Source organism: Astyanax mexicanus, chromosome 5 (genome assembly GCF_023375975.1).
Source record: "Astyanax mexicanus isolate ESR-SI-001 chromosome 5, AstMex3_surface, whole genome shotgun sequence".
Classification (NCBI taxonomy): domain Eukaryota; kingdom Metazoa; phylum Chordata; class Actinopteri; order Characiformes; family Acestrorhamphidae; genus Astyanax; species Astyanax mexicanus.
The window spans coordinates 21,893,343-22,015,238 of record NC_064412.1 but is presented as its reverse complement, the minus strand read 5'-3'; the positions used below and the strand labels follow the sequence as shown (position 1 = coordinate 22,015,238).

At 37.1% G+C, this 121,896-nt stretch overlaps 6 protein-coding genes across 11 annotated transcripts; 3 read left to right on the top strand and 3 right to left on the bottom strand.

The window, feature by feature from the left end:
* Positions 1-207: 207 nt before the first annotated feature.
* On the bottom strand, positions 208-4,043 carry prpf38a (pre-mRNA processing factor 38A). Its single transcript, XM_007258342.4, has 10 exons — positions 3,857-4,043; positions 2,634-2,793; positions 2,061-2,182; positions 1,856-1,941; positions 1,631-1,741; positions 1,426-1,532; positions 1,101-1,127; positions 844-947; positions 651-699; positions 208-530 (listed from the first exon to the last, which is right to left on the bottom strand). Exons 1-10 carry the CDS (start codon positions 3,984-3,986, stop codon positions 485-487), a joined length of 942 nt encoding a protein of 313 aa, XP_007258404.1. The 5' UTR covers positions 3,987-4,043; the 3' UTR covers positions 208-484.
* Positions 4,044-8,560: 4,517 nt separating this feature from the next.
* Positions 8,561-20,985, top strand: orc1 (origin recognition complex, subunit 1). Of its 2 annotated transcripts, XM_007258340.4 has the most exons (19): positions 8,561-8,735; positions 9,783-9,889; positions 10,104-10,231; positions 10,694-10,866; positions 11,529-11,907; positions 12,077-12,272; positions 14,271-14,399; positions 15,043-15,099; positions 15,246-15,347; positions 15,460-15,706; positions 15,883-15,989; positions 16,727-16,828; positions 16,932-17,103; positions 17,213-17,320; positions 18,810-18,959; positions 19,068-19,187; positions 19,292-19,458; positions 19,593-19,680; positions 20,229-20,985. In XM_007258340.4, the coding sequence occupies exons 2-19, from the start codon at positions 9,792-9,794 to the stop codon at positions 20,421-20,423; spliced, it is 2,718 nt and encodes a 905-aa protein (XP_007258402.3). In that variant the 5' UTR covers positions 8,561-8,735; positions 9,783-9,791; the 3' UTR covers positions 20,424-20,985. The 2 variants fall into 2 exon arrangements, with proteins under 2 accessions (XP_007258402.3, XP_049335632.1); XM_049479675.1 differs by lacking the exon at positions 14,271-14,399.
* A 1,103-nt stretch (positions 20,986-22,088) lies between these two features.
* mpl (MPL proto-oncogene, thrombopoietin receptor) lies at positions 22,089-36,784 on the bottom strand. The gene is made up of 12 exons (XM_022675843.2): positions 36,516-36,784; positions 35,435-35,561; positions 32,534-32,706; positions 30,640-30,806; positions 30,384-30,534; positions 29,383-29,494; positions 28,558-28,709; positions 25,968-26,110; positions 25,495-25,654; positions 25,054-25,135; positions 24,847-24,934; positions 22,089-24,328 (listed from the first exon to the last, which is right to left on the bottom strand). Exons 1-12 carry the CDS (start codon positions 36,745-36,747, stop codon positions 23,879-23,881), a joined length of 2,037 nt encoding a protein of 678 aa, XP_022531564.2. The 5' UTR covers positions 36,748-36,784; the 3' UTR covers positions 22,089-23,878.
* Positions 36,785-39,027: 2,243 nt separating this feature from the next.
* tie1 (tyrosine kinase with immunoglobulin-like and EGF-like domains 1) lies at positions 39,028-62,844 on the bottom strand. 2 transcript variants are annotated; one of them, XM_049479617.1, is made up of 23 exons: positions 62,557-62,844; positions 60,700-60,993; positions 60,392-60,502; positions 59,322-59,477; positions 59,096-59,227; positions 57,457-57,597; positions 56,262-56,390; positions 56,013-56,158; positions 54,556-54,700; positions 54,309-54,467; positions 52,228-52,368; positions 51,584-51,868; positions 50,703-50,990; positions 50,133-50,323; positions 49,716-49,926; positions 49,481-49,591; positions 46,197-46,387; positions 45,313-45,426; positions 43,765-43,835; positions 43,001-43,041; positions 40,989-41,085; positions 40,522-40,621; positions 39,028-39,832 (listed from the first exon to the last, which is right to left on the bottom strand). In XM_049479617.1, the coding sequence occupies exons 1-23, from the start codon at positions 62,597-62,599 to the stop codon at positions 39,761-39,763; spliced, it is 3,369 nt and encodes a 1,122-aa protein (XP_049335574.1). In that variant the 5' UTR covers positions 62,600-62,844; the 3' UTR covers positions 39,028-39,760. The 2 variants fall into 2 exon arrangements, with proteins under 2 accessions (XP_049335574.1, XP_049335575.1); XM_049479618.1 differs by lacking the exon at positions 51,584-51,868.
* Positions 62,845-84,692: 21,848 nt separating this feature from the next.
* Positions 84,693-92,843, top strand: c5h1orf210 (chromosome 5 C1orf210 homolog). 3 transcript variants are annotated; one of them, XM_022675838.2, is made up of 6 exons: positions 84,693-84,833; positions 85,197-85,219; positions 89,019-89,136; positions 89,603-90,023; positions 90,857-90,934; positions 91,514-92,843. In XM_022675838.2, exons 3-6 carry the CDS (start codon positions 89,032-89,034, stop codon positions 91,921-91,923), a joined length of 1,014 nt encoding a protein of 337 aa, XP_022531559.2. In that variant the 5' UTR covers positions 84,693-84,833; positions 85,197-85,219; positions 89,019-89,031; the 3' UTR covers positions 91,924-92,843. The 3 variants fall into 3 exon arrangements, with proteins under 3 accessions (XP_022531559.2, XP_015463619.3, XP_022531560.2); XM_015608133.3 differs by lacking the exon at positions 85,197-85,219; XM_022675839.2 differs by lacking the exons at positions 84,693-84,833; positions 85,197-85,219 and adding an exon at positions 85,292-85,565.
* A 1,377-nt stretch (positions 92,844-94,220) lies between these two features.
* Positions 94,221-119,223, top strand: ap1m3 (adaptor related protein complex 1 subunit mu 3). 2 transcript variants are annotated; one of them, XM_049479611.1, is made up of 12 exons: positions 94,221-94,576; positions 99,749-99,905; positions 100,056-100,123; positions 101,259-101,389; positions 103,357-103,504; positions 105,500-105,626; positions 109,849-109,991; positions 110,151-110,222; positions 111,461-111,619; positions 115,074-115,199; positions 116,139-116,214; positions 117,446-119,223. In XM_049479611.1, exons 1-12 carry the CDS (start codon positions 94,535-94,537, stop codon positions 117,451-117,453), a joined length of 1,257 nt encoding a protein of 418 aa, XP_049335568.1. In that variant the 5' UTR covers positions 94,221-94,534; the 3' UTR covers positions 117,454-119,223. The 2 variants fall into 2 exon arrangements, with proteins under 2 accessions (XP_049335568.1, XP_007258409.2); XM_007258347.4 differs by having other exon boundaries at positions 94,224-94,576; positions 116,946-119,223.
* The last annotated feature ends 2,673 nt before the right edge of the window (positions 119,224-121,896 follow it).

Genomic DNA, 121,896 nt, shown 5'->3' with positions numbered 1-121,896 from the left:
AAACAGATGTTATCAAAATAACTTGGGCTGCAATTTTTAGTCAAATTACTTCATGGTAAATGTGTTGTTAAAATGTATTTATCATGATGCAAAAAAGGAGACCCCAGTCACGTGGTCAGGCTAATACCTCACAGACTGACCCATTTGAGCCTTATTTGCACAGTATTTAGCACTTGATTTTATTTACAAAAAAATGGACATGTACCGTCACTGTAACAACAGTTTATTTGAGTAAAATCTTTTCATAATTTACACGTAGATAAACTGTTTATTACAAGAGGGCTGCTGAAACACTTTAATAATGAACTACAATTGATGGGATGAAAAATATTTCCACTCAAAATGACTTAAAAGAATAAACAGCATCAAAAAACTTGTGTGACTCCAATCAGTTGAGAAAAAGATTCACATCATATTTTTTTTTATATACACATTACCATACAAGCATTACATAAAAAAAAATCTACAAAAAAATGTAGAAAAATCACTCGTTTCCTCTTCGACTCCTCTTGTGACTCTTCTTTGAGCGGCTGTTAAAGAGACAAACATTCAAACATAAGGACTTGACGAATAAACAAATACAATCTATTTTCATATCTATATTGATCAGGAATACATTTACAGAATTATTTCTAATAGAATTCAATTACCTTTCTGGAGACTTTGAATGACTGCGATGTCTGTGGCTTCTGTGATGACCTAAATTAAACCAAGCAGACATAATTTATTAAATAATAAAAAGATTAATATTATTTCCTTACTTTAAAATAACCTGAATCAGGTTCACAACTGAAAACTTACAAGCAGCTAATAAGAGCATAAATATGAGCTGATGTGTTGTACCTGGAGATTTGGAGCGGTGCCTCCTGTCTCTGGACCGACTGCGGTGTCTGCGGGGACTCTTGCTGCGGTGGCGATCCCGTTCTCGCTCACGTCTGGGTGATGGGCTGCAAACACGAACAGAATAACAATCACTTAAATCTCAGTATTAAAAGAATGAATGATGTATAATGTTCTGTGGTTTGCTATAGTTTAGTTCAGATGATTAACATGCATGCAGAAGTAAGAATGAGAAAGACAGATTTGCACTGTATGTGTACCTTCGTCTCTTGGGGGATCTGCTTCGTCTGTTTCAGGGTTTAAAAAAAGGGAAAAAAAAAAGAAAAAGAAAAGAACAATAATAAATTGTATGGTAGCACTTCAATTTTCATATAGACTAGTGGCAGCCACTCAACACACACACACACCTTTCAAAAGCATTCAATAAATACACCATCAGATTGAAATAATTCCAGTATAACCATGTATTCCTTTATATCCATTAACATAACACAGCATGTTGATCATTTCAGGGGGGGTTACTCTTTTAGGGATGCTTATTTAGCTAGTTTGCTGGCACTTTCTTAATCTTCACTTAACACCAACCTTCTGGGCGATCGGCTTCGTCTGTAGCGAGGAGAGGGAGATCTGCGAGGTCTATCCATATCTCTGTAACTCCGTCTGTGTGGCTCTGGTGTCTGTACTCTTTCCGGCTATAAATTAAAAAAAAATTGAAGTCAAAAAAATTACCAAACTTTTTTTTGCCCCTCTGTTAATAATATTATTGTGATAAGTATTGTTAGAGTAATACCTTCTCCTCTTCTTCGTCTTCTTCTTCACTGGACTCCACCTCATCCAGGTCTTCTTCAAGGGCACTGATACGCGGATCTAAAAGCTCAGCTTCCTCCAGGACTTGCCTCTTCTATAAAAGATGAACTCAATTTCAGTACAACAAAGGGTAACAGATTTAAACCCAAATTTGCATAATTGCTCACATATAACAATATTCTAAATTATATACAAAAAGAAAACAAACCTGGAGCCTAGGGAGGATGACATCACACACTCGCTCGGCATGAAGCAGCTCGTCTATAAACTCGTCCACATGCATTATCTCAAACTCTGGGAAGACAGAGTAAGATAAAGTACGTTAGAAGGTTTTCTTGGTTTACAAGGAATTACTATATATAGTTACTCTCATTTATGAACCAATGCGGTATTAGTTTCAATGTGCTGCTTACCTCCATTTCGGTTCTGTGTTTTGATTTTTCTGTAGTCATTGTACAACGGTTCCAAATACTTATAACAGTCCACTGAGGTGCCAGTCAGGCGCATATACGTTGCTCCAAGCAAGCGGACATATCTGAACAAAACATTAAAAATTACATTCAGCACTTGCATGCATAGACTATGATATTCTGTTTTCTAATGATAGTAGCTGTATTTATTTCCTAATAGACACAAAACCCAATAGTTTAAACAATAAACATTCTGCTTAAACCAAATGCATTTGTGCATGATGGGCATTAATTTAATCACATGTGTCTGTTTTATTTTCTTCTATTCATTTTTACCTAAATGTAACACACCCCACTCAGCCAACCAAATGCTGAAATTAGTTTTAAAACATAAAAAGTCTGGTAGGACCGCTTGTGAAGTCATTACAGTTTCCAATAAAGAAATTGTAAAGATATTCTTTATGTGCAAAAACCAGGAAGCTCAAATAATACTAGGAACAACCTAACACATAAGGAAAAAACTCAGGAGACAGGTCAGTGATAGATAAAATATAAATATAGGTGAGATATGCATACTTAAAATCTTCGTTCTTGATGAATTCTACAATGATGTCCTTCTCAGGCTGAATCTGGAGCATCTTCAGCGTCAGACATAAGAAAGGTGTGGGTTTGATGTTTCCGCCATACACTCCTCCGACAAACTTCAGTTCCATTGCTTTGTCCACAACAAGCTCAGCTTAAAGTTGATATATTCAGTGACCATGAGGAACAAAAAGATTAGAGTCCAGAGTCAGAACAAATTCAAAGCTCAATATACATAAAATAATAAACTACTGATGCTCTAAACGTCAACAATTTAACAATACCTACATCCAAAATAGAACAGATATGTAGCATGTCTAATATCCATTAAAAATTACATTATGCAGGTTAGCTAGCTAGCAACATACTGGCTTATCATTTACAGCTCTGAAAAGAATTAAGAGACCACTTCAGTTTCTGAATCAGTTTCTCTGATTTAGCTATGTATAGGTATATGTTTGAGTAAAATGAACATTGTTTTTTATTTTATAAGCTATAGACACCATCTCCCAAATTTCAAATAAAAATATTGTCATTTAGAGCATTTATTTGCAGAAAATGAGAAATGGCTGAAATAAAAAGATGCAGAGCTTTCAAACATCTTCAAGAATCTTCGCATGTTCTCCTCCACCAGTCGTACACACTGCTTTTGGATAACTTTAAGCCTCCTGGTGCAAAACTTTAAGCAGTTCAGCTTGGTTTGATGGCTTGTGATCATCCATCTTTCTCTTGATTATATTTCAGAGGTTTTCAGTTTGGTAAAATTAAAGAAACTCGTCGTTTTTAAGCGGTCTCTTGTTTTTTTCAGAGCTGGATTGCTAGCGTTAACTAAACTAGCTCCCTATGTATCTAACTAATGCTTTAAGTTACTTAAAATGCTAACCTAGTAAACCTAATTAGCAAAATAGCTCAAAGTACTAGTGAGATACATAGAGCTAATTTAGCTAACATGGCTAACGCTAGCTATATGTTATTAGCATGTCAGCTTTCTTGCGTTAGTGCGCGCATTTATGAATACAAAAGAAAGATGTCCAGGGTTTAACGTTAGTTAATTAAGGTTCACTGCCAAATCTACCCAAGAGAACAGATAATTAATACAGTAGCGAGCTGCAGGTAGATAACCCTAAACACAGCTTAGGAAGCTAAGCTAACCTAGCTGGCTACACAGCTAACTAGCACAACACCAGACCGGCTAACTAACGCTGTTTTCTCCTCACCTGTGAGACCGAAACACTCTTCCTTCCAGTATTTGGACTCGTAGATTCGAGTGCGGATAATTTTCTCCACCAGGTACTGGGGGTTAGTTCCGTGTATACTGTTCGCATCTTTCACTGTTCTGTTCGCCATTTCCACCAGAGAACTGATGAATGAAACGCGCTCACGCCGGAACACAACCCACTGAACTTCCTCTAAAGCGCCCTGCTGCTGGACTGATAGTGGGGAGTACTGACACCTACAGCACGGAGTGTGGAGTAAACCCACGGCTAAATGTGGATGTTAAATGAGGGAATTACTTTAGTTTCTTTCTTTCTCTTCACACGCTAACAGATTGTGTTTCAAATGACTAAAATGGTCTCAATATTTGCTGTTAACTGTGTATGATAAGTACTATATATCCTCTACCTCAGTAACTACCCTGAAAGCATACATACTAAGACCTTTTTGTAAAGGTCTGAACATCTTAAATGCATCAACCTCATTTGAATTGATTATAAATTGGTTTTATTAATATGATATGCTCCAGAGACCGATCGCACCCCACATACGTCGTTGAATAATCTGTTTTACGCAGGAAATTTGGCATGTTAATTTGCTAGGTCACAGATACGTCGATTTCACGTCTGCTTTATTCATGAAATTTGTTATGTTAATTTCCCAATTCAGATGTGATCTGAAAAAGTCCCCTTGTAAAGTGCAGAAATATATAGCATGCTATGACATATAGGTTTGATGCTGTAAAATAACCATATATGATTCCATATGGACAAGTCAGTCTTAGAAAAACTTTGAATTTGTAAATAAACCCTTTAAAAATATCTAGCGCAGGAGTTCTTTAGCAGTGTTAGTGAAATATTCTCAAATGTTCTTACAATACCTTAAACAGCACAGATCCATTAATTAGATTAACATAAATAATATACATATATAAATTAATAATCGACACCTGAGAAGTTGTCAGGTTTGTTTTCCTTATAGATGTTGGGATTTTAGTGTGAGCACTCCCCTGGGTGTTTGCCCACAGCGCTAATTTTTATACACAAAATGTACTTTTACGCACGGGATGCGTTTCTACGCACGGGATAGGCGCGCACTTTTACGCACGGGATGCGTTTTTACGCACGCGATGCGTTTTTACGCACGGAATGCGCGTTTACGCACGGCGCGCGCTTTTACGCCCGGGATGCGTTTTTACGCACGGCGGACACTTTTACGCACGGCGGGCACATTTACGTGTCTGGTATGTTTTTGCGCATCTCTTTGTGTTGTAATGTGTTGCTACATGCTTCCCCAGTAACAAGCAGAACTGCTAATGTGGAGAGTCTTACATAAGCTTTTTAAATGCTACGATGTATCAGTTTTATATAAATTACATTGTATTTATAGACAAACTATTTTAGTTAATTATTTCTATCCATAATCACTGTCAAAACAAAAAACGTACAAAACAGTGACTTTACATAGGGAGAAACTCCCTTCTTAATCTTTAATAAAATTCATTGTAAAAAAAACATTTATATTGGTCCATTTATAGTAAAATAAAAATGAAATAATGCAATAACTACTTTCAGGTTCAGGTATTAAAAGTTATATATTGTTTTTAGAGTTTTGGAAACGAGGGATTTAAGCACGTAAACAAAGTGATAAAAAAAGTAGCTACAACCAAACTCCTGTGCTATAATGTTGCATCATCTTGGAGATCTTGGATCTTGGAGCACTTGAAGATACCCAAAAGGACCCTTGGAGATGCCCAAAGGGACATTTTGAGAAGCCCAAAATGGCACTTGGAGCTGCCCAAAAGGACACTTGAAGATGCCCAAAGGGACACCTGGAGATTCCCAAAATGGCACTTGGAGATACCCAAAAGGACACTTGGAGATACTCAAAGGCACACTTGGAGATGGCCAAAGGGACATTTGGAGATGCCCAAAATGACACTTGGAGACATCCAAAAGGACACTTGGAGATGTCCAAAGGGACACTTGGAGATGCCCAAAGGAACACTTGGAGATGCCCAAAAAGACACTTGGAGATGCTCAATGGGACACTTGGAGATCCCCAAAATGGCACTTGGAGATACCCAAAAGGACACTTGGAGACACCCAAAAGGACACTTGGAGATGCCCAAAGGGACACTTGGAGATGCCCAAAATGATAATTGGAGATGCCAAAAATGACACTTGCAGATGCCCAAAGGGACACCTGGAGATGCCCAAAAGGACACTTGGAGATGCCCAAAGGGAGACCTGGAGATGGCCAAAATGACACTTGAAGATGCCCAAAGGGACACTTGGAGATGCTCAAAATGACATTTGAAGATTCCCAAAATGGTACTTGGAGATACCCAAAAGGACACTTGGAGATACTCAAAGGCACACTTGGAGATGGCCAAAGGGACATTTGGAGATGCCCAAAATGACACTTGGAGATGCCCAAAATGGCACTTGGAGATGTCCAAAATGGCACTTGGAGACATCCAAAAGGACACTTGGAGATGTCCAAAGGGACACTTGGAGATGCCCAAAGGGACACTTGGAGATGCCCAAAAAGACACTTGGAGATGCTCAATGGGACACTTGGAGATGCCCAAAAGGACACCTGTAGATGCCCAAAATGACACTTGGAGATACCGAAAAGGACACTTGGAGATGACCAAAGGGACACCTGAAGATGCCCAAAAGGACACTCAGAGATGCCCGAAAGGACACTTGGAGATGCCCAAAGGCACACTTGGAGATGCCCAAAGGGACATTTGGAGATGCTCAAAATGGCACTTGGAGATGCTCAAAATGGCACTTGGAGATACCCAAAAGGACACTTGGAGACACCCAAAAGGACACTTGGAGATGCCCAAAGGGACACTTGGAGATGCCCAAAATGATAATTGGAGATGCCAAAAATGACACTTGCAGATGCCCAAAGGGACACCTGGAGATGCCCAAAAGGACACTTGGAGATGCCCAAAGGGAGACCTGGAGATGGCCAAAATGACACTTGAAGATGCCCAAAATGACACTTGAAGATTCCCAAAATGGTACTTGGAGATACCCAAAAGGACACTTGGAGATACTCAAAGGCACACTTGGAGATGGTCAAAGGGACATTTGGAGATACCCAAAATGACACTTGGAGACGTCCAAAAGGACACTTGGAGATGTCCAAAGGGACACTTGGAGATGCCCAAAAGGACACTTGGAGATGCCCAAAAAGACACTTGGAGATGCTCAATGGGACACTTGGAGATGCCCAAAATGACACCTGTAGATGCCCAAAATGACACTCAGAGATGCCCGAAAGGACACTTGGAGATGCCCAAAAGGACACTTGGAGATGCCCAAAAGGACACTTGGAGATGCCCAAAGGCACACTTGGAGATACCCAAAAGGACACTTGGAGATGCCCAAAATGGCACTTGGAGATGATCAAAAAGACACTTGGAGATGCTCAAGGGGACACTTGGAGATGCCAAAAAGGACACCTGTAGATGCCCAAAACGGCACTTGGAGACACCAAAAAGGACACTTGGAGATGACCAAAGGGACACCTGAAGATGCTCAAGAGGACACTCAGAGATGCCCGAAAGGACACTTGGAGATGCCCAAAAGGACACTTGGAGATGCCCAAGATGGCACTTGGAGATGCCCAAAGGTACATTTGAAGATGCTCAAAATGACACTTGGAGATGCCCAAAGGGACACTCGGAGATGCCCAAAAGGACACTTGGAGATGCCCAAAAGGACACTTGGAGATGCCCAAAATGGCACTTGGAGATGCCCAAAAGAACACTTGGAGATGCTCAAAAGGACACTTGGAGATGCCCTAAGTGACACTTGGTGATGCCCAAAAAGACACTTGGAGATGCCCAAAAGGACAGTTGGAGATGCTCAAAATGGCACTTGGAGATGCCCAAAAGGACAGTTGGAGATGCTCAAAATGGCACTTGGAGATGCCCAAAAGGACACTTGGATACATATATTTGCAAGGATGTACTAGACTCAGTTTAGTTTAGTTTAGTTTAGTTTAGTTACTGTTACAATGCCCCTCTCAGGCTGGTACCTTGCTTTTCTTGCCTATAACCAGTCGGAAGTAAACACGATTTTTGTTTTGATGTGCATCAGAGATGTCCAGACTGACATTTTAGATCATCTGCATCTAAAAAAAGATTTAATATTGAAAGGAGAGAGAGCTCATACATTTTCATACATCTTTTTTCCAGATGTAGAAACTTTAAATAAACACAAAAATACTAAATAAACCTTCGTCTAACCCATATTAAAATATAAAAAAACAGGTGGATGTTTATGATACTCACGACCAAACACGTCGACCCCGCAGAAAAAAAGAATATCCGCTGGGTTGTATCTGAAACGTATGACATGTTGCCTAGTTAGGCAGGAAAGAACCCATCCTTGTCTGAATCGATGTTTAGTAATTTAGCCTTCTATTTTGTTTAGCATTAAGGTTAACAGCTAATGAGAACACATATAAACGATCATATATTGTATGGCAGGAAGCGCTATTTTTCTTTTTTGTTTCGGTTACAGATTCACCGCTTTCTACGGCTTTAAGTGAGAAGGTTTAGGCAGTAGGACAGCAAGTCAGCATGTAGTTATGACACGCACGGCCTACGCCATCGGGTCAGTAGGCGTGGATTCATTCCACTGGTCCAATGATATGTCGGTATGCAAATAGTCCTCATCTTTCGCGGGAAAAGTTGTGTGTCGTGTCTGAAGGCAACAGGGGGTTGGGGGAGACAGAGCGAGCACGGATCAGTGTTTTAAAGTTTTAACGTTATATCACTTTCCCATCTAGTAAGGATAACAGCACACTGTCGGATTGGTTAAAGAAGCTTGATATATTGCAGAGGCTCTACTAAAAGTAAGTGATATTGGTTCAGTGGGTCGTCTTCAGCTGTAACTTTACATACTGACTGCAACTACACCTACAGACGTATGCTAAGCTAGTTAGCTAAAGTTAGCCAGCTATCTTTACACGCTGTGGAATAGTGTTGCCCTCAAAGTGTCCAAACCAAATAACTTATGTGGTTTATTACAAAAGAGCATAACGTTACCAGAGCTTATTTTCTATGTTTTTTATATGTTTACGTAATTTATAATATAATGTTATATCTAGGCATATAATATAAAGGCATATCTAGGTTAGCTATGTTAACTGACGTTCAAAATAATGAGTCAAGTTGGTCTTGAATATATTCTTGCACATATTTCATATGTAAAGTAACGTTGAAGAATGTTTTTTTCAATGCAGATATTCTTGCTAGGTTAGGTTAGCTCCTGCATGTTTTGGTTTCTTCCTTGCCCTAAAATGATCTGCTTTAGATGATCAAAATGATGGTCAAAATATATATATTTAATATAATAGAAATATAATACATATAGTTCCTAGCTAGCTTTACCCTCTATGGAATAGTGTTCCCCTTAGGCAACAAACCAGATTTATGTTTATTACTAAATAGCATACCAGAGCTTTTTTATACTTAGTTGTATATATAATGTTACTCGCCATGTCTAGGTTACGTCCAAAATCATGAGTAAAGTGGCTGATGAATCAAAATATGTAGCCTAGCTACAATACGTGCAAGAATGTGTAACTGAAGAATATTTGTCTGTCTATATTTGTACTAGCTATATTGTTTTTTGTAAACTTACTAAAACAGTGTTTTTTCATTAGTTTTATTTGAGTAATATTATGCAAAATATCTATTATTAAATATGCAGGCTAATCATAAAACTATTATGTTAATACATTTAGTTATATTTGATATCCACAGGGACCCCCAGGCTTTTTTTTCCCCTAAAAATGTAATTCATGCAATAATTTAGCCAGTATTTATCTAACCATCTAAGTTAGCTTGTTTGCTAGCTGGTTGATATGTGTTAAATGAAGTGTTTTTTTTTTTTGCAGGTCACCAAAATGAGCCGCTACCACACTATGCTACGTATACGAAGGAGTTATAAACTGGAAGGAAGGCCGATTACAGAAGACAGAAAACTGAAGAGAGCGTTTTATAGGTAACTAAATCTGTTGTTTACGCTAGCGATCTCTTTTATCTAGAAGCCATAAAGTTGCTTGGTTACCTAACTTAGCTAGGTTAGTTAAACTATCTGGTTAACTATCGATCTGACTAGCTAGCTAACCTAACGAATTAGTGTTTATAAAACTGGAAGCATTTAGTTAATAAGCTATCTAACTCGCTAACGTGTTTGACTGGTTTAAACTCCACAGGTCTTTGTCTATAGCTGTGGATGGAAGGCCGAGGAAAGCTGTGGTGTCTGTAGGCCAGTGCATACTGATTGAGGGAGATGACGAGGACAACCCGTTTGTTGCACAGCTTCTTAAGCTTTTCACTGATGGTACGAACCCCTACAGTTCAGCAAATCACCCCTTTTTTGTTGCCATTTTCACCCTATCATTGATCCCTAAGGTGGCATCCAAGGCATCCATTTATTAACCCTTTACACCCTTTAAGTGCTGTGTAAAGTTGTGTCCTTACAGCACTCTGTTCTTTATTTTAACTTGTGCAGTCCCACTGTGAAATATACTGAACCTCCTAAGAGCATCATAGGACAATGTGTGAATCTGTTTGTTCGCCTGGCCTCATTTATAGAACGTAGGTGTGCTGGTTTAGCTCTGGAGATCAAACAAACTCCTTTAAAGGAAATTAATGTTTTACATTCCATAGAACTAGTTCAGATCTGATTTCTAGATTTTACCTTAAAATATTTAGTTATGCACACATAATTCCAAAGAATAACATTAATGAGCTGCTCACTGAATTTATCGGATTGTGTTAATTGACATTTTAATGTTCCTAGACACTGGAAAGAAGAAAAAGGCAGTGGTGAAGTGGTTCGTGCGTGTAAGTGAAATACCATCCAACAAAATAGGGCTTCTGGGCAGAGACCCCCACCCTCAAGAAATCTTTTACTACCAAGATAGCTCCTGTGACAACGAGGTGGATGCCGAAACCATCCTAGGAGCAGTTCAGGTATGTATGTGCACATGTGTGCTTTATTGGAAGCTGAATAAAATTTGTCATGTGACTGCTGTACATACAGTATGTGTACTGTAGTCTGTTAGGGCGTTTTCACATCTGATAGTCCAGACCACGCTTCTTTTACACTCATTCTGATAGGGCAGCGTGTGTATGTGAAAGGGAGTCAGATTCTGACATGAAGCTCAAATTCACACATGGGCAAAGCAACTCTCCAAACAAATGATTTCTGCAAAGCAATCAATATGAAATAGAGAGATGCAGCCCACATAGCTGATAATAATAGAATATAGTAAAGTTCTTTAGTCTGCTCACTAAACTGTAGTGTAAATCCAAAACTAACTGGGTCAATTATATACAATGTAACAGGTACAAACCTTGGTGTGGACTTTCAGGTGTGAAAACACCCTTAGGTTTGAAGGAGGCAAGCAGTGCCCTTTGGATTCGTTTGTGCTTTATTGTGGCTGTGTAGATAGATATGAAGAGAACCACCATATTTAGCTATATTAGAACCATATTATAGCTATATTTTCCTTCTGCCTTCTTGGGTGAGGCTTCTTTTAAGCTGTCTGCATGTCTACAAAATCGATTGCTCGATAAATAGTTCAGTGTATTACTTCTTCGTCTGAGTAGTTTGTTCCCCTGTTTGCATCCAGGTTACCCAGATTCCTGCTGAGGCTCAGTTTCCAGATGGGGCAAGCAAGGATACTCTGTTTGTGAAGCTTTTGTGGGACACTAAGGCATTTCGAATTTTGGACACTGAGCTGTTTCAGTCTCCTCAGAGCCCCAGGTCTCCACCACCCGCCCAGCGTGCACCCAGACTTCGTTCTCTCCCCACCCCAGACCCCAGTGTGATGAAGAGAGCCATGACTGGCATTGCAACCCGTGGCAGCATGAGCACGGGCAAGATAAACTCAACTGAGGCAGAGTCGGCCCACTCTGCTTCCAAGCTCTCTGCAGCCAAAGTACTGAATGTAAAAAGGAGAAGCAGAGTCTCCTCAAATCCAACCATCCGCAAGAAGTTGGACCTTTGCAGTGAGTGCTGTTAGATTCTCAAGCAGCATAGTTTATGTACAGTATATGTAACATTATAATTGTATAAATTAAACATATTTTGCTCTCAATGAGGTTCATAAGATTTTGTAATTCTATTGTTTTGTGATTTCTAGTTTAGTACAGATCATGTTTTGTTTTGCATTCCCAGGTCCAAGTAAGAAGCTTACTAGGGATGATGTTCTTGGGCAGATATTGGACGATGACCAGGAAATGGAGGAAGACCTGGCCACTAAAATGGGTGGTTCCCCACCTCCTCGTATCTCCATCACAATCAGGCTCACTCCTCTTTCAATCCCTCTTAAATCCTCCACTGTAGAGGACATGGACAATGTCACCTCCAGCAGGTTAGATTATAAGTACTATGTAAAGGAATATCCACTAGCTTTTAATGATCACCAAAACAGATCTAGTCCAGAAAAGAAAACACGGGATATCATTACAAAGAAATAAATAACTAAATGAGTGTTACAAAAACAGAGAGGTACAATAATTTTCATGGTATATGTGGGCAATAGTAGCCCAACATCTTCTGGACAAGCTAATCTCTCAGAGAACTGTTACTGACTCAATGTTTTTGGCAGTAATTTCAATTTTACAGTGACTGTTTTAGTTGAAGACATTTTTTTAGTGTACACTGCCGTTCAAAAGTTTGGGGTCACTCAAACAATTTTGTGTTTTCCATGAAAAGTCACACTTATTCACCACCATACGTTGTGAAATGAATAGAAAATAGAGTCAAGACATTGACAAGGTTAGAAATAATGATTTGTATTTGAAATAACATTGTTTTTACATCAAACTTTGCTTTCATCAAAGAATCCTCCATTTGCAGCAATTACAGCATTGCACACCTTTGGCATTCTAGCTGTTAATTTGTTGAGGTAAGCTGGAGAAATTGCACCCCATGCTTCTAGAAGCAGCTCCCACAAGTTGGATTGGTTGGATGGGCACTTCTGGCGTACCATACGGTCAAGCTGCTCCCACAACAGCTCAATGGGGTTCAGATCTGGTGACTGCGCTGGCCACTCCATTACCAATAGAATACCAGCTGCCTGCTTCTGCTGTAAATAGTTCTTGCACAATTTGGAGGTGTGTTTAGGGTCATTGTCCTGTTGTAGGACGAAATTGGCTCCGATCAGGCGCTGTCCACTGGGTATGGCATGGCGTTGCAAAATGGAGTGATAGCCTTCCTTATTCAGAATCCTTTTTACCCTGTACAAATCTCCCACCTTACCAGCACCAAAGCAACCCCAGACCATCACATTACCTCCACCATGCTTAACAGATGGCGTCAGGCATTCTTCCAGCATCTTTTCATTTGTTCTGCGTCTCACAAACGTTCTTCTTTGTGATCCAAACACCTCAAACTTGGATTCATCCGTCCACAACACTTTTTTCCAGTCTTCCTCTGTCCAATGTCTGTGTTCTTTTGCCCATCTTAATCTTTTTCTTTTATTAGCCAGTCTCAGATATGGCCTTTTCTTTGCCACTCTGCCCTGAAGCCCAAAATCCCGCAGCCGCCTCTTCACTGTAGATGTTGACACTGGTGTTTTGCGGGTACTATTTAATGAAGATGCCAGTTGGGGACCTGTGAGGCGTCTGTTTCTCAAAGTAGAGACTCTAATGTACTTATCTTCTTGCTTAGTTGTGCAACGCGGCCTCCCACTTCTTTTTCTACTTTGGTTAGAGCCTGTTTGTGCTGTCCTCTGAAGGGAGTAGTACACACCGTTGTAGGAAATCTTCAATTTCTTAGCAATTTCTCGCATGGAATAGCCTTCATTTCTAAGAACAAGAATAGACTGTCGAGTTTCAGATGAAAGTTCTCTTTTTCTGGCCATTTTGAGCGTTTAATTGACCCCACAAATGTGATGCTCCAGAAACTCAATCTGCTCAAAGGAAGGTCAGTTTTGTAGCTTCTGTAATGAGCTAGACTGTTTTCAGGTGTGTGAATATGATTGCACAAGGGTTTTCTAATCATCAATTAGCCTTCTGAGCCAATGAGCAAACACATTGTACCATTAGAACACTGGAGTGATAGTTGCTGGAACCTATGTAGATATTGCACCAAACCCAGACATTTGCAGCTAGAATAGTCATTTACCACATTAGCAATGTACAGAGTGTATTTGTTTAAAGTTAGGACTAGTTTAAAGTTATCTTCATTGAAAAGTACAGTGCTTTTCCTTCAAAAATAAGGACGTTTCAATGTGACCCCAAACTTTTGAACGGTAGTGTATTACTAAGCTTTGTTAAGGGATTTAAACTAATAGTCTAAATAAATGCTTTATATAAAGTAAATGTACAATGTAAGTGACATTTTAAGTTTTCTACTGCCCTCTCAGGGACTTTGATGGGGTTCAGTCCCTAGAAGATGATGATGTGTTTGAGATTGGGTCAGTGCTTGCCAGTAAAGGCAGGACCCCTCGTAGGAGAGACTCCACTCCCAGGAGAGCCAGCCTTAGGGGACAGAAGTAAGACTGTCACCCCCACTTCATGGTGATTCAGGGACAGGGATAGTGTGTGGTTACTGCACTTTTGGTGATGGAGTTTATGGTGTATTTTTTTATTTATTATTATTTTTTTATATAACTTTAAGCATTATATTGTGTTTTTTTTTACACCTATAGTTAGGACCAGTTGGTCTGGTCTGAATCACTTAACAAGTGTGTAGATTTTGAGTTTTTCTATTGGTTTGGTTTGTTTTCACACAGGGAATAATCCAAGTGCTCCTTGATGGACCACATTAGCAAACCAATGAGAGAATGTTTTCTCCAGTTATTGGACAGACCTAACTGGAACAAGAGCAAGAAAGTAAATACAGGAAGTTCCTATCAGCTGGATTAGTTCATATATACCAGTTATACTACACCTGCAGAGTCATTTAGTTGGATCACATTTTGGTTAGTTTCTGTTCTCACCCCATGTAAACCGCTCCAGATTGTTTTGGGCTCGACCTCCTCTCAAGAATTTTGGTTTGGTTGCATTGGAGTGCAAAAACTGTTCACACCTACCCAAAGAAATCACATCAAGGGTGAAAATGAACCATAGTCTAGTGCAAGTGCAAAGTGTTAACTAAATCTAATGATGTGATGCTGTTTTATCTGTCTTGTTTAGAACTCCCTCTAGAAGACGAGAGTCTACAACAGCCAGAGAGACGGCCCTTGCTGTGCTGTAAGTGTACAAGTCTTTTTACGAATAATTAATGGATGTTTTTCTAATGGTACTTATTTTGTTAGGTTTTGTTTGACCCTTTATCATAAACAGCATCTGATCAAAATGTGATTGTTTAAATAATCCATCTGCTGTTTTATCCTCAGGGCTGAGGAAGAGCATGAAGACTCTCCTGCACTGAGTGCTGCTACTCCCCGCTCTAAAAGGAAGTCAGCCCAGTGTGTCTCCTCCCGCATCAAGAAGCAGCTGTACGTTTACAAATTGATCATTTTGGTTGATCTATACTTTTCTTATTGAACAAAATTTTACAGATTCAATCAACATGTTGCATTAAGAAAGCTTTGTATAATTACGTTGTAGGAATATGCTGAGTAACCAGGATGAGCTGCAGTCCGATGGCGAGGATGCTGGTGACGATGGCTGTTTCGTACCTACCAAGCTAGACCTAGAGAGCAGCAGTGATGAGGAGGAAGAGGAGATGAAAGGCGACAGTGAAGATGAGCTTGTTGTGAAGAGGAGCAGACGTTCAACCTGCCCGAAAACTCCTCGCTCAACTGAAAAAAGAAGAGCGTCTGCAAGAACACCACGCAAAACTCCCAGCAAAAAGGTACAGGGTACAATAGCAGCAAGATATGCAAGTAGGGTTTTAAACTTATTGTATCTTTGAAGAAACTAGTTTAGGGCGAAAACATATAAAACACTAATTTAGTCAGAACATACACGTAGCTTATATATATATATTTTTTTTTTCTTTTTTTTTTCTTAATTTATGTTGAATCGCAGGCTGCTCCATCTACTCCTCGAACACCTCGTCATGCCACCCCTAGCATTCCCGCCAGAAGTTTGCCAGCTCGAAAGCCAGGGAATGTGCTCGAAGAGGCAAGGCTACGGTAAGTGATGCCTCCTCATGAATTGATTGTACTGATTTGTTTGTAATCTCAAATTTGACAAACAAAGTTTGAGATTACAAACAAATCAGTTGTATCACAACTAGCTAGATAAAAAGCATAATATTTCTAAATTAATATTTCCTGTGCTGGTTCTCATCTGTAATAAATTATTCTTCATACAGATAGCCACTTTTAGCCATGCTATACTGGGTTCCTGTTCATTACAAGGCCAAGTTTCAGGTTATTTATTTAGTCTGAATGGTGTAGCCCAGGGGTCAACAGTCTTATCCGTAAAGGGCCGGAGCAACTGCAGGTTTTCATTCCAACCCATTAAATGCTGATGCATTTAATACAAATGCTATATTGGAATTAAAACAGTCACCTACAGTTGCCTTTTGTGGATAACCCCTACCTGTATCACAGATTTATCGCTGTCCTTCTACCATACCTGTCAGAATGGTAGAAATGCCATGTTACTGCTTTTTTTAAATAAAATTTTTAGACTCGTTATTAGCTTGTGTGATTTCAGATTTTGTGTTTTTTAAATGTATATTTTAAGTTTTTCTTAAATGTGCTTCATAAATAAAATCTACTTACTCAAGTGAAACACTCTTCCTGAATTCCCTGATGGAGAAAGTGTCATTAAAAGTGTCAGTTCTGAAGTAAAACTAAAGCAGTTAAAAAACAAAAAATGACTGTTCATTCTTTGATCATTCTTTTTTTCTTTTATCCAACAGGTTGCACGTGTCCTCAGTTCCTGAGTCTCTACCATGTAGAGAACAGGAGTTCCAGGACATTTACAATTTTGTGGAGAGTAAGGTCATGGATGGCACAGGAGGGTGAGTAGAGTTTTAATCCTCTATGATCTAACTTCTAGTTTTTTGACTAGATAGCTCAGTAATTGTTATTTAGCTGACGCGTAGTGATGTGTTTTTTCTTCAGGTGTATGTATATCTCCGGCGTTCCTGGCACAGGGAAGACTGCCACAGTGCATGAGGTGATCAGATCTCTCCAGCAGGCAGCGGAGCAAGATGAGATCCCTCACTTCAACTTCATAGAGATCAACGGCATGAAGATGACTGACCCACACCAGGCTTATGTTCAGATACTGCAGGTGTGCAAGCTGTTTTTTCTCCTGTCTTTTTTCTTTAGGTCTCTTGTGCTTTTTGGTTCCATTATATACCTGCTGTAATTCAAACTGATTTTGATGCTATGTTGTGTAGAAACTGACCAATCAGAAGGCGACGGCTGACCATGCCGCAGCTCTGCTGGAGAAGAGGTTTAGTATGCCGGCACCAAAGAAAGAGACCACAGTGCTGTTGGTAGATGAGGTGAGTTTGTCCAGTAGCCATTACAGAAAAACATTTGTAAATACATTGTTTGCTTTCTGGTACTTGGTTGCACATCCATCAGTTTGCTCAAGTAAGGATTAAGCCAATCAGATTGGGTCATCAGTTACAATTGTATATTATTTGAAATGTGCAGAAAATAAAAAGGACTGGAAAGTTTCAAGAGCCTGTTATGTAATATATCCACCAGAGGGCAGGTCCGAGCCAAGTGAAGGAGTTTGTGGTACTGTACTTGGTGCAAAAATGGAGAGAGGCACAGCTGACACATCAGTAAAAAATGTAGTATTTTATAGTAGACAAATATATTACAATATTTCTACATCTGGCAGCAACTGACTGCTTCTCCTGCTAACATGCATAATTTTTTCTAATTTTATGAACTTCTACAGTGTATGCAAGTCAAGCATTTTGTCTGTTAATTGTCTTGTGTTTTGTTTGACATGTCCCATGTCTTTTTATTAACGGCTACACCGAAGATTTAGCCAAGCAGGGTTTCGTTGTACCTATGAAGCACCTTAATTATGGGTTTTCTGATGTATATTTAGACAAATATTTGAATAAAAGATTAACTGGGGGTGAACACATTCACATACAAGGTATTAACAACAGACTGGAGTAATCTAAAGTCATAATCCACATATCCTATAAAACCACAGGATCTACAAACACTAACCAGCACAAACACACCCATCTGTTCTTAAAAACAGCAATTAATTTAGTCCGGAAATAGTTAGCATCACCACTTAGCCGTTAGCCATCTCCATTAAGAGCTGCAGTCTGTTAGCCTAGCTAGCATTGGGCTCTCAGCTGAATTCCGGCTTTGTGAATGTAATAAGTAACTCAAGTGAACTACAGCCATAATCCACATCTAATATCAAACCACAGATCCAACCCACTGTAACCAGCATTAAGAAATCAATCTGTTATTAAAAACACTGATTAATTCAGCTTGGAAATGCAGTTAGCTTGGCCGGTTAGCCATTGCAGTTAGCCGTTGCAGCTAATCCATTACGCTAGGTGTCAAAATAAGTCTCTAAATTGGTCTAGAGCCTTGAATTTAGTAATTTACATATTTAATATTAATCTTTTTTCATGTTTAATAAAACAATAAAATATTTTATTTAAAAGGAAACTATTCTGTGTTCGTATATAAAGTGTGTCAAATAAATGACATTGGAATGCACTTGTGTATACTCTTGAAAGGGCTGTGTGGACTGTTTCAACCTCATTTTGTAAACTTAATCCTAGTACTAATAATAAACTAAAAAAGCCTGTATCTGTATTTGGATCAGAATCGGCAGTTTTGTATATCGGAATCGGATCAAAGCTAAAAAAAAAAGTGGGTCACCCCATCGCTTATTTTAAATCAACTTAAATTACATCTCTCATTTTGCAAGAAAAACAAATTTAATTTGTCTACTTTAGCTTAATACATGCACTTAACAGTTTTTCATCTGGCTACATTTTCTAGTTGGACCTTTTGTGGACCAGGAAGCAGAATGTCATGTACAATTTGTTTGATTGGCCAACAAGACGGCATGCCCGCCTGGTGGTGCTGACCATTGCAAACACTATGGACTTGCCTGAGAGGATTATGATAAACCGTGTGGCCAGTCGCCTGGTAAGTCACCGAAAAGAAGTTTTACCAGGCTGACATGTCCTAAAAAAGTATTTTGCATGTAATATGATGAGTTTTTTTTCCATATGTATATTTACGTTTCATTTCCAGGGGCTGACACGCATGTCTTTCCAGCCGTACACTTTTAAGCAGCTGCAGCAGATTATCACCTCTCGACTGAACAAAGTGAAGGCTTTTGAGGAGGATGCTCTTCAGCTAGTATCGAGAAAGGTACAAATAAACACCCCCAGAAGTTTTAGAAAGCAACTTTGCATCTTCTCATAAAATTTTGTTGACTGACTAACAGTCTGACTGTTGTCCTGGCTGCTCTGCAGGTGGCAGCTCTGTCAGGTGATGCACGCCGCTGTTTAGATATATGTAGGCGAGCCACAGAAATCTGCGAGTACTCCAGTCAACGGAGCAGCACAGGATTGGTTGGGATGAGTCATGTGATGGAAGCTTTAGATGAGATGTTTTCTTCTTCCTATATCGCAGCAATCAGGTGAGGTCATGTGGCATTGTGGGTGCAGTTATAGACAATCTTTTGTTATACTTGTTTTGTTTTAAATATCAAAACCAACATGTATTAGGCTTTTTTCTGTTAATGATATTTAATTCTGGTCCTTGTTGTTACAGGTGTACCTCTCTGCAGGAGCAGCTCTTCCTCAGGGCAGTGATTGCGGAGTTTCGTAGGTTAGGTTTAGAAGAGGCCACATTCCAACAGGTAACTATTTCAACTGAATATTTAGAGCTTAGTTTAAAGCAGCATTATCTGACTATTGAGATTTTTTGGCATCCCTTTATGGGAAGTATAGTTTGTGTTCTGAGTCACCCCTAAATGACGTGTAACATATTACATGCCTTTCTGGACAAGCTGAGGGATTCAGAGTTGTCACTGAAGGTGAAAAGCATGTGGACTTACATTGTGAAACAGAGTTGTCCATTTCACCAAAGTTACATAGTGCAGTTGCAGGTATGCAGAGACTGAATTTACCCCTTTTCATGTCATTTTCTATGTTTTTTAAGACTGCAAAATTATTTATTGTAGTCTTTCAACAAAATCCATCTATTAGTTCCTGAATTAAGTTAAGTCTTTGTAAAGCCCAAAACATACTTCACAGATGATTTGAGCTACAATCATATTTCAGTGTTGGCATATAATGTTTGACCTTTCTCCTGTAATTAAATCATACTTACACACTAGTCAAAATGTGTTACAGAAGGTAATAATGCTTTATAGTGACCCATGTTTCTCTGTTTCTCCTGTGTTAGGTGTTTGTACAGCACCAGGCTCTGTGTCGAATGGAGGGGTTGCAGCCGGTGAGTGTGTCTGAGGGTCTGGCTGTGTGTCAAAGACTGGGAGCCTGTCGTTTGCTCCTTCTGGAGCCCAGCCGTCTAGACTTGCTGCTCCGTGTTCGCCTCAATGTCAGCCAGGATGATGTGCTGTATGCCCTGAAGGCTGACTGAGATCCTTACGCTGTGTATTCTTCCCTGCATGAAACTGTGGTTTTTGCACAAGAATGTCAGTGGAACATCATTATGGGCATCTCCTTGTATGGATTTTTCCAGTTAAGGTTTCAGGAGATTTTGACACACAATTGTTCTGGCTTTTAAAATATAAATGAGCCTCCTCCTATGCTCAGCCTTTTGAACCCGAGGAAACTGGTTTTGTTTGAATGAAAATGTACAATAAGCAATTACGTGATCATGCTGCAATGCAGTTTTTGCAGCAGTGGTGCTGAAGAGCACTTAGGGGTACGTAGTGGAATATCCAGGATGGATAGCAGGATTGTACTTGGAATCAAGTTATTTTAATTACATATTTGTTTTGGGTGCAAAATACACTGATTTAATACATTTTATTATTGGAGAGTGAATCTCCCCCTATTGTGTTGAGCACATAATGTCTGTCTTTTTAAGGTCTGTCTAATTGTGTGTAAATTTGGTCATCTTTAAGTCGGCCAAATATTTTATCTTTGTTGATCTGTTTTAATTTTCTTGAAGTCGCTAATAAAATTATTGAAAATTCTAGAGTTGAAATGAGTTATTTCTGTACTTTGTCAAATGCTAGTCTAGTTTAATGTCCAGATATTTGTGGTCTTGTAATGCAGGTAGACCATGCAATTTTCATCTCTGGGTTTTAATATTGTATGAGTATATAAACTGAAGCTTGTTTTATATATGTAAATTCAGTGAAAATGAGTTGAAATATACTTTTGTCTTATGGACAGATACTGTTTGGTCCATTGTGAGAGCACCGTTTACTACACTGCTTCACATTAACATTCAAGTTTTTTTTCCCACCTGTAGGGAAACAATATGCAGCATCCCATTTTCACTTCTGGTAAGATCACCCTTTTTGGACACTGCTTAATGACACAGAAGGCACTTTATAATGGCACTCCTCTATTTGAAGGACCGAAGTCCACTCATAGAGGGGCACTTAATAATCAAATGCTCTTGATCTAATAGCACATTTATAATTGATTGCACCTAAGCATGTAATTAAAAACATTTGGTTGCACTTCCTTTTTTCCCGCTCTAGAGGGCATGTTGGACTGCCCCTGAATCTGCCCAGTATTAATATTTAGAAGTCATTTAGGAAAGTAAACATTCACAATATTTCTTTTTGCAAATTGTGTGAAATATTAAATGGGCTTAAGCCATCATGCATATTACATCAGTGAATATTGCTCAAAACTGCTGTATACTGCTTTGCCAAACATCATTGCATAACAGTATGTAATATGATTGCAAAGTGTTGTCTCAGAGGATGGTTTAAATAGGCCCTTGTAAGTTGTGAGGCATTATCTTGTAAGTAAGGATGATCACATGGCCAGTGGGCTCATGGCAGGGTTACATACATGATTAGAGTTTGTGCAAGGCCTGGACATTCCATTTTACCAGTGTTTGTGTGCTGGGAATACATCACAGAAGGCATTACCATTGGACTGTGCAGTAGGTGGTTACGATTTGAGAAATTGCATTTATATTCATTGCAGGAGGCTCTGCAGGTCAGTGCAGCATTCTTTAGCTTCTAAGAACATGACGCTAATTCACATTTACCTGTAACATTTGGCATGACATTCTATATGAAGTGTAGTAACATGATTAAATAAAAAGTCAGAGCAATAACATCAAAATCAAGGTTTAATCAAAATGCAATAGATACATTTTCATACAAAATTTTAGGTACAAAAGTAAGATTAAATGAACAAATATAAATATACATGATATTCAAAACTAGCTGCTTATAAAATACTGCTTTATACACGTTCTCTTAAGCAACGTGGTCACTTTATATGAACATAATATATTTAAAGCTACTGTGTTTGATTGCACTCTGTATAAATGTATGCTTTAAAAAAATGGTTTGAAAAATGCATGCAGCTCATACTCCCATATGCAGTGTGGAATGAATCAAATAGAAGATTGCTTCATCTAAAAGAATGAATGAACCCAACTTTTTAAACTTTATTATTTTTTTTTATCTTTAAGTGGTCTGTTAATATGCTGTTAAAGCCTATTTTTATTATTTTTCTATTATTTATATTTTTAAAGGCGATTACCTTAACCCTCCTTTTATCTGTGTGGTCAATTTGACCCTATTGAATGTTTGTTTGAAATATAATTGAGACGTGTGGTCATTTGTATTTAATGACTTTTGCAAATTTAATAAAGAACAATCAAGTTATTAATCATAAATAAATTTAACAGGAGGGTTAAGTTAAAGGACCCTTTTTTTTTTACAGTGCAGCAAAATGACAACCAATTCTGTAGAAAAATGTGTGGTTGTTGTATCTTCCTGATTTTCAGCCATTTAGAAAGTATTGTTAAAAGATTGAAAAATGCTTTGGTTGTGGAACTGATTTTTGTGGCAAGGCTTTGGATAAATGTCTGCCTGTAGCATGGATTACATTTCAAAAGGTCAATTTCTAAATATGTTTTGCTTTTAGTTGTGACCCTGTTTTTACGTATGGGTGAGGACTACTTGTGGAAAATGGCAAATCGTCACAGAACCGGGGGGGTCACGGACCATTAGGCATCCCTGGGTTTTTCTGCCTTCCTGCTGAGCGGTTCTGTGCCCCCGGGTTTGGATACCTAACCGCACAGGCCCAGTTTGGTTTGTATCTGGATAATGAAATTATTAATTATTACACAACCCCTCGCGTACTGTGACAGTTCACTGAGCCATAAGTTGCGGGCTTTTGCTGAGTGAATGGAATAACCTTAATGGGTGGGGTATATTTCCAGCAGCCAATGAATGACTAGTCCCCACCTACCCTTAAAAACAGGGTCAAAACTAAAAGCGAGAAAATTTTCAAACTGAAAGCAAGACAGAGAGAAGTGTAACTGCGAAAAAAAACAACTGAAAGCGAAAACAGATTTCTTATGAAGGTAAAACACAAAACGGAAAATTAAACTCTCCATTCAATATTAAATATTCTGTTTACAAACATGATTTTAAAATTCTTGATATAAATAATAGTCCTCTCATTTTCAAACTGAAATTTCTTGGTTATGGATTATACTTTTGGTTCTTAAAACATTTTACCCTATTTTGATGTCATATACCAGGATTTTAAAGGGTTGTCTCATGTCTTAGTGGGGATTTCAATCCCTTTCTCTTCTCAGTTACAAGGAGAGGGGTACAAAAAAGAAAATGGCTTGGCTAGGTTATAACAGCCATCTAGTGAGATTAGGAAATTAGCAGTGCATATTTACACAGTTCAGAGATGCACAGGAACACAGTGGTTTAACATTGACTTTGACCCAGTTTTGACCGCCCTCCTCTCTGTTGTCGTGCTTCTGAAACTGAAAAGTGTGAGACTAGAGTGGAGGACAGTCAAAGTATGAACAAATATGTAAATATGCTACATGCCCTGTGCCCACTGCACTGCACTGTGAATTTAGCTCAAAGCTCACTCTTCATTATGCCTTAGCTTAGCTGATGTATCCTCTAGGTTGGTGTAGTGAAGCATAGGAATTGAAGCTTCATCATCCCCGGCCTGCACATAGGAGTGGTTGAGGATATTGGTGGTTGGTGTTGAGAAGGAAATGTAACAGAATGAGGAGCAATGGCAACAGAGTTTATCTCCAGTCTGGGCAGAAGAAGAATTCACCTTGTAGACGTAGTCGTTTCCTGTCAGGCATGGGAGAACCTCGCCAGTGTTTAAGGTCACATACTCTCGGTTTAGCTCCAGACCCTCCATGGCATACTCACCATTACCATTTCCAGAGATGTAGCCATGCTGAGGGAAATGAAAGCAGTTAGATGGTTTCTTCCCAACTTGAGCGTCTCCTTCAGACATGATCTCTACCACTGAGGAAGGGATGTCTTCATCACACAGCTTGAGGCTGAATTTGGGCTCCTAGATTAATGGCACAGTGTCATTGAGGTGCAACAGTGTTTGCATACAATCAAATGCTGTAAATTGCTGTCATTTCAAAACCCTTTTTCTCTAAGGGAGAAGGAATAAAATAGGATTAAGGATCATTTTATTGATCTATAATTTTTTTTTTTTGAAGTTTGAATCTCTTCCCACACCATTCTGCTTAGCTGATGTATTGAATCTTGGTCGCTGCACTTTACTCAGAGTGCTCTGGCTGCCCAATAATGCTGCATTAGCTGCAGTTGAAAAATATGGTGGCTGTCGGAGGCATTAAGAGCACTTCTACTGATAGGCAAAGTTCATATGAACAGAATTGATAATTGAACTTCTAAACTGGAGAAGAAAATGGGGTTAAATTAGAAATAAAATAATTTAATTGAATCATGGTTTTGATTTGACAGCAACGATATGCATCATCATTCATATTAACAATTTTTTAAATATCTATTGTTTTTAATACAAATTAGCTACTGGAATGGTTCAAAGATGTACATTACCCAGTGTTGAGCATTGATATCTTTTAGGAAGCCCTCCAGCACCTCATTAAGATTTGGGACTGGTGGCCAGAGAAACTGCTTGATTTTACTAAAAAAAAAATTAAATAATAATAATAATTATTCATTCATGATGCAGTAATTGGCGTTAAGCCTTTATGCATTTAATAATGTAATTTCATATTAATTCTGTATGCCTGACAGGCTTACCTGGCATATCTAGAGAGGAAGGAGAACAAAATGACAGAAATGATGAGCAAGCTGAACGGGATCAAGGCAATGAACAGCAATCCTGTGAGGAGAGTAAAATGCTGGTAAATATTTTCCCATAGTTAATAAGGCCCAATGCTTACATGCCATATCTCATGGGACAGGAACTAGAGTTATATTATATGATGTATGCAATATTCCATTGAAGCTGAAGATAACTGCTCTGAACCACATTGCGGTGACCTCCTGCTTTTGATGTGGAGTCACTTGTCTGATCTCACAGATAATTCAAGCCAGATGTCGCTGAGAACAATCATTACACCAAGCCGTCCCCTTGTTGTAAAACTTCATGATCAGTTTACATACTGCTGTCCCATGACTTTGGGCATGCCAGTGTACTTTTTACTCTGGATTGTGAATGGATTGAGAAAGATTGAGTACCTGTGTTTAAAGGCAACTGCACAATCAGACATTTGGACCAGGTACTCCAGTGACCACTGTATAACGATCCATTAGGCATGGCTTTAACTTGGATGGAATACTGGCTGCCCACTTGCACATCCAAACAAGTGTTGGTTCTTGGACTTGGCACAGTGAAAAGCTAAAACCATATAAAAAAAACAGTTCATTGTCACCATAGAAATTAATATAAATTATGTTTAGTTTCTGCTTCATTGTTATCGTTCTTTGTTCTTTTTTTTTTGTACTTTAGTGCCATCAGGGTAAAATTATATAGTTGCTGTGATTTAATGTTATGATCATACATTTTTTTCTGAAAAACATAAAACATCTTAACACTAAAGTACACATACTATACTAAGTAAGTACTTATGGTCTTCCCATTATAAAAAAATAACAAAAAAAGTAAAATTCCACTGTTGCTTTTAAACATGTCCAATATTGTTATTTCTCACCTTCCACTCACTCTCTCCTTGGAGTTGGTAACGGATCTGATAGATCAGGTGCTGGGATATGAGTGGAAGAGGGGAGTCCCAGCTCAGACAATGCCTTTCCGCATCGCTTTCCTCCTTTAGCCCATCTGGAGCTTCTGTCTTTACTTAAAACAGAAAGAAAGGAAGGACAAAGGGTCATGAGACCCAAAAACATACATTGGGGCTCTTCTGTGTTGACTATTTATTTTCTGTTTGTACATTCATTTTCCCAACAGCAAACATGTTGATACCAAAAAAACATATCTATAGTGACATAATAAAATATAAGGTTGTGATTTGCCTTTTTTTGCCAGCATATGAGCAGAATTTTCTTGGTCTTTCTAATCTCATCTTGACCTCCACTGTTCCCCTGAACTACCATTTCTCTTAAACATTTCTCGTAAACTGTAAAAACGGTAAACTGCAAACTCTTGTCCCTTTTCTAATAACCTTCCCTTGCCATGTGGGTACTGATTATATTGTTCTTTTTCATGTTATGGGATTAGCTGAAAGTATATTTTTTTATATTTTGTTTTATACTATGTTTTATTTGCTGGCGAAGATGTTAGGGCTCAGCCAGTTCGCGCAGCAGAAGCCGCCATAAGGCCGCCATAAACCCACCAAGGTGGTAAGAAGGGAACCGGCTGAGAGTTCATTAGAACAGGGATCATTAAGGCCACCTGAAGCCAATCACGCGTCATCAGCCTCAGCTGTGGTACCGTCTTTAAAAAGGCGAGCTTCCAGCAGACTGATGTCGCAGACTTCATGCCCTGTGACCGGTAAACGGTAGCTCCACGGAGCAAAGCTGAAAAGAAAAAATAAAAGAAAACCTGCAAGGCTGAAAAGAAAAAATAAAAGAAAGCCTGCAAGGTTGAAAAGAAAAGAAATAAAAGAGAGCTTGCAAAGCTGAGAAAAAAGAAAAAGAAAAAGAAAGCTTACAAAGCTGAAAAGAAAAAATATATAAAAGAAGAAAGCCTGCGAGGCTAAAAAGAAAAGAAAAAAAAGAAAAGAAAGCTTGCAAAGCTGAAAAGAAAGAATAAATAAATACATAAAAGAAGAAAGCCTGCAAGGCTGAAATGAAATAAAAGAAAGCTTGCAAGGCTGAAAAGGGAAAAAGAAAAGGAAGAAAAGAAAACAAAATAAGAGAACAGAAAATAAAAGAAAGCTTGCCAGGCAAGAAAGAAAAGATAAGGGAAAGCCTGCAAGGCTGAGGAGAAAAGAAAATAATTAAATTTTCTTGAATTTCTGTTACTATTTCTGTCTTTATTTTATTTCAAACAGAGGCATTATTTAGTTAGCTTTGTTGCGCCGAAAGGGCATTCTCTTGTTTATTTTCCCCTTTTCTTTGATGCACACATAATTATAGTAAAACCCTTTTCGTTATATCTCCTCACTTGGCTCCTCCCACACCCCTACCATGACAGAAGACTTCTTTTTTCTTGGAATATTCCAACATTTTGGACATCCTAATTAGCATTGTTGCCAACTTATGGCAATATTTAGCGACTTTTCAGACCTTCTAGCGACTTTATTTGTAAAAAAGCGACTAGTGACTAATCTAGCGACTTTTTGTGGTGTTATTGGAGACTTTTGGCGACTCTGAGTCTCACAGTCAGAGCACACCCACACCGCTCCACGAACACACTGTAAATGAACTGCGCACGCCCAAAGCCGCCGCTGACTGACACCGCTCTGTATTTACAGAGCAGGATGTAAATATAACTGTCTTTAGTGTGACACGAAAAGAAATCACTGAATTTAACTCACACAGTCTCAGTCAGTCACTTACCTCATTCACCATGTAGCCTATCACTCACCCACTCACCACAGTGTCTGCCTCTTTGTAAAAAGCTAAATATCTAGCTAGCTAGCTCATCATCGAACAATTTATCTAAAATAGGTTTGAAAATAAAGAAAACTTAAAAAAAAAAAAAAAAAATGAAAAAAATAAAATAAAAAAATAGAATAGAATAACAGTTCTGGCTAACTGCTGCTCCTATAATAACATTTAACAACACAGAAAAAAACTGATTTATGTAATTTATGTAAAAATTAAGTTATTTAAAAAGCAACAGAAGTAACATACTTAGGTTGTTTTTTACTCACTTTTTTCTCTCCCACAACGTAAATCCTTTACAGCTTCAAGAACACGCATTATGCAAATTAGGCCATGACATCATTAAGCGACTTCTAGCGACTTTTAGGACAGCCAATAGCTACTTTCCTTACTGAGGAGTTGGCAACACTACTAATTAGTCAGTACTTATTAGCACTCCCTTTTGTGACTAGTTAATTTATAGTATAAGACATGTTGCAATTGCACAATAGCTTTATTTATGCAATAACACACAGAAGCCATTATGAAAGCCAGACACTTCCCTAAATACAAACAACATCGAAACCCTGAAAGCACAAGAGACATCAATCATACCTCAAGAGAATACCAACTACCACATAGAGGCATTTAACTAAAAGATTTTGGCACAAGACACAAATTCTGCTGCATATAAATTATTCAGTTAGTACCTAGCAAGGACTCTCCAAAAGCTTTAGCATTTAGCATGACACTTACTGCTGTTGTTCATCCTGAACATGCCTGAATAAAAGGTTCGATTGACAGACTCCAGCTCAGCTTCGAGAAAAACCTCGAGCATGGTTGATTCTTCTCCATAGAGAACACACTGAATGCCAGAGGCATTGGACCTATCACAGATCTCCCAATCACTGAAATACAAGACAAAATATTTAATTAAACCATGTTTTCTTCACTTTGAATATTAAATATTTAAAATGGAGAGTAAGCTTGGGTTTAATTTTTTTGTCTACTGGTGCAGTGTTATTCACCCTCCTGGTGTTAGTGTGAAGGGTGAATAAGGGTCTCTATCAATGAGCCACTATTAAAAGAAAACAGATGCCATTATGTTTTGCCTTGTTTTAATAAAGTTGCTTGTGGCTTGGCCTCGTTATTTCACCCCTGGATACTTCATAGTCAGTATCAGATGGCAGTGGTTGCTGTGTTCTGCTGACACAACTTATAATGTCATTTATTGTGTGTGATTGTGTTTAGGTAGGGTGCTGTGGTTAGTGTGTTGTTGCCATAGTTAAAGGAAGTGAGCATAGATTAAGGAGGGATTCTGTTTGTTCATTGGTTATTTTTCGGTAGGTCTGTTACTTGGCAGTTGAGGCAATGGTTTGTGAACATAGTGTTAGGCTGTGCTTCTGGATTCTTGTCGAGCCAGTATCAGATTGTGGTGGTTGTGGCTATTGTTGTTAGTTGAGTGAGTAGTAGATCCTGGCTGAGCCCTATGCATAACCCCAGCTGTTATGTGCAGGATTTGTCAATTTCCTGTATTATATTACTAATAATTACATAGAGAATCAAAAGATCCAGCAAAACCTGTTTGTTTGTCTGTAATGTAGGCTGTAAATTCCAGAACCATATTTTCCCTCATTCCATCTACACTGGATCTGATGAAGATCAGGAGTGTGACACTGAAAATCAACATCATCTGCAAAACAAATAAAAGTCATTTGATCAGAGATTGAGATTGTGTCTTGCATTTGTGTAATATGAAGCACACAGTGTGTACTGTGTTTTTATACTGCTGACTGTTTGCACACACCATTACCAAAGACTAACCATGTGTGGGTTTAAAGGAGAAGGAGACAAACACAATGTACTTTAATGCTAAAATTCGCAGTTGAATTTTGACGTTAACACATTGCATTTGTTTTATGTCATCTGTGTGTCAAATTGAGTTATTGATTGCTCATCATTGTAATTGTAGTGTAAGTCCACCTATAGTTGTTGGGCACTACAACCACGTGTATCATGTAAAATGCTTTCTCTCTCTCTCTCTCTCTCTCTCTCTCTCTCTCTCTCTCTCTCTCTCTCTCTCTCTCTCTCTCTCTGACTGTTCTTTAAAATGGGCAACTTTATTTGTGTAGTATTGTGCTCAAGCTGTCTGCAATAAATTATTTAGCTAAGAAAGTAAAAAAAATCTGCTATTTGAGATTAACTCATTTGTTTACAGTCGAAAAGTGTCATATTTCATAGGTTATGGAATAGTTTTTGGGGCCTTTACTGGACCTTATTACTTGTGACTAAATGATTGTAGATTTTTTTATTCTATTGGTCATTCATCATAATTATAAGACATCAGATCACACACACAAATCATTTTAGCACCTATGCTTATTTTGATATTGACACAGCCGAGTTTAATCCAAAATTTGGATTACAATAGTTCTGGCCCTAAAACTACTAATGGGAAAAGCTCCCCAAAGCAGTCACAATCAAGGCTGGAATGAAAGATAAAGCAGTGATTTTATTCTGATGTTAATTTCTACCATCTATTGTTTGTTTGTGCTTCATATTGTAACACTTTACTTTCTTACCTGCAGGTTGAGGCACCATAGCTGTAACTGAGGGGGACCAGGCACTCCAGAAGCCTTTCCAACTGCCATTGGGCCTGAGCCGTATCTGTATTGTGCACATCTCTCCGGGGACCAGGGAGATCAGCCTGTGTTCGGATTTGTGGCTCTTGACCTTCGGAGACAACAACAGCACATTCAGTACTTACAGTATTTAAAAAAACAAAAATATGTGAATTAAAGTAGTGCTATTTTGAAATAGGATGGGTTTACAGCTTACCAGTGTAACTTTTCCTGGTGAGGAGTCTGAGGAGTAACGTATCTCATACTGCAAAGGACGTGCAAATGTCTCATGTGTAGAAATTTTTGTGATTTTCCACCTAACCAGAAGCTCTCCAACCTCCCCAGTATATTCAAGAGATGGAGGTGAAGGAGGATTCAATAGAACTGGTGAGAAGAAACGAAAAGAAAAATATTTTAAAGTAATAATTACACTGTAACCAATTCAGTACAATCATACAGTAAATAACTGTTTAACAGTTTTCTGTTGTAAAACTGTAGAATGCAACGTATCTTGGGACGCCCTATAAAAACAGTCACCACCTCTATATACTGTATATCAATAATAATTGATGGAATATTAATGTTTTTATATTTAAGACATTTCTTGCAAACTTATCACTTTATTTTGGGACCAAACAGCAAGCAAATACACATAAATCTACCACATGCAGAAGCTTAAAGATAAGATAAATAAACTGACAAATACAGCTCTTCATTGGTAGCTAAAGGCTTTAAAAAACAGTAAAAAAAAAAGATTCATTTATTTATGCCAAAAACATACTCAAAAGAGCAGTAATACTATGTATTAACTATACAGTAATATGCTGTATTCTTCTCCTTTGTCCTGTTAATTTACTGTTAAATTTACATTCTCTACTAATTTACTATGTACTTGAAGGGTTGAACTGCACTACACAGATGCTTCAAATGGTTAATTAAGTGATACCACACCTGTCAAGTCTACCATTTTTGGCCGAAAAATTACTGTATTTTAACCCTATTTCCCGCCGTCCTCCCACATTAGTGTTGTCCCATAAATTTCCCCTATTATATTATAATAATAAAAAAAAACATTTCTGTGCCTCTTCAAACTGAAATGTCACTAGCGAGGTTAGTGCTGACAGCGGAAACAAACCAGAGAAAAAACAAATCAGAGAGATTTGTGGATGCAAGGAGAGAGAGGGCCAGACTTCCCAAGTCTCCCGGAAGTGGCGGGAGTCTACTGCACATCTATAACAGCTCCTAGAAGCCTGCAAGTCAGATAAAGTCTTCCGGAATCTAGAACAAGCCACAAACCCACAGGCAGGCGACACAGACTTTTTCCCCTAATCACGTGTTTAAAATAGAGGGAGAGGGAAAGAAAGGTGCTCCCCCCGTGTGCATATTCATGAAGTGCATGCCAAATTGAGAGGAATCTGTTTTGAGAGGGAGCAGTGTTTTTTCCCTCCTGGATGGGATGTGTTCAGGAGCATCCTGGTTCCCATCAAAACTCATTTCACCTCTGACTACTCTAAAGTATATCCATGTCTGCTTAAAGTGAAATAGGTGTTGGTGGAGGGCATTTTGGCAAAATTAAGGTACGTTTTGAGTTCACTCAATCTCTGTGTCTGTGTCCCTGTGTGCTTCCTGACTTCCGGGTCACGGTGGCCACGCCCCTATCCCCAGGGGCTGCCTCATACTATGTATATATGTATAATATCATACATACTCCTTCTTACTGCAGAAAATACTATATCATGATTCTATAATACTGAACCTCAGTTGGGCTTGTGAGATGGCTCAAGGCGGGCGGTAAAAAAATCCCCATTTTTTTAATCCGAAACTTGACAGGTATGCTGAAGAACCACTTTTGATTCCAAAATGAACCACATGTGAAATAGAGACGTGTGAGAACAATGAAATGGATATAATACCTTTGAATCAAGTGATAGTTCGATTAGATAGTTGATTAGACCTTTAAAAAATTCTTCACCTGCACACTCTTAAAGCATTATGACAAATATGGTTCTTTATTACACTAATTTTTACACAAGTGTTTCTTCTATGGCATCACTAGTAGACATTTTATAGCATTTTTTTTTTTTGACAGAACATCACCTTTGTAGACTTACTTTTTTCCTCTATGCAAATAGTGCGGTTATAAATCGTTTTGTTGGTCTGTGTTTCCACAACTCTCAGGACTGTTTCGGCGAACATGTATACATCGTCAGGTGGGAAGAAGCAAATCTGAAGTATTTTTCCATCTTCAGTCCTCTGCTTTTCCACATCACACCTTCTCTCTTCACTGCAACAAAGAAACACATTTGGACAACTAGAAAACTCATCTGTGGTTAGATGAATCAAAATTTTAAATTCTTGAAAATCTTTTTGGAAACTATGGACGCCCTGTCATATGGAGGGACCATTCAGCTTGTTATCAGCAAACAGTTCAAAGCCTGCATCTCTTATGGAATAGGGTTGCATCAATGCCTAAAATGTGATCAGTTTACACATTTGGAAAGGGAGTGAATATCAATGTAAAATAGAATATTATTTCAACAAAGCAATGTTAAAACGTATGTTACATTCAGTGCCTTGTCTGAAGTTCAGTGCAGTTACTTTTACTAATCAAACAAAAAAAAATTGGGGCACAGAGTGGTCCAGTGGGTGCTGCCACTCTGATGGGGGGATCGCTAGTTCAAATCCTGGTCATGCAGCAGGCCATTAGCTGCCGGAGCCCTGAGAAAGCACAATTGGCCTTGTTCTCTCTGGGTGGGTAGATGTCAATCAGCACAGCTCTGTGAGCTGCTGTATTGGAACTAAGTCACTGCGCTGCGCTGCTGAGTGCGCTGTGATGCTATTCGGCAATGATACATCAGCAGCAGTTCAAAAAAACGTGGTGGCTGACTTCACATGTATCAGAGGAGGCATCTGATAATCTTTACCCTTCTTGTGTTGTGGCATCACTCGTGATAGGGGATATACAGCTGACAAGCAGCTGAATGGGTGGGAGAAAATAGGAGATAATTTGAAATAAAGCTTTACAAAAATGAAAAAAAATAAAATAAAATAAATCAGGCAAAAACGACCCAGATGTTCACAAAAGAATCTGTTGTCAAAAGAAAAGAGGATGGTAGCTGGATGGCCAAACAATGGTAGACATGACCTGGTCCCAGCTTTTTTGAGATGCACTGCTGCCATCAGGTCAAACTTTCAACATCTGATATGTGTTCTATGTTCTATTGTGAATTAAATATGGGTCATATGGGTCTATGAGATGTACATTAGATTTTAATATGCTAATAATAATCACAATAAAAAATCAAATGCAAAAGTAATCACTATTGTTTATGCCCTTTTTCCCCACATCGAGTTATTGTAAAATCATGGCCAAACCCTGTCTTAGGCCATTTTGCACAACTCTACATGCTGTTTGAGTAACTAGTGGCCACATGTTTTTTTCCCCACCTCTTACAACCATGCAGACAAACTTAGTGTCGTACATGTGTGTTCTAAAGAGACTAATGAAAAAAAATATTTCTGTAAAATGTATGTATTTATTTGAATTTGTGCATTTATTTAAATAAATTGCATGTGTTAATCACAGTTTACTCACTAGTAAAATACAGTATAATGATTGGTTGTAATCGTTTAGTGATTGTATAGCAAAAAAAATCTAGAAATCAAAAATGTAAAAATAACATTGTGTTTGTACATGTATTCATACTGAACTGTTATAATTCAGTGAATGCAGTCACATGGGGATACATTTCATGTGCTACTAAAGTAAACACAGTAATTTCACAAGCCTTAAACTGTCCCAAACATTCATAAAAGCTATTTTCTGTAATAGAAATTGAATACTAGCATTAAGTCTTGGCCTTAACCTTAGAAGTTAGGTCTGTGGCAAAAAAAACAACAAATTTAATTAAACTGCTTTACTACAATTTTACCAAGAAGACTCATTAAATATCCAACCAGGTTTTTACCAGACACTTGTCGACGGCCACCAAAGCATCTGTAACTTTGTAAATGTATGACCCTGCACTGACAATTTTAAGCCTGTGTTGATTTAAGGAACTTCCCCGCAATTGATACAGTGCCGGTCATAATATTTCACAGTCTACAGTCAAAATCAGTGGCGTGCACAGACATTTTGGGGGGGCAAGTGCTCAGGGGGGAAAAAGGGCACTTATTAGCACACTTTTAATTTTACTGCCCCCCCAAGCAAATCAGTACAGAATCGGGGCTGTCTGTGGTCATCCTCACGTTATCTATCATTGATTTGGGCTAGAGCGGCTAGTTTATCTGGTGACTAGATGCTTAGTAGTTTGGTGCTGTATGAGACATTTTACTGCACAACAAATTGATTTAACGTTGGGCTCAGAGGGCAAACGGTACGATTTTACTTGATGTGTGTGTTACCCGACTGGTGGGACACGGCCGAGAAGAAGCCTATCTGTTGCCGTGCGTGCTGTGTTGAAGACTCGCTGAACTGAACTGCTGCTGCAGCGCATCTAGTGCGCCCTGTGCGCGACCGCGCGGGGACACGTGACAGAGGAAGAGAGAGGTCGGGTGTGTGAGCTGATTTCAGGGCATTCTGTTTTCACTCGTTTTTAATCGCTCAGCTTCGATTAGCTTAAAAACTGCAGCAGCACTGTTGTGTCTGATCCAATAATACCAGCAAAACTGAATTTACCACATAACCACCATGCCAGTACAGCCACTGCAGTGCTGAGAAAGTAACTGCTCTGTGGTGGTCCTGTGGGGTCCTGACCATTAAAGAACAGGGTGAAATGAGGATAATAAAGCATGCAGAAAAAAGTACAGGACTACAGCCTGTAATTATAGAACTTGCAATAAAAATGTGCACTGGTACTCATTCTGCACCAGAAAAGGACAGTTTAAAGTAATTCTATTGCAGCAATATCGGAGTAGGTGTATATACATTTTCACTTTCATGAACTTGAACTATAGATTCAGCTTTTATGAAGAGCTTATTCAGCACAAATCGCACTGCAGATGATACTTACTCATCTCCGTCTATCATGTAGAAGAATTCATAAGACTTTCTCTCAGGTACCTCCCAGAAGCAGGTGAGGTCCTTTAGATTTGTTGTGAAACACTTTGGGTTCTCCTCCTCAGCCAGCAGGGCCACATCTGAAAAAGAAAAGACCCTAAGGTTATTATTTAAAGAATATATTTTTTACCTGAGAAAAAAAACATCACAGAACATTGCTTAGCACTGGCAATTTGTCTGGCAATTTGTCTGTTTGCTTCCTAAGATAAAGATAATATTTCAACTGATGGTTCTTCCAATCACAAAATCCACAAAATTCAAAAGTTACATGTCCAGTACTACAGCAAGTCATGTCATGTTTCACATAGAATCTTTTGTGAGAGACTAATAAAAAAAAAAACTGAAAAAAGAACATATCCAGTTCTGTCCTGTAACTCCTGTAAATATTTTCTACCATATAAAACCTCGTTTATATAGTTTGTTTCCTTTTTAAATTGATTTTTTTTCCATTTGTTTTACTAACTGCATATTACGTAATGCGAACAAAGTATGTGTAACAATTAAATAGACCTACATTGTCAAAGCTTCACAACAGTTATTATAAAATAATAAAAAAGAGGTCAAAGTGAGTAAAAGAGGACATCATTAGGTTGAAAAAAAATTAACTATCATAGGATTTATCACATGTTTTGGAAAAGAAAAGAAGGTCACAAAAACCTGCTGATTTTTTTTCTTTTTGGAAAAAAAACAATTCACAACATCTAGTTATAAACACTCTTGAAAAGGTAATATATATATATATATATTAAAGTATACTATCACAAGATGCCTTCATGCATAGAACTACTATATATAAGTTGACGACGATGAAGATGCAAACACTGATAACACTTATTTAATTTCCCAAAATATTAGTGTCAGATCTGCTTATTAACCATGGTTTTACAATGCAAATAAAAAGCATGAATATATATATATTTTATTATATGCATTATGTTAAAATATACTTCGCACAACAACGACCATTAAAGTGAAGACCATATTCCTCTAATAGTTTCTCGAACTAAACCAAACACTTCCAGTTTACACCCTACCTTGTTCTGACAGGTGAGGGTCACAGCTGACCCGTACAATCAGACTGAAGAGCAACGTGGTCCATATGAGCTTTAAATCCATCCTGTGAACAGGTGCTGCTTTAACCCATGACTCTACACGACTGCACATATAGCTTCGTGTGGGTGCTTGTGTTACAAAGCTAATGGGCATTTTCACTTTGGGTGTTGGGGAGGGAGCAGTGGGTGGCTCTATCTGATCGGGCTTCAGCATAGTAGGAAGTGTGTGTGTGTGCAGTGGATTTAGTCTGTCACCCATACTGGGCCTCTGCCTTGTTGTTAGCACTCGCACACTAGGGTTATTCTCACACGTATGTTCTCACACAGATCTGACACATGTTCACAGTGCTGACACCGATAATGATTCTGAATTTGTTATTAAATCAAGAATAGTACATATCTAAATTTGTGGTGGACACCTCTTCTAATCAGTCACAGATGTGCTGTGCTTGTCTAGTCCCTGTAGATTAGGTTTTGACAAAAGTACAGGACTTTCTGAAAGAGATAAACATAATATTGGCTTTGAGTGGGCATTGTGCTGAAAAGCAGTGGAATTGTGTCCTGACTCTAAATAAAATATATTTGTATAAGTTAGGGAGTTGGGGACCTTGCAGAATACAATCAATCAAATTATATCCACAGCAATGTTTTTGAATCCATAGAAAGCATATCCTGAAAAGCAGACACAGTTACTCCAACAAAAGCAGAATGAACTACTTCTTAAAGCCCTTGATTTCATAAGAAACTTTAATTATCTGAAATAAAATTATCTGACAATTATGTAAATGACCAAGCTAGCATGTAACTGAAATAATGAGTACCAAACAGGGGCAGAACGATGTTGTATATTTGGAAAATTAGAATGCAGGAAAACTAATCTACGTTAGCCTGGCTGACCCGTTCTGTCACAAATGTGTTTGCAGTTTTCTCAAACATTTTGTTCAATTGCTATATAATTGCTATAACTAAATATAGTTATCTTTATGGGAAAATATAACTTATAACCCATCTATATGCATGAATACTTATTTGTGAATCAGGCAGATTTGACACTACAGTTAAATAAATGAGTTTTTATTTAGCAAGTTTAGTAATCTAAGCAATGTTGGCAAATCCCTTTTTAAGTTGCATGTACCTAAAACTGTATCATGACTTAAAGTGCTGGAAAAAGGTGTGCCTGTTTCTTTGTGAAGGTGTGCACATTGTTGCTGTCCAATTAAAAACATGTATTGTACCAGTTAAAAGTTTTTTATTTTTATTTTTATCTTTTAATCTTTTAAAATTTTCTACATTAAAGACATTATTAAATTATAAATTAATACATATGCAGTTATGAAGTAATCTTAAAAGTATTAAACAAGCTTAAATATGTTTTATACATTAGATTCTGTAAAAGGTAGCACCGTTTCCTTTGATGCCACTTTACTCGACTACTTTGCCCACGCTTGGCATTATTCTATTAGTCCCCTTAATAAAGAAGAACCTGGATTTTTATGTCAGGTGTTTTTGAAGGCCAGACACTTTTTGTCTGCTCCCTAACTGCTACTACCTCATGTGTTCCTTTATAGTTTTGAAGTATTTAATATTATTTTACAGTCTAGTAAATTATACAAATAAAGTACATGTATTAATTTAAAATCTATCTAAAACTTTGACTGGTACTGTATATCGAAAACAGCAACTTTACAGGAGAGATAAAACCTTTTTAACGTTAAATGGAAGTCAATGTAAAAATACTATATTTCAGATAATTTTAGAGAATTTATATTGGTCCATTTATAACAAAATTTTGAAATTATATAAGGTACAGTTTGTGTGTTCAAATTATGTAATAAACTAAAAATCGACAAAAAAGGAGGTACTTATTTTTTTTGGACAGCGACAAAATGGTGATTGTGTTAATTATAGTGTTAACCAGTGAGTCATATTTAAATGCAATTCAAATACTCATGCATAGTACAGTGATTTTTATTAAATTTTGCTGCACATCCAATTTTTTTACACTCAATATGCTTAAAAAATTCAACAATTTTATTGATTTGATATGGAAATGAATCGCGATGCATTAAAATATTGGCATAGTACCCATCTCTACACCATTTTATCAAGTCACATCCATTTTTGTGATGCAAGTTTTAGTTCTTTACATTATTTAAACATACCACCTGTGCTTCATATTATCCCTGCATTTATAATATATGAACCAATAGAAATGGTAAAGAATAAAAAATGATTATTACTGTTTGACACAGAACATATACACATGAAACAGAGAGGACTGTATATGTGCGATATAGGAGTGTGTTTATGTGGGTTTGCGAGAAATTGTATTTGAGTGGGAAGGAAGCTAAGCATCCTCTGCATGACAGGTCCAGTGCCTGTGGCTCACCCAAGAGGAAATTCTCTGACAGATCACCAAGTTGCAGAAGGCAGAAGGCCTGACCTCAAGCTTGTGAGAGGGTGAGAAAAAAAAGAAAGAGAATGAGAGATAGAGTTAGTTGAACTGGCTTTCTATGCTTTCTTAGTCATCTTTTCATCTGACAGTCATTGTATAAATGTTTTATTTATAAAAAACAAAAGGTATAAAAGGTAGTAATGTCTTTACCTGTACATGAAACACATGCAAACAAATACAAATTAAAAAAGCATGAAATTGGCAGTATTGCTGGATAATATGTAAAAAAAAGTATTCTGAAGTTTTTGAGATATACAGTACTCTCTATGTACATACAATCACACAGTCGCATAAGTCAAATATCTACATATGGCAGTGAATGGACTTTGGTACACTGTATGAGTTTTAGTTTTCTTAAGTGCTACATAAAACCACGTGGCATGTCGTTACTGTCCACTGGAATGAACTAACTTCCCAAGATGAGTCTCCTTCCAAGAGACAGATGAGTCCATTAAGTATTTCAGATCCCCTCAGACCCCAGCAGGTACAGGAACAATACACAAGAACTTTACGTTAGGCTCCACTCGCTTTTTTGAGAACTCGAATGCTGACAACCGGTCAGTATCACCAGGTCTGAGAACATCCACCATAAAGGAAGCCGAAGGCCTGCAAGTGTCCTTTCACAGTCTTTCCTTTATAGCCATGTGGCCCTGGTGGAGTGTTTCTTTGAGCGGTGGAATCGAACAGCGGGTGGTTGGCAGTAGCGAAGCGCCCTGCTGTGGTGAGCCTCCCTTGGATTGTGGAACCTGCTGGAACCTGGGGGGGCGGGTAGTCAGGCCTCTTCAGCAGTAGCATCTATTCCAGCATAGGTGAAGTTCTCAAAGAGAGCCATGTTGACATAGGCCTATAGGAGAATGCACAGAGATGTTTATGTGATTGTTTGGGGGTGATCACATTTACACATTTACACATTTAGCCAAATGATATACTTCTATGGTTCAAACCAAAGTAGTAAAACCTAACTTTTGACAGTATGTCAGAAATACAACATCAGAAATGCTGTACAATGTGCAATATAATAAAGAGGAAGATGGATGATCACAAGCCATCAAACCAAGCTCAACTGCTTGAATTTTTGCACCAGGAGTGGCATAAAGTTATCCAAAAACAGTGTGTAAGAATGGTGGAGGAGAACATGCCAAGATGCATGAAAACTGTAATTAAAAACCAGAGGTATTCCACCAAATATTGATTTCTGAACTCTTAAAACTTTATGAATATGAACTTGTTTTCTTTGCATTATTTGAGGTCTGGAAGCTCTGCATATTTTTTGTTATTTCAGCTATTTCTCATTTTCTGCAAAAAAATGCTCTAAATGACAATATTGTTTGGAACTGGAATTTGGAAGAAATGTTGTCTGTCATTTATAGAATAAAACAACAATGTTAATTTTACTCAAACATACACCTATAAATAGCAAAATCAGAGAAACTGATTCAGAAACGTTAAATTTTTTCTCCAGAGCTGTACGATTGTATTTAACAGTTGGCTGTAATACGTTGGACTATGTAGGTCCAGACTGATGGTTCTTACCTTTCTGGCCTCTTGCATCCTGTTGAGCTGAACTGATATTTGAGAAAACGGTGGTCGTTCATAAGGCCTGTCTCGCCAGCACTGTCTCATCAGCTCATACCTGAACAAAGGAATTAATAATGAAAAACAGATACTAATAGCAGCCAGTGGGATAAACTAGACCACAATTCTAAAAGATAAATCCATACAACTGGAAATAATTAGCTAAGAATGCAAATAACTTAAACTGTCTATCCAGTCACATTGTATTTAGGCGCACTGCTTTAAATTTTATTTTTTTATTCTGTTGGAAGAAGTTTTCCTATCTTTCCATCTCTCCATATTATTTATTGTTATCATTTACTTATTTGTTACCTTTTAAATGATATGTTACCGCAGAGATAAATCCACTAATGCAGCAGTAAAGTAAAGCAATATACTGTAGATTGGGCTATGGAATTAGCCTATTTGAAGAGGCCTGTCCTTACACTTCATCATCACAGTTCCTGGGCTTCTCCATCCTGTAGCCTTGAGGAAGCTTCTCATAAAGCTCAGCACAAGTCATCCCACAGTATGGAGTTCCACCTGTCATAAAACAGTTTGGTAAGTAGCATTCACTTGCTCCAGACAAACACAGCTCACGGACATATACTATATGGAAATAAGTAAAACACCTAAAGGATTTTTGGTACCACTTTAAAATAAGACTACCTTTATAACGGGTTTATAAATGGTTTTACAATTAGTTTATTAATGGTTAGTAATTGGGTTGTAAATGCCTTACAAATCATTAGTAATCAGTTATAACACATACATAGAAAAGGGCAACAATGACCTGTTGTTTATACATGACTAAAAGGGTTAGTGGTGGAATGATTAAACTTGGGAGTTAAATGGTTAAACTGATGTTGACTGATGGAGAATATGGAGATGGAGAAGCAAGTTGAGTTAGACGGAGAAGACAAAGTAAGTTGAGTATCTGACAAGATCTGAAGTTTAACAATATAGATGGCTGTGGGTTCACTATTTGGCAAACAGCAGGTCATTGTTGCCCTTTCTACATATGTGATATAACTGATTATTAATGATTTTTAAGGCATTTACAACAAAATTAATGACCAATAATAAACTAATTGTAAACCATTTATAAACCTTTTATAAAGGTAGTCTTATTTTAAAGTGGTACCGGAATTTTTAAGACGTCAAATTCAGAAAAAATCACTTTGCAGCTGTAAAAGAAAATTATTCTTTGACAGCCAGTCAAGTTTTTCCACATTAAACTCAACCAACCATGCCTAAATGGGCCTTGTTTTGTACACTGGAGCACTGGAACTTCCCAAAAGTGTCTTTGTATGCTGAAACTTTAAGATTTCTATTCACTGTTACTTTCGGGGGGCCTAGGCTGGACTGACAGATAGAGAAGTATGATTTGTCACTTCACAGAATATATTTATATATATTGATATATAGCTTGCATGCAGCTCCTCAGCCATAAAGAGAAGATATTGACACTTTCTAATTCTGCTTTCGCTGATGACAAGTTGCTTGTTTCACCCCAAATTTGTCTTTTGTGGGTGTGGTGTCGCTTGTGGGTGTGGTGTCGCAAGTGTATGGGCATGTATCAATGTAGCCAGTTAGCATGCTGGCTAATCTAGCAAGCTAATTATCGGGCCATCTTTGCCTTTCTTATCAAATCTTATCTTGATTTGTTGCTTGTCTCTTTGTTACTGAATCACGGCTACAAATCGCGTCCTCTAGTAGGAAATGATTGGACACTTCTTGTCCGTCACCTGCCAGTTTGATCACAGTGTAAAAGTTGAGTTGTGGTAATTGATGGCTTTTCAACAGATCAAAAATTCACAAAGAAACCTGCTTCAAACTTAAAATTATTAACTTCCAAAACTACAAAGGCCTGTATATGAACCCAGAGTTCAACGTCTTACTCTCCTAATTTACACTTTTCCTTGATAGTAATGGCTTCAACATACTGCATATTTCCCACTGCGAAATAGGTCTTATTATTAATCTTAATGCATGCATGAACTCTTTGGCCTCCAACTTGCTTGTTTTCAAGTGTGTTTTCTCTGCAGAAGCATGGTTGTCTATCTCACACCTTTTAACTTAACACCAGAAGTTGAGGCTTTACTGATCTTATCGACAGCTAACGAAATGTTACCAGGCAAAGAGAGCAGGTTTTATAAGATGCCATAAAATACTATCAGTCCTATGCCAATACTATCAGTGATTCAGAGTAAATTCATACAGTGGCTGAGTTCATCAGGCATAAATATCAATAACTTTACTGATAAACAACACAATTTTGATGTAAGTTTTATTGTGTTTTTACCAGCAGACACACACTCTCACATTTTTGCTATGACTTAAGGCCCTATACATTATTGCACATCTCAGTTTTACTGTTGGAAATTCAGTATGGGTGGAAAATTTAAATATGGTGAATTGAAAAGAGAAAAAAAAACATGGATGAGTATAAACTTACCTAAACTTACAATCTCCCAAAGAAGAACCCCGAAAGACCAGCTACGCAAAAAAATAAAAAAGGAATTGGAAAAGGGGACAATTATTTACAGCAGAACCAAGTAGCATCGCAGCATCATAGTCTTTTTATTAATTATTTGAATTAATTTCTCCAAAACTGAAAAAAATACATTTACAAGCTTTTATTGTCATTACAACTGAGTACAGGTACACAGTGTAGTGAAATTAAACCATGGTGCAACGTAGAACAACAAGCAATAGACAACATAAAGTGTTGTCTGAGAGTTTTCAAACTTTTCAGAGCACCAAGTTCCTTAGTGGGTAAAAATAGGAGTTTTTGACATTGTCGTTGTGGCCTAGTGGCAGCGGCTGCTTTGGAGTTTCCTGCCTTGTTATCAGTTCCTCCCTTCTTATTTATCTGTTGCCCATTGGCCAGTGCCAGAGGGATACACACAGGCTAATCACTGAATGATTTGTTGTTTTGGCCCAAAATAACTGTCTGGCTGACAATGACATCTCATTGCGCACTAACTGATACAGGACTGTTGACAGTATGCTTGAAAAATAGAGACAACAACTATCAACACTGAGTATATACACTTATTAACTTTTATTTAATTATGCTCTGCACCGAAATATATTTCCTTTAAAAGCTTTAGAAAAGTTTGCTTTGTTTTCATGTACTATGTTTTTACATTACTACTAAAAGAACTGCAGAGCTGCTGTAAACCTTTTTTTTTGTGGTAGGCACGTGTGAATACTTACACATCACTCTTTGTGGTGTAGACACTGTAGTTAAGTGACTCAATTGCCATCCATCGCACAGGCAATCTCCCCTATTATAAGAAATAGAGCATTTATAAGTGTTTAATATGTTGTACTGTGCTTGTTCACAGAAATAAACAGTACTTTGATGCATACAGATACCTAAATTGTGCCTATTGCATACATTTGCCTATATTTTCCTGTGTTTTCTGTTCTGTTAAATATGTATTTGAATAATCAGAGTAGTTCGATATGGTTTGAACTAACAATCCTGATGATTACAGTTCTTGCTTTAAAAATTGTAAAGTGTAGAATATGATATAGAACTAGATTATTAATGCAAATGAAAAAATGAGAAGTTGTTTTTGCTGCTATGTGAGGGTTTGCCTCTATGTGTGTTTGAGGGCCCGTGCTCTGTGGTCAGCACCGTATCAGAAGTGCTAAAAACAGCGTGAGAGTGTTACAATACATGTATGTAGTTGATGAGATATTAAGATTAACACTTGTGGCTAGACTATATCCTGTACATACAAATAACGTTTCTGAAAAAAATCCTTGATCGCTATCCTTCTCTAATAATTTATTTATATTACTACATACATTTTCAGTTTCATGTAGTGACATGAGAGGGTACTTGAACATTAAACTGGAAAATTAATCAACGAACAATGAATCTTTGTACAGACATTTGGAGTGGGTCATATTATATCATACACACTAAGAAAAGTAAGTACAGATTTGTACTTAAAAGGGTACAAAGCTTGTCGCTGGGGCTGTACTTTATACTGAGGTACAAAAAAGTACCTTTCAGTGAAAGTCCTTTTTTGTACCCATGGTTTTTGTGCCAGTAAAGATTATAAAAATTATAAACATTACCATCAACTAAATATGATTGAAAATTGTCTGGCTTTCAAATAAAAAAATTGCAATTTAAATATATATTGTTTATTAGTACAGTGATACAGAATACTAAATGTACCCTTTGGCTGGTTAAATGGTACAAATTTGTACTTATTGCTGTTAGAAATTACTTTGTATTTCAGAGGGAACAAATCTGACCCTGTAAAGACCAATACTGTACCTTTGAGGGTAAAATTATGAAGAGTGTACCTTTGAGTACAAAAAAAGTACTTATATTGTACCTCTGTTTTTTAGAGTGTACACAATAATACAGTTCTAATTTCTGAAAAAATGTAAATGTTTTATATCATGATAGTAGCGGTATTCTGTTTTGAATGTAGTCTATTTTGTTTGTTATTTAACTTGTTTATGTTTATAGATATACACATGCAATATATATTCACCACTTTAAAATTGAGGTATATGGATTTTTACTTTATATTTGTATTATTGTTCATTAATCAGAGCCTGATGTTTGCATTTATTTTGATGCATTAGTATATTAGTATATTGTTGAAATATTTTTCAGTGTTTTCGTCATTTAGTCAATAACACTGTTATTGCAAAAATACCCTGAAACACTGTGATATAATTTTAGGTTACATAGCATTTTTTTATTCATTAGCCTAAAAAGAAAAAAATACTCACCATAGTCTTTTTGACGTACACCTCCTCTCCTCGTGACAATCCAAAATCAGCTATTTTTGCCACGAGGTTGTCGCCAACCAGCACATTTCTGGCTGCTAAATCTCTGTGGATAAACTAGAAGCACACAATGAGATAAATGATCATTTTAACATGATTCCAGCAGAAAGAAAGAAAGAAAGGATTTTAGGGAATTACAAATCTACACTGTAAACCCAGAAGTTGTTTGAACTCAAATAAATTAAGTCTGTTTTACATAAAATTGGAGATTTCTAAACAATACTCAACTATTTTGGGTTAGTTGAACATTTGTGGGCACATATACACTTAAACTGAGATCTTTGAGTTGAACCAACTTATAATAACTGAGTTTAGTCTGTTGCCATTAACAGCTTCTTTTCCATTGGCTTCTGTCACAATCTATTTGCATACCGGGTGATTCACCCGGGGCTACCTTAGGTTAGTTAAACTTATAGATCACATATTATGATTAAATACTTGGTCTCTGTGTTGTCGGCTGTAGAACAAGCATCATTTACTGAGCTGCAATAACTCACTGTTCTCACTGTGCTCTCAGTACTTTTAAATTTTTACTGTTTTCTTTCATCTACTTTTCTATAAGTATTTAAAAAAATAGTTGAATGAAACCAGAAAGAAAACTAAATACAAGTTCAGGAAAATATTCATTTTAAATATATATGTATATGTATTTGTTAAGTTCATTGTACTTTTAAAATTATGTTACATGAACTTAAAATTTATTAGGTAATTCAAAATATTTGAATTTAGTCAACTCATCGGGTTCTACAGTGTATTCATCTATTCATTAAACTAAAAGAGAAATGTACAGTATCTTTTCACAGATACAGCTGTCATTGTGTCTGTACCTGCTTGTCACTAAGGTAATGCATGCCCGTGGCCACATCGACAGCGAACTGCAGGAGCTGCTGGGAGGTGAGCGTGGAGGCCGTTCCATGTTCTTTAGCAAAGGCTGGGTCTGTCTCCAGAACACGGCTTTTCCTCAAGAAGTCCAGCAGATTGCCGTAAGGAGCAAACTCGATCGCGATGTACAGGTAGCCTGCAGATCAAAAGAAAACTAATGAAAATCAAACTGAAAATGGAAGATTAGAAGAACATATATGACACAGTACTTACAAGCAAATGGAATATGAACATGAATTTCATCCAATATGAATTTGCACTCCATAAATTGATATACTCTTTGCCATTGTGCCAAATGAATCTATTTTCATGGTTGCAATCAATTTGACAGTGACACTATATACAGGGTAAGGTGTAGGCATATTGAAATGACAACCTCTTCTATACTTTTAATTTTCATTTATGCAATATGATAGTTACATTTATTTAGAGCAACCTACAATTTAAGTCTTCATCAGTAAAAAATAAAGGTAACACTTTAAAATAAGGCTCTTTTATTAACGGAGTAGAAATAGTCTATGAAAAAGTTTATTAATGGTTAATAATTCTGTTGTACATAATTTATAATCGATTAATAAACTGTTACAAAACATAACACAATTAATATTTCGTTTTTTTTCCATCAGTCAGCAGTAACATATCTAATAAAATAATAATAATATAGAAAGTCAGTTTAGTTATGTAATGTTATTTTATTTTAATATACACCACACTATGATTATTGTATACTGATTAATCTTGGTAGTTAAAGTTAATAGGATATATATGTTAATGACTACTAAGTAAGATTTAACAGTATACATTAATGTGGAATCATTATTTTGCAAACAACAGGCCAGTGTCCTTTTTATACATTTTCAGGGTTTCTTCAATTTCAACCCCGTAAGGTCGTTTGAGGAACCTTAAAAAAAAAAGGTTTTGGGAGAACTTGTTGTTTAATGCACTTTAAACGTTATTAATGGTTCCTTTATGAGCACCTTAATGGATTCCTCCACAGTTTTATAACCTAATAAACCTATAGTTTTAACAGTTTGTGGTGTTTCTGTCTGATTGAGAGATCAAACTCCCGGTCCACCCCATCAAGGAAGTTCAGGGTACTGTAAACAGATGAACAAATTAAACTGAAAGTACTATGTCAGTTTAGAAAACAAGGTTTTGATTGTGATCTCAGTTAAGTTAGATTTGTACTTGACTTGTTGCAACTGATCCAAGGGTGTATGAACCAAAAATGGTGCAATTATAGTGGTTAGTAGTCATGCACCTCTGATTTTTTTTTTTTTGTAAATTAGTATATGCGTTATGCTTCACTTAAAATGAACATTAAACTTGTCCGAGGGTATTTCTTTAAACTACCATTTGTACTTTTGGAGTATACTGCAAAAATGGAAACATCAAATATAAACACATATATTTTATACATATTGCATCATTTGCCGTGTGCAGCCATCTCTGGTGAAAGTATAATTGAGCCCTTAATTAAGTAACAGTCCTGTAATTAATATCAATGTAAGTGTCCTGCTGTATCTTAAAGAACTATATACTGAGTACTACAGAATTTGGTTGGTGCAGCAGATGACAATTAGCTGTTTGGCTAAATCTAGCACATATACACTGTGAAATAATTTATTTCATAATGTTAATTATGTTAATTAATGTGTAAATCCAATCAAATCAAACCTAAGCAGTTAACATACTTAAGTACAATTCAGATTTTTGTTGAGACATTTGTGTGTCACATATTCAGTAAAGAGAAGTGACCAGATATGACCACAACACTACATGCCTAGGCCATAATATTTCATAATCCTCTGAGGAAGTTGTTGTTGTTTCGAGACAGTTAGCAGTTTCGGAGATAACAAATATATGATTGGAATAGGCTTCCATAATAACCTTGGTTTAATGATTGTTAACTGCTGCAAAAATATTAAAATGGTTAATTATCTTATTGTGTGCCTCCAGTTTATCCATAGACCATCAGAGGAGGTAATCCATATTAGAGTTTATATATATATATGGGCTGCTTGAGTAATGCCATGGGTAAAGACATTTTACACTAGTAAACAACATTTGCATGAAGTACAGGATCTTTAAGCACTCCTTTACAGTAATACCACACAAGATAACTTATAATTGTAATACTGCCCCCCAAAAAAGTCATTACTATAGTACTGCACATCATTTCTGCTAATTGCATTCTACAAATAATTATTAAAAGACATTGCTTCAGTTTTATTTGTTTAGTTAGTTTTACCCCCATCTTTCAATTGAGTGAAATATAAGTAAAATAAGCGTTGTAATATTTTTTTTCACATGGCTGTATTGTGTGTGTTTAAACAGGAACAATCGACCTCAATCCCCAATATCTTTCTCAAACTTTGTTTTCTTTAGAAGAATCCTAACAAAATGTCTACGTTCATGATGTTAAACTACAGAATTGTTCACACAGAGACTGTAAAAAAAAGATGGACGCCGTGTCACCGTTCCCATTCATTCAATGAAAATGAAGCCAAAATCTTCCGCCATGTTGGCGATCCTGAAACCCGAGTCTGCACAGTAGAGACCAGAGGAGGGAGAAATACTGTGAAGAGACATCCGACTCATTTAAATAACCCCGCCCCTGAGGGCTGCCTCGAGGTCACAGGCTGCAGGGCGAAGCTGACACCTTTTTTGAATAGAGCTGAATAACGTTTTAAAAACTAATTCTGTGAGGATATAAAAATTTTACAATATAAGCAGAGGTTACACTAGCTGTTGCATTTAAATAAAGGAGATAGAATTACAGTATATTAGAAAAAAACATGATTGAAAGTTGTCTGTTTTGCCATTGAAACCTATGGGGATGGGTGGGGTTACACAGCTTTCTGAAACCAAACAGCAGGGGGCGCCCGACCTGTGGTGGCTTCACTTTTGAGAGACGATGCTCTGTCCAGCTATACACAGTCTATGTGTTCACACATCTTGTGGAAAAAGTGGCAAGTGGTTTTTCAGAAGAAATTTCTTCTTAAAAACAGTTGTTGAAGGAGACCCGCACTGACTGCACTGTATGTACCTAATGCCATTTTTTTATTTTTGTACATTTATTTTTTGCAAAACTCTTACCTAAGTAAGGTAAACTGACTTCCATATAAAACAAAATGAAACAATCATTCACAGCTATAAAAGTATCTGACTGATGGGCGTGTAAATATATAATATATAATTCTGCATGGCCAGCAGATGGTGTACTTGCCTCTGTTTTCACAGGCCCCTATGAGGTTGATTATGTTGGGATGTTGGCCCAGCTTGCATAACACCTCCAGTTCCCCAGCAAAGTCCCGGTGGTCATTCTCTGAGGCAAATTCTGTGTGACAGATACACAAAACACACTGGTATAAAACAGGCATCTGAGAACAATGCTGCTTTTGTAGGTTTATTGATTCTGTAAGTCTGTTATGGTGCTCATTAGTTCTGAGAGTAAGCCTCACCCTTCAGCATTTTAATGGCAGCACTCATTTTGGTTCCATCCTTTTTGATCATGGCTTTGATGACTTGGCCAAAATTCCCTTCGCCAATGACGTCTTCAAACTTGATGTCTTCCCAGTCCAGTATAGGGTAAGTTAGGGGTTCTGGGGTGGGCTTTGGTCTTCGGGTTAGCGTGAGGGTCCCTGAGTTGAACTGCAGTATGGTCTCTTCTCCCTTTTATGTATGTATGAGCATGGGGAAAATGGGAAAATAGGTGTTAACATAAAATAAAGTTATTTTGCAGGCGGGTTGCATTTTCAAAGGTGTCAAAAATAGGGTTATAAGGTTTTGTTACGACTGAAAAGAATTTAGCAGTTCAACAAAGCCAATATATAACAGAGAAGACAGCAAAACCTCCTCAGTTCTATGTGTGCACTCACCGATCCTGACTGGTAGGTAAAGGTACGTCTACGTTTGACAATGGATTTTCGGATGTAGAAAAGGGCCAGTAGCGCTAGAAGAATGGTAACACATGTGACGGCAACTGAGCCAACCACAGCCCACAGCAGCTGATGGTCCTCTGCCATGGGCCTGCCAACCCCCTGAGTGGTGGGACTGAAACTGGAAGAACCTAAAGAACACATAATATATTTAAGATCAGTAATGCTACTGGTTTTAGATGAGCTAAAAAAGGTGGGGTTTTAAAAAGGATTTAGCCTAGGCCTTGACTACCGGTACATGTGTCTTTTAATGGAAAACCATCTCAATTTACAGTTGGGACTAGGCCTAATCGCTGTTTGGGAAACCAACATTAAATGTTTAAATATGTTACAAAGGACTGAACATGGTTTTTTCTCATGGTGTCAAAATGTTGTTCATGACTGTGCTTTTTACATGACTGTATGCTTGGTGTGTTTAAACAAGGACAATGGGCCTCAATCATCAATATCTTCCTTAGACGTTAACAAAAAGACCCTATTGGCTCCTATTCATTTCTTGTTTGGTCATACCATCTCCTTGAGTCCTGGCTTGCACAAACTTGCTCCAATCCCCAGGCACTTTGGAGAAACCTCGCACTCTGAACTGGTACAAGGTGCTTCCATTCAGGGCTGTCACATCTTTGGTGGTCTTGTTCCCATCATCTGTGTCCACCCACTGCAGGGTGCCCTGGCCTACTGGCTGGTATTCAATGGTGTATTTGACAATACCGCCGTTGGGATCCTCAGGGGGCTGCCAGCGAACTCTTACTCCATTAATGGACAAGGGGTCAGCTTGTACATTCCTTGGAGAAGAGGGTCCTGGATTGCATTAGAAAAAAAAGTGCAAAAACTGGGTTATTCTCTGCAATAAGTCAACAAATTTTAGATCTTTATTTTTCATATATTCATTGTACGTACTGTCACTGCGGTGCCACAAACACAAGTTCTCAATCATTTCTCTCTGATATATTTTCTCTACACTACAGCCTTGAACAACCCTGCAAAGTCCTAGCCAGTGGAATCGTCAACTTGCCTGCTGGAAAAGGCTTTTGACAATAATATAAAATTGTAATAAAGCTCTGCAGCTCTGCACAACATCAGCAGTGCCATTTTGTGCCCAGAAAGAGTTGCTTTGCATCACATGTAATGCAAGAAACTGCTAAAAAAAAAAAGAATTTCAGAGCGTCTAATAATCCCTGTTTGTTCTATGTGGCACTTAAAAAAAGTCCACCTTGTTTGAACCCACCACAGAAAGCAATGGAGGAAATCTTCTGCTCTCCATTAGACATGATTAGAGTGCCATCTAATGGTTACAAAGACTTGTTTTTACAATATACAATAAAAAAGCCTTCTGGACTGTCTATGAGGCAACGTTTTGAGTGCCACCTAGTGGTCAGAAAGATTTGCTTTACCCTGGCTGTTGAGGCGGATGCGATAGGGCTTTGAGGCAGGCCCACGGCTGCCGCAGTTGACCAGCCGGATGACCACGTGGTAGTCACGGTGGTACTCCAGGTTGTAGAGCTTTGTGGAAAGCACACTGAGCAAGGTGGTCTCCTCCCACAGCTTCTCTTCCTGGGGTCCGTAGAGCTGCACTAAAAAGCCACTTGCCTGGCTCGGGCCGCTGGGCAGGAGCCACTTCACGGTGGCGTTTCGCCCCTCTTGAGAGCTGAAATCAATCTCCGGCCTGGCCAAGGGCTCTAACGACAACAGAATACGCAATCAGAGCCTGTCTACTGCGATTGGCAGCTCTACTCATTTCGCAGCTATGGCTATAGCTTCTCCCAGTGAAGCACCACAAGCACAAACTGACCCTAAATCACTGCCTACCCACTTACATATAAAAATCAGTCGCCTGGACTTCAGACTTCAGGTTCTGAAATCACGTCTGTCAGGTGCAACCAACAACATATCTCGTCAAGAAACTTATCTTGGCCTCTCTAGGCAGTAATAGAGGCTGCGTCTGTGCATAGATATGTAGCAACCCAAGCCTTTCCAACATGCATTCCTTATTTTATGCACTTAGCTTCCTTTTTTTCTATTTTATAGTAAAACTCACCTGGACAGTCAGTCTCCATGATGGCTTCCGGACCCTCAGGCCCCTCTCCTCCTTCTCCCGGCCTGGTGAGTCGCACCCGGACCTGATACTTGGTTGTTGGCTTCAAGTTCATTAGAGTTACCGAACCGCTGTTGTAATAAACTGAAGAAAAAAAAGAATAGAACACAGAAACACAGAAAGAAGGATAGTTTTATTATTGGTATTTCACTTCATACTACACAATCTGATAATAACTCACTGATTTATATAGAGCTCTGAAAATAAAAATTTAGAGACCACTTCAGTTTCTGATTCAGTTTCTCTGATTTTGCTATTTATAGGTTTATGTTTGAATAAAAAGAACATTGTTGTTTTCTTCTATAAACTATAAACTCCCAAATACTAGATAAAAATAGCCATTTAGAGCATTTATTTGCAGAAAATGAGAAATGGCTGAAATAACAAAAAAAGATGCCGCGCTTTCAGACCTAAAATAATGCAAAGAAAAGGATTAAAGAGTTCAGAAATCAATATTTGGTGAAATAACCCTGTTTTTTGTCACAGTTTTCATGCATCTTGGCATGTTCTCCTCCACCAGTCTTACACACTGCTTTTGGATAATGTTATGCAAAAATTCAAGCAGTTCAGCTTCGATTTAAGTCACATGTGTCAAACACAAGGCCCGCGGGCCAAATGTGGCCCGCCACGTCTTTTTATGTGGCCCGCGAGAGCTTGTAAGATCTTAGTGTCTATAATAAATAAGTCAGAAGCGTTCTTTGACCAAAAAATACATTTCCCACAATGCTTGTCGATTGTATTACCCGCAAAGTTACGGCTTACTGCCACTACACGGCAGTGTAGTCATTGATGTGGAAACCCTGCCGGAGGGAAGGTGTAACTTCGCGGGTGGAATTGAGACATATAAATGTTTATCCCATAATGTCCAGAAAAAGAGAAGTTGATGCAGACGGACGGCTGTGCTTCAAGGCGAAAGACCGGTATGCCTTTTGTGTTACGAAGAGTGTTACTGACCAAAATAAACGCTTTTTAGGAGAGATATAAGTTCTGTGTAAACATTTATAAGACAATAGCTGACAAAATCTGTTTTAATGACGTTAATAAACATCACTGTGACAGCGCTAGTCGCAGTTTCACCGCAGCAAAGTACGAGGACGTGAATCACTTATCTAACCAGCCTTTACTGATTTCTGCCCTCAATAACCCGTTCAATAACCTCCAATAGCCTTTAATAGTCTTCAGTAGCCTTCAACAGTCTAACCTTGCAGCCGTGGTGTGTCCACTAAACTCCGTAGTTATAAACATCCTGAGGTTAGCAGCGCGATAACTGACCTGTTTATAATGTAATCCCAGCAGTGACTCATGCTCTAAACGGCTGCTGTTAGCTGATTGGGCTGAAAGATGAACTGTAGAGAGCTGTATTATTCGGTTACAAAAATCTTTATTTCATACACAGAAGAACTTAAAAATTTTAAAAACGCTCCAGACTGGCTCAGCTGAGCCCTGTAGCCCGTGGCTGGGCTGCAGCTCTGACTAAGCAAAGACTGCGGGCTTGTGGTGCTGCAGCTGCAGCTCCGACTAGTGGTTGGATGAGGAACTGCTAAATCTGAGGAAATGCTATGTTCTTAACAGCTCACAATTTTTGATTTTATATTTATTAAGCCTTATTTCAGTTAATAATTTCAAAGTTAATATAACTTGATGTCATTTCTATTCACTTGAATAGTTTGGTTCTTGATTGATGGAGTTTTTGGATTTCATGACATGACAAATTAAAAGGATTTATGTTAATAGAGCAACAAGCAAACATTTTTTCCATGCAACTGTAATATTTGATTGAATAAATAATATATTGAGAGTTATTTAACATTAAGGAGTAATTACATTCATTTACATATATTACATTTGGTTACATTTTATTACATTTATAAGTTACATCTGGCCCTCGGAGGACAGCCAATATGCCAATGTGGCCCTCGGCCAAAATGAGTTTGACACCCCTGATTTAAGTGGTCTCTTATTTTTTTTATAGAGCTGTAGAACTGAAAAAAAAAAAAAACTAAAAAAAAAAGGTGTTTCCTCACCTATGATGGAGGACCAGGGATCTTGTGTCTCCAGCGGTCTATAGAGGACTTTGGTAGACATAATGGGACCATCACCTCTGTAGTGTTCCATTGGCTTCACAACAAGTTGTTTGCTCGTCTTTTCGATCAGTTTCGGAGGAGTGGTGGGAGAAGGGGGTTCTAGGTGAAGATTTTGGAAATTTGGATTATTCAGACAGTTCATTAATGCCCATTCAAACAGGTACACCAGAATTAAAAAGAGACTGACCTTTTACAGTTAGGTTAAACTTGCGGGAGTCTTGCCCACCGTTCGTCGAAACTCTGCATTCCCAGAGACCCCCATGCTCAGCTGTAAGTTGTGTGATTTCAAACTGGGCAGTGCTCTTGTTTGAATCCATGGTGGTGCGGGAGGCCTGTTAACCCAACAAACAATTAAAATCTGATTAATCACAACAATAATCTGTGATGAATCATGACTAATCACATGTTGAAATGCTTGTACTTCTTTGTACTTTTGAGAGGAAGACAAAACAGATAAATATGTGGTACACCCTAAATATGATTTTGTGTTTTGTGTGTTTTTGTGTGCTCTTTTTACAGTGTTGGTTCATACAGCTTTCCCATAAGCTCCAGGCACCATATATTTGCATATTGGGTGTGGCCTCTCCCTTACTTACCATCTTTGTGTTGTCTGTTGCCCAAAGCTACCTTATCCTGGGCATGCATTAGTGTAATATATGTGTTTATTGCCAGGCCTCAGTGTTGTAGGCTTGGCAATCAGGAAGTTACTGTTAATCTGTGTTCCTTATTGTCAGAGTATGTTGGCTTGGAGCTACAGTTCATTCTTGTGCTGCTGCAGTGTTATGTTACCAGTATTGGCAGTTCTTAAAAAATATGCTAAATACGTTGAGAATACTATTACTGAGACAAATCAAAATAACTTGACTGTATATCTTTACAACTTAACTGAGTCAAAGCAAAATTATAACTTGACTGAGGTAAGTTAAATGAACTTAAATTATATATATATATTTACTACTTAACTTACTTCAAGTCAAAGTACAATGATGACTCAGTTAAGTTGAGCCAATAAATATATTTTTTTTCAGTGTATGTGTGGTATGCATTGCAAACTGGCTAGAGTAAAATGTTTATATTATTTTATAATATTAGTAGCTTGGTTGATTTTTTTTTTATTTGAATCTCTTATTCTGCTAAGCAAAGTTTTCAGGGAGAGCATTAGCTCAGAACATTATGAAGTTCAGACACAGAAAACTAAAATGAATTAAATGAACCACAGGGCAGCTCACAGCTTAAACAACACAACTACCTCTATTGTTAAACACTACATTAAGCGGGTAGGAGAGGAAACATGGCAAATGTATACTGCACAGGAGCATCAGCTGTGTCTGAGTGTGTGTGTGGTGTGCTGTGTGTGTGAGAGAGAGGCAGGGGAATGAAAAGGATGAGAATGAGGGGTAAGGATGAAAGTTAGTCATGAGATTTGATCCACTTACAACATAAATACATAAATAAATTTAACATTTAACATGAAATCAGAGATAGTGATGCTAAATAAAACCGCTAATGTGTCACTAGGCTGTAATAAGAGTGATTTTTGAAGTTGAATTCAAATTAGGTGAAATTACCATTTAAACATGTTTAAGTTTAAAGTATCTGTACATAATCCATATAGAACTGGAGTGTATGAAGTGTTTTTCCTACCTTGAGCACTGTGCTATCCAGTTTGCGCAGCTCAATACTCGTGTGGCTGGGAAGAGGATGACCGGTTGCAGAGCACAGTATCTTTGGGCTGGAGTGCAGATTCCACTCCTGATTGCTGTCTATATCCAGGATCTGTGGAGCACGATCTAAGAGAAAGATCCAAACAAATAATAAAAAAAATCACACACTACAGAAAGAGAACGTGCTGATGATGAAGTTCTAAAGAGTAAAAAATAAAGATTTACTGACCTGATTTCTCACAGTGTTGTCCTCTCCAGCCAGTTGGACAATGGCAGCCGCTGAAACGACTGCATTTGCCTTTGTTTTTACAGTTGCAGCTAAGCAGACAACCAGCTCCATACATCCCATCAGGACAGGCTACGAATAAACAAGACCAAGAGTGTTATCAGTTTAGTTTTTAGAGACGTTGAGGATGTTTTGGATCGTTTTATTCTAAAAGTCCATCTCACAAAATAAATAAATACCGTTATGTATGTCTAACATCATCTATAACTGATTTTATTTTATTTTTTTTTCTAAATGGTTTGGGAACCCATTAGCTGACACAAATATATTATGACAAATATCACAAGCATGATGAGTTTTTATTAAATACAAAAAACAGTGTCAAGCCACTGTTTCTGATATGTAATTTAAGATATGACAGTTTTTAAAGTTAGTAGTATGTAGTATGTCTTGATATTAGTAGGTTTAAAATTATTTTATTATCAGTAACGGTAACATGACTGATATGTCATTTGTCAATTTCCATTTGCATATTTATGGGGTGGTTATGTTCATGTAAAGTGTTATACATTTTTCCCTATATTTTTACATAATTTAATTAGTTTCAAGCTTAGCTTCTGTTTTTTTCTGTTCTGTTTTTTTTTGTACAGTAGGTGTTCAACAGCATTTAGTTTATTTAGTTTATTTATAACTAAAGGATAAGGATAACTAAACTCCCTGATTTCATCTAACTCCACCTCTATTTTCTAGGAGTACTACAAAGGTGTAACTGAATGCAATACATTTGTTTTTTGACAGTTTGGATTTGGTATGTTTTACTATTTCAAAGGAATGCATTTTAGCTATTAATAAAAAGGTGTCTTAGGGTTTAGTTTCCTCTTAAGTTATATTTTCATATTTTTTATATTTATAAGTCTCACTTGACTTTTTGGGTCTGAAGGCTTTGAAAGAGCCTCTCTAGGTCTCTATTTCATTTAGCAAAATACTAAAAAAATAATTGATTAAAAGAAATATCTACTGTAGTTTGTTTACAGCTGTTAAGATGTTCCTGGCAAGATTTTTACCAAACTGTGAAAACTTTACTTGTAGGGATGCCCTTTTAGCCTAGGAAAAGGATTGACCACATTATTAATATAGTGCTAATAGCACTGTATATCACAAATAATATTAGGTAATATTTTGTGTTAGTTAAACTCACGTTTATGACAGCGATCTCCATGCCAGCCACTTGCACAAGAGCAGCCATAGGGGTCGACGAGGCAGAAAGTTAAATCCTGGCACCCAGTTTCTGCTTTACAGGACTCCTGACAGTTTCTTCCAAACATTCCCTCTCGACATGCTGTAAGAGGCATCAAAATAAAATAGATTTTTAATCTAATATCCCTCTATAAAATGCAAGCCTGTAAATAGATCAATTTAATACATAAGAAAATATATTAGGTAGATATATGATATTGAGTTATGTTTCTTCCTTTTACTTATACTTGGTTACAAATAGTGGATTACACCAGTGTCTTTTGGCCCTTTGTGTCTACACCACACTTTTGGACCAGTTTTCCACAAATGCTTTATATGTTTTATATCTAAGCAAAACACAATATGCTTCTATTAGGATGGCTGTACTTAGGTTATATTACTACATTGCATTTTATTTTTGAAAATAATTAAATATTTTTGCTGGAATTTGCACCAAGCATGTAAAATAGTGGGATAAAAGGATAAAAAAACTCTCCTTACAGAGAGAGAGAAGAAATCTTAGGATCGGTTTTGTGCTGCTATTAAAGTTATTATTTCTTATATATTTTTTAATTTTTCCCATTTTCTCCCCAATTTACACTGCCAATTATCCAACCCGATCATTAGGACTCTCCTTATCACTAGTGATGCCCCAACACACCAGGAGGGTGAAGACTAACACATGCTTCCTCTGATACATGTGAAGTCAGCCACCGCTTCTTTTTGAGCTGCTGCTGATGCAGCATTGCCGAGCAGCATCACAGCGTGCTTGGAGGAAAGCGCAGCGGCTCGGCTCCGGTACATCAGCTCACAGACGCCCTGTGCTGTGGACATCACCCTAGGAGTGATGTGGGGAGAGAGCGCCATCTACCCACCCAGAGGGAGCAGGGCCAATTTTGCTCCCTCTGACGCCGGCAGCTTGATGGCAAAGCTGGGGTTCGAACCTGCAACCTCCCGCTCATAGTAGCAGCGCTTTAGACCGCTGGACCACTCGGCGCCCCTATTAAAGTGATATTTAAAGGGGCAGTAAACTCCACCCTCAGCTCAAACTTGAAAAAAGTTTACAAAATGGACAATGTAGTCTGAGAGGGGCACTGGGTGATGTATGGGTTTAGATGCAGGGCAGGAGCGAGAGCTGATTGGCTGATTACTGATTGGCTGATTTGCATATTGCATACCAAAGTAAGCAGAATGTTTTAAGCAGGACTGGTGTGTTTCATTTCTTCAAAGAAACACATTTCAGCTATTAATGGAAAAAATAAGATTTAGGATTTAGTGGCTCCTTAATAGTTTGTCTGTTTAGCTTTGATTTGAGCAAATTACCCAGAGCTGATGCTGTATAATAAGTATTGAGATTAATAGCTGTAAACAAGATTGTAGTATATGAGATTAATCATAACAAATAGTTCTGGCCTTTCAAACAAAATATGAACTGCAAAACACATCTGCCATTTTTTGGCAGCATTTCACATTCATGAATGGTCTTCTTTGCTTCATTCTTTAGCTTAAATATCTGAGCACTGTTTTGCCTGAAATTCGTCACTCTAATCTACCACTGATATCTGTTTATTGAGGCTGAGCTGATCTGTCCTGTTTTCTACCTGTCTCACAGCGTGTTCCCATGAAACCTGGAGGACAGACACAGTCACCATCTCTGTCATGGCAGACACCTCCGTTCAGACACTCAGGACATTCCTTGTCACAGTCTGTGCCCCATTTGTTCTTCGGACAAGCTGGAAAACGTACAAGGTTCAAATATAAGTGCCAAGAAAAACACATGTACTTACTTATTCTTTGGAATCAAATAGAGATATGGGATTGCCGTACCCCGAATGATTAACCGCATCATGGCTGCAAAGAGCGGACTGTCCCCTACGTAGCTTGCACTGTAGATCCCTGCATTGCTCTGATCAATGTTGTTTAAGGTGAGAACAGCTGTTTGATTGTCCACGTCTCCCCAGTGTGTCATGTAGTAGTAGTTACCTGGAATGTGGGATAATATTAAACAGTTTATATTACACTCATCTACAGATACCTGAGATTTTTAAAGACAGACACTTTTCTACATTTGTATTCAGGTAATCAAATCAATGCATTCAAAGGATGCTCACTGTAATGCTTATTTACAGAATAAAAGTCAAATTTTATCCCATTTTTTTCACCAATTTAAAAGACTAATTACTTAGTCCCCATTTATATGAGAGCCTCTATCACTAGCAACACCTCTAGAAGGGTTAAGACTAGCGCATGTCTCCTCAGATACTATATATATATATATATATATATTTTTTTTTTTCAACTAGCGCTGATGCAGCATCACTGGGTAGCCAGGATGTTCTGAGGAAAGTGTAGCTACCCAGCTTTATTATTATTATTATTATTATTATTATTATTATTATTATTATTATTATTATTATTATTATTATTATTATTATTATTAATAATAATAATAAACTTTATTTATAAAGCACCTTTCATACATTAAAATGCAGCTCAGAGTGCTGTACATCCAGAGAGAATAAATCAGAATAAAAAGGAGAAATGGAAAAGGGATAAAAATAGTAAAAGTAAAGTAAAATTAACAATTAAGATAAGACAATAGAAAATAACATGAAATAATAAAAATAGTACAACTGTAAAAAGTACAAATAAAATAATATCAAGTACAATTACCAAAGGTTGTCAAAATTAATTAAAACAAAAAGATAACATAAAAATCAAAACACAAAAATGTAAATCAATACATATTTACATTGGGCAGAGAGTGTCATCTACCCACTCAGAGAGAGCATGGCTATTTGTGCTCTCTCAGACTCTGGCTGCTGATGGCAAGCAGCATGATCTTTGCAAGGTCTAAGTGCATCCAAGAACACGTTCTACCTGTGCAAAAATCTTACCATTGAATTTCCATGTAACATCTCTTTTCTCTGTTCCCAAGACATCCATAGATATGTGCACTGTGTCTCCTTTGTTAGCCGTCAGAGAGAGTCTCTGTGGTCTAAAGTGACCTAAAGCAAGCACACATGGAATTTTAAAATATGAATTACAATACAGTCGCAAAATCAAATAAAATGACAAAAAAACATTTAAACCTTCTATCTCATTAGATGAACAATATCAAACTCATTTAGCTTAGCAAGTTTAAACTCTACTGTACACTGCCAATGACAAAACACTTTAACACATAACATGTGCTGTAATTTACCTTTGTTGTAGTTGCTGATAAGAGTGACGTTAGAATGGTGATTGGACCCCTGGCTTGAATGGCAGTAGAAGATGCCCCTATGCTCTAAGTTCCCAAAGCCAGAAGCCACTGCCTCCTTTGGCCGAGGCTTCTGCACCTTAAAACTGGGCTTGTTGGCAAGCATGAGTATGCTGTTATCCTTTTTGATGCTTAGCTCCAGTCCTTCAATGTTTCGTTCCCCAGAAATGCAGGACAGGACAAAGTGCTGGGCAGAATTGGCGCCATTTGAGGTCATGGTAAGATCCAGGACTGCATCTGGGAGATGATATATATATATATGTATGAATATAAAAATACACATTTAAAACTGTATACACCTCTATAGAACTGAAAATTATTTAGCAGTTAACACCTATTGTAGTATTCCACGACCAATGGGAATTGCCTATTCAAAAAACCTTTTCCCTTTTTTTGTAAGCTCTGCATCTGTCTTTTTCAGAAAGTCTAACCCGAAGTCATCAATGCATATTATTGATTAACAGTCGCCGTGTGAATGAACGATCAGTGCACAAGCTCAGAATAATGATTTAATTCTAATGCAATTTAACATTGCTTCAAATGATCGACTCTACCAAAGAGAACACATCCAAATTGTGGGCTTAAACTTTTTAAATAAAGAAACATATTGTAAATTAATTGTAAAAAAAAAAAAAAAATGGAACAATGTTGACAAAGTGTTTTAAGATACATTTTGAGGGAAAATGTGTGTTTTACAGTGAGAAAAAATATTGAAAGAAATACTCTAAAAATAAATCAATGCAAATCACACACAGAAAAATTATAGACCCATTTACATTTTTCCATAAGACACAATTTATGTGGCTTATTACCAAAATCAAGGTGCTTCAAATGGTTATTTCACCAATTCCATAGAACAAAACCTTTTGTTTCAATAAAAGACAATGTTTGTAATAAACTGAGTCTGAGTCTGAGTGTGAAGAACCTTTTAAAGGTCTTGAGAACCGACCTGCACTTGATGATAAGATTCTTTACACTCACACATCTCACATATTACAAATATGTTTTTTTTTTCTATGGCACAGCTCACAGAATCACGGTTGAAACCTCTCTCTTTTTAAAAGTACATTAAGTCAGGTCTTTATCTTTAAACTGACTAACTATTTTTTTTACAGTGCATCCTGCTTATGTCCTCCACTGCACTCCCTCTCTGCACAGCTAGAACAATACTAGGAAACAAGGATGAGCCACAGGCATCTACAACACACACTCTTAAAAACAATACCAGCGAGGGACTGACTCTGAAATTTTAGTTACTCTTTAGTGCTAATAGCGTGTCTTTGGTTTAGTGCTAGTTTAGTATCAGATTATCAGATTTATTACACTTTTTACAAGACATTTTTCAAAAAGCGAATTTCTGGGTCTCTTTAGGGGGATTTTTTTATTTTTATTTTGTACTTTTGTAACTTTTTGTAACACACGTTTGCTGTTACTTATCTGTCCCACTTCCAATATTTCCAAAATATTATAATCTGAATTTGTTTGAATCTGTTTACTTATTATGTTGGTTATGTTGCTAATGCTTGTTATGTTTTAGACACAACCAACACAGAAACAGTTAGAATACTTTGTTTAAATAGTTAATAAGTTGCTTTTTTTAAAAAAAAAACATTAGTCATGCTAAACATAAATGTATGTTTAAAAATTATTACAAGTTAAAAGAGCTCTATCATTTTATTGTTATGGTAATTAGTATCCAATAGAGAGCGAATGCGACTTGTGAGTAAAGAACTTGATTTGAGATCAGTGTACACATTAATCTCAAACAGTCTCTAAAGCACGGTAGTTTATTAAACTTACCTAGGGTACTGATGAGGCAAAAGAGCCAAATGAGGTAAATCATTGCTTAAATCCAATGTGCGTTCAGACGTAAAAATCCAAATGGAATTATCCAAGTAAAACAGGCATTAGAAATGACCACATTCCAGTGGGGTTTTCCAATTCACTAGCCGATGCCATGCGTTGTTGCGCATTTCCAGTGAGAATATGATGTTTGGATGAAATGCTCTGTCACAAGAACTTGGCCTTTCTCACTGAAGTCACATTACACAGGCAATCTGTACTCTTGGCTCACTGTCCACTCCACTCTGTACTTACTCAGGGTGGGAAAGGAAGGAAAAGGCGTAGAGAGTGAGTGAGTGAGAGAGGGACAGGGAGAGAGTGAGAGAAAGAGAAGAGAACATGTGCAGATTTGCACAGGCTCTGCATTGCATACAGTCAAATGGGCCTCAACTTTTTTATTTCAAATAATTTCAGCAACATATTGGTGGACACAGCCGTGTTTTTCAATCCTAATACTGGTGCAAATCTGCCCTGCACATTTTAGAGGATTCCATGCTTTGCTAACACACTGAACTCAAGATTTGTTATTCAGCTATTAACCCTAATGCAGAAAAAAACATTGGAATTTAGACACTCTTCGTGGTATCCCATAAGGTTCTGTGTTAGGGCTTATGAAGTTGATGCTAAATATGGCAGTAAAGTAGTTATGGGAGTGAAGAACTGAGGTGTAAGTTCTAAGGGGTAAACACACCTATGCCATCTTAGGCAGGGGTTAAGAAACACTGTTCTACAGATGTTTGAGTTTGAAGTCAATAGATGAATATGAAATAATAGGTCACAATTTCAGTTTTTTATTACATGTGTTCAAAAGCTCTAAATGTGGTACTTTGGGTGTATTAAAGTACATTAAAGCAAATGACACTTAAACTTTGCTGTCATATTCCTTGCTTACGATAACGCCATCATGTTGGCAACCCACTGACAAAACTCTTACATCACCAAATTGTTACATTTTTATTTTCTAATGCTTTTCAAGGTCTTTTTCACAGCTTTCTTTCAATTGTTGTTCGTTTGCAGGGTGTGTCTCCCATCAGTCACCTCTATAGGACTTGAAAAGCAAGTTTAATTGGGTTCAGGTCTGGTGACTGGCTTGACGATTCTAAATCCATCACTTCTTCCCCTTGATGAAGTCCTTTCTTGTGTTGACAATGTGTTGTGGGTCACTGACTTGCTGCACGATGAAGTTTCTGATTAGAGTGGATGCATTTCAATATAAAGGCTTGTTTTTCAAAAGACCACCATCAGTTGCATCATCAGTAAAGATCTGTGCCACAGCAAGTTTGGGTGTCCTGAATAATCAAGTCAGCACCCAGGATGGATTCTGAGCTTGTTTGGGGGTAGGGCACATTACTCCATTCAAGCTGCAATTACATGCATCACTTTTCTGCATGTACTGTAGGTTGGCAAAAATGTTGCATTGGATTTCACCAGGCAGTAGCTCCTCCAAATAAGGGAATATTTTTATCAATACAAAATAAACCAATCACATAACCCCACACAGGGATCCAGGATCAAATGGCTTGTGCGTCTGCCCCAGCGAACCCCAGGAGGACACTGGTACTCTGGTACTCTGGACCAGTCCAGGGGCTCGACAGAGGCTTTCAAATTTGACTATACCTGCCGAAATTTTAGAGCAAGCACCCTGGTGTGAAAATTTAATGTGTTTAATTACCACTGTAAGTTAAACAATTTAACTATTCTAGTGTTAATTTAATATAAAACTATTGATTTACACTAGCAAATGTGCTGCCTAAGCCCGTTCCAAAAGCAGTCACGCAAGGCAAAGTCATATTCTACATTCGCCATGTTTAACTGACGAGCCTGTACATTTTAAATATAAGCAGATCCTTTCTCTCTCAACACTTTGGCCATTTTTATCACTTTGGTAGAGGTTAGCTTTGGTCGCATCAATCCATAAATCCATTTCTAAAACATCTGGATTTCTGCCAGGTTTTTGGTGATGTCACTGGCTGTTGTTTTTTATTTTTCTTCACAGCTCTTGGAATGTTTCTGTCATCAAGTGGTAATCAAATTAGTGTTGTTCTCATGCTGTTGTTTTCCTGTTTGGTGTGTCACAGTTTCTACATCAGGGGTTTCCTCCATTTTGGGACAGTCTAAACTGATGGCCTGGCTGTACCCAGTGCTTGTGAAATGATTCTGATCAATTTTCACTCTTTTCTCAGCTTCTAAATCGCTTGCTTTTCTTTTTAGTCTTCATACTGGTTTATCATTTTATTATCAAATGCAGCGTATAGAAGTAAAGCCCAATGCTTTATCAGAGAGCATATGATTAGTAATTTTAAAATTGTTTAAACATTAAACATTTAAACATTAAACAATGAAACAATTTTAAAACAAATATCAGAATATTTATCTTGTCATTCAAATATGTTTAAATGAGAATATCTAACAGAATTTATATGTTATCCATTGATTCAGAACACTGGGCCACACTGCAACCTTTCTAGTGATTAGCACTACAGGTGTTGACAAGCACGTAGATGGACATGCCTTTCCAATATGACCAATTCGAAATTTGCAAGTAAAGTTTTGTAAGTAAAAGTAACAGAATGAAAATACAGGCAAAATGTGTCTTTAATATTTTTTTTTCCTATTTTTTTCCCACTCATTAGGACTCCCCATTCACTAGTGATGCCACATTACCAGGAGGGTAAAGACTAGCACATGCCTCCTCAGATAGATGTAAAGTCAGCCACTGGCTCTTTTCAAAATGCTGCTGATGCAGCATTGCCGAGTAGCATCACAGCGCACTCATAGGAAAGCGCAGCGACTCTGTTCCGATACATCAGCTCACAGACGACTTCATCCTTTGGAGTGATGTGGGGTGAGAGCGACATCTACCCACCCAGAGAGAGCAAGGCCAATTATGCTCTCTCTGGGCTCCGGAAGCTGATGGCAAGCTACATGAACAGGATTCTAACTGGCGATGTGTATAATTGTGAAAAATGTGTAAAATTAATTTTAGAATGGGTTTACATTCTTCTCATTGACATATTTTAAATTATATCTCAAACTGACATTTATTAACCCTATTCTCACACCTAAAGGACTGGAAAAGGATATGGATTTTATCCTGACACACAGTGAGCAGGAAGAGTTATTACCTCTTGGGGACACAAGTCTCAAACATAATAATTAGACTGCGTGTCGAGGCCAGCAAATTATTTGGATGATTTGCCTGAAGAAAGCTCCCACTGTGATCAAAAATGTAAATACTGCATGCAAAACATCAATAGAACACAACACCACCAGAACACTGAACACATAATTAACAGCCACAAAGTAAGATCATTACTGTAATGCCATTTAAAAAAACCCTGAACTCTGTCAAGTTCTGGAAAGTTACAGGGAAAAACTTGACTGCCTCTGCCAGGAGGCCAAAACTGGGTCATCACTGGATCTTCCATCAGAACAGTGGTCCAAAGCATTCCCCCAGATCCACACAAAAACATCTCACAGGCCACAAATCAGCTTTGTGAAATCGTCATTAAAACATGGGCTGAACTGAAAACAACAGGAGAACACGAGAGTTGTAGGAGATCTGGTGATATTCTAAATGAAGTGTTTAGCATCTATACATTTCTGTATTGTAGAGCCCTTGCTGAGTAATCTCTGCTTGAATATTTTAAAAACTAGCACTATTTGTCAGTCCTGACGCTGTCAGTCTACCTGCCATGAACTCTGATACAGACACTAAAGACTCCAACTCCCAGCATGCACGCAAACCAGACCTTGCAGACTGCGCTGATCACATGACGCTACGACGTTCTAACTCGCCAAGCTTCTGATTACTCACACCTGGTCCTGTCTGTATATATACCCCCTTGTTTCTGTTCCTCCTTGCCCAGTATTGAACCTAGTTTCTAGCTCTTGTACTTTGCATTTATTTTGTTACTGCTCTTTTGTTACTGAGCCGTTTTTGTATTTTTGAGCATTTTTTTGCCTTGTCCTCGAACTTATTGTTTATGGTTGCCAATCCCTGTTTCTTATTTTGACTATTCTTTTTGCCTAGCCCTTCTTTTATTTGGATCTCCTGTGTCCTGTGCGGACCAGGAATACATCATGTAAGAAATTACCAATATATTCCTGGTACACATGTGACACTACTGTAGACAGAGAAATGTTAAATGCTTTCACAAGTTTTTCACAACACTTTTTGGAAGTGGAATTGAAATGGAATGAAAGTAAAAGCACATATCTAGTGAAAAGATGATTTAACTGGGATATGGTGATGTTTTAGACCCAAATCCCAGAACAGTTCTGGCATTCTCTGACTCCAACACCTGATCCAGTTCATGAGACATGATAATTAAACATTGAATTGTTGTCCTGTGTTTTGTGGATTGGAACAGCAGGACAAGACTGGTCTTGAAAACCACTGATATGTCTAGATATCTGATAGAAAAATACATTAATTAAATGAATAATTATCAGAATACTCATCATTTTTTTCATATATATATATATATATATATATATTTTCACTTTTTGTTTACTGTCATGCTTGTATCCACCCTGTCATAGCAAGCCTAACAGTGAGAGGGTGGAAAATTTGAGGGAAAAAAATGGCATTTGATGAAAATGTGACTGATTTGGAGCTGCCAATGTTGAATTGTTCTTGGTGACCTTTTTCTGTTCCAAAGATACATTTTAATTTTCTAAAATTATTTGAATTACTATGTTATTTTACTGCGACAGTAGACAGCTTCAGCAGCTTCAACTCAGCTAAATATTGAGAGATTATGAGAAATATATGAGAAAGTGAAACTAATAATAGTCATTTCTGAGCTAGCAGCTGAAATGTCTTCAGGCTCTTGAAAATAAGGTAAGGTTATCCCAAAATGGCATGGCGGACAGAGAAATCTCAGCTTTTATAAAATAGTTAAACAAATAATTGAAAACATGTTCGAAACTTTAAGAAAATGTAATTCTAATATATACTGTATTATTAAATCACTTGCTCACAATATCCATACAACTTAACCTAGCCCTGCAGCAAAGAAAACTGTGCAAAAATGTACACAGGTGCTTTATAGTGAGACTGACATTTCTGAGATTTCTTTATATTTGCAAAAATATGTTCGTTCAGAGCAAATGTGACTATCTCTCTCTTTGTAACCTATATTATTTCAGCTAATTGGTTCTTCAGCTTCTTAAAAATCTACCATTGTATTCCGGCAGACAGCTTATATGTAGGTTAAACACTGATCTATGAATGTGTTTTATTCATGGACTTATTTAATATTAAGCATTGTGCATTGACTTCTAACACATGAAGCATGCCTTGATTACTAATTCAGGCCATGCAGAAGGATCATAAGAACCTACAGTGGGCACTAGGACTCCGCAGCTCATATCTTAAGATCTCTGTGCCTTCGGATACATGAATAAGTAATGAATTCAATTCGGTGATGGATTTCCTATTCTTACATTTTACATGACAGGAGAAATGGTAGAGTAGAACTTGTTTTGTCAAATCCCAAAGTGCCATTACTGTAACAGCAGTGAATAGGTCATTTGCATGAATCTGGAATACTGCACTGCTGCAGTAGTAGTCATTTGCTTTTCTTTTTTTTTTTCTTGCTTGACCATATGCAGTTTCCTTAATGCTGATGCAGCACAATGCATATATGTGGAGCTTTTGGTTTCATCTGGTTTGGAGATTTTTAAGTTTAAGTTTAATAAAATCCCAGAAGCTTAGGCACTCTGATAATCTTACAATAACACCAGATGGACATTTGCTTTTCCATGTTATTCTTGTGCACATTGGAAGTCCAACAGAAATAAGCAGCATTGGCGTGTTGCACGTTTCTGGTCCTTCTGTCAGTGTCAGGAAACGAGGAACAATCTCTGCCTGTATGTTGTGTCTGAATGTTCAGCCACCTCTAGTTTAATTGTGGGGAAGAATCCAGAGACACGTATTTAAGCACTCATTTGTCCCACCCCAGTGCACACTTCGCTAATTAGTGCATGGGTGGGCATTGAACTCATTTATCTGCTGTTTTCTCTCCATTTCCTGAAACCTCACAAAATCAAAAGTTGAGTCAGAATGACATTGTTTGGGTTTTCCTGTTTTCAGCTGGCCCAGGAGTTCAAGGTGAAGGAGCAGATGTCGAAGATTTAGCGGTGATTTATAAAACAGAGCTTGTCTCAGGCTTTTGTGTCTTGATGTAGAGCGCTAATATTTAATTCTGGTGATATTTTTAGGAATGCTTACTCAGATAAGACGGATAGGACAAGATTTAGTCAAATCATAAATACGTCACGCAGGAAGATAAGGAAATATATTATTGCCTCCTCTTATCAGTGAAGCTCCTGCTGGTGCTGCAAACATTGAGCAGAACAGCAGAAGAGGATTCAGCTCCATCTTTTGTTTTAATGTTCGCCTTTTGACAGTTCGAGCAGTGAATTTGACACTGTCACAAATAGCAAGTCACAGTTTTGGGCCATTCTTACGTCCCTCATTTCCTGTTTGGTCAGAAAAGCTATCTAAAAGCTTCACATTTTATTATACAGAAAAGCTCAGCTAGAACACCATATAAGGTGTTGTTATACAGTATTTAATTAAATATATTTTAAATAATATGACAAGCAAAAAATAAATAAATAAATAAAGATAACCAGGACCACTTTAAAATAGGACTACCTTTATAAAGGGTTTATAAATGGTTTACAATTAGTTTATTAATGGTTACTAATTAGGTTGTAAATGCCTTGAAAATAATTATTAATCAGTTATAACACATACGTAGAAAGGGCAACAATGACCTGTTGTTTGCCAAATAGTGAACACACAGCCATCTATATTGTTGCCCTTTCTAATTATGTGTTATTGATTACTAATTTTTAAGGCATTTACAACCTAATTAGTAACCATTAATACATTAATTGTAAACCATTTATAAACCCTTTATAAATGTAGTCTTATTTTAAAGTGGTACCAGATAACCTTGTGTGTGTTGATGTGTATGTGTGTGTGTGTGTGTGTGTGTGTGTGTGTGTGATTGTGGAGATTTGGCTGATGAAGTGTACAGAGTGTTTTGAAGAGGAAGCCACAAGGGAAAGCAGTGAACGCTGTGTCAATACAGTCAGGGTGCTTTGAGTGAGGGTGGGGGTTATAATAAAGGGAAGGGGGGGAGGTTATGCTGTTGGGGGATTCGGGTGGAGACTTTGGCCTCCATACCTTTTCTCAGTCTGCCGTCTATTGTACACCAGTCTTTTGTTGTCTTGCTGTAATTGTGCCTCCTGTTTGTTATGAAAGTTTTAATGGCTGTGTGAAGGTGGAGGACGCTAGACAGAGAATGTTTTAGGCTGCTTGTGTTCATACAGACTCTCTAATTGGGATTTTTCTTGTTTTTTACCTATTTTGTTCTCCTATTTCTACTCAACATGTATTCCCAGCTCTGTTAGTCTTACGTAATACATGAAAAAAAAATCAGCATTTTTCAAGTTAATCTGGATCTTTCAAATCCATAGCATGCATCTGATTAACACAAAGCAACTGTGTCCAAATTACACTACATGTCCAAATGTTTCTAGACACCCCTTCTAATGAATGCTTTCACCGACTGTAAGTTTCATACATTGCTGACAAGATGTACAGATGAACATACAGTAATTTCTGGACTATTGAGTGCACCTGAATGTAAGCTGGGCCCATTAATCTTATAAAGAAAACAGTATTTGTACATATACAGGCCACATCTGACTGTAATCCACAGTTGTATATAACATGATATATTTACACAGAAAAATGTTACATAGAAATGTTTAAATTAAATAGGCTATCGACACAAATAACATTACGTACCGCGAACAGTGTTGCGACATGGCTGGTTTAAAAAATACAGTCTAACAGGAAAAATCACAAGAGTAAATTGGCAATAGTACAAGCATAATGTTGTAATATTAAAAGGAAAAAGTAGTCCAGATTTTGCTGTGGAGGCATTGCTACCGGTGGCCTATTCTACATTGTACTTTGGCTCCTCCGCCACGAGACTCCTCCATGTCGTGAGAGTGCACAGTGCTTTGTGGAGGTTATGCTATAATGTTCATCACACAGCAGTCCAGCCTGATAGTGTATTTTTTGACACTGCTCTACGCTGTCAGGATTCACTGGCAGACTTGAGCAAAAGTTGCTCTTCACATGCATCCGGTTTTGGTAAATTATTTCTCGCCACTTTATATCTATACCTTCCACTCTGCTCAGAGAGCCACTTTAAATGCACAAGACACACTGATGTCAAGCTGCAAATACTTTGTTGTCCTGAACAGTCCTGGATTAATCTACACACTTGTTTTATTGAAAACAGTTTGGGTAAGCTTAGATTTCCAATGTTTTAATTGAACTGGCATGCTTTGGCAGCATGAAGCTTGTTAGCCCTTAAAAAAAACCATACAGCTCTGGAAAAAAAAAGTAAGAGACAACTTCAGTTTCTGTATAAGTTTCTCTGATTTTGCTTTTTATAGGTATGTTTGAGTAAAATGAACATTGTTGTTTTATTCTATAAACTACAGACAACATTGCTCCCAAATTCCAAATAAAAATATTGTCATTTTAAGCATTTATTTGCAGAAAATGAGAAATGGCTGAAATAACAAACAACAAAAATACAGAGCTTTCAGACCTCAAAAAAAACAAGTTCATATTCACAAAGTTTTAAGAGTTCAGAAATCAATAAAATAACCCTGGTTTTTAATCACAGTTTTCATGCATCTTGGTATGTTCTCCTCCTCTAGTCTTAAACACTGCTTTTGGATGCAAAAATTCAAGCAGTTCAGCTTGGTTTGATGGCTTGTGATCATTCATCTTCCTCTTGATTATATTCCAATTTGAGGTTTTCAATTTGGTAATATCAAAGAAACTCATCATTTTTAAGTGGTCTCTTATTTTTTCCAGAGCTGTATATTAGCTGCATCTTCTAGGGTTTGGGTCTTCTAAAGATCCTGTCCTCAATAATGTTTATGTCGCTGAATGCACTCAAAATTATGCTACGAATAAGACAGAAAGAGATAGGAAACTCTCCACAGGCTGAGACCAAAGAAACAAACCCACAATCCCACATCCTTTTAGCTGTATGGGACACGATACCAGATAAGCCCTGCAATTAAAATATATATTAATATTATTACCTTTTTTGGTGTGTTTTTTTTTGTAAACAACAACATTTTAAGAAGTGAAACATGCCTGAAGCTTCTCTTTTTAAGCTTAATCTACTACCACTTGCTGCAACTAGACATTTACAATGATTGATATTTGTAAGATCAAGTGTGGAAAAAAATTTTTTTGCCACTCATGGAGTTACAAAAGTTACAAAAAAACATTATATTTCACTTTCCAACATTCCATGCTACTCCATTAGAATATACTTTCCCAAAATTATTTACACAGTTTGCAAATAACTGAAATTGGTGTAAAATATAGTACAGTCTGTAATGTTTTGGTTCGCTGTTTGTGTGTGTATGTGTGTGCTCAGTTGTAATAGCTGTGTGAAAGTTTGTATTAAATTCCCATTTCCACCCATTGTAATGGGAGCTGGCAGGTTTCCACACGCAGCCCAGTGCTGCTGCTGTGAGGGAGGAATAGTGGGAGCGAGTGATATAGGGCCGTGCACAAGGGCCGCTGTCCCCTCTGAGGAAGCCCGGCGTGGGATCCCAGGGGCTGTGGGTGCTCCAATAGCTCCCAGCGGGCTCTGCAGGAAATCCCTCAGCGATAACTGTGAAGTGTATCGGATCAGCCCTGAAAACTCTTCTTAAGAAAATCTATCATCCCCTTCCACAGTGAAAACTGTTTACATGCACGGTATAGGGAACAGGGGACTGCAAATGGCACTCTGGTGAAAGCTCCCAGAAATCCAGCTCTACTGTAAGTTTCCTAATGGAACAGTTCTGTCAGCTAGCCCTGCATCTGCTGCGGATGATTTATCCGCTCATGCGTCCCTGGAATAATAAACACAGCGGTGAAGGGGAAAAAGAAGATGTCTTGGAGATTTTACTTACTCAGCTAGTTACTGAGTGCCAGCGGAGGGAGGATATCTGACAGAAAGGTCAAGGACATGAGCGATGGAACGATGTGTGGAGAGGTTCTGAAGAGAAAATGAAAACAGAGAGAGACAAAGGGAAAACATGAAAGTGTCATCAAGGTACACGTCTATGGAGTGTCATTCACATCACTGCTTCAGAATCTGAGCATAAGACTTCATGGTCAGTACAACCCTATGGTGTCATATATATCTGTTCAATGCGAATTTGAATAGAGCCACATTGGACCTGCCCTTAGAGCAAATATCATTCAAAATATGCATGAGCTATCATCACCCAAGCCGTCTTTGATTCACCCTAAGGCCAAGGGTCTCCAAGGGCAGTCATTCTGAGGGATACATATCCAAACATATTGTAATGTCATAAATCAGTCCTGTAACTCAAGAAGAGAGGAGACAAGAATGCAACTTAGCATTCATCCTGTTTCCTCTGGTCCAGATCCTGTCATATACATGCCATATGGTGTTCATTTCGGTGCTATCATTAGTGTACTGCATTACTGGGCGAATCTGTACGGTGATGACATATTAACAACTCCATTCATTTTCTGACATATTAGACAAAAAAAGGCTGCAGATCAAGTGTCAGGGCTTGGGGGTGGCAGTGGGTTTTAGGAATCATGTTTCTCTTGATGTCTGCCAAAGCTGGAAGCCTAAAGAGGTAACCTCCCCATATGGCACAGAGTCTGACTTTCAGATCAGAGAGCTCATACTCTCTCAAGCATAAGGCGGTGGCTTTTATAGTACTAAATTCTGCTTTTACAGCAGCTTGTTAGAGTAAAACAAACACTGTTCCAGCTTCCTATGTTGGCTCAGGGCGTGGTTATGGTCAGGTGGAAATCCCTGTTCCTGGCTCAGCAGGGCATCTCAGCATGAGCCTGCCCAGTTGTCTGCTCGGACATGTGATGGAGAGACGAGTTGTAGGGCAGGGTTTTTAGGGAAACAACAAACATGGCAGAAGGGAGGACAGCTTCAAAACGAGACGAAGGCCCCAGGTGTGCTATGAATGCATTAAAACAAACAAAAAAAAACTTTGGCAACCCTCTTTAAGCTGTTAAAAATGGCATTTTCTCATGTTGGCCATAATACAATAGTACAGATTGGGTGGCTGATATTTTGTGTACAGTACAGGCAAAAAGTTTGAACATATCTTCTCATTCAATTTGTTTTCTTTATTTCCATGACTATTTACATTGTAGATTCTCACTAAAGGCATCATAACTATAAATGAACACATGTGGAGTTTTATGTACTTGACAAAAAATTACCTGGCCTCCACAGTCACCGGACCTGAACCCAATCCAGATGGTTTAGGGTGAGCTGGAGCACAGAGTGAAGGCAAAGGGACAACAAGTGCTAAACACCTCTGGGAACTCCTTCCTTAAAGACTGTTGGAAAACCATTTCAGGTGACCACCTCTTGAAGCTCATTGAAAGAACGCCAAGAGTGTGCAAAGCAGTAATCAGAGCAAAGGGTGGCTATTTTGAAGAAACTAGAATATAACATTTATAACAAGTTATTTCACCTTTTTTTTGTTAAGTACATAATTCCACGTGTGTTCATTCATAGTTTTGATGCCTTCAGTGAAAATCTACAATGTAAGTAGTCATGAAAATAAAAAAAAACGCATTGAAAAAGAGAAGGTGTGTCCAAACTTTTGGCCTGTACTGTATATAAAAGAGTTGCCTTTATTATTGGATGTACTACAACAGTTTCTGAGTAAGCCTGTACTCTTATTTAGAATGACATTCAAATGCTTTTAGGTTTATTTCTGATTTATTGTTACTAGTCTAGTCAGATGCTTTAGATAAAAAAAAGGTTTGGATTTAATAGTACATTTATTTATCAGGGGTAACAGCTCAGGTAACCAGACTTGAGCGAAGCAGATTCATAAACCAGAAACTAGGTCAAAATAACCACAAGATCCAAACATAGCAAGCAGAGCAACAAAGGGCAAATCTAAATGGGAGAAAAAAACAGAACAAACTGAGATTGGTAACTGAAGAGGTACAAAGAGAAGGAACAGCTGGTTTGCAACTCATATGGTTGGCAATACTTTGCAAAGTGACAAAACAAACAGACAGGCTTAAATACACAAAAGACTAGTTAATGACAGGTGACTGAAATCAGTAATCAGGGGAAGACAAATGTGAGAACCGTTCCATATTGGATGACTGATAGTAAGAGAGGGATTATAGGTACTGTACTGAGACCCTAAAAAATACCTTACTCAATGACTTTCCATCCTTTACCCCTGCACTATACAGTATATGATGGTTTTACTTGCTCATCTGATAAACACATGACCCTCTGAGGTGAAGTTGGTATGTAAGAATTGTATGGCCATGAGGAAATGGCAGATATGTATGTAGTATGTGGTTCAGAAATGTAGTCACTGCATTGAAGTAACTGACAAGGCCATATGTTGCCACACAAGCTTTTCTGTGGAAAATTGTGCCTGTTTCAGTAACCTATGTGAAGCGTACCTGTCTGACCCAGATTCCTCAATCAATATCCCTCCACAGCTCTATTTATTAGGCAGTGGAAAATGTGAGGAAGTGTTAATCATAACATGGATAATGTACCATACTGGTTTCCTTATAGTAGTCCCATAGAGTTATCTTATTATAATTTAATCAAATCTGTTAGACAGTTAGAACTGCATAATTATCAGTGACATTTCACTATTTCTACTGTTAATCTTCTTTAAAATATTGTGATCACAGGCATAATTATTTTAATTATATTATTATTATTTTTTTATTATATTTAATTTTTATTTGTTTTAATTCATGCTTTATTTTTTTTTTCAATTCCTTGTTGTTCTTGTACATGTTTTGAATCAATCATGCTTTATTCTTAATTTAGTTTTTATTTTCATTTTTACTGTTATTCTTTTACATGTTTTTTAATTTTACTTCTCTTTGTATTCTAATTTGTAAGGTGCTACATAAATAAACTTGCCTTGCCTTTTAATTCAAAAACATTTCAGGGGAAAAGAAATAGATTTCATTTTGTAATGATAATATGGAGGATCCAAATGTATTATATTGTCTTTACCAACTCATAGAAAATAAAATGTAATAAAAAGTATTCATGTCTTTTGATGGTCTTCTTAAAACTATTTGTCATTAAGAAGAAATCTGTGAAATCTGAGGGCAGGAAGGGAACTGGATCAGCAGAAACATCTTTAGATGCTGCACAACGTAAAGAGCATGGTCATTCTTCTAAAAAGCTACATGACCACAGACAGAGTACAACACAAATTAATACTGACAAAACATTTGATAGATGGAGATAGCTTAAAGTCCAGAAGGACTACAAGACGAATGCAGAGCGGGCTAATTTTCTTCAGAACAAGTAGTATTACAGACCAAGCTTTAGATCAGGCTAAAATCAGCTGGTTATTGGATCAGTACTAGTAGGGATGGGCATTTCAGCTGAGTTATTAAGACAGCATATATTTGAGATAGGTAAAGTGATCCAGACTAGTGCTGGCTAATTTTGTCATGCTACAACATGATAATGTGAACTGATATGTGCAACAGCTGTTTATTACCTTGACAAAAAAAAACATTTAAAGGGAATTATACTGAAAAAAATAAAATTTGACACTATATTGACATAACCTGTCAACCCACGTGAGCTTCAACTATAACTATACCAAAAATCAATTGTCAAAAATGTTTTGTTAGTGATGATAGATACATAGGGCAACAACTATGATGACAAACCACGAAAATTCTTTAGCTTTACAGCCAGGAATAGATTTTAACCATGACTGTCTCTTCCTGTTTCCTGTGGACACACGCTCAGGATCCATTCTCATGTTGCTTATTAACTTAATGCTATTCTGTAAATGCAGAGATCTACATAATTCCTTTTCACTGCTGCTGATAATGAGCATTACAGGCCATTACAGGCCAAGGACTGCCATTAAAGCCATGTGCTCTGGCTTCGGAAGCAGACTGCCAATTTAAGTGCATAGAATTAATCTGCATTCCACTTTTTGATCACCCACTTTCAAAAGTTATCAGGTACAAAGCTGGCCTCCTTCTTTCTCGGCCATCATGCAGAAATAGAACAGTCTGTTTTACATTCTTTTTACCAGGATGAGGGATACTTGGTCCTGCCAAAATTCCTCAAGAACATCGTGACCACAACTAGGAAGCACTGATAGCATCCGTACGTGTGTTGTGGTTTGTGGTTGTGGGAATGGGAAGGGGTTAGTGGGGGGCCAGCAAACAGACCAGTAAACATGGAATGGGTTGACGGACAATGTTCAAAGAATGAGTAAGATGACTACACACACAAATATATCACTGCCTCGCAAAAAAACTGACTCTGTTTTAAAGTAAATCTCAAAATTAACAGTCAATGAAAAAAGATTTTCCAGCTCAGATTTTAATCCATATCATTTTGAGAGTTTCTATTGGTCTATTCACAATTGTGAAACTACCAAAGACACATGTTAAATTTAAAAATGTAAAGATGTACAGTAGTGTGAAACATCACCATCCCCTTATAATGTATGTGGGATAAACTAAAAAAAAAAAAAAGAAATATAGCTGCCTAATCCACTTAAGCACAATGATCACGGTTATAAGCCTCCTCAGCCTCTTTAGGAAGAAACAGAAACAGCTTCATTCCAGAAGCTGTAAGACTCTTAAATTCCACCTCAACAACAACACCACTGACACTTTATAAGGACAATTACTGTTTACAAAAACACTGTCACTTTAACCGCACTGAGACACTTTATCACTGATATCTATTCATTATCATCCATGCTGCTATAGCAATATGCACGTTGGACTCATGTTTCTGCTACTTTCCTGCTCCTTTATATTATTCTGTGTAATTATCTTATCTATTGTATTATTGTATTTTTATTCCTTTTTCATTTTGTCTTTATATTTATTTTAAATTTTAAAATTGCTCTTTGGGTGTAAACTGGACAGTGAGAATACAATTTCATTCCACCTCATGCACATGTGATGTGAAATGACAATAAAGTCTCCTTGAATTCTTAAAAATAAAGACCTTATTTTTTCTCCTTTCATACTTTGCATGTATGGCACACAAACAAGGAAAACTTGCTGAAAAACAGCCTGATTTGTCCACTTATTGAGAGACCTTATAGAGACAGAATTGACATTTGACTCAAACATTTGACCCAAAACACAAATATTGTTTGTAATCTGTCTGGCTCAATAAATCTGATATTTTGTAAGAAATTCTCTGCACCTGAAATGGTTAGGAATTTTATAAGTAAGTTCTTTGATTTGTTTTCACTAGCTGGTAAATGCAAAAGCAAGATCTATAGTTATTTGTGACTTCAGTGAATGAGTAAGCTTTGATAAGCTTATCACACTGTGGTGCTGCCTAGTGCCTAAACTTTTCACAAACAGTGCACTTTTTCCAAAACAATTTTGCATCCAGGAACAAATTAATGATTTTTTTTCCTGGAAATATTTTTATGTGAAATGAGCCAGTCTAACTCCAAAAGATTAAATGCTAGTCAGCTTACTCACCGATGGATAACATGAGTCTATTCTCTTGTTTATAGGGCAAGGGTGTTATCAAGTACACCAACAGCGATTGCGCTTTGGTTAATATAATTTTATAATTCCGATCTTTATATTTACCACTTTTAGATTTAATGTACGCTGCTGGAATACTTCAGTCTTTGTCTGTCTTCTTTTTGAACTACTCCATCCATCTGCCCCCACAGGCCATGGTCTACTTCACCTGCACCATAATGATGGGCCATCAGATATCACACTTCAGGAGATACGTCAAGAAAGTATTGACAGAATAATTATTATAATCTTCACCACTAGAAGACTGGCTGAGGTTCTGAAATTGGATAAAAGTTATGATGACTTGATGACTATAATAAACCACCAGGGCCATTACAATAAACCAATCTCTTTTCACACCCTTCTCTCCATATGTGGATCTTCAGAAAGGAACTGCTGTGATCTAGGACTAAGCTCTAAGATCTCCAGAGAGGCAGATTGAAACACAGCTACCTTGTTCAAAGGTACATTTCACTTTGCTTTGTTTCTATTAAACACCTCTTTTTAATTATCTACAGACAAAAAATGTTCTCTGTAATTGATTAGCTTAATTAATAACAAAAGTATTGCCAGTTATACCACTTAATTATGACTGTTTTATAAAAAAAACATTGCCTTTGACAATAATGTCTAACTTTGTTCTTTGTTGTCCTACAACATGTGAAAGAGCCTGCACATACCCATGTTGATTGACATATGACACTCAGGTGGACCATAGACTATAGGATTAATTTCTCAGGGGGACGTCTGTGAAAATTATATTACACTTCAGGGCTAAAACTCTTGCATCTGGACTGCAATAAAAAAAAAAAACAGGAGGACCAGTGAGTTTTTAGGCTTTCTCGGTCACATGACATCACGTTCAGTAGCTCCTCCATTTCCACTTGCTGTTGTGTTTACGTGGATCTCTGTAAACTGTAATCTGTAATCATGGTGCATGCCAGTGGTCAAATAGCTTTTTTCTTAAATGCAAGGTGACGAAACTCAGAGATGTGCATCCGGACGGGACTAAAATTACCGGACGATCAGAAAAAAACAGTAGATAATTCAGCCTGTAATTTTCTCGAAGGACGTCTGAGAAAAACACATGCATGGTCGTTCCAGACGGGAATAAAATCACAGAGGACCCCCCATAAATGAGAACATTACCCCAGGACCCCCTGAGAAACTAATCCTGTCCGGATAGGGCTTATGATTCTAAGGAAATGATGAGACATGGAACAGATGAAGCAACATTTCCTCAAGCTAAATTAGAACAACTAAGGGCCTGAGATTTATCAACACTTTTCAACAAGATAGATAGATAGATAGATAGATAGATAGATAGATAGATAGATAGATAGATAGATAGATAGATAGATAGATAGATAGATAGATAGATATTTTTTTTATCTATTTAATGTGTCTTACAAAACTTTCTCAGTCATTTTAACTTTTGAAGTCCTTAAGTGATATATACTGAACATCCTGTGAGAGCATCAGAGGACAGTGTTTGATTGTGGGCTTGTTCATCTGACCTTATTTACAGAATGTAGGTGTGCTGGGTTAGTGCTGGAGATAAAACTAACTAGCTAGCCTAATGGGTATTTTTTGCATATACAGCTCTGTTTTAAGAATTTATCAATTCAATTCATTTAATTAAATTTTCCATTCCATTCCATTCCATTTACATTCTGATACATTTCTAGAACAAAATGTTACAATACAAGTTAAGAAATGTTTGTGTTATTTGTGTTAAGATTTTCTCAATGTAAAGTATATTAAATTACTTCTGCATATTAAATGCACTGTACAAATAAACCTTACCTTGCTTTGTTTAATCACCAAGGTCAGAATTTCACTGCTAGCCTGGCTGCATTTATTAGACTGTAGTTCAGTGGCTAGGGTGAGAGGCAGAGTTGGTCGACAACTGAGTTCCCAATGTTATTAAAGGACACTAGAGGACACTAATGAATTAAAATGAATCTGAAATCATTTTGGCTGAGGGTATTATAAAGTACTTTGTTTTAAATTAACAGTTTAAGTTTTCAGTGTAAGCATTTTACCTCCAGGGTAAAATTGAATAAGGAAACAGTGAACAGCAAATAAAATGTCTTGGTTGACTGATTACATTTGGCAGAAAACTGTACATTTATTTCTTGGAAAATTGAATGTTCATAAAATCATATTAAATAATACGGTACCAATTTAAAATAAGACTACCTTTATAAAGGGTTTATAAATGGTTTATAATTAGTTTATTAATGGTAACTAATTAGGTTGTAAATGCCTTTTAAATAATTATTAATCAGTTATAACACATACGTAGAGAGGGCAACATAATAGATGGCTGTGGGTTCACTATTTGACAAACAACAGGTCATTTCTACATATGTGTTATAACTGATTATTATTGTTTTTTAAGGCATTTACAACCTAACTAGTAACCATTAATAAACTAATTGTAAAACCATTTATAAACCCTTTATAAAGGTAGTCTTATTTTAAAGTGGTACCGATAACACTAATGTTTATTTGTAAAACCTAATATTAACAGATAAATTACTTATGAAATTATATTTTTTTTTTTCTCAAGCAGCCTAAGTTGTGTACATGTGTTGCAGATAAAGGTAAAACTGTGGACAGATCCACTACATGACTCTAACACAGAGTGAGAGATCTAGATAAAGGCAGGAGCAGTTGAGAGGGTGAGCTGCCCTGGAGACTCTGGTGCAGGAAGCTGTGCTGCTGGACCTGATATGTGACCAGGAAGCAGGCCAAGCAGGAATCAAACAGGCGGGCAAAGCAGAAACAGGAAGGCTGGTCTCCTGTCTGCTGAGTGTTTGCTCAGCCTGCAACCCCGCTTTCCCATGAGCCCTGCTGGAACACAGCTGGAACAGGGGACACTTGCATAGACTGGAGCCAAATAAGAACGGCTCAGTGTACATAAAATATCTGTAATAGCTTAATTATTGGGGTTTTTGAACATCAGTGAAGCAGTGAATGCAGTTAAGGGGACTATTATTTGGGGATGCATCGATGCAGGAATTCTGGGCAGATGTTGATATTTGATATTACAAGTGTACATATCTGCCAATGCCTATATATTAAAACCTTTTTTTTTTTTAATGAATATGTTAAATAAAACAATAAATCTATCAAAAAAAAAATAAAATGTATAAAATATTGTAATAAAAACTAACAATGTAAAGTAATGCAACCAGTGTCGCTTGGTCCTTTCCCTGCATGCAATAAATACAGCAGCAAGAGTCAGTCTGAAAAACATAGACGTTGATTGAAAAAGTTCCAGTTATTTTTTGTGTTGCTAAAGCTTTCTATATTTTTTTGCCATATGTTTTCTTTGACATAGTACACCAGATTATGTGTCATTATTCAATAGTTTAATATACCTTTAGCTTTTATGACTTTTACCATGTCCCATGGAAGCTAAAGAAAGCTGCACTGACCTGCGGTATAGACAGCTGTGCTGTCCACTGTAAGTGGAAATGCCTTCTACGAAATGTCTGGTACACAGTGTTTAATCCTCTTAGTGTGTTTTAAACATCAGTTACCTAGAAGAAGAAAGTGATGTCTCAAAAATAAGAAATTTTTAATAGCATCTCATTGTCTCATCTACTGTGTCTGAATGCAGTCTAAGGTTGATGAAGCTTGAGTTCCCACTCTGAGAGGCCAAACCAAACACTCCACTGATAATAAAATCACTGATTAACATACCATTTGGCAAATCACTTCTCACTTTTACAGAGGGAACAGGCTTGGCGGTTCCCATTACAAAAGGAAATGGGTGTTTTTCTGACAGTTAAAGGGAGCCAAAGCACAAAAATAGTCTGAAAACGTAAGACCATCTAAGTGACCATGGTTAATAATACAGCAGAGGAAAATACCTAAAAGAATACAACAGACAAATAGATGGTTTCTGTATGTGTGTGTGTGTGTGTGTGTGTGTGTGTAAATACAGTAGGGTCAAGAAGGTTGCTGACAGATGCTCTTATGATCCACTAAACACACTTGCAGCAGTTTAGGTGCCAAATATAAATTCCTTGACCGGTTCATCTGTGTCTTTTCTAAGACAAAGTATCCATTGTTGCTGGCCCGGTGTTGTTTTTTCCCTTTAAAGAGAGTGAAGCCACCGCAGCTGTCCCCGGGGGTCCTTCATAATCCTTTCTCCTTCCTCTTCTTCTAACCATCTTACAGCTTCTCTCTCTCTCCCTCTCTTTCTCTCTCACACACACAGTCAGACACACAAACATGAGTCATTAGTTTACCTTTTACAGGCGTTAATATATCTCACAGGAGGTGAACAGACTCTACTGTGGCGCCAAATGATCAAGAGCCACACGTGTACACATTCTCACCGTCCCCCAACATAAACAACCTTGCTCTCTATACTTGCAGACACACTGAATTCATACAAATACAAGCAAGCACACACACATGCACACACACACCTCCATAAGAGGTGTACAGGAAATTACCCTATTGTTTCAGGGTTCCTTCTCTCTCTCCCCCTACTCAGTACAATCAAGGTTAGTCACTCAAAGCCAAACAGAACTTACAGCAGAGAAACAGTTCATCCATTGTGTCTAGCTCTATCAAAAGCCAAGAAGATACTCAAATAGACAAAGTAACAATGGATGTTCTACGGTATCTCCCTGTGTTTATGTGTCTGACTTAGTCAGTCTCCACACTGCAGACTTCATATCTCATTTCTGTAAGATGAAAAACTGACTGAAGACATGGGAACTCTGGGTAACTGTGTAACAGACAGAGTGTCATTAGGCAGGTTGGCAATTATCACATTTCTGTAATCATTAAATTTGCCCAGAAGAACACTGGAGCAACGGTAGTTGGATTTATGGAAAGGCGAGCCAGTAGAAAGCAGATACTACAGCAGGTCTAGCTACAAAATAGAATATAACTGATTAATGAAGTTAAACATTTTAAACATTATGAAAAATCCAGATCATAAATATTTAGATCATACTTCAAGATAAAGCACAGCATGGTGTCCAACATGCATCCTTTAAAATGAAATTCGTCAAGCTTTAAACTTCTAAGCAAGAAAAAGAACACTGCTTGCATAAAGGGAAATAAATAACAATATAACTCAGCAAAATATGAACTTAGAGCTGCAATCAGAAAAGCCAAATCCAAATATACACAAGGATTAGAACAGCAAATAAAATCAAATGACACTAAATCAATTTGGAAAAAAAACAAATAAAAATATGACTGGTTTTAAAACAAGGTCATTCCCCTAATCCCCACATTGACAATGACCTACCAGATACACTAAATAACCTTTATGGCAGATTTGAACAGCAGCCTATTCAAAATCAGTCAGACTCAAAAAGAGTTTTTTTCATTACTGCTGTACGGTCACTAAACCAGGTCATTAACTGAAATTACAGTTTTTAGTTACCAAAAGTAAATTTCACCAACTTGTTGTGTGGTCATTAATAAATGAATCTGAATCTGAATCAAATAAAAACAATGATTCAAACCCAATGAATTAGTTAATTAGTTAAATCCAGGATGTCAAACATGCTGCCTGCAAGCCAAAACCAGCTCAATAAAGATTTGAAGGTTTTAGGCCTGGAAAGTAAATTTAGGCTGCGTCTGAATCAGAACAGATGCTGACTTGATGCCTTGCTCCCTACACTGTCTCACTTAGAAGGCAGTGAAGAGATGAAGGTTTCTGTTTCCAAAGCATGAGTGCAGCAAGGTGTCCTGACATTTTCAAGGAATAGACAGGATAAAGCTAGATATGAACATTTAGCTGTTTTGTCTTTAGCTATTTTTTTTTTTTTTATCAAATGAGAAAATACTAGATTACTGTTTTACTTTTTTATTTAGACATGACTAAATGTCTTCCGATCTAAGCCTGTTTGAAAAGGCAGCATTTCTAATGTTTTAGACAGCCTTAGAATCTTGATGAAGACGTTTTTTTTTAGTGCTATCACTTATTAAAATAAATCCTTTCCTTTTTGAGAAAGTTACAGAGCAACAGAAAGTTAAAACAAGTTCATACAGGCTAGTCTAACTCAGAGAAAGAGCCAATCAGAATCTTCATTTCGAGGAGGGGCAGCTGCCCCTCGGTGAACTAATGCTAACACACTTGGTGGCAGTTTTTAATGTCCTCTGTGAGAAATGTACTAAATGTCTGTCACTATATATTGCTCTGCTACCTCACTAGGATAGGTAACTAATTTTCTCCAGAAATGTTAACTAGCACAGTTAGAGAATTGTATGAATCCTGTAAGTTTAAAGTAAATCTTTCATTTTCCATTATCACACAAAAAACTTACACATAGTTTAATATGCTTATAGGGTATGACTGATTCTTATGGCTGGCAGGATGGCCATGCAAAGCTGCATGTTGTTATAGACCAGAGTTACTCATTAACTTTTTCCTCAAGTGACAAGTTAAAGGCACACCTCACACAACCTTTGCACAACATGCCTCCATTTCCGTCCTGTGAAAGACTGTACAACACAGTGCACATGTTTTCCAAATCCTAAAATGTGACAACTGGAGAGATTAAAAGCTACACTCCAACATCTTTACAGGAACATAAGAACCAAAGCTCAGGTAGGCGATATTTAGTTTAAATATCTGCATTGCGCTGTATTTCACATCATTATTAACAGTAGGTTACAATCACACAACACATCAATCACTACTCATATTGCATTATTAAATTATGCTTTATGCTTTATATTGTATATGCTTATGCTTTATACTGTCTTTATGTTTATTGCTTAAATTGAATAGAAAGTCATAATGGTGAGGAATGATGAAAATAAGCATTTATTCATATATTGTGACAGAAAAACAAAGATGAAATGAAATATACAAAAAAAATGTACGAGCTACAACAGATTAAAACTGACATCAGTCTCTTTTTATTTTTATTTTTATTTATTTTTTTATCTTTATTTTTTTATCTTTTAGTGGTACTTCCTGGAAAAATGCAGGTAATAATAATAATTTAAAAAACAAGAAACCTGTTCAAATCTATAGCAGTCTTTAATTAGGAATGCTGCTCAAATATGGCAATAGATGGCATCATATCTCTCTCTCTCTTTGCTGATGTTGCTCATAGTGTGTTAACTACAAACACGTTGGGCTCCATTAACCCCTATGAGTCTTTATGTTGTCTTTTTAAACCACCACAATAAACACAAGGTAGGTAGGTAGGCTGTACTATGTCACTTTAACTACAGACATAAGGAAGTTGGGCTAACACACTGCTGGATTTACGAATAAAAGTTTAGGAATTTTGTTTCTGAAGACACTGCAGTTGGGGAAAGGTGGGGAAAGGTAGGTCTCTTAATCATCTATCATACTTGTACTGTTGCTTAGAAATGAACCTAACCTAACTTAAGAGACAACACTAAAATCTCCACTTGTTTAACAAAGAGACTGTAGTTAGCATGTAGTTAACAGCTAGCAATCTAACAGCTGTTTAGGTGATCAAACTCTCATCTACTTGAAAAAAAAGTGACAATGACAATGCAAAGTCCCCAGGACAATGCAATGGCCTCTGAGTCACAGTGGAGTAAAGGAAGGCAGGAGAGAGGGAAGGGTGGGGGAAGGGTTGTTTTACTTACAATGCTGCTACTGTGAAGGAGGTCAAAATGAAGGACTTGTTATGTGGCTACGATAGAAGAGGTTTGTGTAGGTAAGGTACTGCTAGTTTACTTTTGTAAAGAAAGCAACAACTGAGATATTGCATTTACAGTGTAGCTAAAGCAAAAAAGGGTAAGAGTTACACAGGTAAAACTAAGCTTTGCAAAGACAAGTCAAACAGCTCTTTGAGTTATTCTGTATTAAGGGTGTTTAATGTGACATAATGAATTAAGATATTAAATTAATTAAAAAAAGTTAGCTTCTCAAAGATTCTTCAGCTCTTGACTTCTCTGCAATAAAACAGTAGTTTGTTGTGAGAATTCACTGTGGACCTCTACCTCACTCTACCTTGCTCTACTTCACCTAGTGTCCATCCTTGTTATAACTCGAGACATGTGAGCACAGGGTGCCTCCTAATTGATTACTTATTACTAATACTAACACTTTTTTGAGCATGTTGCATGAAGTATAGATAAAAATATAAGAGCTAAGTTTCCTCAAATGTACAAAATACGTTTTCACAACCAGTCTGTTTTTAAATGTGGTTATGAAGGACACAATGTGAAAACGGAAAGGGAGGAGCTGCTAATGTCTGGAACAATCCTGGATGAAAATGGTGGTTAGCAAAGTGCAGAAGTGATGGCATCAGGAAAACTTGCAGTGATATATGTTAATAAATCAATGTTTAATCACTTCTAGTTAGTACCAAAGCTGCACTATTGAGATTAATATGTTTTATATACCTTATAGTATTAGTGTATTAGTGTATCAAACTCGGGATGTAGCTACAGCTTTCAGCATCAAGGGCTCCCCTCGCTGCTGCACGTGGATAATACAATTTGAGCCCTATACTGAATATTCTGTCACCTCATATAGCATGTCTCTTGAAATGTTGCAGTCAAGTCTCCAAAAAGACTAATCTAATTATGTGAATATTGTTGTTTTCATACATGCTGTCTTTACGCTTTATGAAATGTGCAGTTTTTAACATTGTGTCAAAATATCATGAATAACGGACTAATAGATATGGTCCAAAATTAACTAGATTAATATATTTTTAAACTAACTTCAAATAATGTTTTTCCCCCAAAGTTGTCATTCGGAAATAAAAAAAGTTTTTTGTGTGTCAGTAACAATATACATGAACATACAATATAAATAAACAACACGTAAAATGATCATAAAGTGTTACTTCAGGGAATGGCTTTGGAATGCCGAACATGTATATGTTGTGTGAGGCTGAACACTGGCCAGTGTGCTCATGACAAGGCTATGTGAATTATACAAGTTTTTGCAAGGCCTGATAGTGGGCCAAATAGTTCCAGTCCCATGGCTCATGGCTACACATGTGGCATGACTTCAATATACTACGGAATGTTCAGAAGACAGTGTATCTAAGCTTTTTCTGAACATCCAAACAAATTTGGATAAACATGAGAAGGGCCCATTTTAAAAAGTCTGTATATTAAAAAAAGTAAATATTCCAACATTTCACATTCTGCACATTCTCCACGTTAACATCATTCACATTCTCCACGTTACACATTCTGTGTATGTAGACATAGTGTAGTTCTTCTGTGCACTCCAATTTATTTTGCACAGATTTGATAAATAAAGATCACTGTAAGGCCCCTAGTATAATCATATTGCCCAGTCCTACCACATATACATGCATTGTTGAAAATGGCTGTGCACATGGCTGTGCTCATGCTAACTTGTGGTCACACTTGTGGTTTTTTGGACTCTGAGCCCCTTGTTATGCACAGGGTACCTCAAGACAGGAAGAGATAAAAGAGAGCTCCTGACGAGTGTTTACAGCCTACATGCTGAAATGAATAGCGATAGAAGCAGAGAGAGGAAGGGCCCTAATAACACAGCAGACGTCTCGCTGAACAATGGCTTCTCTGCTCAGACAAGATTTTAATAAACGTTAAAAACACACACTCTGTGAAGACTGTGCACACCCACATGGATTTACACAGTCAAAGCACTTAAAAGCCATTAATAGACTCCCCCCCCCCACACACACACACTACAATAAATATTACACATGTCTTTTGATAGTTTAATCCTAGGTAAATCCTAAGTACAGACTGCATATATAATTTTTATTTCACTTTATTTTCCATTGGAGCATATTTCAAATTTCAGGTTTCTTTGAGTAACCACTGTGTTATTTAAAGTGGTGGTGACTACTGTATATCACTTGCATTTTTTATTTAATAATGGTTCCACAATGTAAAGTTTTTCTTGCCTGAGTGCTATACAGACTGACTTATGTGCTCAAAAACGTCATCAGAATAAACACATAAAATGTCTATTGGGCTGCAGGTCAAAACATCAGTGTTAGCAGGCCAGACCCAGTTTTGGAGAACAAAATACAGTTCTTACATTGCTTCCTGTGTGCTATATTTTAAAATGTGTCTCTGGTCAAAATTACTTATATATTATTAAAAAATATTCACTGTACTAGGGCTGGCCGGTATTGTAAAAAAAAAAAATAGATGATTCTGGATTATGATTTTTAGATCTTACATAACTTTTTTTTTTTTTTTGTAAAAAGACAGAAGTATTTAAATTCATGTGTGAGCTGTTGTTTTGTTTACATAATATGCTTTTCTTTTTGCATTTTTTATACAAATAGTAAGCAGACACCTTCAAACTTACATGCATCTTTTATAATAAACATGATGCAAACATAACGTCCTTGTATTTTGGTTACAGAAAAGTGTAAAAAACATCGCAGCCACATAATAGAGTTTATTACAGGTTTCTGACAGAAGCTCAAGTCTATCTACTAAGATTTACTATGGCAGCTTCTTTATGTTAATATAATATAATCTCCATTATCCCATTTTGCAAGCTGCATTATAACAGAATCTGATCATTCATTTATCAGATTAATTTGATTACCCTCCCATCCCTACACTTTACTATCACATAAGTCTGTTGTTATGTGATCAGGTGTACTGATATAGTTGTGATAGTGATGGCAGGAATAATGAGAGTACTGATGATGGTTAATGGCATGTTCAGTAAGAAAATACATATAATAAAATAATAATAATAATAATAATAATAATAGTAGCAGCAGCAGTTTGAGTTTAAGTAAACACGGTTGGTAATTCTTGCTTATTTGTGCAGGAAACAGCAGAGCATGGGGCCGGTAGCTCACACTCTGTGTGTGCTCATCACCCTCTGGGCCTCAGGTTTATGCCATACACTCCAAACTGTGGGCCCTTGTGTGGTCGACAGAGAGAAGGTAAGTGAGAAAGACTTTTTTTATTTTCCAGAGCCAGAAAAGTGTGACTGCATCGGGAACATCCTGTTTATTGGCACTCGTTTCCTGTTTTTGATGACAGGCTTCTGACTCAAGTTATGTTAATGCTGTATTTTACAGAGCTGCTTAAATGCAGAATTAATGGAATAAATGGGTAATTGTTGATGATAATTTGTCAGATTGTAACATTTTTTTAATTAAAATAGTTCAAATAAAATATTTGTTGTAATATTTAAACAAATGTGATATCCAATTTACGAGTTGCCTCAAAGTTTTAGTGTAAAATCAGTCATTAATAGGTTTCAAGGAAACATCCTACATTCTGAAAGATTTGATGATATTTTCTTTATTACATAAATTAACTACAGCACAGAATCTCTATTTAGGATTAAATTGTGAGACATAAACTTATAACTACTTTTCTTCCAAAAATACCTTTATTTTTCAGACTGCGTTTGACTGCAGCAGACGAAAGCTCACATCAGTTCCAGAACAGATATGGAAGAACGTGACTGAGCTTGATCTCTCAGGGAATTACTTAAACCTAGCCCAAACCAAAGGTCTCAAGGAGCATCCAAGCTTTGACCATTTGATTACACTCAATCTTTCAGGAAACTACCTCCCCCTACTGGGGAAGAAGCACTTTTACCCTCTCCCATCTCTGCAAATACTGGATCTCAGTGGATGCAAGCTGGCTGCAGTTGAGACTGATGCCCTGTTGAGCTTCCCCAGCTTGAAAAAGCTATTTCTGGGCAATAATAACCTACAGACACCTCTACCTGCTGCACTACAAGACCATGGACAGATTGAGTTGGTAGATGTCACACACAAAGTTCATGGAACTATGGCCCAGGAAAGACACTCCAATGGTGTGTGTATGTGTGTATATCTTTGTCTGTCTTTTTTTCTATTCTTCTAGCATAATACAGCTCTGGGAAATAATAAGAGAACACTTCAATTTCTGAATCAGTGTCTCTGATTTTGATATTTATAGGTAAATGTTTGATGTTTTATTCTGAAAACTATGGACAAAATTTCTCCCAAATTCCAAATAAAAATATTGTAATGTAGAGCAATAATTTGCAGAAAATGAGAAATAACAAAATAACAAAAAAGAGGCCGAGCTTTCAGACCCCAAATAAAAGAAAGAAGTTCATATTCATAAAGTTTTAAGAGTTCAGAAATCAATATTTGGTGGAATAATCCTGGTTTTAACCACAACTTTCATGCATCTTGGCATGTTCTCCTCCACCAGTCTTACACACTGCTTTTGGATAACTTTATGCCACACCTGGTGCAAAAATTCAAGCAGTTCAGCTTGGTTTGGTGGCTTGTGATCATCTATCTTCCTTTTGGTTATATTCCAGAGGTTTTCAACTTATCATTTTCAAGTGGGCTCTTATTTTTTCCAGAGCTGTATATTATGATTAGATTATGCTTTTATTATCTTTTAATTGGCTTGAAGTTTATCTTGTAGTGAAATTCTACTGGTTTAAGATTAGATGAATACAATAAAACTAAATGTTAAAGGTAATGGGCCTTATTCTACATAAGCACTCACTACATCACATAGGGACCCTTTAAATTCCAATAAACCTCATACTGAATTTTGCCACCATAATTCCATGTTATTCCTATAAAATTAAGAACGATTTTTTGTACTGACCTTAAATGCTGCTGTTTTACTCTTCTACTGTCACAGGACATGCTTTTAACATGATCATCCAAAGTAAGGTGCAACGGAAACTGCTGGCAGCAAACACAACAGGCAATGATACAGGTTAGTCTTATTGGTCCTTTTTACTTCAGAGTGATTCCCTGATAGAATCATGATAACACATCATCAATAACACCAAGTATCATGCAAATGATAAAAAGCGTCTGTGGCTGTGTCTGAAACGTAAGTAATGCTTCCTGCCTTCTGAGGCAGGAAGACAGCCAGTCATGTCTGAATGGAAGTTTAGTAATCTAGATTTTTCCTTAATTTGGTGAAAATGCTAACTATTAATGACATCACTGCTAAATGCTTATATCCAGTAGCGAGTTGTGTTATCTTGAAAACGTCATGGCATATTACTGCCTTCTGATTCGGATGCAAAGACCTTAATTACTACACTTACTACTAAGTGAGACAGCATAGACAGCAAGGCATTAAGTCAGCCTGTATTGCATTTGAGACACAGAATCTCATTGTTATGAAGTGTGTAAGTTTTTTGGTTCTTAATTCTGTTATATTGTGATTTACTTCCATAAATGGATTTTCATATGAAAACTGATTCAGCATTAAAGCCATTAAGTCATATCTTACCTCTTCTATTCTGCCATTTTCTCATTAACCTCTATTACAATTTTTTCACAGTCACTGACAACAATGGGCACAGTTCCTCAGGCGGGTGGAAACCCCTTGTTGCTGTTTTGGTGACAGCCATTGTTGTCTCCATCCTTATCGCTGTGGGTGCAAAATGTAAAGTTGTGCGCAAGTATTTGGCCAGCTATAGGCACTCAAGGCTGAGCGAAACGGATACAACCAGCCACTGCGACCCCGGTAGTTTTGAGGTGGGCTTCTCCACTCAGGGCCCCTCAGGCAGGGGACCACATGCAGTTCCTGCCGAAGGGGACGAGATGGAGGAGGATGATGATGGGTTTATTGAGGACAATTACATTCAGGCCAGTGAGAGGGAGCGAGCAGAAAGAGAGGTACACACATGGGAACACGAAGAAGACGACGAAGATGAAGAAGAGGATGAGATAGAATTCACTATTGGATAGTTAAATGAGAAGTTTGTGAAGATTGGGCCACAACTAGTAGCAGCAACTTAACAACTTAGTTTTTTGGAAGAAAATGGAAACAGCAGTGGACTTTTTTTCATAAAGATTATTTATGATTTAATGATTCTCCTACTTTACATATATTACGTTTGTATGTACTGCTGTGTTCTCTCTCCTCTCTCTCTATGATACAATTAACTTAACATTTAATTTAAAAATAAGTAAATTGGGTTTGAAGAGGAATTCCATGGAATATGTATTGTGTTTTTCTTGTATAAAATGGTTATGTTTGGTCATGTTACCTTAGAACAGCGGTTTTGATATGTGTTCTACTGGTGGTGCACAAAGCATTCCCAAGGTGGTACACTTAATGGCATCAGAAAATTCTCTGCATACACTACAACATTAACACATCACATTTGCACATGTGATTCAGTGAAATTATCAGTAGGTGCTACTTGAAAGTTTTAGTTTGATCCTGGTTGGTACATGACCTACAAACTTTGAGAACTACTGTATTCAAGGAGGTCAATGATTCCTGGTCCTTGTCATAAGCTATTTAGGCCTTCCCAACACACCATAACCAGCTGATGAAAAGCTGGAATGTCAAAACATGAAAAAATGTGTAGGACTAGGTACTCCAGTTCCAGGACTGGGAATAAGTGTGTAATAGTAGCCACTTGTTTTTTGTTTTTGCATATTGTATTGTGCAGTTTGTTTATGTTGTATTTAACATCTTTTAAAAGTACGATATGGCAAAAAATACTAATTAAAAATTTAAAATGAGTTAACCAGACCTCACTGTTAGCCATATGGCTTGATCAATTTGTAAAATTTCAAATGTCAGGCATAGACATGTAATAATGGCTTGATAAAGTTGTTTTAACCTTAATAAAATAAAATTTGTTTTTGTACAAAAACGCTTTTGTGTTTATCCAAGTTGTTAATGGATCATATTTTAGAATATTGTGCCTTTTGGCCTTTTCTTTTGACTATTTATCATGTGTATAAGGCTTCCAACTATGCAGAAATCTTATCTTCCCAGCATAATCGCTTCTAATTTTTTACAATTATTTTCATTTCCCTGAAATTTTACCATTGCAAACTTTACCTCAGCTACGTATGATTACAATATGATAAATACATTAATATTATTAATGGCTGAACATTCAACATAAGTCTTCAGTTACTTGAAAACAAAACAGTTTGAATGTTGTGATGTCACTGATTATTTTTTAAGGGGTGTTTATCACAAGATGGCATCCAGCCATGCTCAACCCAATCAGCTCTCCTCAATTCTGCCCCACCCATAAACCCATTCAGCATTCAGTGCCCTTCCCAAACTACTCCTCCAATCTTTTTTTTTTTTTTTTTTTTTTTTCAAATTTGAAACAAAGCTGAAGGTGGAGTTAGCTAAAATCAAGGGGTATAGTTGTCTCTTAAAGAGTACCATTTGCCAAAAAGTAATAACTATAAATTATACATTAAATCTCACGTTTAGACACTTTTTTAGTCATATATGGATTGTTTGATTCTTAAAATCTTAAATGTCAGACATGACATACTGGCCTAAGGAAGTTGTTTTAAGCTTAAAGCTCACCTTCCGCGAAAATCCGATTTTTCTTGTTTTTTGTGGAATACAGTAGGTCTCTCCGAGTTGAATGTGTACACCTGCACATTAAACTGTTTTGCAGCCCCCATTGTCTGCAGGAGCTAAGCAAAGAAATCCCCCCTCCCCCCCTCCGAAAAACGGGTGAATTTTGAATTATCTTTCTGCCTATGTAGGCAGAAACTCACAGACCAGCCCACCTTGGCTCGAGAAACTCCCAGAGGCGGAGCTGAAGCGACGCAACATCACCGCTCATCAGTTAGGAGGTGGGAGGCAGTGAGCGGCAGAGCGGTGGAGGGGCGTCGCAGTGCTCCTAGCCAATCAGAGGAGAGATATTTGCATGCTGTTTGCATGTATGAATATTCATGAGCAAAGCTGGAATCCGGTCATTTTGGACACACCCCTAAAACAGTCCATTAAAAAAGAGCTATACAGAGACACCTGAGCACTTTTTTTTTTACAAAAACGGCTCACATGTCATTCATTCATACTAGAGACCACAACTAGACATTTTAAAATGAAAGAAAAAACGACGGAAGGTGACCTTTAATTTAGTGAATCAAGTCGTTAATATGAAACTTAAACACCCCACATATCAGTTAAATGCCACAAACAAACTGATATACAGTGACGGAGCACTCAGTTCTAGAGTTGTTAGTGAAATTGGCGGTGCTGGAGCTTTTTAGCCTCGCTCCGTAGGGGGCGTTCAGTTTCACATTCAGGAGAAACCCACCAAAATCCTCCTCCAACTTCAGTACAGGAGCGGGTCCGGCTTTAGACAGAGCTCGGGGCGGTGCATGGGGCTGTGAAGTTGCGGGGCAGGGCGCGAGCGGACGGACAGGCTCTAAGGAAAAGCTGCTAAACTGGCTCGACGCCTCAGCACCCGGAAGAGAGAGCGGCGCGCGGAGGGATGGAAACACCTCTTCAGTTTTGTTCTCCGGGCGCGAGATTAAACCCATAATCTCCCTTATCTGCTGTTTATTCACACTGTTACAGAGCAGGATGGCCGCCTCCGCTATCTTCATCCTGGACCTGAAGGGCAAGGTAAGCTGTGTTCAGATACGCGAGCAGCAGCAGCAGCAGCGGTGGGTCAGCGCGAGGTTACACCTGTCTCTCTGTCTGTGTGAGAGTGTTTGTGTGAGTTTAGGGGGAGAGAGGCAGAGCGAGGCTCAATACACGCAGCTCGCGCACACCATGAGCCCAGAATATACAACCATATAACAAATATACCACCAGCTCCTGCTCCAGGCAGATACCAGAGACCCTCATGTTCGTGTTAGTCTAATAACATGTAGACAAACTGTTCTCCAGGGAAGTTTAAATAAGCGTCATAGTGAATAAGCTATCAGTTACCTAGTAATTCAGTTTTTAACAGTCATTGGTCTGTATACGGGCTACAGGTGAAATTGATACAGTAAAATTATTTATTTATATTCTGAAAACTTAATATTTCCTATTACAAATACAGTTAAGATTTTCAGTAATGTTTCTTTTCAAACATGAAACTTTTATATGTAATACTTAAGACATTGCTGTGTAATATCAGGCAGAAAGTTGACAAAAATGCTGCCATGTTAAGGGGTTAAGACTTCCTAAAGCATTGGCTACACTGGTCAGTAGGTTTCTGCTCCAAGAATTAAGAATGGGCATCATGCCACATTTGACTGGTCTGGAAAGTGCCCATGCGATAAGGCAACTTCAAGCTGGTGTTCTGCAAAACCAAGTTGCGCCATTATTTGGAGCGAGCCCTGATACCAGTATCGCCAAGTTCCATATAATGGGGGATGTCAGAGACAGGCCGTGAGGTGGGCATCCCACGATGGCAAACCCCTAACACATTGCCAAACACCAAAAGAGTCAAAGTGGCAGAATAATAAGCTATGTGGCATTAGCAGAGTAGATCTGGTATTTTTTTATGGGATCAGTCCACATATACTCAGCTCTGCTACTCATCCCACAAATGCATGTTTCAAAGCTACATGTCCCAGAATTTACACAGCCACTTTTATCATTCACTGCCATACACTATATATTAGAGTCGCACTCAAAAATCAATTCAAATTACACATGTAAATTATAAACAAAAGATTTTAGCCTAAAAACAAGGGACACATAAAAACTATAAAAAAAACTGTCAGAGAACTGAAACACAACTTCTATGATGGTTGCCAAAGCATACAGGGCACAAAGCTACAAGACACTGCATGCAGATGTACTTGGTTCTTCGTGTGCTGGCATTTTATACTTTCTTGAGCTGGGGCCAGTGGTTTCCAGGGGCATACTGGATATTGGGGTGCCCTTAGTTTCAACAGCCTCATCTCCTTCAAAGTCTATATCAATATAAACTATATTTTGTCTTCATCTCATATAAAAGTATATTGATAGTTCTTAAAAACGATATATCGATATATCACCCAGTCACCTAATGCCATTTCACAAACATTTATAAAATTTAAGCACCTTTCAGAAGGAGCATACAGATATATAGAAATAGAATAACATCCCTGTCAATAAATACAGCTCAATACATGGTCTAGGCTGGTATTTGATAGTCACAAACATACCAATTACCCAGTTGAACATATATTTTCAGTTGAGTTTAATAGGCTTTTTGATCTAACAGTTTAAACAACTTAACCAAACTGTTCAACAGACTGATTGGTTAGTTGATTACTTTTGGGAAATCTGGTCATGCTGGTTTAACAGTTGGTTATGCTCATCAACCAGCTTGGACATATTGCTTGACTTTCTTGTTCGTGTTAGTCATGCCTGTAGACCAGTTAAACGATTAAATTCTTAACAAAAACATGCCTTATTCTGGCCAAAAGCTAGGGTGCTCGACCAGCCCAACTGGCTTGGGCAGTTTAAGCTGTCTACATTGGTTGTTTTTTTAGCATGGATTTATTTCTGTAAGCAAACAAATGCAGTAAATCAGTACACATGGACGTTTTAAGTAGCTATACAATCTGAACATCTGTGCAGTATCATCAAACATTCCTAGTTTTGAGGTAAAAGTTATTGATGCAAGCTCATTCTGCCCTTCCCCCTTAACGCACATAACTTGAAGGAACTGGAAGTGAAATGATTAAAAATTTGGTCATGGTTATCCTGACTTATAAATGCAGATGTGTATGCTTCTTTTTTTTTATTTCTTGTCTCATCAGTAGTTTTAATATTATAAACTAATTACATTGCAATTAAAAGTCATTGTTTAAAACGTGTGTACATTAAATTAGTATTAAACTACAGATTTAATTTAGGGACATTAATTTTCCACTGAGACACAGTTAGAGAGGAAGCGAATAAAAGACACAGGGAGAGGGAGAGAAAAAAACAAGGTCAAGAAGTGAGACAGCCAAGGGGCTTTAGTTGAATAGATTACCCTGTGATATGGCTGTGACCCCTGGCAGTGCTGATGAAAGCTTTCTTGTCTGTGCCCTCGAGCAATCCAGTATTTTATACCTTAAGGTATTCCTGTAAAGTCCATGTTATATTAGCTGACACTCTTTGATATCTTAGGTATTCGCCTCACATCTGACATACTGTTTTGTACCTGCTGTGATATTAGAATTTTTCTATCAAAATTGACTTCATATTTTCAGTCAAATGATTTTCAGAGGAGAAAAGTGAGATGTGCTTCAAGCCCCTTTTCCTTTGACTGGTTGTTATTGACTTTTCCTTCAAATGAAAGACTCGGCTCTCATTAAGAGATCATACAGGTAGTTGGTATTGATTAGATCACAAGTATGACCTACTTAAACTGTTCAAAGAAAGGCAGCAGAAAGATGGATTTAAAGGACCCATGTCACTGGAAAACAAATTGCCTTTATTTTTTTTATTAAAAGGTTTAATGTAGTGTCTGAACACAATTAAACATTTTTAACTTACTGATCACTCCACTAGTTACATCAAAGATAAGGATTAACTGATTTGGAAAGATAACCAGAGTAAGGGATAATTACTTTATTTTTCCCCAATTTACAAGGCCAATTATCCAACCCACACATTATGACTCCCCCATCACTATTGATGCCCCAACACCAGGAGGGTGAAGACTAGCATATGCCTCTTCTGATACATGTGAAGTCAGCAACCACCTCTTTTTGAACTGCTGATGATGTAGCATTGCAGAGTAGCATCACACCGTGCTCAGAGGAAAGCCCAGCGACTGGGTTCCGATACATCGGCTCACTGAGTGCTGAGTGACATCACCCTTTGAAGTGAGGGGAGAAAGCAACCCCGGAAAGAGCAAGATCAGTTGTACTCTCTCGGGGCTTCGGCAGCTGATGGCAAGCTATATGAACGAGATTCACTCTGAGCCTCTGAGTAGGGGACATTTACATGTGTTATTGGCAAATAAGATTTGTAAAATCATGGTTTATTATAATTCTCAATTATTCTCTCGAGGTCAGTTAGGGTTATCTTCATGATTCAATACCTAAAAATCATTTCTGAAATAAAAAAGTGATCAATATGTATGGGCAAATGTTGTTATTCATGTAAGCAAGTCCCTTCTAAAGCACTACTTGGCAGCATGTTATGATATTTAAATGTTTTCTAGATTAAATCATGCAAAATTATTCTATTAATAGTTTATTTATTATGCATTAATGGTTGAATGGTTACACCACACCCATTTTTAGACTTCTCATTTTTACAGCAGGCATAATGCAATACACACAAGATAACACCTTACAAATGATATAGGTATGGGTGATCCAAGCCATCCTCATTCAGTTTATATACTGGTATCCCACAACATAGTATGCCATGTATTTACGTAATAAAATATTTAATTTTAATTAAAAACAAAGTGCACATGCATAATGACAATGGACACAATGACAAAAAACTGCTTCATGTTTCATTTTAAAGGTTAAGAAGTCCAATATCTAATAAAAAATAGGCTATTTTAAGTTTCACATTTTGTGACAATATGTTGTTTTGTAAATAAACACAAGCTGTGTATTTCAAAACTATTCCACTGCATTGACTTTAAAACATGATCATAAGTAATTATTAACACCAACAACAGCACCATAACAGTTTTATTGCATAATCTTAGTAAACATAAACATTGTTTATTGTTGTTCAATCTAAATCATATTAAAATGGTTGGTTCCCATCATTTATGACCTGAACCCTGCAACCTTGAACTGAGAAATTTACTGCTCCTCTCAAACTTCTCACCCTGCTTAAACACAGCCGAGTGAGGCAATCATTTAAGCCTTTAAAACCCTTATAAATCTCCTTTTCAAAAATGGGAATCTCACAGTATAGACACGAGTGTCGTTTGATGTTCAGGAAAAAAGAGAAACAAGAGACAGACGGTTTAAGGCATTTGGGTACTGGTACACCACCCAAATAATAGCTGCTCTGTGGTGGTCCTCTGGGGTCCTCACTATTAAAGAACAGGGTGAAAAGAGGATAGTATTGTAAATATATGCAGATAAATAGATAAAGGATTACAGTCTGTAAGAATAAAGCCACAAAGTGAGTTTATATGCTCAGTAGAGCTGACAAATGGTTAATGGGTGTAGAAACAAGAAGGAGTTATATTACCATGACTTGTTGTACATCAAATTGGTTGCAACTTAGAACAGAAAAGAATAATTTAACTAACTTACCAGACACTAATTATGCATTATTTCTTGATTTTGTAATATTTCAAGCATCTATGCCTAAAAATGTGTGCAGTACAACATATTTTTTTGGGTATAAGCTACACAACATATTTTCTCTTATTTCCTTTCTGTTATTTATTTCCTGGCAGTCACTCACACTGTCTGACCTCTGTGCAAATATTTATATATCTTTCTTTAAAAAAGTAATGAGGTTTATTCATAAGTCCTGACTCCTCCAAGATGATTCTGTATTATTGCTTTCAGAGGTCAGTAAATATTTGACTCAGTTACTCGCTGATGCTGACTCAACCTTTCTCCTGTGATGAAATAAACACTGTGTCTGATAGTATCTCTTGCAACCAGTAACTGAACATTAGTTGCATAACTTTCACCGTTTGGTACGTTGGGCACTGTAAAATGTAAAATCAAACGAATAAAATCAGTTTATATATACTATTATACTGTTTATATTGTTTGAAAACAAGACAGAATGTATAACATGAAAGAAATTGTTATATATTTGTTCTGTTATCATTAAAACACTGTTTACTCATTTTGCTGACCTTGCCTGACTGAACTCTCACCCCTTTAGGTGCTCATATGTCGAAATTACATGGGCAGCGTTGACATGAGCGAGATTGACCACTTCATGCCAATCATGATGAAGAGGGAAGAAGAAGCCGAACTATCACCTGTGGTGACCCGTGGCTCCACCCACTTTTTATACATTAAACACAGCAACCTTTATTGTATCCTTTACATGTAAAAAGGGCTGATCATTTTTCTGTCTGAAGATCTGTCTTGCTTGTTTTAAGGTACTTCTTTTTGCTTTTTTAAAATTCTAATAGCTCTGTTAATGTTCCCAAAAAAATGTCACGTCCTTAACAGTTGACCCTCAGTGGTAGCAATTACCAAGAAGAATACAAATGCTGCCCTTGTGTATTCTTTCCTGTACAAGTTAGTGGATGTAAGTGTGTTTCACATGTTCTTATTTGGGCAATGTGACCTGAAAGCATTAATGGCCTGTAAGATTATGTGTGAGTGTGTATTAGGGGAAAAGATCTAGGTGGAAGAATGTGAATGGGTGAGGGGAAAAAGTACTTTTTAAATTGACAGACAGAAAAAAACCCACTATTATTATTGTATTTTTAATATTGTGCTCATTTTATTTATAAATTAGCTTTTATTTATTGACAATGACCAAAAGGTTCACATTTTTGTGGTTTTAATTTTTTTTTTGGTGCGATGCAGTTAATAACACCACTGCCTGTCAGTGAGCTACCATGTGGGAGACTGGGTTTCAATTCCAGGTCTGGGTGACTATGCTGTGCTACACCAATAAGAGTCCTTGGGCAAGACTCCTAATACAATATTTGCCCACCTTTGTAATAGGAATAACCTTCTAAGTCGCTCTGGACAAGAGCATCAGCTAAATGCCTTAAATAAAGTGTTAATTTGTAAGTTGTTCTCAATATTAGTCCTGTCACAATAGCTGTTTTTGTTTAGATTATATATTTTCTCAGATATAAACAATAAACAATGATAATATATATAATTACATAATAATGCATTTACTAAGCCTGTTTTACTTAAGATACAATTATTCTTAGTTGAGCAAAATATTGTTCTAGAAATAATTGGGATTAATGATATTATTGTCATTGTATTCTAAGACCTTTTTTGGTCTGATACTATGATACAATTGTAATATAATTGCATAATTGCATTTTTAAATATCCTAATAAATAAAACAGTTGACATTATCACTAAGAAAACCTTGATGGGTATAATTTAGGTCAGCAAAAAAATGTGTAGAAAATATAACATGATTATGGTGACAGAAGGCCTACTTAATATTACATAAAAATTCCAGAAAGGATGCTCCAAAATGACCTATTTACTTAAATTTATTTTTGAAGGATGTTTTTTTCCATCTAAAGTAAAGTTGCCATTTTGGTTTGTTCACAGTGTATCTTTATAAGTAAATAGAAAAAAAAAAATACTTTTTTATATACTCAAATGCTGAAGGAACATTGTGAAAAGGCATTCATAAATTTTGCACATGCAATATATGAATGTACACACATTTGATCATGTTTTAGGTCTTCACTGAATACTTTAAGTCTTTGGAGGAGGAGAGCATACGAGACAACTTTGTGACTGTGTACGAGTTAATGGATGAGGTCATGGACTTCGGTTTGCCTCAGACAACGGACAGCAAGATCTTACTGGAGTGAGTACTGGCCTAACTGCACTGACCGTTATTCATCATTTAAATGGGCACCATCCACCATTTATTCTATTCACAGCTCAGCTTTCACTGGCTGCCTATAACCAACCCCCTATTCATTCACTGAGAACTGGATGCAGTTTTACAGACAGAGCTTTGCTTTAGCGGGTTTTGTAGCCTCCCGCACTCACACGCTGTTATCTTTGAATCTGCAGTTTGTGGTGATAAACACAGGGCAGCAGATGTGCTCTGTGATTGTATAAGCCACACACATTTCCTTCGAATGCGTGGAAAGTAGTGGAACTTGTTCTCATTATTTTTATTATTTATTTATTTTTTTGTGTATTGTCACTTTATCCTAGGTTCATTCAGCATTTGGTTGTGGTTAGAAAAATTGCTAATGTTTTATTTACTTATCACCTTTATTAATGATGTTATTGTCATTTTATGATGATTTTATGCTACTGATACAATGATAACACATTGCATAATAGGCATTTTATTATTTATTAATTTAATTTTAAAAACATTTCCTATTTTTTCCCCAATTTCCCCAAGAGGCCACAGCCTCTTTTCGAACTGCTGCTGATGCAGCATTTTCAAGTAGCATCACAGCGCACTCAGAGAAAAGCGCAGCAGCTCATTTCCTTTACAACAGCTCACAGATGCCTTGTGCTGAGTGACATCACCCTGTAGAGTGATGTAGGGAGAGAGCACCATCTACCCACCCAGAGAGAGCAAGGCCAGTTGTACTCTCTTGGCTCCAGTAGCCGATGGCAAGCTACATAAGCAGGATTCGAACCAGCAATCTCCTGATCATAGTGGCAGTGCTAAGCCCGCTGGACCACATGTAATAGGCCAATTTGAAGAGCAGTGAACTTTTAAAATTAAGAATATTCAGACGTTGGAATTGACATAGAAACATTTTTTAATATATGGTGATTGTATAAATCACACATAATTACTAAAGTAATGTAACTTGTGCTCATTAATTTTGTTATTTCTTTATTTCTTTATTGTCTTTTTTTATTCTTTTTGTTTTTTTAGCATCTGGTTATAGTTAGGAAGACACTAATGTTTATTTATCCTCTTTATTAATGTTGATCAGGTCTATTTTGCAGGCATTCACAGCGTCTGTGTACATTAGTGGTGCTCAACACAATGCTTGTCGTCTGAACTCATTTGCTCATACAAACTTTTATCATTCATACATGCAATCTAATGTTTAATTCAATATTTATTTTGGATATTGGCATTTATTTTGGCATTTTATTTATTTTGCAGTTAATTATCCAGCAAGTAATACAAAACCTCTCCTACACGCATCATCTCAATGGTGACTCATCTTCACACATACACAAAAAAATCATTAGAAAAAGACGAGGCAACGGTACATGTTGAACTATCATAAAGCCTTTATGTAAGGGCTGCATCATGTACGTGATGGAGGTAGAGTGAAAACAAGTTCAGTTGTTTGTCTGCTTGTGTGTCTCTATGGAAAAAGACATGTTAATCCCTGGAGTCCCTGATTGCACTTAAACACACCAGGTCCTCAGCCTGTTTACTGACTCAACAAGCAGCCTCATATATTATACTACAGCTTCACTGAAATGGTTTTCACAGAAATAATTATTTCTGCATTGGAACTAATGATGCATCTTGCTTGAGTTATTTATTTACATTTGAACTCTTCCATGACCTGGGCCCTGTCACATTCTTTAACATTGCTCGGTGGTAGAAGTCATGTAATATATTACAGTAGGCTTAGTCGTACATGCTGTTTTGTAACTTTGTAGCAAAAGGATAAGTGGTTATGTGAGTTAAACATTCATCAAACAATTAACTTGTAAATGTGATTTGGAACAGTATATATTTATAGTGAACTAATTATATACCTCTATGTCTCTAGCTTGTTTTTCAGTGTTAATACTTGTTAGTTAATGTTTGGTTGCTGTTCACATCTGTGACAGGTATATTACCCAGCAAGGGCATAAATTGGAGGTTGGAGCACCACGTCCCCCAGCAACGGTTACCAACGCCGTGTCTTGGAGGTCAGAGGGAATAAAGTACAGAAAGAATGAAGTGTTTATGGACGTCATTGAATCTGTCAATTTACTGGTGAGTATAGTTGTGTTTGAATGCATATTTGATTAGATTTGTAGTAAAGGTTAATTAAGAACGAGTAAATTTTTTTTTATTAGAATGAAAGATGATGAAGTTTCTTATCCTTATGAGCTTGGAAATTGGGAGTTCTGTCTCTCCTGGCCTTTTCTTATCTCTGACTAATGCCAACCAAACACTAGAAGGTTTTAAAAAGACTCTTTTAAAGGCTAAATCTGACACTCTCACATCTAAAGATATTTTTTAAAATCAGACTGAAAATCGTGGATGGTCACTATTTTGCATGAGACAAGACTCAAAACCTACAATATTAAATCCTGATCATCTTACACTAAAAGATTAAGATGAATATGCTGCAATCCATGCATTATAAATGTATCTGCAATGAATAATTTGCTTTTAAATTGCTGTAAAGACCAGCATTCTTCAGACCAACACACTTTAGTCCTTTTCTTTATGCTGTTGATAACTGCCAAGAGTTTTTTTGTTTAAGTTATGCCTTAGAAAACTTTAGACATAGTGTGCTGACATATGATTCAAACATTTCCTGCATCTGTAGAGTCTGCCTGTTAATCTTATCTAAAGATCATACATGACTCACATCCAGAGTTACGAGTTTTGATGACAGTTTGAGATTTCCATCATCCCCCAGCACCTGATTCTTTGAGTCACCAAAGTGTCAGGTTCATTTAGAAAGCTCTATAGATATCATTACAAAATAATACAATGAAGTAAATCCTTGGTGATTTCCTGAGTGTTCATTGGTCAGTTTTACAACAATAATAAATTGAATCGTGTTGAGTATCATATCGCTAAGCTGTTGCAAGTACAGAGCCGTAGTTTGTATTCAGTATGTAGTTTAACCGTTCACAGTGTTTTTTTAGCATGTGCTGTCCAATCACAGTAGTATTCTTAAAAGTGTTAAACAAACCAAAATAGAAGCACTTGGGTGGGGTGGGCTTAACTTGTGGTTTCTGAGGCTGGTAACGCTGATGAACTTATTCTGTGCAATAGACATAACTTTTGGTCTTCGTTTTTTGAAGCAGTACTGATTAGAGCCAGTTTCATCATAATGTTTGATGATCTTAGCATTTTGCACTTGAGGATACTTTCAAAGTTCTTGAAATGTTTTGAACTGACTGACCTTCTGTACTTATATTTTTCTTCTTTACTTATTTGAGTAGTTCTTGCCATTATATGTATTAGAACATTACTCTAATTGGGCTATTCATTGTATACCAACTCTAACTCTTCACAACTTTACAACTGATGCTCTCAAACACATTAAGAAGCAAGAAATTCAATAGTTAATAAGTATCTATCTAATGTAGTTTTGCACAGCTGTTAACTGAAAGCCATTCCAGGTGACTCTACTTCATAAATCTGACTGAGAAAATGCCAATGCCAGTACCCTGCAGAGTGAAGTTCTGATCTGCATCCATTTGAAAGTCATTTTCTCAGGCATGTCTTAGCTAAGAATGATTCTCAATGGCAGTAGTTTGGGTGGATTATTGATTTACCTGTGGATTTTTGAACATATTGCAAGACATATAAGAGTTTCTGTACTGTTTTACTGTATCCTCATAATATGGTAATTATTCCACTATGAACTAAGCTGAATGCTCAGGCTCCTGGTGTACTCCTCAGGTTGTGATTCTGAAAGGCAGCCTGCAGCAGCTCTCGGGAACCGCTGTCTCTGATTAACAGCAGGCCCACGTTTCATTGCTTTCTAATAGGGCATTACCATTCACATTACCATACAGCCTTCTCCATTTGACTTTTTCTCCTCTACTGTGTTTTTGGAACTTGAGGTGCTCTAGGATTTATCTAGTGGTGTAGTGTTCTGAAAAATGGATTTATTTGGAGCATCAGTATTCTAAATGGAAATAATTGTACTCACTACGGTGACAGAGCTGCTACTTTGTCCCTCACACACACTTCTTTATTCTCTCTCTCTTACCCCTGTGTTTTTTTTTTTGTGTGTTGTACCAGGTCAGTGCTACAGGCAGCGTCCTACGCAGTGAGATTCTGGGTTGCATCAAACTGAAAGTCGTTCTCTCCGGCATGCCTGAGCTGAGGCTGGGACTCAATGACAAAGTGCTGTTTGAGATTACTGGCAGTAAGTGACCACCGCCATAACAGATTTCTGCTATAAACAGGCCTGTCTATGACTATGGATTCAGTGTGTGTTTGGGCTGGACAACATCTGGGAAAATCCAGCTGAAAAACTTTTATAAAATGTATTAAAGCAAAATATTAAATAGTCAATAGAAAAAAGAGCAGGGAGATTTATACATTGCATTCATCACTTTATTATATACATCTATATAGTGCATCTTAAAATTTTGAGTTCAAAAAGTGAAACTCGTATATTATATAGATATTTTACACACATAGTGATCTATTTTAAGCCTTTTTTATTTTTTTGTTGATAATTATGACTTACAGCCAATGAAAACCCAAAAATCAGTGTCTTAAAAAAATTGAATATTATATAAGACCAATTGGTACTTTTGGCAGTGTGAGCAGTGTGCCAAGTCCTGCTGGAAAATGAAATCTGCACCTCTATAAAGGTTGTCAGGAGAGGGAATCATGAGGTGCTGTAAGATTTTCCTGTAAAGCGCTGCACTGACTTTGCACTTGATTTAACACAGTCAATCAACACCAGCAGATGACAGGGCTCTTCAAACTATCACTGACCATCAGTGAATTTTGCATTTCATGTGGAAATTAAGGGATCAGAATCTGCAGGAGGAAATAGTGGAGAAGCACACAGTCTATCGAAAAATATATGGAATAAATGGAAATGGAAATGACCATGGGTGGTTTGGTCTGCATTATGTGTGACCGAAATTAGTTTTGCTTGTTGGATGACTGGATAAGAGAAAGTGGTGGCAACTTAGTAGGCAACAACACTGGTATTTTATGGTGCCAGGCAAGCACCCCATGCTTAAACACAAAACACTATTTTGGCCTACCTGAGTACCACAATTTACATGTAAGCTGCTCTGGATAAGAGCATCGGCCACATGCCATAAATGGGAATTGCAATCGAAAGCAATGAAAGCCTTCATAGATCAGTGATTGGTTAGAGGCTCATTTGCAAATACGCACTTCTGCAATTTCAGTACAAAGAAGGCCAGTGTCAAGTTTACGATTAAGGAACCGTATATTTTGCAGCACTGGTGCATGTCAAGGGCTTATTTTGAACCAGTCAGGGAAGGCAGTTCATTCTCTACCTCTCTGTCGTATTTGTACTCCATTGATGGCTTCCCTCACATCTGTTTCTTTACCTTAATCACTTCTGCAGGCTTTTGCACAGCAGGTGTCAATCTCCGTAAAGATCAGCTCCCACTTTCGCATTCAATTCGCATCCCGACCGAGCCGGAGCCGAGAGTGAATCCATTTTGAATGCTGCTAGAGCTAACCATGTTTCCCATCAAGTTAACTATAAACAAGTCATTTGTCAGAATAAGTAGACTGGGCAAAGACGTGCAATGATGTTCAGCATGACTTGACTGGGAGGAGAATAAGGTTTGTCTAGGGTTGGAAGTGCTGTTGGCAGTAGGCACACACTTGATGTACATCTTGATGGACTTCCTTTTATGGCCTGATGATTTATCAGCTTCTGGTAACTGCTAACATGAGCCTGAGTAATCTGACCCATAATCAGGTGGCAATATGAAACCAGTAATGGACTTTTTTTCTTTTGATGAGGGAAACGCTGCCCTCTGCAGGACAAGGCAGGTCAGTATCTATCTAAAAGGAAACAGGAACAACAGGAATATTATATTTTTAACATTGTAGATTAGAGGATGTGGAAAAATAATACTTTACTAAACATGTTGTATTAGGAACTAGTTTTATTACCAACATTAAACTGAATGACTGACAAAATGTTACATTGGCAAATTTTAGCACAATTCTATCGGTGTTTGCTGACAAATTGCACTTTTATTATTGTTTTGGTTAGTATTATTTAATCCACAATATACAATACACAAGTCATCATACAAAACACACCGTTTATTCAGAGAAGCTAAGCATGTTATTTACAAAGTGCTGATAATTCACAGCACCAGTAAGTTTTTTCTCACTTTTGCTGGCGGCGGCCCCTGAGGAACCAATCAGGAGGCATTAGACTGAGAGGTCACACATCCACCCCCCCCCATGTGACCTTTCGGTGGTGCGGCTCATAGCATCAGTAGGTGTTTGAGTGTGAGCAATGAGGGCTGGGTCCCAGCAGGCCGTTCCTGCTACTGAGGGGACACAGAGACTGCTGAGCTGTGCCTGACTCCACACAGCCCTTTATACTCCTCTGTAAATGTCAGTGATGGAGGCAAAGAGAATCAGACACTTCTAGACAAGGACACACTTTTTAAAGGACCTGTGAAACCAGTACACAGAATTCAACTGGTTTAAAAAGCTCCTATAGTCACCAATATCATCCTTTTCTGTTACTTTCTTGTTTCCCTCGACCTCACCCCAAACACAATCACACAGCAATCCCAGTTAAATGCTGTGAAAGGTCCATTTCACAGACTGGAGCTCTGAGCTCTGTGTTGAATTCCCAAAGTTCACTGGTATTAGGGACTTTAGGACGCTACCAAGCTCAGCATCATCAAAAGCCTTTTCTCTTTCTCACAGGTCAAACACATTGAAACAAAGAGCAATCACACTCTTACCATGCTTTATTTATTTATTTTGTGCTATATCTCCAAGCCCTAGATATAAAAAAATTATAAAAGATCAAAAAGCTTTAAATGTAAAAAAAAAAAAAAAAAAACGTATGTGCTGGGCAAAAAAAAAAATCAAATGTTAGTTGTTTTTATTTGTACTTTATATGTACTTTAAACACATCAATGAGTAAAAAAAAATACTAATAAGCTAAAACAGAAGATACAAAGGCATTGTAATAATCTAAATCACATTATATTAATCTATAATTTTTCAGTCAACAACCATAATGCCTGCTTGTCTGCAAAATACCTGTGGCTAATTCTGTAGTGTTACAGTGTCATGAAAGCATCAATCTGAAATTGAAGCATCTAACATAGATTATGTTAGAGAGACACGTACCAGGATTGACTAGATATAAGGTATATAATGTTTTATGAAAATCTATGTTTTGCAGTTCTGTGTTCATGACGAGTGAACCAATAAATATGAACCACAGTCATTTGAAAAAAAAAATACTCTTTGCATTACTGCTCATTAAAATTTTAGTTTAAATTTATTAACTGTAAGAGATGAGAAGAACACAGGAACTTTGTGTGGGTGTTCACACCTTACAGTTCAGCAATTTTATGCACCTAAAAAGTAATTTAAAAAGAAGTTTAGGGTGCCAGTTATGATTTATTTTCTTAGATCAATAAAGGTTTTAGGTTTTAGACCCAGGTTTGGCAGGCGGCCTCTGTTGGGCCATTGAGCATTGGGCCATTGAGTTGGGCCATTGCTCCTACAAAATAACGTTGAGTTTATTCACTAGTTTGTGTGTGTGTGTGTGTATGCACTGCACGAATGGGTTAATGGTGAAGACCAAATTCTATCTGTGCCCAGCACATATATGGTTGTCTTGCCTTAAGGAAAGCAAAGTACAGAGGGATGCAATAAAATTAATATTTTGGACTAAATGTATTTTCTCTTCTTTTAAAAAGCTATCACAAAACTACGATTTAAGAATACTTATTAATACTTATTAAACATTTCAATGTCAATGCAAATGGCCTTTCATTGGTCAGTTTCTACCTGCTTCCACAAAGCTGGCATGTTTGCTGCATTTACAAAGAGCACCTCACTACATGCTGGTTGCAATTTGATTGTCATTAAACATGAAAAACATCATTGTTCAATGTACATTGTTCAGTCGTTTCCCGTTTGTTTGATTGATGATTTTTGTTTGATATAGAGATGCTCTGAATATTCAGCTACTTAAAATGATCCAAAATATCAAATCAACTATATAACTATATAGTTGCTTCAAATGTTTATTTGAACAATGATATTGTAGAACCACTTTTGGATCAATGAAGAATCATGTGGGTAATTGAAGATTGTGAGCATGAAGAACCATTTGTAGTACCTTCTTTATTTAAAAGTTCCTTATCAATTTAAATATTATTTATACCTATACATCTCTATATTACAAACATGGTTCTTTTATGGCATCAGTACGTTAATCTTAAGAGGATACATTTTTTGAAAACACAAACACTTTATTATTACAGTAATTTATAATATTAAAAATGTGTCTATATAACCTTGTATTGCATAATATATTGCTGTAGAATTAAATGCAGCATAACATGTTAATAAAAAATATGTCCCGTATCTTTCCGCAGGAGAGAAGAGTAAGTCGGTGGAGTTAGAGGACGTTAAGTTTCATCAGTGTGTGCGTCTCTCTCGCTTTGAAAACGACCGGACCATCTCCTTTATTCCCCCTGATGGAGAGAGTGAACTCATGTCCTATCGCCTTAACACCACGGTGAGCATTACTCACCCCCCCACCACACCCTCACACACACACACACACAGAGAATAACCAGTGAGTATCAGCTTATGTTGTGTTGTTTGTTGTAGACTACTATTGTTGTTGTATATAATACAGTCCTTATTTAATAAATCATCATTGCACTGTCTACAGGTGAAGCCCCTTATATGGATTGAAAGCGTGATTGAGAAGTTTTCCCACAGCCGAGTAGAAATCAAAGTTAAGGTACTGGCACACACACAGACACCACAGCTCAGACACACTCTACACTCCACTGCCCCAGTCTTCACGCTTCTTCCCCTGCAAACCGCTCTTACCTGACATGTGTCTGAAGAGTTGCTCAGCTCTTAAACAAGGAGGCTTTGTCCTTTTGTCCTTCCTCTGCAGAAACCTGGCTGAAAATCCATTTAGATTAGAACTGAAAGACTGTCTCCCTGCACGACTCTGACAAGATGTTGCACTGTTGCAATTTTAACACTTTAAGTTTAGAAGTTATTTTACAATACTATTCAAATAGTATTACCATATTATTCAGTGCAAATTAGGAATAAATTCTCAAAACAAGAATTGAAAAAGAGTAAATTGCATCACATCTTTAAGTAATATAAAGTGTTTTAATTGCTAACACATATTCTGTATTATTTGAGATTGATTAAGTTGGGAATCTGCATTCGTAGCAGAAAATTTAGCAGAAGTTGTTCTTGTTACAATAAGTTAAGTGTGATTAATAACCACTGCAAATTAAAGACAAAGATTAAGCCTACCCTTGGACTACACATAATTTTAAACTGAGATTTTATTTTAAAAGGAACATGTAGTCTATTGCTAGGCTTAAATTATGCTCAGGAAACTGACTTTAAGAGCCTGAGACATGTCCTCATTACTGTTTTACTCTCTCATAACTAACTTCCATATTTGTTTTAATATATAATGTATGTTTTCTAAAACTCATAACGCTTACTGAATATGAAAGTAAAAAATATGAACTGAACAATAAGATTCATGAAGGTGCATGGGCCTATTTGGTCAGTGGGCCTGTTTGGTTTAACTAAGTAAATGATCTGGGGATGCTGCAGTTGGTCAGGTCTAGGTTCAGCAACAGTATGTGCTGAAAGAATGAGATCATCGTTTTCACACATGGATTGTTTACCACAGAGTTCAGATCTTAACCTCATTGAGAATCTTTGGGATGTGCTGGAGAAGGGTTTGTGCAGTGGTCAGACTCTACCATCATCAATGCTGCTGCAAGATCTTGGTAAAAAATTAATGCAATACTGGATTGAAATAAATCTTGTGACATTGCAGAAGCTTATTGAAACAATGCCACAGTGAATGCGTGCCGTAGTCGAAGCTAAAGGCGGTCCAACAAAATGTTAGAGTGTAGGACATTTTTTTTGTCCAGGCAGGGTAACTACAATTCTCTATGAGTGTTTTGCTCATACAGTGTGTGCTTTGTTTTGCAGGCCCGGAGTCAGTTTAAGAGTCGCTCCACAGCCAATAACGTGTCCATTCTGGTGCCTGTGCCCAGTGACGCTGACTCTCCCAGATTTAAGACCAGCACAGGCAATGCCAAGTGGGTACCTGAGAAGAGCGCTGTGGAATGGGTCATCAAATCCTTCCCAGTGAGTGATGTTTTTATTTTACCATTATATGCCTTCTGAAATGACTTTTAAGCAATGCGTGACCTGTTCTCTTATTTGACCATATTATTATTATTTATTTTTTTATATTAGTTTTCCTACATTGTAAATTAATTCTGAAGTCATCCAGACTTTTAAAGAACACAAAAGGAATTATGCATTAAACTTAATAGTGTTAAACAAACCAATATTTAGGTGGGCTTATATCTGGGGTGCTCTTAACTTGCGGTTTCTGAGGCTGGTAACTGATGAACTTATCCTGTGCAACAGAGGTAACTCTTGGTCTTCCTTTCCTGGGGCGGTCCCGATGAGAGCCAATTTCATCATAATGTTTTTTATGTTTTTTGCGACTGCACTTGAGAATACTTTCTTCTTGAAGGTTTTTTTTTTTAGATTGACTGACCTTCATTTCTTAAAGATTTTCTTTTAATTTACTTAGTTGAGTAGTTGTTGCCATAATATAGATTAGAACATTACTCAAATAGGGCTATTCACTGAATACCAACTCTACCTTTCACAACTTTACAACTGATGCAATCAGACACATTAAAAGGGCTAAAAATCCAACTAAATAACTTTTGACAAGGCACTATTAATAAATGTAAAAAAAATCAGTGAAAACAAAGAAATGTAAGGTTACCGGAAAATATTTTTTTCCAACATTGTGGCCGATGGTTTTTACATTTTTTTTTCCCCAGTGTTTTTAAGAATACTCAGATCAGCCCATCTGACACAAACACTCATGGCTCACTTAAAATCACACTGAGACCACACCCATAAATGCATGATGTAAGACTTTGCACTGCTGCCACAAGATTTGCTGATTAGATAATTGCATGAGTAGGTGTTACTGCTGTTGCTACTTTGAATTAGCTGGCTCCCACATTTTACAATTAGAGGAGAACCCCAGTCAATATTGTCCAAATTAAGCTAATGGTACTGAACTCTCAGAAGAATTGAGTATGTAATAATGTTTTTGACTCACAGGAACACATGTGCAAGTCTGCACACTCTACACAATATGTAGTGGAGCAACGAGCTCCTCATATTAAAGTGTCAGGAAGTTATTAAACCACTGGGACCCATACAGATGAAAACAACAAATTATGAGAGCATCGCAGTTCCATGTTCAACATCGCACAGCAGGTGTTTGGGGATAGGGCCTTTGTTTTGGCATGGTTCAGGTATTTGTAATGTTTAATGTACGGTTTAATGTCATGTTTATGACTTCTAATGGATTATTATAAGACTGGGGTATTTGAACTTTTCTCTGGCAAGCTGTTTTAGTTTAAACAGACACCAACGGTACAAGTCTTAACTTTATGCAAAAACAGAATTAGATCTCTGTAATACATGTCTTTTTACTAGTAGAAAGTCTCATTTCCCATATCAGCTTTAGATTGTTTTGTGGATTTGTTTTATTATCTTTAATGTAATTGTGACTAGTCATATGTTAGTTACCATTGATTTACATATAATTTCACTCTTCTTATTAGAGATGTGCCATATCGTACAAATGATAATTGTATAATTATTGCAAAATAAAACATATATCAAAAAATGGTATGTGTCAAATGTATCTAAGCCTAAAATATCATTATATTATGTTAGGGCCATATCACCAAGGTACAACTTTTTTGATGTTTGTAGCAAAAGAAAAAATCACACTGTTGTCATTTCTCATTAAATAGCTACTATAGACAGATTATATCTGTCCAGTACCAATCATTTTATTGTAATATTGGATATATGAAGATAATTGAAGTACATTATTTCTATCATGACATGTTAAATCATTGACTTCTGTTTCAACCTGGTAAAAATCTCAGTTGGTTGTGTGTCATGTCATATCGTATGCAATAATATGACCAAATAAAATGTTATATTCATTTTGATGCAGTTTTGCCATATCGCCAAGAATATCGTTTTAGCGCAAAAATACTCTGAAATATTGTGATATCATTTTAGGGCCATATCACACACCCCTTACTTAATCTATAATTACATGCTTACATTTTGAAACTCTAGTTACAGATATCTGTAATTATATTTTTATTACTAGTAGAAACTGTAAGTTCAAATATCTCTACTGTAATTACGACTAGTTAAAAAAGTCCATATATCTGTGAATGGATCTGACTAGTACAAGTGGTATTTTATGATATTAATAATATAGTTTTAACTAGTTAAATGTGCATTTGAGATTCGTTAAGTTTTAGATCTCTGTAATATAATGTTAGATATATACAATTTAAGGTTTGACTAGTATTAATAATATTATTGATACATAAAACTGTAGTTTTCCTTTGTAAGAATTATATTGTAAAAATATAATAATTATATTATTTCTATCAGCAAAAATGCAATTATAGATAAGAGAGGGTGAGATTCCATGGAAATCAATGGTAACATATGACTGCTTAGAGTTACATTAAGCCTGTCTAATCCTGTCTTATCTAATAAACTGTATTACAGAGATCTGTAAAAACTGAAACTTGTATTGCTGTAGTGAGTTTTGGCTAAAACAGCTTGCCATATCTTACTGTTTGTTTGGTTATTGCTATATTCATAGAGACAGTGTTATTCAGGAAGTTGAATAACCCTAATGCCATTGCTGCCTTTCTTTATATCATATAAATGAATTTTATCTTTATCTGGTATGATAAGGTGCAATGGAACATATTTTATTAGGAATGATTTTATAACAGTTGCTATGTACCATTACATGAGATTTTAGAGAGAGAGTCATACTTAAGGATTGTACTGATAAGCGTAATCCATGTTTTACATTACTGATTGTTTCTCAGTCTACAACAGTGAGCCAGTTTTAAACGTCGGCTAACAGAGCTGGGCCTGTGTTCATCAAGCCTCTCAGATCTCAGATTAAGAGTGCTGATTTGAGATCTGTTCTTATCATTGAGGTCAGTGTGAAGTGAATGGAGACGAATCTGATCCTGAATCAGCTTTTTTCTCTAAGAAGCATGAGCACAGGTCCTGATTTTATTACTATTGATTGAGAAAGAATGATCATTGTTTTTTCATTAAAATGTGTTATTCCTTTTGCAGCATGAAGAAAGCATAGCCTACACATTTCCTTACTGAAATACCAACTACTTTAATAAAAATATGATATTTTAGATACAAAAGCCTCCTTCTTGCTTTTACATTTTGAAGCCTTGGTGATATTCATAGAGGTTTTCGAATGATTGGTTTTACAATCAAAAATGCTGGTTCATATCCTCAATAACTGCAAGTTATTGTATTGCATTTGCAGAACAACATGTTTTATTTATCTATGAAATTCTCAGTGATGTTGTGAAACTGTTGCTGATGCAGTCATCTGTTTATGAATTCCTACAGAACTAATGCTGTTGATGAAAATGTGAAGCCCTGTATAATGTGTTTTAAATGAAATAGATTCATCTGTGTGTTACAGGGAGGGAAAGAGTACATGATGAGAGCTCACTTTGGGCTGCCAAGTGTGGAGAGCGACGAAAAAGAAGCCAAGAGGCCGATTACAGTGAAGTTTGAGATCCCTTATTTCACTGTGTCTGGCATTCAGGTGGGTGTCTGAGCAGGGGTGTGCATATTATACACAATACACTCTGATAGTAGTGGTATTCTGTTGTAAAAGCAGTTCATTTTTTAATATATGATTTCTGTGCAACTTTAAAATTGTTATTTTTTTATATATATAATTTGCAATTTATATTCATGGACTACATATTTTGCACTTATGCATTATGGTTGTTTTTTTGTTACATTAAATTATTTGTATGTTACACTATTTAATCTATTACATAAGTTACTGTTGTTTTTAGAAAAAAAAAAATCAAAAGTGAACAGATTTTATGTGTTATGTTTCGTCCTGTTTTGTGTCTCTCTCGTCTGTCTCTGTGTTTTTCCTGTCCTCATGTTTATTCATTTAACCTCTGCTGCACGTACCCTGTGTGTTTATCCCATGTGTCCACCCCTGTCTTTAGTGTGCTCACCTGTTTATTTGAAGGCCCGCCCCCTTGTTACCCGGCCCCAGGTGTTTGCCGTTTCCTGTCCCCTCCCGTGTGTATAAGTAGTCCCCCTTGTTTCAGCGTCCCTTTTCAGTCAGGTCTCATGTTTCCTTGTTTTTGTAAACTCCATGTCCTCTGTGTTTCTTTTAGTTTCAGTTTTGTCTCTTTATTATATTCATTTCAATAAGTACTCGCAATTGCGTCTGCTCTCCGTCTTGCTCCCTACCTGACATTATGTTTCTACTAAATGTTTAAAACTCTTTTTTTACTAAATAAAATTAAAACATTTTATTTTGTTACAAAAAGTATGCTATTGAAATAAAAAAATAAAAAATTTCAGTGTTTTGTCATGTCGGCAAGAATATTTTTATGGCAAAAAATATATATATTAGGAAATTATTTAAGGGCCATATCATCCACGCCTATATCTAGTCTAAAAAAATCGAACTAGCTAATATGAGTCATAAATTCTAAACATATTTTGGTGTGTTCAGGTCCGATACCTAAAAATCATTGAGAAGAGTGGCTACCAGGCTTTACCATGGGTGCGGTACATTACACAGAGTGGAGGTAAACAACACTACACTACTACACACACATGCACACGAACACAAACCCGCACACACTGAAACAAGTAATGCATTGTACTGGCCTCAGTCAAATATGTATGTAATTTCCAGGTAAATAAACTATTTTCCATTAGCACAGGTTTGTCATGTAGTGCTTTTTTAGTCATTTTAATTATTAATAAAAAAGAATTAGTATGTGATATCCCTTTTTTTAATATGGACATAATGGACATGATATGAATCACCTTTTTTTGAATATGCACAAACACACACACACATATACACACAAACACATGAACACAGTCACTGTCTTCTACTGTACAAATGCCATGTAGATCTACATCTGCACAAAAACTCAGTGTACTTGAGACTCTGTAGCTCTCTTTCACTCTCTCTCTCTCTCACACTCCAACACACACACACTCCAACACACACACACACACACACACACACACACTCGCACACACATGCCACACTTTAATAGAGTGTGGACTATCAGTTTTCCATTTGCATCAGCGATACCAGAGGAGAGGGAGGCACTCTAATCCTTCAGCTCTTTTCACTTATTCATTAGAAATGCTACATAGGCAGCCCACACACACACACACACACATTACATGTAACAGGGTATATACAGTATTATGCACACACTTTCTATTAACATACGTGAAATTACATAAAGTGTAATATATTGATTTTATTAATTGACTGTATTATTATTATATCTGGCAGATTATCAGCTGAGGACAAACTGAAGGAATTTGTTCAGAGTGATGGCTGTCTGTCCAGACTGTCCTGGCCTTCTGTTCTCATCAGAGAGTGAGAGAGGGAGGAACAGAGAGAGAGAAAGAGAGAGGGAGTTCTGTGATGTTCTCAAACATATGTATCTGGTCTCTCTTTCTTTCTGTGTGTGAAAGAGAGCAAGAGAGAGGAAAAGAGAAAAATAGAGGAAGTGAACAAAGCAATAACAAGGTGTCACAGTGTATTACTGTAGAAACACTGATTTTGATTGTTGGGTGGGTGTTCTTTTCTATTGCACTGATTATATATATATATATGTGCTCTGTTACTTGTTTATGGAATTTCTTAACTGTTTTTTTATGTATTTAACGATTGTGTATGGATGTGTATATGGATATGTACGTCCATAATTGTAAGGAATGAACTTCTTTTATCGTTTGTTATCTGTCATGAAATCTGAAGTGGCAGTTTTTATTATTTTGTTTTTGTAGAACTTTAAGGCGGAACCTGGCTGACTGATGGAGTGAATACCTGCGGCACAAAATCAATGATTAATAAGGTTGTACACTGTCGGGTAGCGGTGTAACACTATAGTTCCACTTCTGCAGTCCTGTGGCCTTGTCTCTTGTGTTTGCATTTGCAAATGCGAAATTCTAAACACTGACTCACACACATTCACAAGGATATACATATACCAGGAAATAGAGAAGCAAGAGTGAGAAAAAAGCTGATTTAACAGTTTTTGTAAGAATGGGATTTTATAATAAATTATTCTAAGAAAACTTGTGTTAAGGAGCTAAATACAAACTACCGCACTATAAGGCGCACTATCAAAGAGTGTCTATTTTCTGGTCTATTTCCGGATTATAAGGCGCAGTATAAAAGAACAACTGTTTTCTGGTCTATTTCCAAATTATAAGGCTCACTATCAAAGAATGTCTATTTTCTGGTCTATTTCCAGATTATAAGGCGCATTATCAAAGAATGTCTGTTTTCTGGTCTATTTTTGGTGGTAAGTTAAGTAAATCTAAGCTAAGCTAAGTGAACAAAACTTTAATAATAAAAAAAAGCTTTCTTTTAAAGGAAAATGTTTATCTGTGTGAGTAAAGTGCTTTCATTTACTTACAGTAATCTTAGATTCCCAAATTTCTCCAGCACTAAGGCTGATGCATTAGCATTAGCGGCTAATGCTGCCCAACAGTGCTACACTGAGGAACCCTGAGTGTTCCGGTAAGCCAGGGCAATATTAGCTAGAAGTTCATCCCACGTAGCTTGTTTTAACACGGTAAATGCGCAGGCTACACAGTCATATATACTCACCTTTGAATGGCAAAAGAGCTAGCGATTAGCAGCTAATGCTAATGCTGCTTTAGCAGTGCTAGCCAGGGTTAGCAGCAGGCTACAGGCCAATAATTCTCACCTTTGAACGGCAGAAGAGCTAGCGCTTAGCGCTATGCTTCAGCGGAGTACTGCTCCTTACAACCTGACTGGTACGATTTTTGGTAAAATTAAAGGATTTAAAGTGTGCCTTATAGTGCAGAAAATGCAGTGTATACTCCTGCCACATGACTCTGAGAATGACTGAGAATATCTCGGCTGAACATCAGTAGAAAAGGATAAGAGCTCATATCATACTGCCAGATCTGATCCGTCTCAGAATCGTATCGCTAAACATTAGGACAGAAACCTCCCGTTTTGAGGTTCTACTCTCTCCTAGGAGTTCTAGCAATAAATACTTCATGTAGAGAAACCCCTGCCATATTCCAGTGTATTCAGCATGCATTGCTTCACTTGTATCAGTGAGGCTGGAGGGTGTGGAATACTGTTTGGCACCTCTGCAGAGGCAGCAGAATATATTATTTGTTGTAAGTATGACAGCCTGTCTTTCGTTCACAGTCTCTCACCACAAGCCAACTGTGTGCTAACCTTTAGATAATTATTCCACCCTGTTCCTGACTCTTTTATAGTTTGTTTGTTTGTTTGCTTGTTTATTGATAACAGCATTCTGCTTCTGCTTGATACTGTTCAAAGGGTGACTGGAAAGAAATAAATGACGTGGGTTTGTTTGTTTTTTCTCTGTTATTGTTTATTCTACCTGTTCACTGTTCTTTCTGTTCTATTTGTCAACTGATTCATTGATTGCTTTGGTTTTGATCCAGATCCAAGTATTGCTTAGTATTCAGCTCTGTGTAGGAAATACAACTCTACTGCCAGTGAATACATCTCAGAAATCGTGACTTTACAGAAAAATAAACAAATGTTCTTCTCATGTCCAGCATTCAGTTGAAAAGTTTTTTAAATATATAGCTTGCTTTGGTCTAAATTATGTCATAAATTTGTAAACTTGTTGAGTTTTTCCCTTGGTTTGGTTTGTTTTTACCCAAGAAAATTAGCAGGTGTACCAACAATGTGTCACATCCAACCATGTAACTATGATCTCTTCTGTTATTGGTCACACCTGTCTGGGGCAGAAGCAAAAACGTAAATACAGAAAAAAGGGCCTAGTGCACATTTTTGTGCAATTTAACATGAAGCAACAGGAGATACTATTTGTTAATAACTGTAGTAATTATCTGGACAATATATCAGGTTAAACTGCACCTGCACAGCTTCAGAGCTCGTTTGGGACCAGGCCGAGACCACTGATTCTCAAGGGTCTTTGTGCAGTTGTTTTGGTCTGCATCCGAGAGTGATTACTGTGTTCACACCTGCCCACACAAATTGCACCAAGGCATGCAAACAAACATATCTGGTTTAAACAGCCTGAAAAGTGCAGGAGAGAATACACCTGCTACACAAGTGAATTAATGTAATGTAATGTTGCTCAAAATGTGTATGAACGGAATTGCACTTATATACTGCAGCGCCCTACACATCTACACATACACACCAAAGCAATTTAGAGTAACCTATTCCCAGACTTAAGAGTGTCCAATTTAAATTATCATTATGCTTCTGGACTATGTGAAGAAACCAGAGTTCCCATAAAAAATGGACATAGGCAAAGAGAGATCATAGAAACTACACCCAGGTAGGGACTTGAACCCAAGAAAACAGTGCTAAAAGCTAAACATGCTAACCACCAGGCTAATGTGCTGCATCATAACTAATAGAGAACATTTAGCAGCTGAAATGTGAAATTATTATGGTTTGCATCAAAACATTATTGAAATGTTTTTTTTTTTCACATAACCTTCCCAGCTAGACAAATACTAACATTTTGGACCATTATGGACCAGAACATTGATGTTCCATCCATAACATACAAAACCTGAAAGATAGAATGTTCTAAGGATGTTAACTGTAATATACAGAAAATTGTCTGCTAACCAAAAATTGTTAGCTGGGATGGTGTTTGCCCAGGAACTGCATTAGACTAATTGCATGTGCAGTACATTTACTTATAATTTACTGTAATTAGTTGCCCTTTCTACTATTCTTATATATTTTTATTAGTAGTAATTATCTGGCCAGTATATCAGGTTAAACTGCACCTGCACAGCTGTTTAGCACAGCCTCACATTTGAATAAATTCTGTTAATCCATTGGTTAGAAAATATGATATACCCAATATAAAAAGAACAACTTGCATTTTTAAAGGAATATAAAAACAACACCACATTATACATGCAATTAACCTGCATTTTATTTTCTTTGCTGATTATGTGTGTGCACATATTCACATATTACAATGCAACTTAACAGTTTGCCAGGTTTGCTTTTGTTCCTACAAGGCTCGCCACTATCAGACACTGCACAAGAGGCTAGTGACTTAAAGACAATGGCTCACAGAGACAGCCATTGTTCATGTGGTGAGTGACAACAGTTAATGCACAATGGCACGCCTGTTGAGGGCAAAAACTGGCATCAGTCAACGCATCTCACCCAGGCTGGTCATAGCCCTCATTCAGCCTCGCTCTGCCCCCTCAGGACCCTCAGTGACTCAGCTGTAGTAGAGCTTGTGCCATAGTATTTGTAATGCGTCCAAGCACACACACATATACGCAGAGCCAGCATGGAGTAAACATAAGCCAGTAACACCAACAAACTGGTATAAAATTAGATTTTCAGATAATCATTTATTCAAGTTTACTTAAAAAAGGATTGGGGGGGGGGGTCTAAATAAAATGAATTTAATGAATCACCTGACCTTTACTAAAAAGGAGAGATACAGTATCTTGCTTTCAGCTGTTGCATATCAATCACAGCACTGGACTCAAGCATAAGGGCTTTGAGAGAACTAAAATCATATTGACCCTAGTTTAAATAATAAATAAGTGCCTTTCACATAAAAAAAGCTTTATTAAAAAAGATGTAATTTGGTTAATTTCCCTTGTTTTTGCTACCAAATTGGTGCACTACTGTTTGAGGTACACTGATCAAGTATAACATTATGACCACCTCCCTTTTTTTTCAACCCATTAGTAATATTTTTAGTGCTGCTAAGCATATAGGATCACTTTGTAGCTTACAGACGTCTTGTTTCTGTCCATTAAAAACATCCTGTGAGCACTGAAGATCAACATTAACTGTATAGCAACAGATTCAGAGCTTCTGTCTCTGACTTTACATATGCAGCTCTGAAAAAAAAGAGACCACTTAAAAATGATGAGTTTCTTTAATTTTACCAAATTGAAAACCTCTGGAATATAATCAAGAGGAAGGTGGATGATCACAAGCCATCAAAGCAAGCTGAACTGCTTGAATTTTTACACCAGGAGTGGCATAAAATTATCCAAAAGCAGTGTGTAAGACTGGTGGAGGAGAACATATCAAGATGCATGAAAACTTTGATTAAAAACCAGGGTTATTTATCCAAATATTGATTTCTGAAAATTTATGAATATGAACTAGTTTTCTTTGCATTATTTGAAATCTATGCAAATTTTTTTGTTATTTCAGTCATTTCTCATTTTCTGCAAACAAATGCTCGGAATGACAA

Coding starts and splice junctions, on each gene's coding strand:
- ap1m3 (XM_007258347.4), top strand. CDS start 94,535: ATGGCCGCCTCCGCTATCTTCATCCTGGACCTGAAGGGCAAG. Junction 115,200..116,138: donor TCACTGTGTCTGGCATTCAG/GTGGGTGTCTGA, acceptor TGGTGTGTTCAG/GTCCGATACCTAAAAATCAT. Junction 116,215..116,945: donor GTACATTACACAGAGTGGAG/GTAAACAACACT, acceptor TATATCTGGCAG/ATTATCAGCTGAGGACAAAC.
- c5h1orf210 (XM_015608133.3), top strand. CDS start 89,032: ATGGGGCCGGTAGCTCACACTCTGTGTGTGCTCATCACCCTCTGGGCC. Junction 89,137..89,602: donor GTGTGGTCGACAGAGAGAAG/GTAAGTGAGAAA, acceptor TTTATTTTTCAG/ACTGCGTTTGACTGCAGCAG. Junction 90,935..91,513: donor CACAACAGGCAATGATACAG/GTTAGTCTTATT, acceptor ATTTTTTCACAG/TCACTGACAACAATGGGCAC.
- mpl (XM_022675843.2), bottom strand. CDS start 36,747: ATGCTGAAGCCCGATCAGATAGAGCCACCCACTGCTCCCTCCCCAACA. Junction 28,710..29,382: donor CATTACAGACAAACAAACAG/GTTTTGCTGGAT, acceptor CTTGTATTTCAG/TGATTGGGAGATCTGTGATA. Junction 25,655..25,967: donor AAGGAGAGAGTGAGTGGAAG/GTGAGAAATAAC, acceptor ATATGGTTTTAG/CTTTTCACTGTGCCAAGTCC.
- tie1 (XM_049479617.1), bottom strand. CDS start 62,599: ATGATTTACCTCATTTGGCTCTTTTGCCTCATCAGTACCCTAG. Junction 52,369..54,308: donor TCCCTGGTCCTCCATCATAG/GTGAGGAAACAC, acceptor TTTTTTCTTCAG/TTTATTACAACAGCGGTTCG. Junction 40,622..40,988: donor AGGAACTGTGATGATGAAGT/GTAAGGACAGGC, acceptor TCCTTTGTTCAG/GTATGAGCTGATGAGACAGT.
- orc1 (XM_007258340.4), top strand. CDS start 9,792: ATGAGCCGCTACCACACTATGCTACGTATACGAAGGAGTTATAAACTG. Junction 17,104..17,212: donor CTTATGTTCAGATACTGCAG/GTGTGCAAGCTG, acceptor TATGTTGTGTAG/AAACTGACCAATCAGAAGGC. Junction 19,681..20,228: donor AAGAGGCCACATTCCAACAG/GTAACTATTTCA, acceptor CTCCTGTGTTAG/GTGTTTGTACAGCACCAGGC.
- prpf38a (XM_007258342.4), bottom strand. CDS start 3,986: ATGGCGAACAGAACAGTGAAAGATGCGAACAGTATACACGGAACTAAC. Junction 2,183..2,633: donor ATCAAGAACGAAGATTTTAA/GTATGCATATCT, acceptor TGTTTTGTTCAG/ATATGTCCGCTTGCTTGGAG. Junction 1,942..2,060: donor AACACAGAACCGAAATGGAG/GTAAGCAGCACA, acceptor CTGTCTTCCCAG/AGTTTGAGATAATGCATGTG.